This window comes from Ursus americanus, chromosome 33 (genome assembly GCF_024610735.1).
Source record: "Ursus americanus isolate L20-20 chromosome 33, mUrsAme1.1.p, whole genome shotgun sequence".
In the NCBI taxonomy this organism is placed as follows: Eukaryota; Metazoa; Chordata; class Mammalia; order Carnivora; family Ursidae; genus Ursus; species Ursus americanus.
Genome location: NC_142159.1, coordinates 11,284,262 through 11,392,193, shown reverse-complemented (window position 1 = coordinate 11,392,193; position 107,932 = coordinate 11,284,262). Strand labels below are relative to the sequence as shown.

Here is a 107,932-nt window from a genome sequence, read left to right as displayed (position 1 = left end):
CACTTGGGCATGCCAAGCAGGGACCTAGCCCCCCCCCCACCACCACCTGTGGCCTTCCTGAGAGGACTGACTCATCGTCCTCCCTTGTGTTTCCCCCTGTCAGCTGTCAGAGCAGCTGTGGCTGCTGGAAGGTGTGGAGGCTTTGGAAGGGGGCTGTGGTAGTCAAGGGGAAGGTGTCACCTTCCAAAATAACCCCCGGCCGCTTTGAAGCAGACTCAGCACCACCCCGTTTCCAGGAAACCCCCAGAAGCTGAGTGAAGGAGGCTGTTTTTAAGAAATGTCGCCTGGTGCAAGATTGCAAGGCCTCCTAGACAGGTGGGGGACAAGCCAAGAGTCTGTAGGTCTAATCAGATTCGGAGGGAGATCAGGGAGCAGAATGAGGAGGAGGGGGCAAGGTTAGTGGTGAGAAGATTGGGGTGTGAGATCCCCAAGAGTGGGGTCTGTGTCTCCCCCATCTGTCGAGGAGTTGTATTTTTTTTTAAGATTTTATTTATTCGATAGAGAGAGAGAGCACAAGCAGGGGGAGCAGGAGAGGGAGAAGCAGGCTCCCCGCTGAGCAGGGAGGCCAATGCAGGACTCTATCCCAGGACCCCAGGATCATGCCCTGAGCTGACCCCAGGATCGTGCCCTGAGCTGAAGGCAGATGCTTAACTGACTGAGCCACCCAGGCGCCCCTGACTAGAAGTTCTTACATGGTCATGCCCTGGTCTCCCTTTGAGATGAGGAGGCCCCACGGGGGGACTCTGTGTCTTGCATTAAATTAGGAGTTCAATATGGGGTCTCCAAAATGCAGCCTCGTCCACGTATCTCCCCAAGCCTAGTGCAAAGCTTCTGCTCATCTCCCGGAAGTCTGCCTCTCTCAGTGCACTCCACACTGTCCTCTGCGACGGGTCCAGCCCTGCCACACTCCATCCAGAACTGCTGGCTGATTGCTACCCGCAGCCTCCCCCGGACCTCACTGCCTGTCTTGCAGCCTTCTTCCCAGCAAGCTTAGGGTAGTCCAGCTCTGCTTATTCAGCCAGGACCCTGTCTTCCTCTGAAAGGGGCAGAGGCCTCCAGCTAACCAGCGCACTCCTGACAATCAGCTCTAACACTGGGCACAGGCAAACAGTCCCCAAAGCAGACCTTGTCCAGTAAACACCAAAGTAGCCAGCCCGGCCTGCAGCCTGGCCGAGCACCAGGCACGACACTAACACTCTCCACCTGTCATCTCAGCTCATCCCTTCAAGCTCCTTGTGCGCACCGGCCCTTGCCAGGTGCTGGAGACACTACAGTCAAAAGCAGACAATGACCCTTGCCCTCTTGGAGTTGACATTCTCACAACAACTCCGGGGGCCAGGCATTGTTGCTCCCATTTCATGTGACCTCGGGTCATAAAGCCAGTAAGCAAACTTGACGTTCAAAGTCAGCTCTCTTCTGGGACCCTCTCTTCTGGGCTCAGTCGGTTAAGCGCCTGCCTTTGGCTCAGGTCATGGGATCGAGTCCTACATCGGGCTCTCCCTGCTCAGCAGGGGAGCCTGCTTCTCCCTCTCCCTCTGCCTGCTGCTCCCCCTGCTTGTGCTCTCTCTCTCTCTGTTAAATAAATAAGATCTTAAAAAAAAAACAACTCAGCTCTTTTCTACGGTCAAAAGCTTTTTAAGAAACGAGATACTGGGGGTGCCTGGGTGGCTCAGTCGTTAAGCGTCAGCCTTTGGCCCAGGGCGTGATCCCGGCGTTCTGGGATCGAGCCCCGCATCAGGTTCCTCTGCTGGGAGCCTGCTTCTTCCTCTCCCACTCCCCCTGCTTGTGTTCCCTCTCTCTCTTGCTGGCTGTCTCTCTCTGTCAAATAAATAAAATCTTAAAAAAGAAAGAAAGAAAGAAATGAGATACTGGGTTCTACAAACTTAATGACCTAAATGAATGGGAATACAGCTCCTGCCTGTCACGTTGGGTTTATAAAACACTTGGCTTCTTGAAGAGATAGCTGATCTCAGTGCTGGGCTGGGAAAGTGTAGGTAAGCCTGGAACAGCCTGAAGTGCTAGAAAGCAAGGACATGCTCAAAAAAAGATGATGACACAGGACCCACTCACCAATTTGAGGGGTTCCCACTGGGCCAGCATCAAAATAAATGAAAGGAATGGATTACAGCCTATTGAAAAATGGGAATCCATGAGTCCATTCTGATATAAATAAGGGAGTAAACCAATGGAAAAGGCAAATCTCTTTTAATAAATGCAAAGATAACGTAGTTAGGAAATCACTATTTGGTAACCATCACAAAACAAAACAAAACTGATTTAGCATCCACCCCATGGATGCTAAACCCACTAGGTGAAAGTTCGTGAGAAACAAGATATTTATGTCATCTTGGCCTATGTCTCTACACTATTATTGTAGGGAAAAAATAGGCACTTTGCGATGAGAAACCTGACACCTCAACCAAGCAATTCAAACTCCACACATAATGGTTCAAATAAATATCATTTCCTTCCTGATACGACGTATTGAGAGAGAAGTATCTTTTCTGTGGTATGCCTGCCAGAAATGCAAAATTTGAATCTAATCATAAGGGGACATCAGACAAACCTAAATTGAAGGATATTCAACAAAGTAACTGGCTTATTATTTTTGAAAGGGTCAGGTGCTGAGGGAAGCCTGGCCGGCTCAGTCAGTGGGGTATGCGACTCTTGGTCTCAGGTTCGGTGAATTCGAGCCCCACTCGGGGTAGAAAAATAAACTTTATAATACCAGGTCACGAGAAACAAAAAATACAAAGAATTATTCCAGATTAAAGAGATAGAGGTGTGAGAAATTTAATGGAAATTAAATTCTGGATTGCTTCTAGACAAGAAGTGACCTTGTTAGAACCTTGGTAAGACAATTGAAAAAAAACTTGAGTAAGGTCTGTAGACTGCATTATAGCATCCTGACTTTGCATTATGATTATGTTTGCGAATGTCCTTGTGTTTTCAGGAAACACACCATGAAGTATTTAGGGATAAAGGGCATGAGGTCAGCAATTTACTCTGAAATAGTTGAGCGTAAAGGAAGTGGAAGAGGGGAGGAAATAACAAATGAGGTAGATTTTTAATATTTGGAGAATCTGGGTAAAGGGGAGAAGGGACATCTTTTATTCTTCCTGAGACTTTTCTATAAAGCTGGAATGATCTCAAAATAAAAAGTTAAAACATTTGACCCTCAGTGATCTCATTGGCTCTTCATGTAGAAGTTGAAAGAGAAGGTCTTACCGCATCCTTACGTTACAAATATGGGTACAGGGTTTAGAGAACTCATGGTACTTGCCCAGGCTATTAAGTCAGTGGTGAAGCAGGATTTGAACCCAGATCTTCAAGCTTCAGGTCCAGGACTCTACCATGCGTGTTTGAAGAATCAGCATTACTTAGTGCCTGATGGGGATGTACCCTCGCTCAGAGCCTAAGAAATCACATCATTCAAACCATTCTCACCTCCCCCCTCCCCATCTCAAAGTACCTACACAACTGCTATGTGTGGACTGGGTCCCCTTTGTCTGCAGCACAACCTGGAAATGGGTCTGAGACACCTCTGACCCAGGACTAACACTCACCTGCGAAGTAGACATCAAAGCCAACGAGGCCCCTTAGAGCTGCTGGATGGGTCAACAGGATGAGGGAATGAACTAATGAAGGGACGGATAGCAGCACTCCCACAGACTCTCATTTTAGCCTAAAGACCTTGGAGAGTTGGAGACGACTCCTCTTCTGGGGGCTGGCTCAGGAAAGGCTGGTAGGGGCAGTCCTACAGTGTGTAGCCCTCAACATGCTTCTCCCCAGGAACCAAAGGGCTGCTTTATTCCCTTGGCTTCCTCATGACCCATGAGCCATCCACCCAGGGGGTGTAGACCACAGGGCAGGAGAGACTGAGCAAAGGGAGAGGAAGCGTTCAGGGGCCAGTTAAGAACTGGAGCCAGAAGACCGGGCTCTGGAGTCCCACTCAGGTAGATCCAGGTCTACTGGGCCGGGAGCTTTTACAATTTGGGAGGTCCTTTTAAACAAAGGAAAACATGATACCGCTGGTGAATATTAATTTAGAATGAAAAAAAGAAGTCATGATAAACCACATCTTTTAAAAGCTGAAAAATACCACAAATGCCATAAAACATCTGTACTCATTTCAACTGCCTGGCACACCTCGATACTACTTTTGAACAGAGTAGCTGCTGGTATTTCACATTTCAAATTCCCAAATGTGATTAAAATATCTCAATTGTGCACATTTTTTAAATTATTTTAAAGGTATTTATTTAGTTAGTTGACAGCACAAGCAGGCAGAGCAGCAGGCAGAGGGAGGCGGAGAAGCAGGCTCCCCGCCCAGCAGAGAGCCCAACGAGTGGAGCTCCATCCCAGGACCCCAGGACCAGGACCCCAGCCTAAGACAGACGCTCAACCGACTGAGTCACCCAGGCACCCCCTCATTTGTGCACATTTTATACAAATACATGAGCACATGACTTGGCTCCCCCAAAGCTGTGGGAGGGGCCCTGAGCTTCAATTTACTTCTAAATCTATTAAATCTACTGAAACGAGATCTACTCCTGTTCCACTCCTTCTGGACAAAAAGTTTTGAGCATAGGAAGGCAATGAACAGGAATTCTCCCCTCCAACTTGGTTACTCTAGAAAGGCCCTAGAGACCTGCTGGTTCTCCCCCCTCCCTTTCTCAAAAAAAAAAAAAAAAAAAGCAATTATCAAGAAAATTGAGCCTCGGAAAGCTGAGGGCTCCAGCTGCGTGTGTTCCACAATACAAAGGGTTAAACCCCTGACCAAAGCTGAATGCAGCCACCACGCAGGCCTCTTTCCTTCCCTCTGAAGGGGTCCTGATCTTCCCTGCCTCAGGGTCTTTGCACATTGTTCTCTCGGCCTGAAACGCACCCCCTACACACCCCATCTAAACCTCTTTTCTACATTGTTACCTGGTCAAGATTTAGATATCTGTTAAGTCTCAATTTAAAAGTCAGTTTCGCAGGCAAAGTTTTCCTGATCCCCTTTCCCTTAAATTAAATCACTATAATTAGTTATTCACTGTAATTCTGTCCTGCTAGCACCACAAAGTCTGGGACCTTGTTGGTCTTTCTGTCTCTCGTGTCTGCACTTTTGTGGTCCAGTGGCACGGCGCCCGGTGTGCAGTGCCTGGTACACGGTGGGGGCTTAGTATTTTTGAATGAATGAATGAACAAAGGAACTTGGTTCTGGTGGGTGAATAAAGGGGAAATGTGGGGGCAGCGCGCCCCCTGCTGGGCACCAGCGTACCAGGGACCCAGGACTCCTTTGGGGAAGAACATAGGGTGGTAAATTTCTCATGGGAGTAGTCTTGGGGACTCTAACCTCATTTATGATTCCTACCGATTTATACTTTCTAACTTCTGTGAGGTCCACCCAAATCTGCTCCCAACCTCAGGGAATAGTCTGAGCCCTGCACCCATCCTCCCCACCACTGCCAACCACCTCACCTCTCTCCCAGCTCCATAGTGATGATCACTGATCCTCTCCACAATTAATATCCTTTTCCCCTGGACCTTTCGCTTTGAATAAGAATAGTCCCAGATTCTTCCATCGATCCTCTTTCCTCCTCCTTAATCAATCAATCAGGAGTGATTGGCTGGGGCGTTGGGGTGGATGTGGGGAAGGAATGGTGGGCAGGGATCATGGAAAGTTGGGGGGATGGGGCTGGGGTGGGTGAGTGTGTTTCTGAAACATAAACTTATTAATGTTAGGGCCAGAAGAGTGGATTTGATCTTGGGGAAAAGAGGGGGATGAGAAGATAGCTGGGATGGGATGAGATATTTTAAAAATGATGGATGAGGAATTCCTGTCTACTGCCTTGACTGAGAAAGTGTAAAACATCTCCAGATTATACAGCATAATCTGTGTGTGGTGGGGAGTCATAGGATATTAGGCTAAGAGAAGAGGGATTACAGTAAGAGAAGGATGGGGCTCAGCAAACAAATGGAGGCTCAGAGAAGAGGTTGGGGGTTCAGCGAGGGAAGTGGAGGCTCAGTGCTGAGAATATGGGGCATGGGACAGAGAGGGCAGGAGTTAATCTTGGGGAAAAGGGTAGCAGTCAAGAAGAGATAGAAGTCACTCCTCTGGTGGAGAGGAGAACCAACCGTATCTATGTCTTTCCGTAATGGTTCCCATTCCTGACCCCTCCCCCAGCAGTGCCCCAAGTGGGGCTGGGGAAGAGTGACAGTTACTTAATGACCCTGAGTCCAGCTAGCTCTTCTGAGTGGCCTATGGTCACTGGAGGGCTAAAGGGGGTTGAAGCCAAAGTCCCAGGTTATTGATCTCTGGCCCCAAAGGTCAGCATCAGGGGCAGAGGGAGTGGTGTTGCCACAGTGGGGGCCTCAAGGGACCCCACAACATGGGGCTGTGCTGCACAGCCTGGTTTTCACGTCTGCATTCTTGGCTCCACGTGACCTGCTCCTCCCCACAACACAGACATCCCCTCTCCATCCTGTCTTGCCTGAAACTTCTGCCTGTGAAATATCTCAGAAGACACTCGTGGTATCTGGACTTTTGAGCAGCTAGAGAGCATAAAAGCAGGGACTTGGATGGAATTATTTGCAGCTACTCCCACCCCCAAGACAAAGCCCAGGGAGTCTATGAACCCATTGGTGAGCTCTGGGAAAGGGCAGCTCTGGTGGTCAGGAAGGACTGCCGCAATTCGCTACGTGGCCTTGGGCAAACCTCTTAATCTCTATGGTTTTCTTTTTCTTTCTTTCTTTTTTTTTTTTTTCTGGTTTTCTTCTATGTAAAATGAAGAGGTTGAATCAGATGAGCTCTAACATTTCTTCCAGATAAACAATCAAAGATTCTAAGGAATTAAGTGGGGATGGGGGCTGACAGAAGGGTTTTTTGTTTTTTTAAGATTTTATTTATTTATTTGATAGAGAGAGAGTGAGCAAGAGGGAGAACACAGGCAGGGGGAGCGGCAGAAGCAGGCGGAGAAGCAGACTCCCCACTGAGCAGGGAGCCTGGGATCATGACCCGAGCCGAAGGCAGATGCCCAACCAACTGAGCCACCCAGGCGCCCCAACAGTAGGGGTTAAGGGTAGGAATTAGGTTAGGTTCAGAAGATGGTAAAAAGAATTCTGGATTTAGAAACAAAACCTGGATTCTACTCTTGGCCATTACTAGCCATGGAATCCTGAGCAAGTCATTCATTTATTCATTCAACAAACATTTAATAAGCAATTACTCTTTTCCAAGCTTTGTGCTGTGCGCTTGGGCACACGATGAACAAGACAGACATAGTCTCTGACTTCATGGTGTTACATTACGACAGCCAATGGGAGAGAAAGACGAATAGCCAAATAGTACAAAGTGGTGAAAATACTCTGTTGTAGAAGTATAGGGTACTGGGGCGCCTGGGTGGCTCAGTCGGTTAAGCGTCTGCCTTCGGCTCAGGTCATGATCCCCGGGTCATTCGATTGAACCCCCCTGGTCCTCAGGCTCTCTGCTCAGTGGGGAGCCTGCTTCTCCCTCTCCCTCTGCCTGCCACTCCCCCTGCTTGTGCATGTGCTCTCTCTCTCTCAAATTAATAAAATCTTTTAAAAAAAGAAGAAGAAGTATAGGGTACTATAAGAACAAGTAAGAGGGGTGGGAGATTAGTGAGTGGGTGAAGCAAAGAGATCCCCGAACAAAGTGATGTCTATGTTGGAGCCTAAAGAATGAATAGGTGAAGGAAAAGTGAAGTGAGGGAATTGGTGCTTTGGGCAGAGGGGTAAGCATGGTAAAACATCAGGAAGAAAGGGAGAACAGGGTATGGAGGCCCCGGAAGGCTCATTGACAAGAGTCAGGAGTGTAAATTTGGAGGTAAGTCTGGTCTTGGGGGTAGAGACTTGTCTCATCTGCAAAACTGAGATAACCGCACACCCATCTTGCCGCCCTCCTTTTGCAGCAACCCTGTTTTCTGGCGTCTGGTGAGACAATGCATGGGAAAACACTCTGTGGTTACAAAAGCATTGTACGAAGTAATGCACAGACAATGGAAAGAGGCTGAGGATCAAGCTGGGTAAATCTGGCTTTAGGCTAGCTTCCAGAGGAACAGTGGGAAATCAACCAAAATTAAGGCATTGAGCCCCTAACAAATTTGCCCAAGGTCACAAAACTGGGGAAGGGTGGTACTGGGGTTTGAACAGAAAGCTTGATCCTAGAGTCTTTGCAGAAGAGGGAGGAGACTTGTTCTAAAGACAAGTGGTTAAAGGCTATAGAGATCAGCTTCAATTCAATGGAAGAAAGAACTTTCTAACAATCCAAACTATCGGGGATGGGCAAGGTTTCCAGAAGCTATAAGCTCCCTGTTGCTGGAGGTTTGCAATCTGAGTGTAGAAAAAGGCTGGTGTCAAAGTGTTAGATTTGGGGTCTGGGAGAGCACTGGCCGATCTGCAAGGTCCCTTTTGGCTTGAGAATCTTGGAATCAAGGGTCCTGGGTCTCCTTTCTCTTCCCTCCATACTCTCTCCTTTAATAGAACAGCAGTGGGGGCATCTCTTCTCGACGGGCTGCTTGCATTCAGAAGAGGCCAGAGGCTCCAGTCTTCTCTTCTGTGAAATGGGGAGATAACATCTCTTTCACTGGGTACTTGGAAGGGTCTATGCCCAGCACTTAGCAGAAGTTAACAAATGTTATTTTCCTCCTTACTTCAAAAGAGGGGAGTCAATGACACTTAGACACCTCTTGCCCTATTCTCACTCTGCAATTATCACAAATGCAGGAAGAGATCTTAGAGATCATAAATCTACTCTTCCTATTTGATATATGAGGAAACTGAGGCCCAGAGATTTGCTCAAGGTCACTCGGGGAATTAGTGATAGAGCTAGGACTAGAACCCAGAACTTTCTTACCATACCATTCTATCTCTCCTACTGACAAAGTGTTGAATGAATGTGTGATTGAAGATTGAATGGAGAACAGGTCTCTCTGTATGTCTTCACAGGGACGTAGAGGACTCGCCAATGTGGGAACCAAACTTTGAGATGGTTCCTCAAAAAAGTTGTTCACTTTCAATCGTCCTGGCTTTCATTTCTGCTGTGCCTTTCCTCTGGAACGCCTCCTTGGCTTTCAAAGTCCTGTACAAGGTCCAGGGCAATGCCACCTTCGCTGTGAAGCCTTCCATAACATATTATATGAGTAGGCTTTCCTTTTTTCCACAGTGCATTATACATGCTTCTATTAGATATCCCAGCCACAATCTGATGGGACATAAATCTTTTATATCTGTCCTTTCCACTAGTTTTCTCCCCACTAAACAGACAGGGAAACCAAATTTCAGAAAAGAATCCTGAATTTGAACCCCCCATTCCCCGATTGAGAAGGTGATACTGGGAAACCTGGGTTTCTAGTTCTTGTTATAAACTAGCTATGGGACCTTGAACAAGTCACTTAGATTTTAGGTCTTGTTTCCACATTTACTAAATGGGCAGGAGGAAGACAAAGTCTGAAGATACTAATTTCCAAGCCTCTTCTAATGTAAATTACTGAATCTGAGCTTGGATTCTAGAGTCAACCTACCTACCAGGGTTTGAATCCTGAGTCTATCATTTACTCCATGAGCATATCACCAGGCAACTTTAACCCTTCTGTGCTCAGGTTCATCTTTAAATGGGAACAATAACCATGCCTATCTTATAAATTTGGCATGAGGATTAAATGAGATAATTTACATAAAGAACTCATCACAGTGTCTGGCACATGGTGAACCTTCAAAAAGCTTTAACTATCACAATGTTTATTCCACTGATAACTCTGGGTTCACAACCTCAGCATCCAGAAAAGTCATGTCCAACTTCAATGTCCTCAAAGCAAGCCAAGTGTCTTTCTTCATTTTGCTAGGGGTCAGCACAGCAGAGTGGTAGAGTATGGCTTTGTAACCATCAAAAAAGTAAGGGTAAAACAACCAACACACTTAGACTGGCAGGTCCAGAAAATTTCCCTCCCGTGGCCCCTTTCTTAGGCAGTTACTTGAGGATGTGCTCCTTAAGTGTGACCAAGAAAGAGACTGACATGGGGTCCAGGAATCAGTGGCTCTAACCACTGTAGTGAAGGTGATAGGGTGACAGTCTGTCCAGAGAAGCATGCCCAGAGAACAACCAGGGAGGAAGGCCTCAGGAAAGAGGCTCTGGGAAATATGAGGGCTAAGTGGAAAAGATAATGTGATGGATCCCTTGAAAATAATTGAGGATATTTCAACGACAAATATTGCAGGAAAGAAAGAAAGGTGGCTAGAAAGCCCAGGAAAAATAAAATGTGGTAAAGAAAAGAAATTTTGTGTATAACTTGGCAATATGGTGAACATTTCCATAATCATGACAATATAAACATTGGTTATCAGTTTGGTTGAAAGTAGGTGATTTAACTGTACTAGGAAGAAGGGGAAAGGGGAGGCAGGTCCTGTAAGAGAGGTAAGTCCTCATCTATTGTAACGGGAAATCGATAATATCTAAAATTGATAAATCAAGGAATTGAAGTGCATGCATATCATTTAGAAATATGGAAATATCCTCCAGAAAAAAAGCATTCAAAGACTGGTTGCTTCATGGGAGCAGAGAGGGTAGGGTACGCTGGGGACTATTGTTTTTCATTATAATTCTTTCAATACTAATTGATTTTTTAAACCCCATGCATTAATTATTTTAACTGTTTAAAAAAAAAGTATAGAAGAAGAATATTGGAGTGAGAGAGATTTGGAACGTACCCTTTGTGATGTGAGTCAAGGCAAATCACCTAACTCCACTCACTAAGTCTCAGTTTCCTCTCCAGGGAAATGGGGGTCAGCTTAGGATGGTTGAGGACAGAAAGAGACAATATACACAAAGCCCTTAGTACATGCCTGACATATAATCAGCTCTCAATAAACACTACCTACAGAGTCAGGAAAGGTAGGTAAAAGGCCGAGGCTGAAGTAGTATCGGGAAAAGGACAGCATTTGGTTAGACACCCTGTCTCCTGCCTCCATGATACATGATAATCATTGGACACATACAAATGGATACCAGGTGAATGACAGTTGCATGAGTTGTGACCCATGGGCCAGACTAGAGTCACAGTGAAGATCACTGAAAGGATCAGCAGCCATGAAGTAAATTATGGTTGGGCATGGCAAGTTCTACGCAACAGGACATCTGGTGAGTTACAGTCACTGGACAGTGGGCTGTAGCAGGCTCATCATTTCCTCCTCTTGCTTGTACCTTGTGGGGGATGTGTCAGAAGGAAAAGATTTAGAGGCTGTCAGGGTGAGGGTCAGAGGTCAGCTGGGGTCAGGAAGTCTATTTCACTGAGGTCACTCTCGTCTCCTTTCAATGTAATGAAGCCATTATTGGTGAAAGCAAGTGCCTGGCGTCCTGCTCTGTGAAGCAAGGCCCGCATGGGGAGCAGGATTGAAAGAAGGAAGGAGACTCCGTTGGCTCATCCTCCTTCTGCCAATTCAACAGGAGTAAGAGGTGAGAGGTACACAATCCCACTTGATGTAGGAAGCCCTAGTCCCTAGAGTGGGATGAAGATGACAGCATGGGTGAAAACAGATTGCTTCTCCCTGTAGTTAAGAATGAGGTCTCTCTCTTAATCTCTCTGTCTCTGTCTCTCTCTCATACACACACACACACCCCATGCAAATATTACTTTAGAATGTCAGAACTGGAAGAAACATTTTCTAACAACTAATCCAAACTCCCTCATTTTACCTTTAAAGGGTAAAGCTGGGTGCCTTTCTTGAGATAACAGAGGGAATTAACAGGCTTAAACTACATATATTATACATCTTACTTAGTTACTTGTTTATTGTCAGTCCCTCTCCTCTAGAATGTAAGTTCAACGAGGGTAGGAATTTCATCTGTTTTATTCACGGACACATCATCAGCACTTTAAACAGTGCCACCTGACACACAATAGACGCTCAATAAATATTTGTTAGGGGATTGAGTGAATGAACAGAAAAACTGCACACAGCGTATTCCCTTCCTGATGAGTCACAGAGTATACTAAAGGCTTTAAAAAGTCCTGCATAGGAAATCTAGTTAACATACCATTTTCCAAATATTTCACTATAGAAACTTTTTAAAAATAATACGATGCAATAGTCATCCCATGGAACTAGTTTCCTGAAGGACACATTGTGGGAAATACTTTTCTCAAATGCACACCACCATTCATGTCAGCAGATGGTCAGGGCTTTAACTCCAAATCACCACCCTGGACTTTACCACAGAGCTCTCAGAACATTTCAGAAATGGGAGCTGGATGTCGATGATTGCCCCACAAAAGACCTGCTTTGGCTCTGGCCAGCTCTTTGATTTACAAAGCCAAGGACTTTTGGAGAGGGTGATAAATAAAAATGACAGATGAGCTGTGGCTCAGGGAAGAGGAATCACAAGCTTGGATCATATTTATTAATCATATTGAATATAGAGTCTTGTTCCACAGCCTTTTTGCTTGTACATATCTTGTTCTTCTCTGATAAAATAGGGACAGCACCAGTTACAACTTACTAGGACTGTGGAAAGAATATGAGGTTTAGGGTCAAACAAGTGAGTTTACATTTGCTTCTGCCATATTAGCTGGGCTACATGAGGCAGGTTATATTGATTCATTGAGCTTCAGTTTTCTCTCCTACAAAGTGGGAATATTAATACCTATTACTCAGAGTTATTGACAGGCTTGAATGAGATAAGAAATGTGTTTTTCTTCCTTTTTAAAAAATTTTTTTGGCTTTTAAAATTTTTATTTTAATTCCAGTTAGTTAACATACAGTGTTATATGAATTTCAGATGTGCAATATGGTAAAGAAATGTGCTTGTGCTCTTGATAAATAACAGTTGTTGTTATTACTCCCTGTCAGAATATAAGCGCCACAAAGACGGCATTTTTGTTTGTATTGTTTATTGATGTATTACCAACACTTAGAACAATGCCTTCCACATGGGAGTGCTCAACAAATATTTTTTAAATGTTGAATGAGTTATTACTAAGACCTCTTTCAGCTCTTCCTTTTATGAAGATATGAACCTACACAAGAGAAAATTGGCAAAATACTTTAAAGAATAGATGTTCTCTGTGTTAATACAATACTTTGTCTAAAGAGCCTTTTTTCTTCCTACTTAGATGTTATCATTCCCAGAAATACACGAGAAACTTGCAATACTTCTCTATATGAGGTCTTGTCTCCCTAACCAGACTGTAACGTGGAAGACAGGGAATCAATGGATCTTTTTCTTTCTTCCTTCCTTTCTTTTTTCTTTCTTTCTTCTTTCTTTCTTTCTTTCTTTCTTTCTTTCTTTCTTTCTTTCTTTCTTTCTTTCTTTCTTTCCTCTTTCTCTCTTTCTTTCTCTCTCTCTCTTTCCCTCTTTCTTTCTAAAGGAAACTCTACCCCCAACGTGGGGCTCAAACTCACAACCCCAAGATCAAGAGCCGCATGATCTACCAACCGAGCCAACCAGGTGCTGTGGGCATGTCTCTTCTTTACTTTTGGGGGGTACATTTTTGGTCATCATACTACTCAGTACATATATCCAGCAAACCTGTGAGCTAACACATTGACCGGATCACAGTAGGTACCTAACAAATCTTCACTGAGATAAGGACCTAAGAGAAGAAGGGTTTGGTCAGGAGATCCCATCTCCCACATAGAATCAACCCACTGGGGATGAGGAGTCAATTATGTTGGGAGCCATATGTCCCTTCCTAAACCATCCTCTGCCTCTACATATGCAACATTATGAGGTCCTGAGCACCTCCTGGGTTACATTGTTTAGATTTGAGAAAGACAGTCCAGGAGAATAAATATTAGGACTACTATAATGATGTTTATTTTTTTTAAAGATTTTATTTATTTATTTGACAGAGAGAGAGAGAGAGACAGGCAGTGAGAGAGGGAACACAAGCAGGAGGAGTGGGGGAGGAAGAAGCAGGCTCCCAGCAGAGGAGCCTGATATGGGGCTTGATCTTAGAACGCCAGGATCATGCCCTGAGCCGAAGGCAGACGCTTAACGACTGAGCCACCCAAGCGCCCCTATAATGATGTTTATTATGTCAATTAAAGCCTATTCAGGAGACTCTTCTTGAGTGTCTTCTATGGGCCAGGCACTGTGCTAGGTACTGGTAGGGATGTGGGAGAAGATGCAGAAAGAAGTAACACATGAATAGCCCTAGTCCTAAGAAGCAAATGATCCAGCAGGTTCTGGTTCATAGAGACAATCATATGCACAATAGCTATAATAATATTTGTAGTTTACATTATTAAAAACCACCAGAGACACTATTTTAAAAAGCTTTACGTGTATGATCTAACTTTGTCCTCATAATAACTTTTTTTTTAAAGACTTTATTTATTTTTGGGAGGGAGAAAGAGAGAGAGAGAGAGAGAGAGAGACAGTGAGCATGAGCTGGGCAGAGAATCAGAGGGAGTAGCAGACTCCCCACCAAGCAGGGAGCCTGATGTGGGACTCAACCCCAGGACCCTGGGATTATGACCTGAGCCTAAGGCAGACCCCTAACTTACTGAGCCACCCTGGTAACCTATTCTCATAATAACTCTAAAAGTTAAATATTCTCTTTATCCTCATTGGACAGAGGAGGAAACTGAGGCATAGAGAAGTTAAGGAATTTGCTCCAGATCACAGAGCTGTGAAAGTAGACTCGACGTTCAAACATGGGCAAGCTGACTCCAACACCTGTGCTCCTATTTTCCTATTAATTAGAAAATAATTTGAAAACAAAGATTAGTCTCTCTTCTACTTTGGTTTCCTTTGTTTTTGCTCATTTTGTTTTGTTTCTTCTGCTCTAGTTTCCTTTTTTTTTAAAGAAGATTTTGGTTTTTTAGAGATTTTTTTTTTTTTTTGAGTAATCTCTACACCCAAAGTGGGGCTGGAACCCACGACCTGGAGATCAAGAGTCAGATGCTCTACCCACTGAGCCAGCCAGTGCCCCTACTCTGGTTTCCTTTGAATCAGAAAACATTATCTCCTCTTTCCTCACCCTCTGTGGCCAAATGAATAGTTATATCCATTCTTCTGAAAGGGAGCTTGAGATACTTGCTCTGCTCTCACAGAATCGTACTGCTGGAAGTGCCCTCTTTTTGGCATTCAAGAGAATCCCTTCACTTGTTTCAAGTGTGTCAGGGTCACAGAGGAGTTGAGAAGAATTAGGTTTTCTGGGGAGGACTTGGAGGTGGGAAGTCAAGAAGGCATACTCAAAGCTGGGAGCTGGGAGCCAGGAGCGCTTGGCTTTGTTCAGCACCGTGGACAGGGCTCCTGGCGCTCTCAGGACCCTGGACAGAGAGGCCAGTCACGCTTGCTGAGGAAACAACTCTGATTAGTGAGCGGACCAAGCGCAACCAAACCGCTAAACTCCTTTTTCCTTCCTTTCAGCCCGACCTCAGTCACCTTCTCTTGGATCTTAAGAACAGAGATACAGGGAGTGCATATATTTTAAAGGCGCTAGTAACGAGGGGAGATAAGACTTTGAGGTGGGGAGGATTATATAAAAATGGCTTTGGCTGATCTACTTGGAAGAACTAAATTAAGGTTCTCAGTTGGGAATGGGACATTGCTAATGATATTTGTTAATGATATGTATTTTTCAGGCTGAGTGGCAAAGGGCCACAGTTGTCCTTTTTATCACCCAAAGTCTTATCCGCCAAACCTTAACACGCAAGTTTTAGTCTCTTGAAGAGCATTCCATGTAGGAAAGAGAAAAAAATCTCTCCACAGCCCCTTGCTCTTCTCTCTTTCCCTTCCCTACCCCCACTCATTCCCTTTCTGTCTTTCTCAAATACACATGTGGGCGCGCCCGCGCACACACACGCGCGCGCGCGCACACACACACACACACACACACACACACACAGGCTCAGGGTGAGAAGCGCGAGAGGTTCTGCACACTTGGTGGAGAAGACTGAATTCAGAGCAAGCGGATGCCCACGAAAGCAGGCTCTGTCTCTTTAAATGGGTTGTAGCAGTGGGGGAGGGGAACTGGCCGGAGCTGGCATTGTCCAGTTTGAACTGAGCACCGGAAGTGAAGGGGCAGGGCCAGGGCCGTGCACCGAGCCCCCGGCCATTGTCCATCTCCGACCAGGGCACTAGCCACCCCTTGACCAACCCTCTTTATCTCTTAGAAGGGGAGGCTACCTCTTCAAGTAAGGAGATCCTTTACTCCAGTTCCCCCACCAACCCCACTCCTTGGGGAGGGAAGCGCACTTTAGGATGGGACTCTGAAAGGAGGAGGGTCTGAGAATCCAAGAGTGTCCGGAGTACTGGAAGAAATGCTTCCATCCACCTACCCACCTAGTCCCTCTCCCAGCAACGGATAGGGACGCGATTGGGATGGGTACAGGATGAGGACAGCTGGAGGAGGGAGGAATACTCTTTGGGTTCCTCCTGCTCTCCCAGGAAGCACCACGTGGAGTCAATTTTAGACACAGATTTGGAAAGAAAGGATTTTTTACACAGAATCAATTAAGAGCACTTTGAGAGATCTAGAAAAACAGTCGAAACTCAGGGAGGCAGAGACATTCAATTGGTCAGAGACAGCCCCTTGAGAGGCAGCGCCTTGGTCAGGTCTGGAGATAGCCCTGCTGGGTCTCCAGCCTCCCCCCTGCTTCCCCATCCCAGGCTTCCTAATGTCCTGAACTCCAGGTCTATCTAAGCACACGGGGGTGGGGGGTGAGAGCGGGTCAGCGCCAAGCAGCCGGGTCAGCTCGGAGGCCTGAAGGGGAAGGGAGGGGGAGGGGCGCTCAAAAGCTGGGGGAGGGGGAGGGCTCATCCATTTCTCCCTTGACAGGTGGTTTGAGTCTCTGATTGGCCAGCGCTCCCAGGCTCACACCTCCCTCCCCCAACTCTCTGGAATGTATAATTATCTGCGCGGGGGGTGGGGGTTGTGTGTGAGTGTGTGTGGGAGCAGTCACATGGTTTTAGAACTACACCCCCCCCACAAGCCCCCCACCTGTATGCTGCTTTGGGGGGCCCCCACTAAGTCGTTAAAGTACAGGATCCCAAATTCCGGGGTACTCAAGACTTCTAGGGCTGACGGCCCCCATCTCCAGATGTGTGTGTGGGGAGGGGGTGTCAAACCTCAAGGTTCTGAGAAGGGACACCCCAGAGGTGTCAGAGACCACAGCGATGGGGGAGGGCCGGAGCTGGAGCCAGAGGGAAAGGGAGGGGAAAGAAGAGGGAGGGGAGGGGAGGGGGCTGCCCGCGGGGGGTTGGGTCATTGTCTTTTAGAATTTGGGAGCCTTTGAAAAGCCGTGGGCCCTCCCACCGCTATTGTGCTGGGGAAGATGTAGCAGCCTCTTCTCCGAACCACCCCTTTGCCTCCGGACTTCTCTGGGGCCAGCAGCCACCCGACCAGGGGCCCGGGGCAGCGGGCTCAGCCGACTACCATGGGCTCTGTGTCAAACCAGCAGTTTGCAGGTTCGAGCTCGGGACTTACTGGGGACACCTTAGGCTTCACGGGCGCCCAGGAGCCACATAAAAGGGAGGTGGGGAAATGTCCCCCAGACTGGCCGAAGGACCCTAAGTCTGCGCGGCCTCCTGCTTCAGGGCCATTTCTGGACCAAGGAACCCTGGTGTCCCAGTGGCGTGCACGCCGAGGCTACGGGGGCGGGGGGAGAGAAGAGGAGGGGCCAGTCCGGCCATCTGTCCCCGGGCAGCCTGTTGTGGGAAGAGGAGCAAAACTTTTGGGGCAACACTGGTTTCAGTGTAAGCTTGGGGAGCGCGGGAGGCGGCCAGGACATGTCTTTCCTCGCCAGCCGCTTGGTAGCTGCAGCCACCTGGGTGCCCATCCGCGGGCGGGACACTCGGGTCTCCCTGCTGGGTCTCGAGAGTATCCTCCAATTCCGTGGCCCCCCCAGTTGAGCGCCCTCCCAACCTCCAGGTGGCTGCGCCAAGGCGCCGGAGGAGGCGCCGGAGGACGCCGCTCGGGCGGCAGAGGAGCCGCAGCTGCTGCACGGTGCCGGCATCTGTAAGTGGTTCAACGTGCGCATGGGGTTCGGCTTCCTGTCCATGACCGCCCGCGCCGGGGTCGCGCTTGACCCCCCGGTGGATGTCTTTGTGCACCAGGTGAGACCGATTCTGGGAACTTTGCCGGGGGAAGGGGATGTTGGCGCGCATATTCGAGGTTGGGCGGACGACTCGGCTGTTGGATTGAGGGAGATCGCGAGCCCTCATTGTGCGCTCCCATCTGTGCCGTGGCACCCCAGTTCTGAGTCCCCATTAACTCCAGCGGGACGGGGGGGTGCAGGGTCTTATTAGCACCCCCAACCCTTCCCGGAACCCCTCTGGCTTACCACGTGTCTGTTACCTCTTTCCCCTGGGAAGGGGGCAGGGGGCAGGGAGGTGACCCCATGTGGCAGAAACTAAGGTTGTATTGTGCTTGCTGGTGGGGGGAGGGCGAGCAGGCCGGCCAGGGAAGCACATGCCGGTTCAGAGCAGGGCCCTGAGCGCCCAGCGTCTTTCACTAACGTGTGAATGGAGCTCCCTGGCGGGAGAGAGGCAGGCAAACCGCTCCGGGATCAAACAGGGGTAAAGCTGAGAAGTCAGCCGGGTCTCCTCACCCAGGTGGTCACCCAAAACTCAAGCCCAGGGGCCTGAGTGAGTTTGGCAGATCCTTGAAGAATCTGGGGGCCTGAACCCTCTTCCAGAGTACCCATCTCAGGCACATAATGAAGCTACTGGGCTTTGGCTATGGAGTTCTACCAGGAAGGAAAACTAAGGAGTCCAGGCCTTAAATTCCTAGTCCAGGCTGGGAGGGAGTTAGGTCACAACCCCAAGTTCTCAGTTAAAGCAAGTCAGCCCAGTGGGGGTGAAATTCAGTGTCGCGGGGCAGGGGGTGGAGGGAGGCTAGCCTCTGGACCTATTCTCTGCTTGGCATTTATGGCCCCAGACGGCCATTGATTGCTGTCCTAACATTCCAGCCTCGAACAAGGAGCCAGAGACTTCAGGTTTCCCTCCTCCCCAGCTTCCTCTTCCTCTCACCCCCTCCTGAATATCTTAGAAGTGTTCCGGTGGTCCTGGCACACCAGCCACCCATAACAACCACGCAAAGGAACTTGCTGCTTGCGTCCTTTCCACCTTTGGAGGTTTGGTGTGGGACCTGGAAGGGAGAAATGGGGCATCTCAGGTCCAGTAGGTTGACACCCAGGCCGGGCAGGGAGGGGTTACTTCGGAGAGGTTGGCTCTAGGAGCCTTGGGGGAGGGGAAAGGAGGATGTGGGGATTAAGGGTTGGAGCCTGAGGGATGGTATTCTGGAGGGGGAGGGGTGGAGAAGGGTGATCCTGGGTGGACTGGTGGGAGGCTGCAGGGAAGTCTCCAGAGCATGGCCTTCAGCGAGGACACAAGAGTGGGGAGATAGGGGATGCAGGGAGCCAGTTCATGTTGGGTACTGGGGTGGGGGGGGCGGTCACTGGGCTACTCGAACATCCTGCTGGGAGGGTGTGCGGCAGGATGCTTAGCCACCTCCTGGCCGGGTCCTGTATCTCCTCCCACCCTTAACCCCCCCATCCAACAACTAGTTCTGGCTTTGCCCCCGCTCCCTGTCTCATTTACATATGTGAATGATAACCCACAGGAAGTAATTGTGGGAGAATGAAGGGAATTGGCCTCTTCAGATCTATTAAATCACTTTATTACAGGAACCAGCTTTGAATGGCCCTCCTCAGCGGGGTAGCCAGCTCTCCCACTTTCCCATTTATCTGATCACAAAGAGATTAAAATCTCTAGGTCTGGAGATGGACTGGACAGCTCCCCCAACTTTGGGAGGCTTGGAATAAAAGAGACCCAATATTTTCTTGCCTCTCTTCTGAAGGCTGCTAAATAGGGGCTGGGAAAAATGTAGCACCTTTGGATAGTTGGTGCTACCCAAATCCCAAGGAAGGTTTTCCTGAACAAATGAATCTGCCCCAGTCCATTTAACATTGGGATCAGAAGCAACTGGAAGATACTCGATGGCCCAGAGGAAAGCAGGGACCTTCAGGTTTGGGGGAGTGGAGCCTGCCCCACGCTCCTTCATATGGATTATTTGGGAGATCATCTGGACTTCAGGGTTTTGGAATGTCCAGGGACATGCCACCGTTGAGTAAGTTATCAAGAGGGAGTTGAGCAGGGAGAAGGAATCAAGAGTTTGTCTCCCAAACGCCCTCCACCAACAGTCACAGAGGACAATGACTGGAAATTCCCTGAGCCTTACCTGGTGGGATAGCATGCTGCCGGGGCTTGGGCTGATTCTCAAAGCCTACAGCAACAGTACACCGATGATTACAGCCCCTGCACTTGAGAAATTTGAACTGTCTCTTTGAGGATCGAATGTAGATGCAGGATGATCCCTAAAAATCCTTCTAGGGAAGGAATATGTTCCCAAAGTCTGTGTGTGGGGGGGAGTGGGTAAGGCAGCTCTCTTTAAGAAGAAAACCTCCCCTTCTTTGTTCTAGTGGTGGGTACCCTGGAGCCTGAGGTGGTGAGAAGGATAATTGTCCTGATAAACAGCTGCCAGGGAATAGGGTCAGGAAGCCCCTTTCTAAGCAAAGAGGAAAAGCAATTTAACATTTCCTTTCCAAGGTTGGGCTTCTTTGGTTCCCAACACTCTTCACTACTGTCCTTGTGTTCCCTCCCAAAACACTTCATGCCCCCTCAGGAGTTGATGAGTAGGAAAGAAAACCTACCCTTACCCTTAAAAAAAAAAAAAAGCTGAAGAGATTTCTCTAAACAACCCTTTTATTCAGCCACAGATCTTTAGATCTAGAACTCTCTGCTTGTCCTTGGGGTTAAGAGAATTTAAGAATCATAATATTGTCAGATGGCCAGCCCTTAAATCAAGGTTTCTCGGCCTCAACACTGTTGACATTTTTTAAGAAGGATAACTCTTTTTTCAGGGCATCCCTCGGTTGTGACAGCAAGTAATGTCTCCAGACATTGCCAAATGCCCCCCTGGGAGGCAGAATCCCCCTCAGTCGAGAAATAGTTATACAGAGAAAGCAGGAGCAAGAAAGCACCAAATTGTTTCCCGAAGATTCACCAAGAATTTTGAAGTCTTCATAGCCATTTTAAGAGTTTTGGCTTAACTCATGTTTCCTGTGGCTCAACTCCCGAACCCCAAGATTTGTAGAAATTTGAGAACAAGAAAAGGCTCCCTGCTTATTCTACCGCTGCTCAGAACCTAAGTATGTTTAAGATGGCTTTCTAGCTAGAAAGTGGTATTGGAAGGCCTCGAGGCAAAAGAGCCCAAATCTGGCTAAAGGGACAAGTTTGGCTTAGGAGAAAAAAATCTCAATACTGAGGAACTGTTAACAGCTGAAGCCACGTGGCTTGCTTTTTCTGCAAAGGATGAGTGGGAGAGCAACCTCGGGCAGGGTCTGGATTAGGAGGACTCTTGGGTGTTGGGGGCGGGGAGGGAGGAATGTAAAGAGGTCTTTCCCACCTGATTTATAACTTTACGTGTGCCTTTGCTTACTCATACCTAGTCAGTGATGTGCTTGATATCTCCTCTAACCTACAAGCCCTTCCGAAGAGCAGAACTAGTGGTCTGATGAGTTTCTCCCTGGTCTGTACTTGCTGGGCTGAAGGAATGAATATGAAGAAGTAAGGAGCTCCTGAATCAGGAGGACATTAACAGTTTGGGGTCCTTGTCAGCAGAGGTCTTTCTCCAGAGAAAAAGATAGGAGATAAGGGAGGGAATGTTAGCTGGTACCTGCTCTTTCCCGTCTGATGTCTAAAATAGGGCTGGGCTCTTAGACGCACCGTGAAAAGTTTGTGGCTTGAATGTCACAGTGTCGAGACCCAGATGGGATCCTCTAGTTTTTGCTTATGGACTGGAAGCCACAGGTTTGGTCGTTCATTAGTTTTTCATCTTAACAGGACAAATCAGATATAAAAAGTGAGTTTGTCACCCTGATTTTCAGAAAGTTGGTAGAGGTTAGTTTGAGCATTATGGGATCTTCTTGGGTCTTTCTCTTTCTGAAGAGACAGGCTTTCTAGACAGTGTCCCAAGTAAAGGCTGTGCCAACATCCTGAGTGAGCTTTCAGTGTGAGAAACTTGTCACCTTCAGCTGGTGACACAACCAACTGCCTGCCTGGTAACTGGCTCTTAGTGACTTTCCCCAGGGCAAGGTTGTTTCTTGAACATTCCTAATCAAACTACCTTACTAGAATTGCTTGTTTTTGGTGGGGGAGGGGGACTGCTGTAGGCAAAGCCTCCACCCTCCTTTCTTCCTGCAGGCATGAGTAACAATTACTATCTATATGGAGTCTGGGGTCAGGCTGTGTGGGGGGAGGAGAACATTTTCAGGAATAGTACATAATTTGTACAGACTCATTTCAAATGATCTCAGCTTGGAGTTATTGAATTCAGACAGGAACTCAAAGTCCAAGAAGAGTTAAGTGGCTTTTGTAAACCATCGAGAGCACCAGAAAACTGGGTTCCTGGCTTAAAACTCCAGCACCCTTTCTTCTGCACCCCTTAAGTGGGTGCGGGCCCTGGTGAGACATCAGCTCCCTATCCTTGAAAGTTTGGTCCCCTTGAAACACCTTCCTGAGGACAGGAGATTCCTGCCCTGAAGAGCTGAGGAGAGAAAACTCTAGCTCCTTCGGTCTCCTGCGGGATGCTTTTAATGTAGAAAGGCTGCTGAGCAGCACCATCTGGTGGAGAACTCCAGGCAGGAGCTGGGGTCCTGGCTGCCTCTTAGCAGAGGTGCTGTGGGGGGTTTTCTGTCAGCTGGCAGCCTCTGGTTCTGGACAGATCTCTTCACTCAACCCTCCCTGACACATCATCAAATAAACTGCTTCTGGTAGAACCAGTTGGTTTCCGAGCCCTTACCAAACCCTACTTCAGGAATGAAGCTCAGGTAGGACTATGATGACACCTCAGGACTGAGTCATTTCTTTCATCTGCTTCCTTTACTTATATGCGGCTGTCGGAAAGTTCTAGAATATGTATATGTGATTTGCATTATATTGCATAGCACTGGCTGGAGGGTCAAGCTAGCTGCAATCAGAGCATCTCTGGCTCCCTGAATTTGGATGAGGTGCTTCCCTTCTCTGCTTCCCTGACCTTACCTGTAGCGTGGGGTCATAATAAGGCCTACTTGGTAGGCTTGGTAGAAGGGGTAAATGCTTAGAGCTCTCCTTAGCCTCTAGTAAGCATGGGTAAAAATCAGCAACTTCGGATAGTGGAGAACTTGGTTTATTCCACAAATGTGTGTACTACTGGGTGTCTGGCACGGAGGGGATAGACCTGCACTGGGCAGTCTTGAGCTGGCATGGCCCTGAGTGTTGCAGAAAAGCCAGGAACTCAAACTTGGATCCCTGAGACCAAAGCAAGTTTTCCTGAAATTCTGCCTGCCACTTCTGTAGAAAGGAGCAGGGTGACTGACAGTGGGCCTTGTTGGAGCTGGTTATCGTGAAGTCTAATACCCTGCTTTTACAGATGATTAAGAAAACCCGTGTCTGTCCAACCGTCATAGAGCAGGTTCCGGGGAAACTCAAGCGCTTGTGTGCTTTTTGACTCCATCACATTCTCTGAGTGACCCCTCAGCTCCTTTTATATAAACTGCTGAAGCCACAGATTGATGCTGGGATGGAGTATTTGATGAGGGGAAGGTCAGTGGAGACAGTGGTGAGGTATTAAGGAAGCAGAGGGTCCAAATATTGAACTGGCCCAAGACCTTCCCTGCCATGCAAAAGAGGAAATGCCTCCTGTAACTTTACTGTCTGGTTGAATGCCATCCTCCCCTGCACAGTGGGCCCCCTGTGGGCTGCCCACCCTCCTGCCTTGAACAAGCTAGGTAAGGAAGATGGGAAGGAAGCCTGCCTCCCCCACTAACCTTTAAAATAATTTATCGGAATAAATAACCCTCGTTTGGGTTCCTGCATAAAGAATTTGACCAAAGGTAACAAGGGTTGGGGGGGCCACCGGTCCTGTGTAGTCCCATCCCGGGAAGGCTGGGATTGGCAGGCAGGGAGAAGGAAGGATGGCTGCTGGTGGTGACTTGGGCAGACCCAGCAGGCTTGACTGGGGAAGAAAGGTGTCTCTATCCATTTCTCTCCGTGACCATAACCCCAACATGGAGAGGAAGGAACTGATGAATGTGGTGAATGTGGGGTCGGGGGGAGTCGGGGGAAGCCGCAGCCTCTGGAACTCCAGGAATCTGACCACCAGAACCAACCAGTGTCAACTCTTTGTTTCCTGGGGCTGGGCTCTATTGGGGGAGCTCAAGCCTTGCCCCTCCCCCCCCAGGCCTTTTCTTTTTTGGAGGGGATGGGGAGAGGGGCGGGGCCCTGCTTTGTGTGTGGTTGGGGGTGGGGTGGGGGTGGGAGCAAGAATTTCAGGCTCCTTTCTGATGCAGGCCCTGTGAGGCCAGCTCCGTGGGGCTGCACGGTGATTACCTAGCTGATAAGAGAGGAATTCAAACTATGTGTTGTAGAAAGGGGCGGGGTGGGGGGGCAGGGAGCCACCCCTGGAGACCACCAGTCTAAATCTCAGCCAGCTATAGTAAGGTGCCTGCAGGGTTATTTTAACTTCTGAGAGTCTTAAATCGACCTCAGGTCTTCCTGCGATGGAGTGGGTGACCTGAGAGGACCAGTTTCACGTTGCCCCCACTGGTATTGTCTTGTTCTCCCAGGAAGCCTAGGAGGTGTAGATGGGTATTTTTTTTCCTGAGTTTCCACAGTTATAAAAACCAGAGTTAACATTTTGAGGCTCTTGACACTTGGTTCTCACTGTTACCCTGCCCTGATCCAGTCTGAAGGGATTGATGGTAATCGCCACTCACCGAGGATTTGTGTGTGGCGGGCTGTGTTAACTACTTTTCATGCATAAAACCTCATAGCTCCTCCATAAAATTAATATTTGCTCCATTTCATAGGTCAGCGCAGAAAGGAGGGAACAGCAGGCCCTCAGACTCCAAACCCTTGTTCTTAATCACTTATCTGCTTCATCACAGCTGGAATTAGAAGTGGTCCAGCCCCAAGCCCACTAGGCAAATGGGAGGACCTGGGATCGTACCTCCTGACCAACTGGCTTGTCCCAGACGAGTAAGAAGCAAGTCAAATGTAACTTCAAATCAGGGTGGTTTCTCTTAAACAGGAAAGGGGAAAGAGCCCTTCACCTTTCTGCAGTGTTTTTATTTCCTGCTTTAACACTCTGGCCCTTCCCTCACATCAACATTGGGGGAGGGGAGCGGTCCTTCGCCCAGGCTGTTCCTGCGGGAAGGAAAGGGAGAGGCTATTCCTATGATGGAACTGGGGGACAAAAGCTACAGATAATAATACGTGAACTATTAGCTGAACACATTCTTGATGTTTCCATGCCCACATAATCTTCATTAGAGGCTTAGGTGGGTAACTTACCTGTTACCCCATTCTCTGAAGGAGCTGAGGGCCAGACGTGAATGATTGACTGAGGTCATGCATTTCATGAACTACCATGTCTGGCACTCAAGCTTAGGCTCTTAACCAATGATCTCGATGGGATCTTGGTCTTCTCAATGCCATCTGAGTTAAAATAATGTAAACGATGGAGAAATTGGGGATCCCATCTGGCTAAAGAGCATGTTGCACCTAAGACCTAAGCTGCAGTGTGAAATATTCCTCCTGCCAACCCCCGCCTGCGTAATACAATAATGGCCCTTATTCATACTCCCTCAAGCCATGACTGGGTACACAGTGATCCCTTTTGCTTCCCAGAACCCTGTTTTCTATGACCACACTTTGTTGACCTTTGACACACTCTCTGGATGTTTGACTATAATGGAGTAAGCTATAATGAAGTCTGTTCTGGGGAGGGTATGGGAGGGACTGTCACCTCCGCTAATGTGTTGCCGTTGATGTATTAAGTAGCAAAGGTAGACTAACTAGGCGATGAGCTTTAACCCCGGGTTCTTCTGACCCTGTTACTGCCGCTCAGCTAGCTCCGTGATAGCCCGCATTTTCTTGGGAAGGCTGCCGGGTAAGTGTCGATATTTTTTTTTTTTTTTAAGTGTCGATATTTTTAAATTTTGGTGGTGTTTTAATGGGATTGTTCCACACATTCTAGATCTTTTTTATTTCCTTCACCAGTAGTACCTGGTCAGATAATCCAGATTGACCTCTTGGTTCATTGGTTCATTCCACAATGTGTTAGGCATTATTTTCTGTGATTTGTTTTTCTTACTGATTTATAGTCACTTTTTATAGTTTTATCAGGCTGTCTGTCTTGACTTTTACAGGATTTTTTTAACATTTTGATATTTAAACACTCTGGAATGTATTTCGCATATATTTCATAAAAAGTATAGAAGTCTGGCTTGATATCCAACATGGATAGCTAATTTTCTCAACAGTTTTGAACTGTTTTCCTCACCTGCTGATTTCTGTATATGTACTTGGATTTCCTAATGGACTTTCCCTTATAAACCTACTGATCCATCTGCTTGCATCATACTTTTTCCTTCACCTTGCAGTAGCAGTACTGTGATAGAATTCCAAACTTGGAAGAAGGTTGCAAGAATACTAGGAACTCCCCATATGACCTTTACCCCAAAACTCCCATAGGACTTTTATCCAGATTCAGCAGTGCTTAATACTCTGTCCTGTTTGTCTTGCCATTCTTCATTGTACAGATACTGTTTTGTCTCCTTAATCATAAGTCGCAGACATCGAGCACCTTTATTGCTAAATATTTCAGTGTGTGTTTTCGAAACTAGGGTCATTCTCTTTCACAATCTCAGTAGAAAGATCAAAAAACATTTATCTGTATTCCATATTAAATTTCGTGAGTTGTCCTAATGGTTTTTTTCCTGTCCCAGGACCCAATCCAGGAGCATGCATTGCACTTAATCGTTCAGTTTCTGTACTTTGTTTTTCATGACCTTAACATTTTTAAAGTGTACAAGGCTGTTATATTTTACGATTTTATATTTGTTGATTTTCCTTCCTCCCTCCCTTCCCCTTCCTCCCTCCCTCCCTTCCTTTCTTCCTTTCCTTTTCCTTCTTTCCTTCCTTCCTTCCTTCCTTCCTTCCTTCCTTCCTTCCTTCCCTCCTTCCTTCCTTCCTTCCCTACACCCATCATGGGGCTTGAACTTACGACCCCAAGATGAAGAGCCGCACACTCCACCCATCGAGCCAGCCAGGTGCCCCTATTTGTTGATTTCTTAAGAATGCTAAGTTTTAAGAATTGTCCATCTGTTCTATTTTAGTTTAAACGAGAGTAGCTACCAAAAATATTATGGCATCTGTTCATGTAACGATTGTTTTTTATTAATGTAACATGGGTCCCTTGTTCTTAATTCTGGTGGCTCTTCGAGTTGACAGGGTCTTTACTGATAACATGGAAGTAGTATCACTTGTTCTTCATAACTTGCAAGAATGCGTGGATGCAGTTTTTTGGTGTAAGAATGGAGACTGACATTAAAATCTACCATGTTTCCCTTCCCCAGAGCAAGCTGCACATGGAGGGCTTCCGGAGCCTGAAGGAGGGTGAGGCAGTGGAGTTCACCTTTAAGAAGTCTGCTAAGGGCCTAGAGTCTATCAGGGTCACCGGCCCTGGTGGGGTGTTTTGTATTGGGAGTGAGAGGCGGCCCAAAGGGAAGAACACACAGAAGCGCAGATCGAAAGGAGACAGGTATGAAGGCGGCTTGAAAGGGGGGAGGCTCTCCCGATCTAGCCCCTTTCGTGGACCAGGTTGCCGGAGACAAAAAGCGCCCGTGGTCCCTGGGAACCTCTGGGTGTTCAGGGTTTCTGCCTTAGGATGGGGGAGATGGGGAAAGGGCTGTGGGTGAGAAGGGCACTTGATGACCTAGCTCTTCTCGTGACAAGTAATTTTGCCCTGTGAGCTCTTGCCTGCATTGCTAGTTAGGAGTAGTGATGCCAGCCTCACATGATTATTTTAGAAGCAAAGGCGACCACGAATGTCAAAGTCTTAATGATGCAGACAAACTGGTGTATGTACCTGTTGCTTCTTCACTAGGTCTCCCAAGTGGCTGGTTTCTTTTGTCTTCGCTGTGTCCTGGAGCAGATCATATAGTCTGACTCCTTTAATTTTCTCTATTTTTAGTGAATGACAGGTGCTGTTTCTTAAGGGTATGGTAGCATCTTACCTATCTCCCAAATTGCAGTTCCCAGTTGGGGTCCATGATGTCCATTCTTGATATTTCAGGATTTTCAGGTTGACCTGAATCTGAAGATACCATCTAGATTTGGGAAGAACTTAGAGGTAGCCATCGTGGTCCAGTCTTCCTTTTCTTTCTAAGTGGGGATATTCATTTCCGGGAAGGGGAGTGAGTACAGTAACTGGCCAGAGCCCAGGTGGCCTCACTCAGAGGAAGGCTTGTGCTCTCGCGCCTTTCTCGACTTGACCACGCTGCTCTGTCCTAGGTGCTACAACTGTGGAGGTCTAGACCACCATGCCAAGGAGTGCAAGCTGCCACCCCAGCCCAAGAAGTGCCACTTCTGCCAGAGCATCAGCCATATGGTGGCCTCGTGTCCCCTGAAGGCCCAGCAGGCCCCCAGCTCACAGGGAAAGCCAGCCTACTTTCGGGAGGAAGAAGAAGAAGAGATCCATAGCCCTGCCCTGCTCCCAGAGGCCCAGAATTGAGCTACAGCGGGTGGGGGCAATTCTTTTGCGATCAGGAAGTTTTGAGGAGCAGGCATCAAATCGGCAGAGTGGAGAAAGTGGGGACAGGGTGGGTAGGGGGCAGCTGGCTCTGCCATGCGTCTCAGGCCGGGGTCCACAGCATCACCCCCTCTTCCCTCTTGGCACAGGGTAGGGAGGAAGGGGTGACGCCAATGAACTCCAACCGTGCTCTATCCAAATGCTCCGGAGGGTTCTGGAGAAAATCCCTCCTTGTGTGCTTCATCTGAGTCTCCGCCCCCAGATCTCCAGCTTTTGAAAGTGGCCTGGAGAGGGAAATTGTTTTCCTTTCAAAGAAGGATATATAATAATAATTGTTCCCATGCCAGAATGTAGAGATTAAGCATGAGACCAGATTGATGGGCCCAACCCACGAACCACTATATTCTGTGGGAGGGAGTCTCTCAGGGGTAAGGCAGGGTTTTTCCACATCTTGTCTCATAACCCGCTGTTGGGATATAGGGTGCTGAGGACTGTCTCAAGCAGTGGGTTGTGACAGTAGCCACAGGATTGTTGGGGGAACAGCTGCAGACCTGCTGTTCCTAAGCTGACTCCCACCCCATTCTGGGCCGATAGAATTTTATTTATTTGCTCCCGTGGATAAGCGCACCTTGGGCCCCACTTTCTCCAGGATGCCAACTGCACTAGCTGTGTGCGAATGACGTATCTTGTGCATTTTAACTTTGTTTTCGTAATATAAATATTCTGGTTTTGTATTTTTGTGTATTTTAATCTTAAGGCCCTCATTCCTGCACTGTGTTCTCAGGTACGTGAGCGATCTCAGGGATAAGTCGGCAGCAGCTCCGGGTCTGCGCAGCAGGGATGCTTGGTTTGATCACCAGGGAGAACATCTGTTTGGAGTGCATAGCCTGTTGAACTACCTCATTTTTGGCAATTAGAGCTGGCTTTTCTGTCATAGTGTTCTCTTGAAACCCCTCTACCTTCAGTGAGCCATGGGAGACTAGGTTTCAACTCAGTTGCCCCATGACTTGATCTCCTTCTACTGGAAGATTGGAAATAGGTCTGAACAGGAAAAGATGGTCCAGGAAGTAGTGTCAGGAGAGGCCGCACCAGCTGAAAGGTGCCGAGGGGAAGCCAAGATTCGTTGAGGATTGTCTATACGTGTACTAAAGGGTTCCTGTTCCAGACTTCTAATCCCAGGGCACGGGACTCACTTTACATACCAGATCCATCCTTCACTGGATTGGGCTAGGCCTACCATGCACAACAGGGTGTGTGGGTGTGTGTATGTGTGTGGGTGTGTGTGTGCACGTGCGCGTTTTGAAAATGAGTTGGTAAGGATAGGTTTAAGAAGAATAACTCTGGACCTATCTTGAGCTGCCCAGGGATGGGTGTATGAAGCAAAGGCTAAATTTCTTAACCTTTATAAATTCTGGGCTTTTCTTGTTGGCTTCCAGAGAGACCATAAGCCGTAGCTTCTTCGCGGTGTCCAGAGCCAATGTCCTGCCCTGCAGCAGTGATGAGTGTCGTGGTAGCGAAGGGGAAAGGTTTTATTTACATGCTGTGAGATCACCACAAACCTACCTCACTGTGTTGAAACGGGGCAAATGCAATAGAACGCATTGGGTGATGTGTGTCTGATCCTGGGTTCTTGTCTCTCCCGCTTGCTGCCCCCCTCTAGTTATCGTATTTGTCTGGGTTTTGTAGGACTTCACGAATAGCGGATTGGGTGATTGCTAGGTGGCCTGGTTTGTGTAAATATAATGTGTTGGTCTTCTCCATGTTCTTTTGGGGTTTTATTGTTTACAAACTTCTTTTGTATTGAGAAAAATAGCCAAAGCATCTTTGACAAAAGGTTCTGCACCAGGAAAAGAATCTGGAACATAGCTTGGTGACCCCTCTGGAAGTGTGGCGGTCTTGAATCAGCCTTTTTTTTTTTTTTTTTTTTTTTGGTGTGTTCCCTTCCCCTATTTCCTCTTTTGGGACAGATCATCTGTCCTAAAAACTTAACTCCTACCCTACCCCTCCTCTATTCCCCCTCCCTCAAAAAGCCCGCCCATATAACACATTTACATCTGGAAGAAGCTAAGAACACTTCCTCCCTTGCTCCCAATCTCCTGTGCCAAGACCATTCCTTGATGTGATTCATATTAATGTGCTTGTATTTGGTTGGAACAAACCTATTTTAATCTCCAGTCTTAAGGTAGAAGCAGAAGCAATGTGGAGGGGGGCTTCCATGTAGAAAGTAGGGTCGGGAGACCAAGAAAGGGAAGATGAATGTATATCCGAGTCACTCAGGAACTTTTATGCAGGTGCAAGAAACTTATGTCAAAGTGGCCACAAGATTGTTTAATAGGAGACGGACGAATGTAACTCCATGTTTACTGCTAGAAACCAAAGCTTTGTGTGAAATCTTGAATTTGTTGGGGGGGTGGTGGTGGTAGGAAAGCTGTACCTATCTGTTCTTTCCCTGATCCCTTCCCCTCATTTCTGAACTGCAGGAGACTGGGCCCTCTGGGCTGCAGTGACTCCATCTCTGGGGAGTGTTTATTTGACGGTTGATTTTGCTGTGCCGGGTACTTCTTTCCCACTCGCTATTATTTTGTAACACACATGCTGACCCTTTTCCCTTCTCTCTTTACCCTGGGAAAATACAATGAGTAAATAAAAACTTATTGGTACTGAAACTGTCCTCTTGTTGGATCTTTAGGGTGTTTTTTCTTCCGTAATTCCTACCTTCTTGGATTGGAACTCAGAAGTCACAGAAGAACCATTACGTTTCCTGTTCAGCCATTTTGTTAAAAATGAATCTTGAAAATTCAGTCCTCTTAGCACCTCCATTACAGTGGATTTTTGTTTCTAGTTAAGGCCTCTTGTCCTTTTCCTTGGAAGCTGCCACATTCAAGAGGGGATTAGGAGCTTGGCATGCATAAGAATGGGGTTGCCTGTGCCACTGCCTGGGATGAAAGGATGGGGCCATGGCTTGGGGCATGAGACCCTAATACTTTCTCCCCTGCTCCTCAAAGCCTTTTACAAATCTTAATTAATTAACCCCCTGCAGCACCCCAGGGAGGGAAATATGTGGAACTAGGGAAATTGAGGCCAGAGGAAGTAACACTGATTAGCTATACAAAAACGTTAACGTTTTCTTTGAGCCCAAGTGTGCTAGCCTTCTAATGAACATTGTATTTTAAAACATCTAGTCCCCGCCCCATAAGAGGGGATTTAAAAAAAAAATTGGAGGCATGCCACCAATTACACAAAGTGTACAGAAACGGCAGGACAAAGGTAAGAAGTTTCATTCATCCACTCCAGAGACTTCATACCAAAAGTCAAAGCTGACCATGGAAGTTGCTAAGAGCAAACTACAACAGGGCTTCAGTAAATGGTCTTCTTGTAAAATTGAAGTAATCAGCTAGGCTGAAACTTAATTCCCAGGGTGCAAAGTAGGAAGGATGGAAAAGCTTAAGACTATTCATGGGTGGGTTACTCATCTGTAGGGCCTTCTTTGATCATGGGTGTTAAAAGCAACCCTTTCACGAGACATGATGAACTGGGAGTTACCAGTGCAATAACTCTTCCTTGCCTTGTTTCCTTGATGAGACTACAGTCCCAAGTGAGAAACTACAAGAAGGTTATTTAGAAATTGCAAAGTTTTTTCCTTTTTTAATTTTGAGAAAATTAAACTCTTAGTTTCTTTTGTGAGTCCCTCAAGTTCCCACAACAGTTTTCCTTAAAGGTTACAGAGCTTAGTGCCTTCGATTTTTCTCTCAGGGTTAATCGATGGCCTTTCAGTTATTTTATGTCATTCTTGGAGCACAGCTCTCTCCAGCCTCAACCCCATTTTGAGTTGCTCTGGGTAGGTCCCGAGAATCCGAAGATACTAAAATATGAGTGCTTTAAAGCAGTACAAAGTGGATTGATAACTAAGTTCGTCTGTGAGACTGACTAGGGCTAGTAAGTTACCAAACGATTAAATCCACTAAATAAAACTGCAAGCAATAAATAACAGAACTTGAAAGTCTGGAACCAGGAGCCCAACGCCCACTTCCTGGGCCTTCCAGCAAGCAACACACTGTCCAGCCCCATTTCTCAACAGTCCTAACCTGCCACCAGCAGCCGCAAAGCCCTTGCCCTATAGGGCAGCCTGCCCGAGGCCTCCCAATCTGGGTCTACAGCCCTCCCCACTCCCCCAGGTGATCGCTACCCCGCAGGCCGGGTCCCCAGCACGTGGCCCAGAGCCCGCTCGCCCTCCCCCCCTCGGTCACGTGAGCGTGCCGCTCGCTAGCTCCCTCTCACCATCTCCTTCCCTCCCCCCACTCTCCCTTCTTGACTCCCGGGAGCGCCGATTTCGCCCGGAACGCTAGCACCGCCCCTCCTCCCAGGCCGCAGGCGCAGGGCGGAGCCCCGCCCATTAGGTGACGGGTGGGCGCGTGTTCCAGCGCCCAGCGATGACGTGCTCTTCCAGCGCCACGTCGTGAGGAAGTGGAGCAGTTGGAAGGCGCCGGCCGGAGCAGAGCAGTTGCTGGGTTCAAAGGGCGAGCGAGAGGCGAGAGAGGTGACTGGGCGGGGAGGGAGTTGTGGGAGAAACAGAGGGGACAATGAAAGAGATGAGTGAGGGAATAAATAATTTGGGGAATACTGAGGTTGGAGGTGACGGGGGCGACACCTGAAGGGATTAGTGTGTTGGAGCGCGGAATGGGAAACGGTCTTGGGGAAGATGGAGAAGGACGAAGCGGGGAGGGATCAGGATGTGGGCACTGTGATGTGGCAGGAAGCAGACTTGGATGTTCAGGAAAAGTCAGTGCAGATACCGAGGAAAAGGGGATAGCAGCAAGGTCCACAAGCCAAAACCAAGGAAAGGCCTTTGCCCCGAAGGTCTCATTGGCTTATAAACTCTGGGTGGTGAAGAATTATAGGCTTAGACCAGTGTTTTTGGATCCTGAACCTGGCTGCTCTCCACAGTCCGGATAAATCCCTACAAAGTCATCCGAAGCTGTTTGCAAGTTCTAGTGATTTATTCTCTTTGTTGTTTATCCAGGGTTACCTGGCTGGTGTCTTCTTGTTCTGGGCTCATCTTCTGCGAGGGCAGGAGCTATGTCATGGATCAAGGAAGGAGAGCTGTCACTCTGGGAACGGTTCTGTGCCAACATCATAAAGGTGAGTACCTGCTGGCCTCCTGGTTAGTTGTGTCAAAACCTATTATTAAAATTGAGTAACACATGATGTTAAGTGGAGTTTAACAATGGAACCAATGAGTCTTTGAATTGCAAGGTAACTTCCAGGTCTACATTTCTGGCAGATTATTATTCAACTTTCATATTTTCAGGAACCCCAGGACCTCCCAATGTCATTGGGCAACCTGGACTGTTATGTCTTCTTTATAGGGAGCAGAAATTTTTTACTTGGAACTTTAAGCTATTTTTCTTTTACTGTTCTCTGGATTTAGATAGAATAATCTTTCCTTGGTGTTGCAGTAGAGCATAATGATTAAGAGTTTGGGCTCTAGGGGCGCCTGGGTGGCACAGCGGTTGGGCGCCTGCCTTCGGCTCGGGGCGTGATCCCGGCGTTGTGGGATCGGGCCCCACATCAGGCTCCTCTGCTATGAGCCTGCTTCTTCCTCTCCCACTGCCCCTGCTTGTGTTCCCTCTCTCACTGGCTGTCTCTATCTCTGTCAAATAAATAAAATCTTTAAAAAAAAAAAAAAAAGAGTTTGGGCTCTAGAGACAGACAAACAGAATGAAAGTCTCAGTCTATCATTTATTAACCATGTGACTTTATATGGTTGTTTTGAGGATGAAATGAAACATACACCGAAAACAGCACAGTGTCTAGCGGTTCTTAATTACTGCTATTATTGAGGCTGTTTTCAGCTGTTTGAAGACTACAACCATTCTATTTCCTACACCCCCATACTTCCCCAAATCTTGGCTCTGCGTTTTTCTGGGGATCACAACAATGTTATATTTTCTGCACAGAACGGGTTTGAGATTGAAGCCAGACAGCCTGGTTTTGTCTTTCAACTACAGTGTGTCAGGCAGTGGGTAGCAGCGAATTTATGAGTCAGCAAGCCTTATACCCCACCCCCCCACACACATTCACACACAAATGCCAAGTGATCTCAGGCAGGCCAGGAAATAGAAAGCATCTTCTTGGGGAACCATTGCAGTCGTGTGTTGGGAAGAACAAGCTGCATGACTTGACTGGAAGTTTTTTAAGACTACACGTGGAGGACAGAGGTGCCTGGTTCGCTCAGTCGTTAAGCGTCTGCCTTTGGCTCAGAGCGTGATCCTGGAGTCCTGGGATCAAGCCCCACATCAGGCTCCTCCACTGGGAACCTGCTTCTTCCGCTCCCACTCTGCCTGTGTTCCCTCTCTCGCTGGCTGGCTGTCAAATAAATAAATCTTAAGAAAAAAAAAAGACGACACGTGGAGGACAAAAGCTGAAAATGTTGGAGAAGCATGGGGGAAGCAGTCAGTGACGAGACCCTTCAGTGAGGGAAATTAGGCTAAGGAGTGTATTTTTGCTGTGATAGACAACAAAAGGCTGCGGTAAGCCAGATAAGACATTTTATTGGATCCCCAAAATGTCTTTTTTGTTTGCTTTGAAATGGCTGCTGACATTTACATTTTGATAAAAATCCCAATGCTTGGCTTCTCTTGTGTAATTAGAAGAGCAACGTCGAGCCCCCTTCCCTGTGTGGCAGCGATTGGATAGAGTGGATTCCTCTTTTCTGCGGGGGATACCCTTGCCACTGGACCACAGCTGGCAGTATCGTTCCTCTGCTTTCCAGGTGGAGACATGAAAGCAAAGTGGTGGTCAAGCGTGTGTGGTTAAAAGACGAACTCTGAAAGCATACAGACCTCAGTTTGAATGACTGCTTTGCCTTTTCTTAGCTGGGTGACTTGTGCAAGTCACTTGACCCCTCTGAGCCTGCTTTTTCGCCCATGAAATGAAGCTAATTATATTTACTTTATAGGTTTATATGAAAAAAAAACTGAGATGAAGTATAAAAAGCCTAGCATAATACTTGGCATGTAGTAAGTGCTCAATATAAATGAATATAAATAAATAAGTAAAAGCACTTAATACCCACTTATTGAGTCAAAAGCTCAGAATACCCAGTTCCCTTCCTCAGGGGGGCTTTTATCATTGAACTCAAGCCTAACAGCCTGGGGTGTAGTGTCTGCCTGTATGCATCATTTGTCTTCTTACTTCACAGGCGGGCCCAATGCCCAAACACATTGCCTTTATAATGGATGGAAACCGTCGCTATGCCAGGAAATGCCAAGTGGAGCGGCAGGAAGGCCACTCACAGGGCTTCAACAAGCTGGCTGAGGTAAGTGTGGGTGGCAAAACCCAGTGGGAACAGTCTGTGGAGAATTGGACTATAGCTACAAAATCAGGCCCTTAGTTTCCTGTGGTTTGAGAGTATTTTTTTTTTTTATAGCTGTTTGTTTTGTTGCTTGCTATAGGTCTCTTATCAACATTAACAGAAATTAAGTTATATAGTGAATCATCACAGAATATTAGAAATAAGAACAACATTGACTTCTCTTACCACCTCAGTAAACCAGCAGTTTATAGTTTTCTGTGATTCATCCCAGTCCTTGTAATGTGTTCTAACATGACTTAACGTTTGTAAAATTACACATGTATTTTTAGTAACCTTATTTTACGTGGTATTTTGGCAAGTCTTTTTCTAGGTTGATATATAGCTTTTTAACTATATGTTTTAATGCCTATAGAATATTTTATTATGAGGATCTGACATAATTTGTGTAGCTGCTTCACCATTATCAGATCTTATAATTAGTTCCATTTTAGAATAAATTTTTTGAAGTAACATTTCTGGAGCAGAGGTAGGGCGACTGCCTATCCTGGTTTGCATGAGGCCTTTTAGTGCTTAAACTGGGAAAAGTTCCAGACAACCTGGGTCATCACTCTAAACTAAGATCAAGGGCATTTTATGCATTTAATGCATGTTGCAAATTGGAAAACATGAAATAACAATAAGAATGGAATATTATCTGTCCTCATGAAGCTAACTTTAAGAACAATGGAAATACGGTCTGGACAGACCTCAGCTTCCCAGCACAAGAACATGGCCTGATACCAGGGCAGTGATATTCTTTGCCTTGAGTGAGTGGATGTGGGGCTCAGTTGAACACCCTGAGGAGGTCTTTGGGTTTGTTGACCCCAGCTTCTCTTTTGTGACTAAGCAAGAAGCAGTTTGCCCAGTGCTTAGGAGCTTAATTAAGCTCTGGGGTCACTTAGAACTTGTCGGCACCCCTGCTCTGCCACTTCCTGGCTTTGTGACCTGCAGCAACTTAGACAGCTTCCCTTTGCCTTGGTTTCTTTGTCAATAAAATAAGGACAACAATAATTTCTACCTCCGGAGATTATGTAAGGATGAAATAAGATGGCACGACGAAAAGCACGTGGCAAAGGATTTGGCATAAAGTGCTCAAAAAGTTGGCATCGTTATCATAAGCAGATATCTTGACTGGTCAGTGGTAGGTTCCAACCCAGATGTGCCAGCCAAAAGGTGGCCTCCCCGTAGTCTGTGCAGCCTGACTCCATTCAAGTGTCAGGTTCTCACTGGTAATTTTTCCAAGGTGGCAACGAATTGGGCTGTGTGTATGTCTGTTAAGGGATTAGAAAGGCAGCTCTTTTCAGCTTTTTTTCTTCACGTTCAGTTCTGATTGAATGTCTTCTGTCCCCTACCTTTAACCTCCAGGCTCCCTGTCTCAACACTATTATTCTCAGCTCTAGTTAGTTCTCTACCTTTAGTGGTTCTGGGTTAGAGCAGCCTCAAGCGACTGGGTTTAAGTATGAGTTTCACTTCTCTTTTCATTGGGGTAGAATTTCATACGGTGAAATGCACAAGGTGGAGTTTTGACAGTTGCATTTACCCATCTAATCCATACCCCTGTCAAGATATAGAACATTTCCATCTCTCCAGAAAGTTCCCTTGTGCCCCTCCCTTCCCACTGAAACCCTATCCCACCTCGTCTTCCCCTCTTGAGGCAACCACTGTTCTGATTTCTATCACTAGAGGTTAGTTTTTGCTGTTCCAGAACCTTATATAATGGACTCATACAGTAGAGTTGTGGCCTTCTGACACATTTCTTCCACTGTCTGAACCTCAGTTTTTCTCTGTAAAGTAGGCATGAAGACAGCAATGCCACTCTCAAGAGGTTGTTCAGAGAATCGAATGAAATAACATATGTGAAAACCCTTCGTAGACTTAAATGCTACACAGCTGTGTACTCGATGTCTTTGTTATAACTCATCAGCCTGTCAATCTAACAGAAAAAATAAACTTATGCTGAGAGTAATAATTCCTTGTGGGTTTTTTAGGATTTTACTTATTTATTTGGGGGGGGGTGAAAAATGAGCAGGTGGAGGAGCAGAGGGAGAGGGACAAGCAGACTGCCTGCTGAGCGTGGTGCCCAACATGGGGCTCATTCCTAGGACCCCAAGATCATGATCTGAGCTGAGGTCAGACACTTAACTGAGCCACCCAGGAGCCCCTGATACCTTGTGTTTTATATTGTCCTTCAGCAACCTTGAGAGTGATGGATGGTGTTCCTGTTTTATAGATAAGGAGCCTTAGGCCCACAGAGGTTAAATGGTTTGCCTGCAGTCACATAGCAAGTGCCTGTTGGAGCTGGGGACTAGAACCTAGATCTGTACTCTGTCAGTAAATAGTTCATTCTAGTAAACCACAGTAGCAGCCGCAGAGCGGTACTCATTAATTCACATTTTTCAGTTTCTCAGGTGGTGGCTTTCTGTTTACTTGGTTTGTTATTCTGACAGAAACACTGGTGTATCCTACCTTTACGTGGTTTGGGAGGAGAAAAGCCTGCCTCTCACCTCCAGTGCTGAGCCGGAGCGGAGGCATCTTATTTCCCTTCCTGCTCTTCCTTGTACCCTAGCTCCTTGCCTTCTCCCTCCCAGACCCTGCGCTGGTGTTTGAACCTGGGCGTCCTAGAGGTGACGGTCTACGCGTTCAGCATTGAGAACTTCAAACGCTCCAAGAGTGAGGTCGATGGGCTAATGGACCTGGCCCGGCAGAAGTTCAGCCGCCTGATGGAAGAACAGTAAGATTCTCTCGGAGGATGGAGTGTGCTCTTACACCACCTCCAGCCCCACACTAACCCTCAACTCTCTTATCTCAGGCTTATTTTAATGTCAGATCGCTTTGATGGCACCTGTGGTAAAGCTAGTTTTTCTTCCCCCTTTTTTTTCTTCAGGGGGCATTTATCTGAGGATAGAGAGGTATTTCACAGAATTAAAGGACACGTATAACCAGCTTTAAGCAAAACCGAAACCAGGAATTGAAATCCGTTAGATAGGGCCCCTTCCTACTCTCTGCACTCCACCTTTCTCTGCTTCAAGAGAGCAGCCCAGAATGAACTAAAGCCCTTAATTAATAGCTCACTTTAGATTTCTACCCTACAACCAATAAACTGTGATCAGGGGAGTAGCATGAAAGAAATGTTGGAAAAGTCCTTTTCTGCCAAGTAGTCATCCTAAAACATTACTATGCTGCCCTGTGTATTCTCTTGTAAGGGACAGGATGACGTGGATGAGGCTTTTATGGGGAAAACTGAGTACTGTTCTTAGCCGTCACTAAGCTTACTAACTTAGGGAGCAACGCTGGAAAGGGACAAAGAGGAAGTTTGATGGAGATTATTTGCTTCAAAGCCTGGAAACATCCCAGCCAGGACTGCCCCAGACTCTTCATTACAACCCTTTTCTGTCCAGCTCTTCCCCGTACCAGGACCCAGGGAGATGAGAAAACAGAGAGCCTAGGGCACCAGTGGAGCTGGGCTCAGAACAATTTGGTCATTTCTGTCCCAGTGTGGATTTTGGGATGGGGATGGTAGCCAGGCTTCCCTCTGTCCATGTAGGATAATAGACTTGGCCACAGACCCGGCTTCCTGGTCCCCAGCAGAGTCCATGTGGCTCAGAGTTCCCGCCCAAGGGCTGGGGTTGGAGGCACTGGGGGCACTTTCCAGATGTTCACATTCTTCTGTACTTCACCTTTTTAAAGTGCTCATACTATGTGCCAGGCCCTAAGCCTGGCATGTATTTTCGTTTAATATTTACATTATCCTGTGAGAAAGAGATTATTATCCCAGTTGTAGAGAGGAGGAAAGTGAAAACCAGAGAAGTTTAGGTGTGTCTCCTGGGTCACACAGCTATCAGACAGGCAGAGCCAAGACAGACAAGATCTTTCCAACTCCAGAGCTGAGCTCTTGTCTGCTACACTGTGGTTCGAAAGACAGGAGGTAATCTTAGAGTTCCTGAAGGATCAAAATGCATGGCAGCAGAGGTGCTGCTGGGATTGCTCTAATCAGGTAGCAGTAGAGAAAGTGGTCTTCAGTGTTAGAATCCTGGACAGAACCAGAAGAAGTCTTACCAGTGGTTTTCCGACAACGTGCAACAGAACCTCAGAGTTCTGAGGAGTGAGTGTGCAAAGAAGCCATAGGGAATGAGGCCCAGGGTGCTGGTTGGCATTTAGCTATTTTATATATTGGGCTTCTGTTTAATGTGTGACTTGAAGAAAGAGTTCTTGGCTAACGGAAGGTTGGAAAACCACGGGCCTAGTTCAGTTTCATCAGTTGGGAAGCAACCCTAGTGGATAGAAGTGCAAGGCGTGCCCTTGGTCACACAGCAAGCCCATGGCAGAACCAGACTGGGAACCCAGATCTCGCTCCTCACCAGGGCTTTTGCCTCTCCTTCCCTGTAGACCTCACTCAAGTAACCTGCCTGTTGTCTGAGAATAAGCACTTTCAGGTACCTTCTCTCATTCAACACAAGCCAGTGTGGAGAGCACGGCAGGGATGGTTATCACCCCCGGTTCACAGGGTGCGGGAAACTGAGGCTTGAGAGGCTAAGTGTTTATACAAGGTCAGCTAGAAAGTGCTGGCTCTAGGCCTTGAATCTAGCTATTTTCTTCTGGTTTTGCCCTGATGCAAGTATACATTTGTCTCCAGTAGCGGCTTCAGTAGATTCTCAAAAACAGAGGGTTAGATCTTGCTTCGCTCTGGAAGCGAAGTGATGTGGGTTACAGAGTGGATCCGCTGTGAATGCGCCTTGCACTCTGAATCAGGGATCTCCAGGACCTGCCTGCCCTACAGGGTACTTCTTGGTATTAAGTTCCCATTTTCCAAATGCTAGTCATTCGGTTTCTCCATAGCGTCGCCAGGTGAGGGAAGCTGCTTGGGTAACTGAACTCGGCCCGCTGTGCAGAGTCTGGGAACACTGTATGGAGGCAGTGAGAGGCCATGATGAAGAGGACAGACCCTGGAACCAGGCTCCCTAGGTTCTAATTCAGCTCTCCACTCACCACTTATCTGATGTTGAGCAAATTACCTAACCTCCCTGTGCCTCAGTTTCCTCACCTGTAAAAGGGGAATGATAATGGTGTCTGTTTCCAAGCTTGGTGTAAGGATGGAACGTATTGATGCGTGTAAAGCACTTAGACCCATGTCTGGCACTTAATAAACATAAAATTAATGTGAGATGTTGCTGTTATTAACATCTTTTACCAGAAGGTACGGAAGTAACGAATAGTATAGCTCCTGCCCTTGACTTGTCAAAACGGGACAGGATACATAAACTGTAACTTGCCGACAAGGCCACGTGAAGCGATGTCATGTGTGATAAAGAGTTTGGGTTCGGGTTCTCAGATGAGGCAGACCTGGGTTTCAGTTCTGATACCACCCTTGATGGCTGTCTGACCTTGGGCCGTGTCTGTCTGACTGTCCTGTCTGAGCTTCCGTTTCCTGTTGTAGAATGGGAAATGTAGTGGACTTGGGTCAGAGTTGTTGAAGGGCACACGGTGACACACTGCATGCGGAACAGAGCCCGACACATAGGGCAGCACTTAGGAGCTAGGAGTGGAGCGCTAGCAGTTCTCCAGCTCCACAGGCTCTCTGTCCCAACCCTGCCTCCTTTTCCCGATCAGGGAGAAACTGCAGAAGCACGGGGTATGTATCCGGGTCCTGGGCGATCTGCATTTGTTGCCCTTGGATCTCCAGGAGCTGATTGCACAGGCGGTGCAGGCCACCACGAATTATAACAAGTAAGTGTTCCCATTTCCCCTTAGCGACGCGGAGCAGTCTTTGACTCCCTGCTAGCTTCGGGAGACATGCTGGGGCTTTCATGGTCTGCATTTGGTACAAGAGGCCAGGAGGGGTTTGGGTTGCTTAGAGACATCCTCCGTCTGCAGGGCAGACCAGAGATGGTTCTTAACACCTTGTCAAATGTGTGCAAACTTACACATACAGTTTTTCATCCTCTTCCTCCTTTATGTGCCTACCCCCCATGATACAAACATATCATATGTTCACATATGCACATATACATAATAATCATTATTATTTTACTTGACAGGGGCTAGGGTGGAAGTGAGTGTATAGGATGGATAAGCTGTGGATATGCCCTTGAGCTCTGGATCAGAGTTCTCCAGGACCTGCCTGATAACCCCACGTTATAATATATTCTGTCTCTGTCTACAGTGTATCTCTGTCTCTGAAGACAGATCCTTCAAGAAATTCTTTTTCTGTCCCTCTTCTTTAACCCATGGAGAGGTTGACATTGGGAGGTCCTGCAGATGCAGAGCTGAACAGAGTTCAGTAATGCAAACTTCATTATGTGCGCCTTTGGAATATAATATGTGTTTGGCAGTGGACTGGATTGCATCAAATTTCCTTCCTATTCTCCTTTGCTTGTGCTAATATCACAGTGGATTTGCATCCTCTGAAAGCTGGTTGGCAGTAGAAGGAGAGAGGGTTAGGGGGTAAAAGGGTCATTTAGTGTTCGCCTTATTACAAAACTGATAACTTGTTTATTCTAAGCAAAGTTGGAAAATGTAAAGAATTCATAATCTCACCTCTGAGGGATGACCACGATTCACATTTGGGGGGGGTGTGTTCTTCTGTGGAAGCAGTACTCTGTAAGCAGTGACTCCAGTCCTTAGTCCCTGTCCTATGCTAAATTATTCGCTCCTTCCCTACTCAGGTGTTTCCTAAATGTCTGCTTTGCTTACACATCCCGTCACGAGATCAGTAATGCTGTGAGAGAGATGGCCTGGGGAGTGGAGCAAGGCCTGCTGGATCCCAGGTATCCCTACTTGTTTAGCATGGTAACCAATAGAGGAACCAGTGTGCCCCTCCTAAGCCATGTCCTTGGGCTGGAAGTCAGATCAGGATGCATGTAGACGGATTTAGGGGCATGACCGTCCCCATGTAGAGCTTAGGATAGGCTTAGCGTAGCCTGCTTCAGAATTTCTGTGTTCACCATACCCCAAGAAGCCCCAGAAAAATGGTGTAGCAGGTAGGAAGGTTGTGGCGTTCACTGAAAAATGATGTCCTTACACCTGAAACTAATATAACACTGTATGTTAACTATAGTGGAATTAATTTTTTTTTAAAGATTTTATTTTATTTTTTATTTTTTAATTTTTTTTAAAGATTTTATTTATTTATTTGACAGAGATAGAGACAGCCAGTGAGAGAGGGAACACAAGCAGGAGGAGTGGGAGAGGAAGAAGCAGGCTTATAGCGGAGGAGTCTGATGTGGGGCTCGATCCCATAACGCCGGGACCACGCCCTGAGCCGAAGGCAGACGCCCAACCGCTGTGCCACCCAGGCTCCCCCTAAAGATTTTATTTTTAAGTAATCTCTACACCTATCGTGGGACTCGAACTCATGACCCTGAATCAAGAGTTGTATGCTCCATTGACTGAGCCAGCCAGGTGCCTCTGAAATTAAAAACCTTTTTTTAAAAAGATTTTAAACATTTCTTTTTTTGAGGTGTGGGGGTAGGGGGAGAATGAGCAGGGGGGAGGGGCAGAGGAGAGGGAGAAGCAGACCCCACACCAAGCAGGGAGCCTGACATGGGGCCTGGTCCCAGGACCATGCGCAAGATCACGACCTGAGCCGAAGGCAGATGCCCAACTGACTGAGCCACCCAGGTGCCCCTAAAATTTTTTTAAAAAAAGATGCCTTCCATTGTGCCTGGGTGGCTCAGTCGGTTGAGCGTCTGACTTTGTCTTAAGTCGTGATCTTGGGGTCCTGGGATTGAGCCCCATGTTGAATTCCATGCTCAGCAGGGAGTCTGCTTCTCTCTTTTTCTCTCTGCTCATGTGCACTCTCTCTCTCTCAAATAAATAAAGTCTTTAAAAAAAAAAAAATGTCCTCCATGGGGCACCTGGCTCTCAGTCAGTGGAGCATGTGACTCTTGATCTCGGGGTCGTGGGTTCAAGCCCACATTGGGTGTAGAGATTACTTTAAAAGTAAAATATTTTAAAAAATAAATAAGTAAATACAATATTAAAAAAAAGATGTCCTCCTGGCCTTTTGGCAGTGTTTTTCGTCGAATGATTTTTCAGGAATGCAGCTTGTTGGGGGTATAGTCCTTTAGGTCTCTCATATTACAGTTACATGCAAGATTCAGGTATTTTTCAAAAAGAAAATTGTTCATCACAAGCAGCATGTGGAATCCTAACTATTAGAGCAGGAGAGACTTTGGAAGCCATCTAGCCTCTCAGTCCTTTCGTGTTATTGTTAGTGTAACATTTGGTAATAATATTAATAAACTAATAATAGCAAGAGTAAAATAACAGCAGGAATAACCCAGATGATGTGTTATGTTCTGTATTTTATTCAGTCATTAATCTCATGTGTGAGAGGTTCAAGTGTTTTCTGCATTTTATAGATGGGAAAACTGAACTGAACATTAGATCGTCTTTACCGAGGCCATTCTGCTAGTGAGCGCCAGAGCTGACTCATCTCTAGAGCTGTCTGATTCCAGACTGCCTTCCTTTTCTTCTCTCATCTAGGACCTTGGGACTCAGGAATTTGTCTGATTCCTTTCTTGGGTATAATTTGATTTACCTGGGAAACTAAATTAAAAATCAGAAAGTTCCTTGGGGCGCCTGGGTGGCACAGCGGTTAAGCATCTGCCTTCGGCTCAGGGCGTGATCCCGGCGTTACGGGATCGAGCCCCACGTCAGGCTCCTCCACTATGAGCCTGCTTCTTCCTCTCCCACTCCCCCTGCTTGTGTTCCCTCTCTCGCTGGCTGTCTCTATCTCTGTCAAATAAATAAATAAAACCTTTAAAAAAAAAATCAGAAAGTTCCTCAGTGAGAATGAAATTAGATAAGCAGAAAAGGAGAGAGGGTTTTGTTTTGTTTTGTTTTTTAAAATTTTATTTATTTATCTGACAGAGAGAGCACAAGCAGGGGGAGCAGCAGGCAGAGGGAGAAGCAGGCTCCCCATCGAGCAGGGATCCCAATGCAGGGCTTGATCCCAGGACCTTGGGATCATGACCCGAGCTGAAGGCAGACGCCTAACAACTTAGTCACCCGGGTGCCCCAAGGAGAGAGTTTTTAAGGCTATTCTGTAAATCCTTTTCCTCTCCAAGGAACAATAAAAATAAAAGTACATAGTAAGTCGGGTAGAGATTACCCCATGTGGAGCTTGTGTGGTGGGGTCGGGGGGGAGGAAGAGGTCAAATAGACTGCATCGTGTTATGAAGTGGATAAAATCAAGAGGCCTTGATGGGCCAAGTCTGGGAAAAGGGTGTGTTATGAGTGACTCCAGGGTTTTTGACTTCTGAAACGGTGCATAGCGGTGCCCTTCCCTGTGCCAGGGACCCCTGAGGGAGGATCCAGTGTGAGGAGGAAGGTCAGCATTCTGATTTGGGATGTACCGTAGATGTTGAACATGGATGTCGGGTCAACAGCCTGCGAGGAGAGGTGGGGACTGGACATATCGGTGTGGAGGTCCTCTGTGAGTAGTTGGTAACCGAAGCAAAGAGGGCATGAGGACATCAAGGAGAGTCTAGAGTGAGAGGGAGAGAGGGCTGAGGATGGAGTTTTGAGAAACTCTAAGTTCTGCTGGCTGGATAGAGGAGAAGGAACCTTGAGGAAAAAAGAGGATGAATAACCAGAAAGGCAGGGAGAAAACTGGGCAGTGAGTATCACAGAAGCCAAGAGAAGAGGGAATTTGCTGGTGCAGGTTGGGACGATGCGGGCATTGGTGGGAGCAACCGTGTTGAATGGTATAGAGAGGTCAGTTAAGCTGTGGATTGAAAATGAACTGTTGGGGAAGAAATTAAGATGCTGGTTAAGTCGGCGGGGGGCAGGCAGGAAGGTGAGAGATGGAAGGGGAAGAAGGTTGGATGCGAAGATGCCGGTTCCTGTGATTTTCTGGTTCTTGACCTGTCGGGTGATTTCATAGTTGTTCACAGTATTATTGTGCTTTCCAGTTAATGTTTCATTTAAAGAGATGAATGTTTATGCCGAAAAGAAAGAAAGCTTTTAGCCAATGGATTTGTGTGTGTTCGTGCCTAGGACTAGAACTCTGATCTTGCTGCTTGTTCAGTGTTCTTGTTACTCATACCACAGCGACAACCACTGGCCGTTTTCTTCTCCTTCTTGCCCAGCAAATTTTCCCATATTCATTTTCTTTGCCTTGTGTGACTTAGGAACTTTCCTACGTGGGATTAGTCAAGCAGATAGATATGGCATGGGTGGGGCAGGGTCACCAGGGTAAGGAGGCTGCAAGCTTAGAAAGATTGGTGTTCTACTCGGACTGGGCTAATCAGAGCCCCAATACGCACATACTTTTATAAGTGTCATACATGTTCATCAGAGAGGATTTGCAGGCCACTGGGTATATAAGGATGAAAATTTAGGTCTTCCACGATCAGCAACACTCCTGGTAACACTTTGATTTTAAGTATGTCTTTCTAGCTCTTCTTGTTTGCTTAAATATGTGTGTGTGAGTTTAACCAACTGAGTTGATTTTTCCTGTCAAGTCGTGACAGTGTCTGTTACCTGTGTTTGGGTTCTAGGTTGAATGCACGTACATTGTCAAAAACTTTTTTTAGCCTGTAAGCTCCGCACATTCAGAAAAACAACATGTCTTTGCTTCTGAGATCTATTTTCAGTGATTCATTCACTCATTTATTCAAACATGCATCAAGTCTTCCTCGTCCCAAGAAGGTGCTGTGCTGGAAGAGCAAGAATACAGAGCTGAATGTGTCCTGGGGCTCGCTCGCCCACAGCTCACAGTCGGCTTCATGTCCACACATGCGTCACCCGTGGTGCTGGGTACCACGCTCATGGATGTGCGGGCTGGGCTGGTGCTGACGAGAGCAGTGATCAGTTGTGGTTCGACGTTCAGCCGGTCCTCTTTTTAAAACACAAATCCAATAATGACATAAGTATTTGTAACAAAAGAAATCACACTGTGAATACTTTACCACCTGAATCATGCTTTTGTTCACTTGATGTTGTAATATGAGCACTCGCGTTTCTAATAATTCGTCATGTCATTCGTCATTTCTAATGGCTGCGGAATATATTTGCTTTAATTGACTTCATCGTTCAAGTTGTTGGTTACATAGGCTCTTTCTAATTTCTCATTATTACAAATAATGCTACAGTGAAGCCTATAAACTTAACTCTTTTTTTGTTTTTGATTCTTGATCACGAGGTGATTTTTTTTTAATTTTTTAATTTTTTTAAAATAATTTTTATTTTGTTATATTAGTCACCATACAGTACCTCCCCAGTTTTTGATGCAGTGTTCCATGATTTATTATTTGCGTATAACACCCAGTGCTCCATGCAATACGTGCCCTCCTTAATACCCATCCCCAGCCTCTCCCAACCCCCCCCCTCCCCTCTGAAGCCCTCAGTTTGTTTCCCAGAGTCCACAGTCTCTCCTGGTTCATTCCCCCTTCTGTATAAACTTAACTCTTGTCAGCATTTTGGATTGTTACCTCAGGCTCTGGGTCTGGATGTGTCCATTTCACCTTATTCTTGCCAAATAAAGTAGTAAACTAATTTTGTAGGTGAAAGTTGGTTTTTTACTTTTATTTAATAGAAATTATTTCGTGGGGCGCCTGGCGGGCTGAGTCAGTGGAGCATGAGACTCTTGATCTCAGGGTGTGGGTTCCAGCCCCACACTGGGTATAGAGATTACTTTTAAAAATATATATATTTCTTAAAAGTCTTCATGTAGACAGCTAATGCCATGTGATGATGGGGTTTTGTTGGCCATAGCACAGACGTTCTATTTTCATTTTGTCGATTTCATCTCCTCCCACCCCCCCAGAGTTACCTCATTTTTGATAAGAATTCTGCCTCCTGCCTGAAGTGGGTGGAACAAACCTTTTGCAGACACATTTGAAACTTAGAGTAAGTGGGGCTCTGAAGTCACACGCAAAGTGGTGGGACCAGGAAATAACATTTCTTCTTCTTTACTTACATAGTACTTTATAATTAATTCCTAAGGTACACTCAAGTCTGTTACTTCATTTTTTTTTTTAGGGGGTGGGGGGAGAGGAAGAGAGCTATCTTAAGCAGGCTCCACGCCCAGCATGGAGTCGGACACAGGGCCAAACTCAAAACCCTGAGATCATGACCTGAGCCGAAATCGAGAGTTGGACGCTTAGCAAACTGAGCCACCCAGGCGCCCCTGTTATTTCATTTGATTTGATCCTCACAGTAACCTATAAGTGGATAGGACAAATGTGCCCATTTCAAAGATAAGAGAGCTGAGAAATTATATTGATTGTACAGGGTTTCAGATTTCTTGGAGAATTAAAACCATGCTGCTAAGACAAGACTATCAGATTTTCAGGGAAATCTGAACTAGAGCCCTTCCTCTTGCAATTCAAAAGTGAATATTGTTTCTCATGTGATGGTACAAAAAATAAAACTCCCTCTGTGATTTGCAAAAAGAGGACCCAAAGGCACACAGTTGGTAAATGTAGTCTCATTTTAAACACTCAACCCACAGGTGCCTGGGTGGCTCAGTTGGTTGAGTGTCCAACTCTTGATTTCGGTTCAGATCATGATCTCAGGGTTGTGAGATCAAGCCCCAAGTTGGGTTCTGCACTCAGCAGGGAGTCTGCTTGAGATTCTCTCTCTCCCTCTCCCTGTGCCCCTCCCCCAGCTTATGCTCGATTCCCCCGCCCCCCCCCCGCCAAATACTTAAAAAAAAAAAAAAAAAAAAAAAGCCCAGATCTTTCTGCTTTTTAAACTGTGCTCCTAAAAGAATCTTCCCACCAAGAAATTTTATCTTCCAGATCCCTCCCAAGGTGCAAGTCTTACCACTTGGAGATTCCAAATTCTGCCTCTTGGTGCTTGGTGGGACAGGTAAACAGTGTTCTTAGAACCAACAGACAACCAGCCTTGCAAATATCTTTTTTCCATGGACAGGAGTGTCTTACCTCAGATAAGTGGTGGCAGTCCCTGTTCTTCCTCCATTCCATCTCCTTTCTAAATGTCCATCTGCTTGGGAAAGTAGCTCTTAACAGATATGGGAGGGCTGATCATTTTGCTGTTTTTTAAAATCCTAAGTAATACGGATTTTTTGCAGTGTTTCATGGTCCATATGACTTAAAAGTTTTTGAAAATGTTCTTTAGGGGCACCTGGATGGCTCAGTTGGTTAAGTGGCTGACTTTTTATTTATTCGACAGAGATAGAGACAGCCAGCAAGAGGGAACACAAGCAGGGGGAGTGGGAGAGGAAGAAGCAGGCTCATAGCGGAGGAGCCTCATGTGGGGCTCGATCCTGTAACGCCGGGATCACGCCCTGAGCCGAAGGCAGACGCTTAACCGCTGTGCCACCCAGGCGCCCCTTAAGCGGCTGACTTTTGATTTCGGCTCAGGTCATGATCTTGGGGTCGTGGGATTGAGCCCCGGGTCAGGCTCTGCACTCACCCGGGAGTCTGCTTGAGACTCTGTCCCCCTCTCCCCCTTTCCTCCCCACCCCGTGCACACATGCGTTCTCCCTCTCTCTCTCTCTCTCTCAAATAATCTTTTTTTTAAATGTTCTTTTCTTAAAAATATTGTATTTATTTATTCATGAGAAACAGAGAGAGAGGCAGAGGGAGAAGCAGGCTCCCTGCTCTGCAGGGAGCCTGATGCAGGACTCAGTCCCAGGACCCTGGGATCACAACCAAGTCGAAGGCAGATGTTTAACTGATTGAGCCACCCAGGTGCCCCTAAAAAATGTCCTTTATAATACATTCAAACAATAATGGAAGTACATAAAGTAAAAAAGAGATAGTCTTTCCTTCTTATCGAACCTTCCAGAAGTAATCACCATTAAGAGTATGGTGTATGTCTTTCTAAGCTTTGTTCTTTATTTTTTATTTTTATTTCTTAAATTTTTATTTATTTATTTTAGAGAGAGCGCACATGGGGGGAGGGCAGAGGGAGAAGCAGACTCCCGCTGAGCAGAGAGCCCAATGCGGGGCTTGATCCCAGGACCCTGGGATCATGACCTGAGCCGAAGGTAGGTGTTTAACCAACTGAGCCACCCAGGCGCCCCTGCACTCTGTATTTTCTTTTTTCTTTTTTTCTTTTTAAGAGGGGGTAGGGGGGCAGAGGAAGAAGGCGAGAAAGAATCTTAAGCAGGCTTAACCACCTGGGCACCCAGTGTGGAGCCCAAAACAGGACTTGATCTCATGACCCTGAGATCAAGACCTGAGCCAGAATCAAGGGTTGGACACTTAACTGATTGAGCCTCCCAGGTGTCCTGCACTGTGTATTTTCCGAAGCTTGTTTTTTTCATTTAATATTAGCTCTGAGACATCTTTCCCAATCAGTGCATTTAGATTTATCTTTACTAAAAATAGTTGCATTAGTATTGTATCAAATTGCAGGGTCAGATGTATGTATTTTATTTAATTTTTTTATTTTTTTATTTTTTTATTTTTTAAAGATTTTATTTATTTATTTGACAGAGATAGAGACAGCCAGCGAGAGAGGGAACACAAGCAGTGGGAGTGGGAGAGGAAGAAGCAGGCTCATAGCAGAGGAGCCCGATGTGGGGCTCGATCCCAGAACGCCGGGATCACGCCCTGAGCCGAAGGCAGACGCTCAACCGCTGTGCCACCCAGGCGCCCCTAATTTTTTAATTTTTTTTTTAATTTTATTTATTTATTTGAGAGAGTGTGTGCATGCGCACGAGCAGGGGCGGGGCAGAGGCAGAGGGAGAAGCAGACTCCTCGCTGAGTGCAGAGCCCGACTCGGTGCTCCCTCCGAGGACCCTGAGATCATGACCTGAGCTGAAGTGAGACTCTTCACTGACTGAGCCACCCAGGCGCCCCAGATGTATGCATTTTAAAAAACAAGATATTTCAAGTGAAGGACACGTTCTAGTGTGTGCATCTGGTTTTAGACCTGCAGTGAAATGACTTTGGGCAAGTTATTTATCTTCTCTGGCCTCAGTTTCCTTATGTATTAAAATGAGGATCGGAATACCTTATGGTAGTTCTGAGGATTAAAATTATAGATTCATTTGAATGTTAAGGGCCCCCGCCTATATTGGCTAATGGTGTTCTATAAACTGGGAAGCCTTACGTACGAGTTCACCGTGAGAATAATCCGAAAAGAGATGTGCGCTTACCTTTGTCTCTTCCCCACTCGCCTTAGTGATGTCTCTGAGTCTCTGCTCGATAAGTGCCTCTATACCAACCACTCTCCTCAACCTGACATCTTGATACGGACTTCTGGGGAAGTGAGGCTCAGCGACTTCTTGCTCTGGCAGGTAAGTGGTTTGCGACCACTGTTGTGTTTGTGTCGGCCTGAAAACTGTGATTGCACCCACAGGACGGATTTAGTGGGGCTCCTCCCCACTCGTAGCCGTGCTGGTACCAGAGAACTGGAGCAGGGGCGGGGGTGGGGAACCCGGAGAGGTGTATCTGGGCTGTGCCTGGTAACATTGGCTGTCCCTTCCTCTTCTGTCCCTGGCTTTGCCAGCCTGTGTGGTTCTTACTCTCTGAAGTGCCTAGAGGAAAGTCCAGGCTATCTAGCTGTGGTGAGAACTTCACCTGTGCCCCTGTTCAGAGCGCTGGACTTCTGCCTTGTGTCCGTGAGCGTAAACTGCTGCCCTGGTAATCTGCCAGGTACTCCCGCTCCTCTGGGCTAGAACCTTGCCTTGCAGTTACGGGTCTGTCTCCTTCAGATGCAGCAGCCGTGTCTATGCAAGCACAGTCCACGAGGGGTAGAGACTATGTGCCGACTCTTTCTTAGGGGCCTGCTGCCTCCGCCTCTCAGCTCAGTTACCCCTGTGTAAGTGGTCCCCCAAAAGCTCATAGCCAAATCAGTTTGCCTTTGCTTGAAAATCTCCATCATCTATTAACTTGGCCCCTAAGTAGCACATGATTGTTGAAGGAGAGGTTGGAGCGACTCAGCTTTGAAGCAAGTTCCAGAAATTTTAATGGACCGTAGTCTTAAAGATTTAGCTACTGAAGATACTTTTGGCCTTTGGCTATATTGAAAGAAATAATGTGCAGCTTATGGTTCGGTGGTCTACTCTGCTGATCAGATCATGTCTGGAAAGTTTACTTCTCAGCACTGAGTTTTAAAAGACTGCATTAGAAGGGGCGCCTGCGTGGCTCAGTCGTTAAGCGTCTGCCTTCGGCTCAGGGCGTGATCCCGACATTATGGGATCGAGCCCCACATCAGGCTCCTCCTCTGGGAGCCTGCTTCTTCCTCTCCCACTCCCCCTGCTTGTGCTCCCTCTCTCGCTGGCTGTCTCTCTCTCTGTCAAATAAATAAAATATTAAAAAAAAAAAAAAAAAGACTGCATTAGTAAACTGGAGGACTTACCAGAAATAGAGCATAAGTAGGGGGAGCAGCAGGCAGAGGGAGAAGCAGGCTTGCTGAGCAAGGGGCCCGATGTAGGACTCGATCCCAGGACCGTAGGATCACGACCTGAGCCGAAGGCAGACGCTTAACCGACTGAGCCACCCAGACATCCCATTAGTCCCCAGGTTTACAGTTGAGGAGGCTGAGGCCCAGAGAGGTTAAGTAACTTGCCTCAGGTCACATGGATGGTAAATGGTGGAGCCAGGATCCAAAGCCAGGTAGTCTGGCCCCAGGGCCCATGCTCTACACCACCGTGCCCTACTCTGCTACTTAAAAATAACAGCCCCAGCGCCTGGGTGGCGCAGTCGTTAAGCGTCTGCCTTCGGCTCAGGGCGTGATCCCGGCATTATGGGATCGAGCCCCACGTCAGGCTCCTCCGCTATGAGCCTGCTTCTTCCTCTCCCACTCCCCCTGCTTGTATTCCATCTCTCTCTGGCTGTCTCTATCTCTGTTAAATAAATAAATAAATAATCTAAAAAAAATAAAATAAAAAAATAACAGCCCCAGCTACCATTTGTTCATTGCTGACTTTTATCAGACAACATGTCTCCCAGATGACCTCTAAGGGCCAAGAGCCAATAACATAATCCAGATGTTATTTCATAGGCCTAAAATTGGCTCTCAGAAAAATCCTGGTGGGAATGTTGATCTAGTCCTGCTGTAGTTCTGCCTCGCTGCATGCAGGCGCCTCAGATGACCCCTCCCCACGAGCGAGGGACTTTGGGGCTGGCGGCAGCGGTAGCTGAGCTCAAGGTGCCTGGGCCGTCTCCTCTCTGGGCCCCTGGGTCGCGCTCAGCCTGCTCCTTTTTTGGAAGCTCGACCAGGAGTATGTTCCAGCAACATGCTACTAAACTATACTGTCTTCTCCCCTCCCCCCCTCCCCCCGCTTTCCCAGACTTCCCACTCCTGCTTGGTGTTCCAGCCCGTTCTGTGGCCAGAGTACACATTTTGGAACCTCTGTGAGGCCATCCTGCAGTACCAGATGAACCACAGCATGCTCCAGGTAAGAAAGAGCTCAGGGCTGGTCTGACTGGGTGTGACGGAAGGAAAGGTTAGCATCGCTGCTACTTACACGAGGCGCTTGCTAATAAGCATGTGAGTGATGACAGCAGCTGCGACTTGTTTCCTGCGTGTCAGGCACGGTGAACACTTTATAAGTACTATCTCACTTAATGCCCCCAAGATCCTAGTGACGTGGGTATTAACCACCCCACCCCCCCCGTGCAAGTGAATACATCGAAATTCTCTTGTTAAGGACACATAACCAATAAGAGACAGAACTGGGCTTCAAGTTACATGTGTTTAATCTCTTTGCCACAGAAACACAGGAAGGCCTTCTCAGAGATATTGGCCATTCCCTGACGGTATTAAGCTAGTAAAGGATCGTAGAAGTATCCAGAAGTCAAACCTCTTCCGGAAGGGATTAAGAGCAAAGTAGCGCTGTCTTTCTATTATATAAAATACGTTCTGCCGGTATTTGAAGTTCTTCTTTCAATTTTGATCACCACATCTTGAAACACGTTTTAATAGGAGTCAGAGTCTCCTGCATCCGATTAGAATTCTTAATAATACTGGTAGTATGTGTGGTGGTTAGTGTGTTAGGTGTTTTCAAGTAAATTTCCTTACTTAACCCTTCCAGCAGTCCCGCAGGTTTGGTGTCTTCTTTTTTCCAAATCTGGAAACAGAGGGGCAGAGTCAGTGTCTCAAGGTCACAGACCTTTAAGCCCAAAGCTGCTGCTGTTTCTTCAGTCTAGAAAGATAATGGCCAGGAGGAAATAATGATTTAAGTCGGGGCTTCTTAATCCCCTTAGAGAATCTGATGAAAACCATAGACCATCTCCCTAGAAAAATGGCACAAATCATTCTAACATGTGGCATTTTGCATAGTATTGTACTCATCACCAAAACACTTAGACTACTACCCGGGATTCACATAACCCCTGGAATCTGCCCATGAATCCCAAGTCCAGAACTCCTGGAATAAGTCTGTCAAATCTTGAAGCTTTGGTCATGTGCTTGGTCATTAGAATATGAAGAATTAAAAGAGGAAGTTCTGTTCAAGTGAAAGGAAAAACAGCAGAGTCTCAGTTATCCACCACCAGTGAGGAATAAATATTGGATTTTTCCACATGACCAAAGCTCCTTTAAGAACCAAAATTTTTTTCTACCCTTGTTTGATGGAAAACTTTCCAAAATGTGTCTTGTACATAGTCGTTGACACCTAGTGTATAGCAGGCACTTGCTGTTAATGATGACGGCAGCTGCCATCTTAAAGCCCTTCATTGGACAGTGATGCCCTTGAGGGGTGGGACTGTTCGCCCTGAGCTAGATGGCCCCCAAATACTTGGCTTTGGGATTTCACGTATATTTTTGTACAGCCTCCGTCTCATTTTCTACCACCATCAATGGCTAATTTTGACAGCATCCCTCCTCCTCTTCCTATTTCCTGTTTTCAATCGGCTATAGGCAAGGAAACCAGTCAGTTGGGCTTGTTAGAAATAGTCTGTAAAGTGGGGGTAAACCGGCTGTAAAGCCCAGAGGGTGTTGGTGCATGAGCTCTTGTGCGTGGGTACTCTTATCTGATTTGGCTGCTCAGAAGCCTTTTATAGTAATTTTAGGTTTCTCAGATGCTTTCCTACGTGGCTGTGAGAGGACTTACTTTCATTCGTTGCATAAACATGTACTGAGTACCAAGTATGAGTCAGGGACTATATTAAGCATAAGATTCCTACCTTCCAGGAGCTTATAGTCTTACTTGAGACAGATAATAAACAAGTAAACAAATATATAAGATAATTTCAGACTGTAATAAGGCAGTGAAGAAAATAGAGTGATATGCTAGAGAGTAATGAAGAAAGCAAGAGGTACTGAACAGAGCAGTCAAGGAAGGCCTTTCTGAGGAGGTGGTTTTTAAGCCATGATATGAAAGATGAAAAGCAGCCAGACGTGTGAAAATCTGGGGATAAAGAATTATTCTCTACAGAAGGAGCAGTAATGCAAGGACGCTGGGTCTTGGAAGAGCAAACGAAGAAACCATCGTGCATGAGGGAGAAGGGTGTGGGATGAGGCTGGGTGGGAGTCAGGCCTCTGGTTATACAGGACCTTTTGGCCCATGGTGACGGAGGTGAAGAATTTTGATCAGAGGAATGACAGGATCTGATTTACATTTTGCAACAATCACTCAGGATTTTCAGGGGGAGCAGGAGTCCGGGACCAGTAGTCCAGGTGAGAGGATGTGCCTCAAGGTCAGCTGGTGGCTGTAGGGAGGGGGAGGGCTGAGTGGACCGAGATGGGGAAAAACATGTTAAAACAGAAACAAATGAAAGTAACTCTAAGATAATAATATAACCCCTAGAGAAAAGAATTAATTCAGGTTATCTGAACATAGTTCTCTGACTATACATCTTTAGTGAGATATATTCTAAGGATAATACAAACTGAAAGGAAACTTAACCATTATTTAAGAGGTTTTTGTTAGCGGTAATGTTGATGATGCAATTTTGTAACTCATGGATCTTGGAGGATAAAACAAATTGAGTACAAATATTAATGTTACTAGGAATCTAGACATGTAGGTTTGGGCCTGGGCGTTTGGGAGGATGGTTCTGCTATTTCATGGGGTGAGGTGGGACATGTTTGAGGACAAGTATTAGGAGTCCCATTCTGTACCTGGGAATCCTAATTGCAAACATTTATTGAGTTCTTACCACATGTCAGGCATCCTTTACGTAGATTCTGTATAGTGCTAGAAGGTTGCTACCATGGTTATTGCCACCATTTTTTTTTTTTTTTAAAGATTTTATTTATTTATTCGACAGAGATAGAGACAGCCAGCGAGAGAGGGAACACAAGCAGGGGGAGTGGGAGAGGAAGAAGCAGGCTCACAGCAGAGGAGCCTGATGTGGGGCTCGATCCCATGACGCCGGGATCACGCCCTGAGCCGAAGGCAGACGCTTAACCGCTCTGCCACCCAGGCGCCCCTATTGCCACCATTTTTAAAGCGAGGAAACCAGAGTTATAACAGAGATGTTGACTATCCTGAACCCTTTTTCAGGGGGACCCCTTGGGGATCCTGGCCAGGCTTTATCTACCCAGGAGTCCTCAAAGCTCTGTTTCTAGAAATCTTAGTGCCTCAGCAGAAGCACTAAGGGTAGATTCCAGACTAACAGCATCCTCGCCAGTTTGGCCTCAGACCAGAGAGCTGGTCTTTCCAGTGTCTCCCTTTTAGGTACCCTGTCTCATGACCAAACTAGACTCTTCATGGTTCCTTGTTCAGTTTCCATCCTCCATGTCTGTGTTCCCATCCCATTTCTCAAATTTCCATTTTAAAAATCTGAGCTGCTCTCTCTCTAAGCCAGTGTGTCTCTGTTCCTACAGGAAGCCAGGGCAGAGGGCAGGGAGGTGGCTTCTAGAGCTCGAGTAGCTCCCTGGGATGAGCGTCCCTGGTGCAAGCTGAGAGAAGCAGGGACTCAGCTACAAGCTGTTTCGGGCTAGACCTTGGTACCTGAAGGGACCTTGGCAGTCTTCAGCTGATCACCCATCAGCTGTAGAAAATGGGGGCTGGTAAAGGGAGGACGTCTTGACTCAGATGCAGTAGGACAGAGAGAACATCAGCAGGGGAGGGGTGGGTGGCCGGGCGGAGCCACTGAGCCTCGGTTACAAGCTGCACGAGTGGAAGGTCCGCGAGGGGATCACCGACAGATGAGCAGTAAGGTTTGGGCCATCTCACCTGGAAGGGTGGTATTACAGAAGACACGTGTCCCCGCCAGACTTCCTTTGATGCATTGGTCAGAGATGAAACGTGAGGCTGGATCAGTCGGCTGTTTTAGTTTGACTTTATTTCTTCAGGTGGCCACTGTCTTCTCCTTAGGAAAGGTTAAAAGCTTGAACTGTTGTCTCAGACATCCCTGATTGAGACATGGCGCTGCCTGCTGATCTGGGAGCGACCGGCAGGGACTGAGCCCTGCAGAGTATCTGTTGTGTTCCTCATCTGTAAAACGAGAGGAGTGGCGTCAGTAAGATGCCTGCCTGGGGGCGCCTGGGTGGCTCCGTAGATTCAGGGTCCGACTCTTGATTTCGGCCCATACCTTGATCTCAGGGTTGTGAGATCAAGCCCCGCATTGGGCTCTGCGCTGGGCATGGAGCCTACTTAAAAAGAAAGAAAGAAAGAAAAGTCCTGCCTCACAGGTTTGTGATAGGGTGCTGGCAGCTAATGCAGCAAAAGTGCTGAGAGCAGTGCTGGAACAGGGTTCATCTTCAGAGAATGGTGGCCAGCGTCGTTTTCCATGCGTGCCTCTGAGCTCTTCATCAGAGTTCTCCTGTCTCCAGAAAAGCCGTGGGCTCGGAGCACCCTTCTCATCCCGCCCCAGTACAGTTCCCTAGGCAGGGAGACCCAGGGGTGCTTCAGTACATGGTGTTTCTGGCAGGGGTGGCTGTCTCAGGCAGCCCTCAGAAATGCATCCCCATGCTACTGACCCGGGCACGTTGACTGCGGCAAATGGGGACTTAGGGGAGGACTCGTCATTGGCTAATGAATGTTTTGTAACCAAATGCCTGCATCCTCTCTCCAGGCCCAGACAGTGTAGCGGAGGACTTGAGGATTTATGGACTGGAGGGGCTATTACATCTTGCTCCCTAATTCTGCTGAGGAGAGAACAAGAGCAGAGAGGCTTAATGCTCAGGAGAGGTTTAGATGAATAGGTCACAGCCCCATTTCTCAAAGCAAGCTCCATCTTGCACCAAGATGGCATAAGGTCTGTACAAAAAGTCTCTAAGGAAATTATTAATACCCCCACACCTGACTGGTCATTATACAGGGACAGTAGACAGTCAGGGAGAGAGAAATTGACTGTTAGGACTTCTTGAGCCTGGATGTTCTGAGGCTGAGTACCTGAGAAGACTTAGAACACGTCTGAAATATGGAGGTAGGTTCAGACCATGTGGAGGCGGGACAGACAGGCATTTATATGCACTGGTTCCCCCACGCCACCCCTACAAAGTGCAGCTTATCCAGAAACGCATTTCCCATAGATCTCTCAGGAAGCTACCTTAGTGGAGAAACCAGTGGTACTTCAGCCCACTGTGCCCTAGGCCATGTCCCTCCCCACCTCAGCCTCAGTGTCCTTGCCTGTACCATGGGGAGGCTGGGCAGATGGTCTTCGGAAGCTCCCCTGGCTCTGTCATCCTAACAGTAAATCTGATTCCTGTCAGTTCAGGGCCAGGCTCTCCCTTGACTGCAGCCTCCCGGCCCAGCACTCAGTCTGGGAATGCCATCAGAAGAAGCCTGAAGCTCCCAGAGTAACTTGAAGCAGCTCCATGTTTCCTCTCTCTGTGGCTGGGTACTCCCCTCCTTTCTGTCCTGCCAGAACTTACCACTTAGCTCCGGCTACAGGCGGTGGTGAGAGGAGAGCAGCTGGTGGTGAACAGCCAGCCACCAGCTTGGGCGTTCATTTTCTTACTTTCCTCAAGCCACGCATTGTGCGGAGGACTCACTCTGGCCTGGTCAAGCTCTTCAGTCAATTCCATGTGTCTTTGCCATTATTCCCACTGCCTGATATTCTCCCCCCATGCACCCCACCTTTATCCAAATCCTCCCGTTGGTTAAAGCCCAGCTCAAATTCTGCCTGTCCACGAGGCATCACTGTTCTTGACCTTCATCAGCGACAGTGTCTCCCTTCTCTGAGCTCCATGACCTTCTCTCTTGCCTCTCTGATGACCCTTAGTACATTCTGCCTTGTGTTTTGTTTTGTTTTTTTTAAAGATTTTATTTATTTATTTGACAGAAAGCGAGAGAGGTAACACAAGCAGGGGGAGTGGGAGAGGGAGAAGCAGACTTCTGCTGAGCAGGGAGCCCAATGCAGGCCTCGATCCCAGGACCCTGAGATCATGACCTGAGCCGAAAGCAGACGCTTAACGACTGAGCCACCCAGGTGCCCCTCTGCCTTGTATTATGGGACTTTGTGTGTAGATCTGTGTCCTAATTGGCCCACAAGCACGTCGATTGTTGAGACCATATCCTGTACATCATACCCTACTTTGGTCCTGTACGCAAAACCCAGGGCTCCTCCTGACCAAGGCCAGGAAGAGGCCCTTCCAGCAAGATGGAAGGCCTTCACAGTGACTTCTCAAACCCTTCTAGTCTTCACAGCTCCATGTTTGAGGTCATCACCCTAGCAGAAGTGTGTCCTTGAATGCCTGGGTTCATACGGGAGCCTAGGGAGGAATTTTCCAGAATTTCCATTTGTCATCTTTACTCATGCAGTAAACCTTTATTGCTGAGAGACCCTAGCAAATCACTTCCCTACTCTGAACTTCCATGTCTGTCTCCAACAGATAAAAAGTAGCTGCACTGAGAGGGTCAGGTGCTTGTGCATGTGTAAGATACTCTTTAAAGGGGGAAGACCGAGCAATCCAGGTTTACAGGCTGAGTAGGACACCGACAGGTACACAAGTCCGTACTACAAAGTGGAATGGGGTAAGGGTCATCGGTGTAGAACGCCGAGTTCGTGGCGAAGTGTAGTTTCTTACACATGGAATGGGTTTGGCAGGAGGAGCTCTGGTGCGAAGGCTCCCTGGCCAGTCAGGATGGCAGGAGCAGAGCACGTCAGGGAGGCACAGCAAGGCCTTGGTCCGGCTCCAGAGGGATTTTCCCCTCGCCTCGAGCTTCCTCCTGCCCTCCTAGGGTCACCTGGTCAGTCAGTTGAGTATTTTACACGTACAGGGCGCCCAAGCGCCAGAGATGAAAAGCCACACGGTCTCTGCCATCTGGGAGTTTATGGTTTGTCTGAAGATAGACAAGTGAACGAGAAGCGCTGCCAGGGAGCTCGATCTCTTCCCTGGTGTCAGCTGGTTCCGGGAGCCCTGAGTGCTCGGGCAAGCCTTCATGTGCTTTATCTTCTAACAGAAAAAGTGGACTATGGACACTGACACCTATTCCACTCGGTAGAATGCAGTGAGTGGCTTAAGAGAGCCCAGCCTGTTTCTCACAATGTTCCTAGGAGGGTCATTTGCTGGAAGAGTCAGGCCGGTCTCCATACAGGAGGCAAGTCTGGAGCCACCCTCAGAAAAATAGCTGAGGGGGTTGGGAGGATGGCAGCCTTAGAGTGACCTGGGAAGCCGAAGGCGATGACCCAGTGGCCGTGCCCCAGGCAGGAATGGGACCTTCCTCGCAGCAGAGAATAAGACAGTAACTTGTGAAATTGCTGTTTCTGTGTGAGAGCCTGCTAATATGCGAGAGAGGGTTTTGCATATATTATCGCTAATCCTTAAAACCACTCTTCAAGGTAGACACAACCCCCACTTTACAGATGAAGAAATGAGGTTAGGAGAGGATTTGCCCAAAGCCACAAAGCTAGTTGGTGGGGGAACCAGAAGTCAGACCCACGTTCGCCTGGTTCCCTTCCAAGTGTGAGCCTGAGAAGAATTGCAAGAAAGCCAGAGGTTCCCACCCAAAACAAACCAAGATGGACCCAGAATTGCCACTGCCGGGCCTCTTGCCTCCCGGGCGCCACCCCTGCACACCTACTCCCAAGCTCTTCCCACTGGGTACAAACTCCCCATTGTTCCACTTAACTTGGCCCGCCTGGTGCCCCACCCCTGCCTCCTCCATCCCAGTTCCACTCACACCTAAAAATGATCTCCCCACCCCAATCCCCACTTTTCTCTAGCAGAAGGCCCGAGACATGTATGCAGAGGAGCGGAAGAGGCAGCAGCTGGAGAGGGACCAGGCTGCAGTGACAGAGCAGCTGCTGCGAGAGGGGCTCCAGGCCAGTGGGGACGCCCAGCTCCGACGGACGCGCTTGCACAAACTCTCAGCCAGACGGGAAGAGCGGGTCCAAGGCTTCCTGCAGGCCTTGGAACTCAAGCGGGCTGACTGGCTGGCCCGTCTGGGCACCGCATCGGCCTGAGCGAGGCTGGCCTCCTGCCACTTTGCCCTGCCCTCTGCCTCCAGGGCCCCACTCCCCTTTCTTTTCTTGGTGAAAGGCACCTCCCTCCTAATGATGAATTGTGTTTCCTTTGCTCGGCAAGGGAGCCCCAGAGGCCAGGTCTGCGGGCCGAGATGCACCTTTTGGACTGCCTGGGACAGTGGCCGCCGGGGAGGGTTGAGGTGAGAGTCTCGCACAGGTACACTAAAGCCAGCCAGCTCTGGTCACCAGTAGGTCTGGAGAGCAGGGAGCCCCAGGTCTTTGCTGCCTGTTCCTTCCGCCTCTGCCACCTCTACCCCCTCTACGTGTGCTCCTAGATGCACTTTATTTTTTCACCAGCACATCCTTCAACAGAATTTCAGGGCAGAGGCCTCTCCGAAACCCTAGCCCTTTACCCATCCATCTTCACCTTCTACCCGACTTTCACAAAAGATCTGGCTCCACCTTGGATCTGCTGGGAAATAGCTAATAGGCAGCCAGCGCTATTTGGGCAAGGAAGGGGCGGGAGAGACAGAAAGAAAATTTGCCCATCTGCTGCTCCTCCCCCTGGGCTCTCCACCTGGGATTTGCTATTGAAGCTCTACCCCCTCCCACCACAGTGCTGATTGCTCACTGAAAGGCTCAGCGCCCCCAATGGCGCTCGGAAGCCAGGCGGGTGATTACAATCCAATTACCTATTGTCGACTCAGCCCACACAAGCTTTTCTCCTCCTCTTGCAGGGCATGGGGCCAGGCTCCACGCCCCTGTGAGACCGGCCCCCTCCATGACTACAGGGTAACAGAAGGGCCTGTAGGCCCTGGTGAATCGAATCACCACAGGCCTCCTTCCCTGGAATGCGTCACAGGACCCAGAGCACAGAAACAAGCACTTCTCCCAAATGACTGCTGTCCTCACCATCTCAGACTCTGCTTCCTACCGCCTCAGTCTTTGAGGTGTCTCTGTTCTTGACCTGGCCCCCTAAGTAGCCCCTGCGACGATTTATTCTCAGCGTGGCGGAGTCTCAGCTTGGTAGGGCCGACGCTGCCCAGCAGGGAGAGGAGGGCCAAGTCAAGGGCCGTGTCCTTTCCCTTACCTCTCCCTGCCAGGCCTTGCTGCAGAGCTGCTGAGAGGATTAGTGCCTTTGAAGAGCTGTCTGCCTGAGCAGCTCTGCTTCAGGTGCCGGAGCAGCAAGCACCAGCCTTTGCCACCAGCCAGACACCACTCTGTTCAGTCTTCCCTTTTCACTTTCTACGAACTGTTTCCCCAGCACCTCCCTCTAGGGGAGAGGTGGGGTCTTGCAAGCAGTGCTCCTAGCGTAGGCTTTAAACCCCTAACTTCCCTATATTCCAGTCTCTTCTTCCCCTTCCTGTGTCAGGATACCTGGCACAAGAGACCCCTTGGCCATCATCCCTGCTCCCAGAATCAGGCAGAAATGCCAGACACTGCGATTGAGAAGCCAATCAATGCACCCTTTGGCAAGCCCCCCACACACACCTGGCATTCCCCACAACCAATCCCTGGCACAGGGTTCCCAGAGAGCAGGTGCTGTACATTTTCCAGCTTTACAATGGGGCTGTTGACAGCCTTAATTAGGGAGGCATGAATTATGCGGCTATAATGCAGAGCCCTACAATTAAGGCGGGAATGAGGGGCTGGAGGCAACAAACGGAATCTGCCCAGTGAGCATGGCTGTTGAGTCCTGTCTCCGTTCTGTGTCTGACTTTCCCTAATATGACTGGGGTACAGCAGAGATGATTAATGGAGCTGGTGTGTCTCTCTGGCTTTAGGTTCTGTGTTCTGGGGAAGGGACACAGCGGGATGGGGAGGGGCTGAGGGACCACTACTGCCAAGGTGCAGGAGCTGCAAGTAGTTGACAGGGACTCGTGATTGCCTTCTCCCGGCAGGATTTGTACAACCCTTGTACAACCGCGCTCAACCCTTGCCTCGGGAAAGTAGGTGGGACCTATTTAAATGTCCTCTCACCTGAGAGCTAGTCCCCCACTTGAGGATATTTCTTGTGTTCTTGTGTTCTGGGTTTCAAATAGAATTTTAAAATTCTTAGATGTAAAACTTGTCTACAAACAGTACAGCAGAACAACACCTGGTTTTGCGGCTGCAGTTGTCTGCCCTCCCTCAGGTGCATTTGGCCACCTCCAGGATCCCCAGCTTTGGGGGCGTGTGGGGTGGGGGAAGCCAGTGGAGGAGTCCTTTTGCCATCGCAACACCTGTTCCTCTACTTGTTTCCTAATCCCCGGTCGCTTTCCTCCACCCTCCTTGCCCTCCCGCAAGTGAGAGGAAGCCAGCCTGCCAGTGTGGAAGGAGGGATTTCGCCAGCTGCGTTTGCAGCGCCCAGGCTTGGTGGCCGCGTCGGGTGGGGGCAGCTGAGCTTGATGTCTCCAGAGCGGGTGGAGCGTAGGGGGAGGGGAGCGCTAGTAGGCCTAGGCGGCTGCTCTCCATCATTCTGTGGCGGGGTTCCGAGGTCTGGGAATACAGGGACCTAAGGGAGCCACTCGACAGGCTTTGGGGTGGGGGGGGCTTCGTTGGCATTTGGGGAGGCGGCTGAGAAACGGGTGCTGAAAGGACAGCTCCTACCTGCCCCACTGCACCCGAAAGGGACCTCTGCGTGTAGTCTCCCCCCTCGAACCCCCACCCCACCTCGAGCGGACCGCCTTCCAGGTGAGGAGCACGAAAGGATTTCTCGGAGTGGCAGCTTGGAGGGATGCACGTCCGGCTGCGCCAAGCTGGCTTCCCCACTCTTTCCCCACTTCAGCGTCAGCCTTGGCCTGGGAATTGCAGCCTGTGCCTCCAAGCCGCGCGCTTCCTCCCGCCTCCGGCGGAGAAGGGCGGTGCGGCCAGGCCTCGCAAACCCTTCTTCTGGGGCCCCCAGCGGGAACAGGAAGGAAAGCGGCCGAGATGCGCCCTAAGTGTCGCATGGCTTGGAGAAGTGGGTAGCTGGGTTGCATAAGGTGGAAGGAACTTGGTAGTTTGCAAAAGCCAGCTCTTGGCGGGAGCCGAAACGCAGAGCCCGCCGACTCGCACCCGTCCTCGTTTATTGCCATCGACGCGCGCCTCCCCCACTGCGCCCCCACCCCCTAGGCGCGCCGCCGTCTCGCGCGCCCTCCCCCCCGTACCCCCCTCCTCACTCCCTCCAGAGGAGGTGAGTTTAAACCCCGCCCACGTGACCCCAGCTGGGCCAATGAGCGGCGGCGGGAGGTGAAATCCGGTTCTAACCGGTCCGGGGCTCCCAGCGCTATAAAAACTTTATAAACCCCCCGGAGCCCGAGCAGTGTGAAGAAGAAGAGGCGAGAACGACCCCCGGACCGGCCGAAGCCCGCGCGCCGCTGCATCCCCGCGTCCAGCGCTTACGTCCCGCCGCCGTCGCCACCATGCCCAAGAGAAAGGTACGTGGCGCGAGGGCCCCAGGCGCTGGGCCGCCACTGCCGCCGCCACTACCGAGGCTGCCGCCGCTGCCGCTTCTCCAGCTTTGGGGCGCGAGAATCGGCGCCGGGCCGGAGCAGGCCCAGACGCCCTGCACAGGGGCTCGAGACGGTGTCAGGCTGCCCCGGGCTAACCCTGCGCGGCTTGGCTGCCCGCGGGCGCCAGAGGCCATATTGGAGGAGCGGCGGCCGCGGCGGGAGGAGCCATGTTGGCGGCTGTTTATCCCGCTCCCCTCGGGTTCGACGTGCCCGCCCCGCGCCCCCTCCCCCATCGCCATGCCCCCTCCCCTCCCCGCGGGCGGGCAATTCAAACCCGAAAGGGCGGGAAGGCGGCGCTCGGGCTTGGCGGGCGGGGGAGCGCGCTGCCGCCAAAAAACCGCCGCCGTGAGGGGGCGGGGCCCGTGTCCCTTGGGGCGGGGCTTCTCTGTGTGGCCCCGCCTCCGCCCACGGCCCCGGCGCACGAGACTCGCGCCGGTGCGCGCCGCTGCCGCCCACGAGTTCCCCCGGCTGCGCGCGCCTCCAGCCTCCCGCCCTCGACGGCTGCCATGGTAACGGCGCCCGGGCCCCGCCTCCGGAGGGGTTTGTTTGCACCATCTGCAGCTGTTGCTTCTGCCTGGCGCGGCCGCGCAGGCTGCGCTCCTCCGCGCTCCTCGCTCCAGTTTAGCGCGCGCTGCACGGGGCGGCTCGGCGGAGGCTCCGGCCGGGTGGGACTCAGACACCCGCCTTCCCTGCGCGCTTTGGGCCACTTCGGGCGCGATGCTTGCACAGAGGAGCAGTCAGATTTCTGAGCACTTCGGGCATCTTCACAGGAGCTGGGGATGCTAAAACCGGAAGATTTGTATGTCCTGGAAAAGTTGTGTGCAAGACTTTCCCCTTCGGTTTTTTTCCTTGGGACTATTACGCCTAGTGTGAGTCCTAAGAATTGCCGTAGAAGCTACAACTTTCTTAGTTTTGTTTGTCTTTTATAGGCTGAAGGGGATGCTAAAGGAGATAAAGCCAAGGTGAAGGATGAGGTGAGTCTTGAAAAGCTTTGGGACTCCTTTGCTGGTAACTAACCACACCTCTAGTCCTGAATTTCCCTAAGCTCTCTGCACTTCCTGTAGTCTAGACCAAACTGATAACAGAATTTTTTTTATCTTTTGGTTTTCCTTAACTGTCCTATTTCTAATCTTTTTTCTTTTAATAGCCACAGAGAAGATCTGCAAGGTTATCTGCTGTAAGTGTCTGCTATTAAATTACGTTTATCCCTGAAATGAAAAAGCATTAAAAGTTTCCTTTGCTTCCCGTGGGTTATGTTTAGTGGCTGCTTTTGAATGATCTACTCTCTTGGGGGCTCTCCCGTTTGATACTTGCTGGTTCTGAAATTCTGGTGGCCTTAGCCAAAGTGGGACACCTGGGTGTGTTAGGTAAATGGGTTCCTGGAGATAGGAAACTCCCAGTGGAAAGCCAACCCCAGAAGCTTTACAAAATAGGAGAAACTTCTGTGTCAGTGGTACTGTGGTTTGGTGGTGGGTTGTTTCTTTGGACCATCATACTAATGTTCTCTTTCTCTCTCCCTGAAATAAAAGAAACCTGCTCCTCCAAAGCCAGAGCCCAAGCCTAAAAAGGCCCCTGCAAAGGTGAGCGGAACTGGGTACTTCTAGGAGTTGCATAAGGCTGTGCGGTTTCCCGCATTGTTGACAGTTCTGCTGTATAACAATTCCATCCATTGACACAGACTTGGTATGAGAAAGTTTTTTGGACTGGGCCTTAAAATTATGTTGGAATCAGCCATTTTCACAGGATGAGAACTGTCTTTCAGTCTCTTTAATTCAGCACCAGGGTGACCCCTTGTTTAGAATGGATATTCTAAATTGTTTTGATAGCTTGCCGTATTTATCCCTGACATTTGTAGTACTGGTTTTCTAATCAAGAAGTCTGTTGTCAGGCTAAAAATACTTGAACAACAAAGTTCAGTGGGCAGGCTGGGGGGAGAGTCATCAGTTTACAGGAGATCGTCCATTGAAAACCCAAGTATTCAAAGCGCTGTATTCTTCTATTATTTACACTCAAGTAAAAACTTGTATACTAAAGACCGCAGCAAATGATAATTTGGCCTTGTTTTGAGCCATTTTTATCCAACAGGAGGAGGGTTAATAGTTTGTGTGTTACCTTTGATAAACAATCCTGTGTCATACAGAACTTCACAGACCATACCCTGCTAATGCGAAATTAGAAGAAACCGCTCTTTTATTTCCTCCCTTCCCCTTTTTAGAAGGGAGAGAAGGTACCCAAAGGGAAAAAGGGGAAAGCTGATGCTGGCAAGGATGGGAATAACCCTGCAGAAAACGGAGACGCCAAAACAGACCAGGTACAACTGCTGTTTCACTTTTTGTCAAGTAGGCTCTGAGTCCGTTCCTGACCCCAAAAGCTTTTATTACCTTTCTCCTGCATCTGTATCCCTCCAAGCCTGCTTTTCAGTCCAGAGTTTGCTTATGGTTTTTCCGTTAGCTTAAATTCTGGATTCTTAAAGTCTCTGCCGTCCAGTAAAGGGCACTGTAGTGTGAGCTCCATGTCCCAAGCTCAGGTTACGACATAGAGTTTTCAAGCTGGGGATAAACTCCCTCTTCTAAGGCCAGTGTACCCCCTTCCCCGATTGTACAGTGAGGTCCAGAGGGAAAGTTACCAAGTTATCCTCAAAAGAAGGACTGAGTCTTGAAGGATCTAAAATCTGAACTTGGATGTGGGAGCACAGTAATGCTAGCGATGGGATGTGAATGAAAATAGTTTCAAATCTATAGGTGGTAACATTGTGTTAATCTTTTTCTTCCAGGCACAGAAAGCTGAAGGTGCTGGAGATGCCAAGTGAAGTGTGTGCATTTTTGATAACTGTGTACTTCTGGTGACTGTACAGTTTGAAATACTATTTTTTATCAAGTTTTATAAAAATGCAGAATTTTGTTTTACTTTTTTTTTTAAGCTATGTTGTTAGCACACAGAACACTTCATTGTTGTTTTGGGGGAAGGGCATATGTCACTAATAGAATATCTCCGAAGCTAGATTGATACAAGGGGGAAAACACCTTTCCCTTCTAGTTCCGAGAAACTTCCTCTTGGCTCCCAGGAGGAGGGATTCCTTGATGTGGACACGCGAGCCGCCTTGGCACAAACACCTTGGTGGTGTGGAAAAACTAAAAGTCACTTTTTATGTCCTCTTCTCCCTCTGCCTTCCACATAGACTTGACTCCCTTAAACCCAGAGACCTGTTGGAACCTGACCCCCAAGACATGGTTCCCAGTATGTCAGGCAATCTGGACTTTACAGTGTCACCCCTGAGATGACGTCCCTCAAAAGAGTTCCTTTTTTAGCTCGTGGATCTTCAGATTGATAATTCTGCCATTTTCATTTCACTTCCTGAAAGTCAGGGTCGGCTTGTGAAAAGTTGTTAAACAACACGCTAAATGTGAACTGTCAACCCTCACTCTAAACTGTCCCTGTTGAGAGCATCACATGAAGACTTCATTGGGTTTATAGTGGCTTTCTGATGTTGGTAGTCCATTGAAGAAGGGAGTTTGAAAGTTGTTGTATACTGTTAATGATCGTCTGCCCATGTCCTGCCTGAAATACCATGATTGTTTATGAAAAGTATCTTTAATAAAGCTGGATACAGTTTGGCTTGGAATGCTGCCTCTGATCTTTTCCCAGGAGTGGGGGAGCCTGGTTTCTCCAGGTCTCTTGGGACAGGATGCATTCTGGTGTGAGGTGTAGAGGTTTCAGGGACAGCCGTTCTGGTCTCGAGTCCGTCTGTAGAACACAGTGCTAGGTGCCGTCAGGAAAGATCCCTGGAGTGGACTGGTGGTGAGAGGCTGGGAGCAGAGGAGTGATTTCTGTACTTGGTTACGCAGCATTTAAAGGCAGAGTTTTGGTAGGTCTGAGGTTTTGGCCTGGTAGCGGACAGCAGAAGAGCCTTTCCATTTCATTCACATTTAAAATCTCTATAAAACTAGAAAATTAGGTCTAACTCTAGTCCTTGTGTCAGGAAAAAGTGCTTCGGTGTCTATACAATTGGCCATAAGACGTGTAAGACTGATGGGCGCTCTGTTCTTAAGCAGACCTGCAAGTCTTGTGAATTGAAGAAATTCTTGTCCTTGCTGGTGAACTGCTCAGGCTCCAAAACCAGAGCTGGAACTGGGACGTTCTGATTGCTTCAGTCTAGAGACCCTGCAGTGAAGCCCCTTTCCTCCAGAGGAAGGAGCAAGAAGTTAGCTCTTAGGCAACAGAACTTGTAATAAATTGATGCTTGCGATTTGAATGTGCTTTCACAGGTCCCCTCTATCGTTGGGGAGGAATAAAGTAAATTGGAGATTAAAAAGAAATACCTTCTCTTGCTCTTTTTGTCCCCTTAGAAAGGTAGAGCTGTCCGATTAAGCACTTTCTTGATCATTTTTTGGTGTGGTCCCTCCAGTCTTTGGTCTTGGGACAGTTGTGTAAGGCAAGTGTTAACATCCTTTTTATGGGTGAGGAAATGAGCTCAGATGAAGAAACTTGTTCGGGGCTCTGTATACATAGAGTGAGTAGCAGAGTCAGGGTTCAGACTCCCAGCTTTATTCAGAAATAACTTGCGACTTCTCTTTGGGGGCATCTTATGGATAATTTGCCCACTTAGGCAGCTTGCAGCCACTTGCTTTCTCTATAGCTGAAATTGTTCGAGGTTGTACACTTAATTTTTATTCAGAGGGAGGTGTCCTCTTCAGAGTGGGACGTTACAGCTGTTAGGGAGATGGTAGCTTGGTATTTGAGCAGAAGTTGCGGAATTTGAGAAAGCCACAGCTGGGGTAACTTTAATCAATGTTTGTAGGACTTTGGATTCAGTCAAATATGCTGAGCTATGGACCGTGCTAGGAGCGTAGCCAAATGCTCTTAATTTTTGTGTCAGAAAATTAGGTGTTTACCCCCATTTTACAGTTAAAACATGTGACGTGACCAGCTGAAGTTAAACCCAGTAGTAACCTTCTATTCCTGTTACTTAGGGATTAGGGTGAGTAGGGTGAGCCTGAACTTTGTTTTTCCTTCATGGGAAATATTTGCTGATTGCACCAGCCATGGGCCATGAGACTACCTGGGCTTACAGACCAAGAAACTAACCTTGAAAAAACATGGTAAGGCTATTTAAGCCAGCCGTAGTCACGCTCCGGGTCAGCCCTGACCCAAACTAAGTCTGATGATAAAACGGACTCCCTTCCCTTGGCCCTGTCTCCAAGCCCATTTTATCCCATCTCTGGGGGACAGTCACCATAACCTGTATTAGAATGGATGCTTTGGGCTCTAAGTAAAATAAAATAAAATGGCTTAAGCAGGAGGAAGATTGATCTCCCTAAGAGAAGTCCTGAGGTAGGGTGGTTCTAAGTACCCAGCTGGTTCTTTCCAGCTTTTCTGCCCTGTTGGCGTCGGCATGTTGTCCAGCCACCCCACCTCCCAAGTCAGCTGCTCCAGGCCTCAGATCCACACTCGTGTCCAGGGGCAGACGACCTGTTTCTCCTGAAGATAATTGCCCAGAAGCCTTTCAGCAACCCGAGTTTCTTTGGGCAGAACAGGACCACCTGCTTGCTCCTAAACCAATCATGGCCAGAGGGATGAAACCACAGATTCTGTTTAGGATTCGCCAGAGTTGCTGGAATTCAATAGGGGGGAGAGAGATGACAGAAGAGGACAGGTGCCATGAGTGGCCAGCCGCTGCCCGGCTCGGGGCCCGTGGTGTCTCCAGGCCTCCCCGGGCCTGGTTTCACTGCAGCAAACGTTTGCTGAGCACGAGCCCAAAGTTGAACTAGAATTTGCATTAAAAATTCACCATTTTAAAGCATGCAACTCAGTGGTTCTTAGAATATTCACGAGGTTGTGCAGCAGCACTATTTAATGGCAGAATGTTCCATCACTCAAAAAAGAAACCCCGTACTTAGCAGTCACTCCCCGTTCCCTCTGCTGGCCTAGGCAACTGCGGATCTTTCTCCCTAGATTGGCCTATTCTGGACATTTCTTCTAGGTGGAATCCTAGAACGTGTATTGACTGGCTGCGTAGCACGAGCTTCCTGAGGTTGTGTTCCTGTGTTCCAGCATGTGCTCGATTCCTTTTGTCAAACACTCCTTTCACAGATAACCTTTTCCACTTTTTGAAAGTTCACATTATGCCACTTTGCTTTTACAGAAGACCTAAAAAAAAAAAAAAAATGCAAAATGCAAAAAAGAAAAGAGCAGCATTGAAAAGAGCAGCCTTGAGGGAGTCCTGCGCCCTTCTCCAGGCAGCGCTCCCCCGACCCCCCTGAGCCGCAAGAGTGGCCCTGCCAGGCTCCCTCCCCACAAGCTGCGCTCCAAACCACCACATCACCTTTGAACTGTGTGAGCCTCTGCTTTATCTCTATTTTGTGTATCCGTTAGCAAGCGTGTCCTAAGGTCTCAGATAAGCCTAAGAGATGTCATTTTGGGGGGTCTGGGAAAGCTCACAAGTGTCTTCATCTAAATGAATGGGGATTGCTTCCCCCTGTGCCCGATAGTGGGGAACACCTGCACCAGAAGGTGTTCGTTCACCGATCCGATCTGATCGGCACTGGGGCTGTCTGCACTTCAGGGCTCCTTGAGTCCTCTACTGCGCGCGTTCCTGCGTGGACAGGTGTTTTCAGCTCCTCCCGCCTCTGCCTTGGAGTGGGATTGCCGGGTCCCGAATCTCACTCGGGGAGCTGCCAGGCTGATTCTGCACCGCGGCTGCTGTCCGCTCCCCCCAGCCGTGCGAGAGGGTTCCCGGTTCTCAATGTGCCGTCAGCACACGTTTTCCCGTCTCTTGTTTTATTGCGGGCGTCCGGGTGGGTGTGAAGTATTTCAGCGTGACACTGATTCGTATTTTCCTCATCCTGAGACGCTGACCACCTTTCCACGCTTGTTGAGCATCTGTGTGTCTTTTTTTTTTTTTTTGAAGTGTTCAAATCCTTGTCCGTTTCTTTGGCAAGTCAGCTCTACGGCCCACCCGGGGCTCCAACTCATGACCCCAAGACCAAGAGGCACGCACTCTACTGACTGAGCCAGCCAGGTGCCCCTTTTGCTCATGTTTTAATTGGGTTATTTATCTTTTTATTGTTGAGGTACAGGGGTTGTTGATATATTCTGATACTAGATTCCTACCGAATTTATGATTTGCAGGTGTCTTCTCCCATTCTCTGGGTTTTCTTCACTCACTCGATAGTGTCATTTGTCACACAACGGTTTTTAGTTCTGGCGAAGTACAGTTTACTTAATTTTTTATTGCTTGTGCCTCGGTGTCCTGTCGAAATCTGCTGCCCAGTCCAGGGTCATTAAGGTTTCTACTTGTGTCGTCGTCTTTTTTTTTTTTTTAAAGAATTTATTTATTTATTTGACAGATAGAGACAGCCAGCGAGAGAGGGAACACAAGCAGGGGGAGTGGGAGAGGAAGAAGCAGGCTCCCAGCGGAGGAGCCTGATGTGGGGCTCGATCCCATAATGCCGGGATCACGCCCTGAGCCGAAGGCAGACGCTTAACCGCTGTGCCACCCAGGCGCCCCTCTACTTGTGTCTTCTAAGAGTTTTAAATAATATTAACTCTTAATGGAGGTTTTCGAACATTTTGAGTTAATTTTTGTATACAGTGTGAGGTAAGACTCAAGCATTCCCCTCTTTTAAAAACTGTTCTAGACCTCTCCGGGACCCTCCAGTTCCTAAGGTACTATTTGTCTAGTTGACCACTTCTCAAACCTCTTCTCTCCAGTTCCTCCCTGTGACATCATCCGGTGACTCACATTTTCATTCCTCGCCCACATCTCTGAGTTCAGTATTTCCACCCAACCTCCTGTGCAGTCCCCCCCAGATGTACCACAGGCACCCCAAATCAACATGACCAGAGTGGAACTCCTCTTGTTCTTCACAAGCCCACCTCCCCTACTTTTCCTGAACCTGGTAAAACACCACCACCCATTCCATTCCTCAAGCAAGAAACCTGAAAGATACCCTAGATACCTCCATCCTTCCCCCATCATCACACACTTCCAAGGAGAGCCTAAATCATGGTGCCTCGACTTTAGAAATTCTTATTTTTTTTTTGTCATGGAAAATTTCAAATAAGGGTGCCTGGGTGGCTCAGTCAGTTAAGCGTCCGACTCTTGGTTTCGGCTCAGGTCCTGATCTCAGGGTCATGAGATCAAGCCCCCCAGCAGGCTCCTCACTCAGTGGGGAGTTTGCTTCTCTCCCTCTGCCCCCCCCCAATGCATGCAGTCTCTCTAAAGTAAATAAATCTCTCTCTCTCTTATAAAAGATTTTATTTGACAGAGACAGACAGCGAGAGAGAGAGAGAACACAAGCAGGGAAAGCGGAAGAGGGAGAAGCAGGCTCCCCGCCGAGCAGGGAATGCCACATGCGGCTCCCTGGGATCATGACCTGAGCCAAAAGCAGATGCTCAACATCTGAGCCACCCAGGTGTCCATAAAATAAATAAATCTCTTTAAAAAAAAAAAAAACCTCAAATATGTGCAAAAGTAGACTAAGACTGCAAAACCCCATGTACCTATCACACAGTTTCAAAAATTATCAACTTGTAGATAATTTCGCTTAATTTATACCACTGGCTCCTCCCCCTTACCATAACCTGACACACCATTTCATCCATAAATATATATTTTTAAAGGACAGGGACTTCATAGAAAACATAATACCATTAGCATACCAAAATATTCCTTAATATTATGAAATACTCAAATTTCTAATTGTCTTTTTGCTTTTTTTCTTCAGTAATTTATTTGTTTAAATGAGAACTATGTATTGCGAATGGCTGGCATATTTCTTATCTCTTGGTGGCTCTAAGTTCCCTCCATCTCCTTCTCGGTCTGGATTCTGCTCTTCTGTCTCCATGGTGTCCTTTCACAGGTTTCTTTATCCTTTGTATTTCCTACTAAATGGGAATAGATCTGGAGGTGTGACTGGATTCAGGTTTCGTGGTAAGAAAACCACACAGTGGCGTGTGCTTTCATCGGGAGACGCATCACACTTGGTTGTATGTATTGTGGCCGTTGGAGCTCAGAGCCTAGATTCATTAATTCATCAAGGGTTGCAAAACGAGGATACTCTAATTCTACCATCCTTTCTTCACATAATGCCTGAAATACCAAAGTGAAGAGAAGCTTTGACTCACCTGCTCTTCGGTTAGCTGGAATTAAGAGTTCATAGCGGAGGGGCGCCTGGGTGGCTCAGTCGTTGGGCGTCTGCCTTCGGCTCAGGGCGTGATCCCGGAGTTCTGGGATCGAGCCCCACATCGGGCTCCTCCGCTAGGAGCCTGCTTCTTCCTCTCCCACTCCCCCTGCTTGTGTTCCCTCTCTCGCTGGCTGTCTCTATCTCTGTCAAATAAATAAATAAAATCTTAAAAAAAAAAAAAAGAGTTCATACCGGAAAAAGAGGACAAATGCCCAAGTTGTGGCCAGTTTTCAAACTAATGAGCTGGGTTTACTAGCATCCTCCAAACGAGACCAGTGGGTTGTGTTTTAGTGTTGCTAGTATCATGTTCACTAAATTAAACATTTTATATGCTTCAGTTCATTTTAGTTATTAAACTTAAGGATGCTCAAATTGTCCTTTTTGTCCAGTGGGGGGAGGGGGTCTTCAAGTGGCCGCTGAGTCTTTTTGATAACAGCCCTTTTGATAGCATTTGGTAACGTCCTTGCTATCTAGTATGATAGGATATTCCAGACTTATGTTGTACATTTTCTGCTCCAGACCTGTGGTCACCTGTTTCTAGGGAAAAACCAAAATCCTGGTTCCTTTTAGTGGTGAATGGCATTACAAGACGGAAACCTAGGCTCTAGAATGTCTCCTGCTGCTGTGTTGGTTATTGTTCATGGCCTCTGGTAGACAAAGCTAGGACACGTTTTCTTTTTAAGATAAAACACATTCATATTTTCTATTCAAGTGCAAGACTTAATAGATTTTTCTTAACTCTTGTATCTTACAAGTTATATTTTTTCTCAACATTGAGAATCCCGGTTCTCAGCTGTACCCTGAATTATGAAATAGATGATCAGTTACTCAGTTGTTTTATTGCATATCACGCAACCGGTATCAGAAGAACAAAAGGGAGTTTAAGGTTTCGTTTGTAGTTCTTCGTTTTGGGCTATTTCCTGTGATGCAGATAACAGTCCGTTCAGTGTTTTAAATTTACTATATAGCTCCTCTCTGTGTGGCTTGCTACTCACTGGATACACATTTACATTAACCTGTTTTATATATTTTTCCATTTTTAAAAAAGACTTTATTTATTTGACTGAGGGAGGGAACACAAGCAGGGGGAACAGCAGTGGGAGAGGGAGAAGCAAGCTCCCCGCTGAGCAGGGAGCCCGATGCGGGGCTCCATCCCAGGACCCTGGAATCATGACCTGAGCAGAAGATGCTTAGCCATCTGAGCCACCCAGGCGCCCCTGTTTTTCCATTTTTTAAGAATTCCTTGGGCTCCCTTCGGCCTCACATAGACTAGAATTGGAACAATCCAGAGCAGATTAGCATGGGCCCTGCGCAAGGATGCCACGCAAATGCGTAAGGCGCTGCGTGCTTTGCACGGCTCCCCAGCGCCTCGCCACGCTCTGCGGGTTTAGCGGAGGAAATGATGAGTCAAGGCACAATGTATGGTACTGAATAATGAAATGATATGTCACTATAAAAATATTCCTGTAAAGCAATCTAGGACATATGAACCAAGCAGAGTTACACCTGGAAGTTTATGTGCAAATACAGGCTTTCTACAGATCTCCGACGTGAGAAAATGTCAACTTGCATTTCCTTATAGAATTTTAAAAAAGAATTTCTCTTAGTTTAATACATAAAATATTTACATCGTTCCAAGTCTAATCTACAAGATAAGAGCTCTTCAAAGTTTAATTTCTGTTCCTACGTCCTCTACCTTATTCCCTCCCTTCCCATGTAGTGACCTTTCTTATTTGATTTAATCATTCTCATCTTTTTTTAAATTTAAACAGATGGGGGCGCCTGGGTGGCACAGTCGTTAAGCGTTTGCCTTTGGCTCAGGGCGTGATCCTGGCGTTATGGGATCGAGCCCCACATCAGGCTCTTCCGCTATGAGCCTGCTTCTTCCTCTCCCACTCCCCCTGCTTGTGTTCCCTCTCTCACTGCCTGTCTCTCTGTCAAATAAATAAATAAAATCTTTTAAAAAAATAAATTTAAACAGATGAATATGTTATAGTTCCCCTTTCTTATAAAAAGAGCATACGAGGGGCACCTGGGTGGCACAGTCAGTTGGGCGTCCAGCTCTTGGTTTCCACTCAGGTTGTGATTTCAGGGTCGTGGGATCCAGCCCCACATCAGGCTCACGCATGGAGTCCGCTTAAGACTCTCCCCCTGCTCCTCCCCTCCTCCCCCACCTCCACCCCGCACTCGCTCAACCTCTCTCTCAAATGAATCTTTAAAAAAAGAAAGAAAGAAAGAAAGCATACTATACATTTATCCACGTGCTTATTTACTTAACAGTATATCCTGGGGGCGCCTGGGTGGCTCAGTCAGTTAAGCATCTGACTCTTGGTTTTGGCTCAGGTCATGGTCTCGGGTGTGTGAGATCGAGCCCCACAACTGGCTCCACACTCATTGCAGAGTCTGCTTGAGATTCTCTTCCTCTACCCCCCCCCCAGTTTGCACATGCTCTCTCTTTCTCTCAAATAAGTAAAATCGTTTTAAAAAGTGCTCACTTCGGCAGCACATATACTAAAACTGGAACAATACAGAGAAGATTAGCACGGCCTCTGCGCAAGGATGACACGCAAATTCATGAAACGTTCCATATTTTTTCATATGGTTTTGTTCATATGTGGAACATAAGGAATAGCATGGAGGATATTAGGGGAAGGAAGGGAAAACTGATGGGAGGGAAATCAGAGGCAGAGCCGAACCATGAGAGACTCTGGACTCTGGGAAACCACCGGAGGGTTTCGGGGCGGGGGGGATGGGGTAGCCCGGTGACGGGTATTCAGGAGGGCACGTGTTGCAATGAGCACTGGGTGTTATACGCAAATAATGAATCATGGAACACTACATCAAAAACTAATGATGTGCTGTATGGTGACCAACATAACATAATTGAAATAAAAAACCCCAGTATATTCCAGAGATCCATTGCAGAGTTTCCTCAATTCTTTTACAGCAGCACAAAATGATAAATACGTTTGGCCTTGATCCATCGTCCTGTTTTATATTTACACGTGTCCCAAGTCTCTTATATATAGTTCTTCTGTTGTCTATTTTTCTCTCTTTTCATTTTTCTTTTCTTTTTATTTTTTTAATTTATTTGAGAGAGAGAGAGAGGGAGAACACAAGCAGGGGGAGGGGTAGAGAGAGAGGGAGAAGCAGGCTCCCCACTAGCAGGGAGCCCAATGCGGGGCTTGATCCCAGGACTCTGGGATCATGACCTAAGACGAAGGCAGACGCCTAATCGACTGAGCCACCCAGGTGCCCCTAATTTTTTTTTTTTTATTCACTCGAGAGAGAACAAGAGTACAAGCAGGGGAGAGGGTGGGAGGAGAGGGAGAAGCAGACTCCCTGCTGAGCAGGGAGCCAGACGCAGGGCTCCATCCCAGGACCCCAAGATCATGACCTGAGCCAAAGGCAGATGCTTAACCAACTGAGCCACCCAGGCACCCCCTGTTTTCATTTTTTAAAAAATATCATTTATTCATTTGACAGAGAACACAGCAGGGGAGCAGCCGGCAGAGGGAGCACATCCCCTACTGTGGAGGGGACCCCCTCTCTTCTCTAAGTCCAAGCCTTTCACTTGTGATCTGGACCCATCCGTCTTAGCTGAGACAAAATCCGTGCAGCTGTCCCCTCTCTCTCGCATTACCCATCCTACCCCTGCTGGATCGTTCCCACCTGCTAACCCCTTGAAAGCATCCTACCTTGACCCTCTTGAGCCATTTCTCTGCTCCCTGTTACAGCAAAGCTCCCCGAAGAAGTGTAGTCTCATCACCACTCCCAACCCTCCATTCTCTCCTCAGCCCACCCAGATGAGGAGGTTTTTGCGCCCCCACCTGTTAAACAGGCCACCAATGGTGTGCTTCTTGCCCGAGTCGAAGTTTCGGCTTCGTCTCTCCCTTCTCTTTTCAACCACTCTCTTTTCTTAGATGACCACAACCAGTATTCTGATTTTAAATACCAAGTATGTGACAGTGAATCAAACTGTGATCTCCAGGCTGAACCTCTCCCCCTCAGATCCGGAGTTAGATCGCTTAACAGACTTCGCTGATCTGACATGGCAAACACTAACTTTCCTCACAAGGTAACTTCCCCTCAAGCTTTCCCCATCTAAGTCAACAGCACCATCATCCACCAAAACCTTAATTTCCCCCTCTCCTCACACTCCATTATCAATCCATCGATAAATCCTATTGGCTCAATTTTTTTTTAAAGATTTTATTTATTTATTTGACAGAGAGACAGCCAGCGAGAGAGGGAACACAGCAGGGGAGTGGGCGAGGAAGAAGCAGGCTCCCAGCGGAGGAGCCTGATGTGGGGCTCGATCCCAGAATGCCAGGATCACGCCCTGAGCCGAAGGCAGACGCTTAATGACTGCGCTACCCAGGCGCCCTGGCTCAATTTTTAAAATCTGCTTTGGACCCAACTAGCTGCCACTGTCTGCACCGTTCTGCCTGCAGTGGACGCAAAGCCTGTGGGTTCCCGTAGATTTCTCAGCTGCCTCTTCAGCGCTTCCATCTGGAGCCCCCTGCACCAAGTCACCCCTCCATTTTCAGACTTGGATGAAAAATCACTCCTAGGGGCTTGAGATCTGGCTTCCTTGGAGGCAGCCAAGTGGCTGGTTGATTCAGGCCAGAACTGGGGAGACACTAGCTTCCCAGAGCCAAACGTTGAGAAGTAGGAAATGGTAGATGGAAAGGGAGGGAGCTAGGCTAACTGCCTCCTCCTTTTCTCCAAAATTCCTCCTTTCAGCTCTTCCAGAAAAGTCTCTGTGCTAATTAAGACACTTGCTGAGTGCCCAGCTGTGCCTCTCTGCAGCTTGTTGGGAAGCAGGAGCCCGGACATCACGCAGCACCGCTCAGTGCTTTGCCTCTTCCCTTCCTCCTCGCCCCCCGCACCTTCCCAATAACCTACCAGCACTTGGGCCCGTTCCTCAGCCTCCTCCTCCTTTTTTTTTTTAATTTTATTTATTTATTTGAGAGAGAGACAGCATGAGCAGGGGGAGCAGCAGAGGGAGAGGGAGAGGGAGAAGCAGGCTCCCTGCCAAGGAGGGAGCCCGACATGGGGCTCGATGCCTGGACCCTGAGATCATTACCTGAGCCAAAATCAAGAGCCAGACACTCAACTGACTGAGCCACCCAGGTGCCCCAGCCTCTTCCTTCTTGAGGACCAAAGTCAGCACTAGGGTAAGACATATCCCTAGTGCAAGCCGCCATGAATTCTGGGGCCTCAGCATCCCTGTGAACTTAGCATGCAGTTCTCGAGTCCTGCCCCAGACTCCTGGAGTCAGAATCTCCGGAGAAGGAGCCCGGCACTCTGTGATTTTAAAAGCTGTGTGCGTGAGTCTTGTGCCTGCTAAAGTTGGAGAAAGACTGTTTAAGGAAAGAAAGGAGTTTCTAGAGGAGAAGGGCTGTTGCTCTCCCCTACTCCCACCCACTTCCTGCTCAAGTGTGGTTTCTTTCTTCCTTTTTTTTTTTTTTTTTTAAGATTGTATGTATTTATTAGAGCAGGAGAGCACAAGCAGGGGGAGCTGCAGAGGGAGAGGGAGAAACAGGCTTCCCACGGACCAGGGCTCAATCCCAGGACCAGGGCTCAATCCCAGGACCAGGGCTTGATCCCAGGACCCTGAGATCATGACCTGAGCCAAAGGCAGATGCTTAACCAACTGAGCCACCCAGGCGCCCCTTTGTTTGAATCTGTTGTATGAGGATATGAAGCTTGGGGTTGCAGCAACCACTTTGGGATCATGAGGTCAAGACACTGCAGATGGCAGAGCAGAAAGCGAGCCTGAGATAGCGGCCCAGCCAACTTCAGAGCTACCAAATCCAGATTCTTCTGTGAGAGAATGAAATGTCTTGATTGCTTTTGTCAGGTAATCTGTTAATTGCAGCTAAAAACAGCCTCAAATGATTCAAGAGATTGTTTGGTTTTATCCCCACATAAACTTGAGAAGTGGGAATTAATTTCTTCATTTTACAGGTGAAGAAATAGGGTCTTGGAGACCCAGTGTGGTCCAGCCACAAGTCCAGTCCAGGCCCAACTGGCTCCAGGGCCCACCCTGCAAACCATGAGTCAGTTCTGCAAATGCTCAGATGGCATTTGCTGTGGGAATTAATGAGTCGGGTTTGAAGATGGGAATGTAAACGATCAGAGCCTGGACTGGGCTCTGGACTGAGAAGCTGGAGCATTAATGACTGGCCAGAGCGGAAATGTTCCCTTCATTCTCCCACAAAAATGCAGGGGGTAGAGAATGTTTTTCTCAGTCATTCAAGAGCTTTGTCATTCTTCAAGGGCTGCAGGTAGAACAGAGCAGGAGGGGACCGGTCTTAAATTGCCCTCTGAGAAGCTGGGTCAGACATGAAAGATGACGACTTCCAAAACCAGAAAGAACCCCAAGGATCAGGTGCCACGTCCATGCTGCAGACAGGCAGTACCAACGAGTCTGCGTCGTTAGCGAGCCCTTGCCGTGAGCCTGGTACCTTCTACGGAGCGTGTCTGACTTACCACATCTAATTCTCTCAACAAGCTAGTAACCTCCTGCTTCCCATTGTACAGATGGGAGAACTGACACACTACGAGTGTTAAGTAACTTGCCCCAAATCATGTAGTTGGCAAGTGACTAAACCCAATTTGAACTTGGATGGGATGAGCCTGAAGGAAGGCTGCACTAGAAACCCCCACGGAGGGGCGCCTGGGTGGCTCAGTCAGCTGAGCATCGGACTCTTGATTTTGGCTCAGGTCAGATGCTCTCAGGGTGGCGAGATCGAGCCCCACGTCAGGCTCCACAGAGAGTCTGCTTGAGATTCTCTCCCTCTGCCCCTCCCCTCACTCGAATGTGCTCTCTCTCCCTAAAACAAATAAATAAACCTTTAAAAAGAAAAGAAACCTCCACACTATTCTGAGGCCCCAGTAGCATGCCCTGGGCCATACTGATCCACACCTGCCTCCACACTGGTCTGGTCCCCATGATAGGCCCCAGCCCTTAAAGCTGCCAACTGCCACCCACTACCCACCATTTCCTACCACTGAACCTTTGGGATTGTCCAGCTTCCTTGCTGGCGCCGCTGCCCCAAGACAGGGACTCATAACTCTTTCTGCTCCAACCAGACAGAACACTGGCCCTTGGGACTCCATCTCCCACTCCCCTACGTTTAACAGGAAAAAATCTCATTCCCTCTCACCTCCTTCATGAGGGCTAGAGGGCTTAGCTGAGCAAAGACTGTTCTTAGAATACCCTTACTCTTCCTAAGGTTACTCTGTGCCAATTGTCTGACACACATTATCTCATTTAACTCTCACAACATTTTACAAAAAAGAACACTGAAGCCTGGAATGGTTAAGTCGCTTGCTCACAGTAAGCTGACCAAAATCCTGACCTAGTCTATGTCACGAGAAGGCAGCGTCCTCAGTGCCACAGGGGGGCTCCCATGTTCCCTGCACAGCCCCCAAATTGAACGGAGACATAGCCAAGGCCCACAGCAGTCCCCATGCCAAAGCCAAGGCCCCATTTTCCACCAGGTCACTCCAGGCACAGGACTGAGACCCCTCACAGCCCTGGGCCCTAAGGCAACCTTTTCGGCTACTCTGACCTTTGGCTAACCTGGGACTGGGGCAGAATGGCGAGGCCTGTTCCGGCCTGCGCTACAGAGGGCCAGGCCAGAGGCCAGACATTTCCCCAGACTTTCAGCAGCAGTGGGGACAGCAGTCATGGCTAGACAGTGAGTTATAATGACTTTTTTCTTATTCCTACTTACCTACCTATACATTCTAAATTTACACACTGGCCATGTACTCCTTGGGTGGGCTGGGAGAAAGGTACAGGGCACCTTTTCCTCTATTTTCTATTCCTTCTAAACATAACGGTATTGCCTGCTCACCATAAAAACATTTTTTGAAACAACACAATACAGACATATAGAAGGCAAATGTGAAAATCTTCACCTCTCCAAACCCACTCTCCTCCCAGGGGCAGCCCCTGTCATGTTGATGCGGCCCCTTCCAGCTTTTTCCTGGGCATTTACAAGCACAGAGAAGTCCAGATGTGTTCTGAGGCCCCTTTTGCCTCTGAGATGTAGTGGACATGCTGAGAGGGGCTCCCACCTCCACCTTTGTGAATCATGGGAAGTTGAAAATCACATCTTTGAGTCCCAAGAATGGTGTTGGGGAAAGAAGGGGACCCGTATGTGTCCAGTCTCCTCAGTCTCCCCTTGCTTCTGCCCATCTCCTTTCTGTGACTCAGATGAAACGTCAGCTTCTTTCCAGATTCTACCCTAAAACTCACGCACATAGACATTGATCAGTCAAGTAGACTTCATGGAGGGTTTGGGGGCTTAGGGGTCCCCAAAGTGTTCACGTTGTACCCCACACAGCAAACAGTTTTAAGTGTCATCTCTGTGATGGATTCACATCCTCTCAGGGATCCCCATTCCCAGAGAGGGGTGCTCCCTGGCCCTTTGCCCCATGCATTCCACCAGCTTGCCCTCGGGAAATTCACACTCTTCCCGCTTCCCAAGCAATTCAGCTCCCCAGCCCCTCTCTCAGCTCCTCTTGGAGCTAACACAAAGGCCTTCCACTGTTCGGGGCCCACTCTCCTGGGTAGGCATCTGCGGCACATTTCATGTTTTCCTGCTGCTTTCGGAGATTGGGACTGGAGCTCTTATAAGGCGAGGAGGCTTCTGTTTACATCTGGGTTACATATTTAACAAATATAAATAGTTTGGGGGTGGGGTTTTTCTTTGTTTGCACAAGTGAAATCATGTCGTACACAACACTCAGTGACTGTCTTGTTCCACTCAAATGAAAGCACAGACATCTTCCAGATCACTAATAATAATAGCCGAACTTCGCTGGGAACTCACCTCGTGCCCCTGAGCGCTTCGTATCTGTGCTGTCCCAATCTGGTCACCACTAACCACATGGGGCTCCTGAGCCCTTGAAAGGCGGCTGGTCCTAGAAAGGAACCAGATTTTTAATTTAATTTCAATTATTTTAAATTTAGAAACAATAATGTTTCTTAAATACGACTTTATTTTTGGTTGGCCATTGCGTATGATATTATTGTTGTGCGGCTGAAATATGCTCTAAGGGTAAAATACTTACCAGATTTCAAAGATTTAGTGGGAAAAAAGGAATAGAAAATATCTCAGGGTGCCTGGCTGGCTCAGTTGGTAGAGCATGTGACTCTTGATCTCAGCGTTGTGAGTTTGAGCCCCACGTTGGGCATAGAGATTTTAAAAATCTCAGTAATAATTCTTATATTGATATCATGTTACAATGATATTTTGAATACATCATGTTAAAAAATATATTAAAATTAATTTTACCTTTTTCTTTTTAGTTTTTTTTAACATGGCTTCTACAAATATTAAAATTATAAGTGGCTTGTATTGTATTTCTTTTTTTTTTTTTTGTATTGTTTTCCTATTAGCCCTTTAGTGCTACTTTATACATGTTACCTCACAATTGCAGACTCGTTTGACAAGTATTTGTTGACTAGCTTCTATGTGGCAGGCAGTAGGCTAGGCACTGGTGAGACCGCAATGAACCAAACAGACCAAAATCCCACTCTTACCAAACTTCCCTTCTAGGTGGCTAATTTCTTATAACTTTAGCAGGTAGGTACTATTATTATCCCATTTTATAAATGAGGAAACGGAAGGAGAGAAAAGTTAGATAATTTCCCCCAAAGTCACAGAGCAAATAAGTGGTCAAGCCAGGATTTGAATTCAAGCACTCTGAGCCCATCCTCAGGTGCGACCATCCTGTAGGACCGTGGACAACCCGCTACTGTCCAGTGTGATTGTATTACAATGTTTCCAACCAGGCCTCTGCAGTTGCAGCCTGTGCAGGAACCAAACAACACGTTATGAGAACAGGTGAACTGTGGCTGAGGGCGAATGTAAGATGTTGAAGACCAGCTTTAGGTCTGAGGTCATAAGCGGGGCCAGGGATGGGACACTGAGGGACATTCAGAAGCTGGGGGTGGGCTTGGCTGGAAAGAGCCCGTAAACAGGGTCGAGGAGTGCAGCAGCCCCCGGTGCGGGGAGGCCTGGCAGGCTGAGGGCCCAGGCAAGAGAGAACAGAAGCGCTGGAGAGGAGGCTGCATGGAAGGGCCCGCACACGGTGGGGCCAGGTACTGGGAAGCTGTTCCTCCGAAGCCACCATTCCCCAGCCGGACCCTGTGCTAACCAACCTTTTCCACGCAGCTGATCAGTCAGGCGGTCACTCGACAATATGTACTGGGTGCCTACTGGCCCCAACCCCAAGATAACCATCTTGCAAAAGTCCTAATAAGATGTTTTATTCCCCCCATCATCTTAGGGCTGAATGACATGGGGCTCAGGGAGACGAAGTGATCTAGTAAAGTAGTGATGCGGCTGAAATTAAACCCAGAGCCACCCGGTCCAGAACCCACGGTCCACTCTCCTTACCAGCTTCGGCCTGCTTCCGTGCCCTGACTGCCCAGCTCTGGGCATCCCCAGGGTTCCCTGGCATAGGAGTGGGGGCGGCTCTGTCACGAGCTCCGAGCTACAGTACAGGGCTGGGTTCTGGCCCAGTTCAGGAGATGGGGGAGGGGTTAAGCCTCATTCCCGAAGATAAGGGGTTTTATGCGTACCTCAGACCTGGAAAAGGGGGATTCTCGGTCTCCTAGTGAAGGAAGCACTTCCATCCTGCCCGCAGAGGGGTCAACACCATGCCGGGGGCCCACCTGGTGCAGGGGCAAGATGCCAGGCTCAGGGTTGGGTAGGCCCAGTTTCTCATCCTGGCTCTGTCCCTGACTGTATGACCTTTGGCAAGTGACCTCTCCTCTCTGAGGCTTGGCTTCCTCATTAATAAAATGGAGACAAGAAATGGTCTTCGTCCCCAGGCCAGAGCAGGGAAGAGCCCTGCACTCCCTGGTGCTCACCCCCGGCCAGAGTAGGTAGGAACGGCAGCCTGTGACTGGGCAGAGGGACTTCAGGAAAGGAGATAATGACACATAGTGTTTTTTATGTGCCTCATTTAATCCCCACAATACCCAGAGTAAGGCAAGTACTATTTTCATCCCATTTTGCAGAAGGAAAAATTGAGGTCTAGGAGGCAACAGAGCGGACTTTAACCTGAGCACTCCGGCCCTTAGGGCCCTCAGGTCTATGCTTCCAAACGCAGTGCTGCACTGTCCTTCAAGCTCCTACCTCTCCTGTTTAGTACAATATGAACCCAGAGCTTCTGCTATGAGACATAGCCTTGATCCCGGCTTCCTGTCTGCCTGGCCTTTGGGGTGCAGTGAGGAGAGTAGACTTCAGAGTTGGCAGACCCAAATTTAACTCCCTGATCAGTTCTACCGATCCAACTGGATGCTGGAAGACCAGACATGGGGCTCCAATTCACAACCCCGAGATCAAGAGTCGCACGCTCTACCGACTGAGCCAGCCAGGTGCCCCGATTTTCCTATCTCTAGAATTTGTGGTACCTGACCAAATGTAAGGGGGTAAGAGAGAAGGCTGCAAAAGTGTCCAGCACAAAATTTCTTAGGGGACTTCCAGGGGAGCTGAAGTGGGGGGAAGAGGCTCGTGGGTGGACGATGAAGGCAGGCCAACTGGGAAGAGGCTGGGCGTGAGGTGGGGAATGGGACCGTCGCAACCTGGTGTCAGTGGCCTGGAACCCAGGCTGGGGTTGCAACAGGGATGGGGGGCAGCAGGACTGGGTGAGGGCAAACCCAGGAAGAAGGCAGGGCCATGCAGAGGGTGGCATGAGCCTGAGGTGCATGCCCCGCCCTGCCTCTTACCTTGGCCCCTCATAAGTCCTTGCACATCCTCCAAGATCCTGGACTGATCAGTGTTTCTGAAACTCATGTCCTCTGCCTTAGCCTGTGGCCCCACTAGTCAACCGCTCACCCAGGCTCAAACCTCGGAGGCCTTTGAATCACTCCCGCCATCCTGGCCATGTCCCCCTCAGCTTTTAAAATCCACCTCCAGCACATCCTCCTCCTCCTGACACCCTCACCAGGTGTGATCTACCCATAGCCCCGTTAGTTCCTAGCTGATTTCACCCAGTACATGTTACTGACATTCACATGGCCAGGGCACAGGGCCGAGCACTGAGCAAAGGCTCAGGGACGGCTTCCTTCCACCGAAGTCCACCAGGTAGAGACCTATCACTTCCTCTCTCAGGACTTCTGTCCCTCGCCTGTGCTCAGGCTGTACCCTCTCCTTCCCACGTCACATACCTTGTCCACGGTCTCGCCTTCAACCTCTTCTCCAACCCACTGTGCGAGATGACACCTACTTTCATTTGGTTCTTTCAACAATTATTGGTACAGCGAGTGACTATAGTTAACAATACTGTATTGTACATTTGAAAGTTGCCAAAAGAGTAGACGTAGAATTTATCACCATGAGAAAAAACAAAACAAAACTCTACGTGTGGTGATGGGTGTTAATTAGACTCATTGTGCTGACCATTTTGTAATATATATAAGTATGGAATCATCATGTTGTACTTAAATACAATGTTATATAGTTGGTGTTTTGTTTTGTTTTACTTTACTGAGCCAGGGATGCCTGGGTGGCTCAGTCGGTTAAGTGTCAGACTCTTGGTTTCAGCTCAGGTCGATCTCAGGGTCATGAGATCAAGCCCCGTGACCAACTCTGTGCTCAGCTCCCTCTCCCTCTGCCCTTCTTGCTTGTGCTCTCTCTCTCTCATAAATAAATAAATCTTAATTTTTTATTCTTATTTTTATTTTTTTTACAGAGCCCACTTTTGCACACCGGGCCCAGTCTTAGCTGCCAGGGAGACAACGGCAAGTGAAACAGACTGATTCCCTCTCTTGTGAACTCACACCCTAGGGGGGGAATCGGACATTAAACACAGAATCCAATCTCAGACCGAGGGAAGAGTCAGCAGAATAAGAACACGGTTGAAGAATCGGACCGCGGCCTCCCGGGGCCAGGACAGGAGTGAGGAGTGGCGAGGTGGAGAGGTGGGGTTGGCTCGGGGGGGGGGGGGGGGGGGTCAGGCAGAGGCCGATACGTCAGGCAGCTGCAGGAGTGGCCAGAGTGGAAAGGGTGTGACAGATGACAGGTTGGACGGGGAAAGGACAGGGTGACGCCGGTCCTGTGTGCAGGGAAAGACCCGTTCTCACCTGGTCGTCCCGGCTCCCACGCCTTCTGTGGCTCCCTTCGGTCGCACACTCCACAGCCCTTAGTTGGCGTCCAAGGTCTACACTAGCAGGAGAATCCTGTAGACGGTCTTCACCTCCTCCCTTCGTCACCCCCCACCCTCACAGTGTCCATTCACAAACACGTGATAAAGTGTCTCCGGTAGCCAGGGCCGTGGGCGAGCCCTGGGTCTGCACACAGCAGGGGACAAAACAGACGTGGTGTGTGCCGTGCCCTCTTGGAGGAACCTGCCCTCAACCCCTGTCCTTCCAGCTCTACAGCCGTCACCTTCGCAGCCCACCCCACATTCACCTTGATCTCCACGGTGGCCTCCGCACCGGCTCCGACCCCACACCTGTTCCGCGATGGTCTCTTCCCTTCACAGCAGTGAGGAGTGTGGTTTAAAGACACGGATCAGATGGGGCGCTTGGGGGGCTCAGCCGGTGGAGCGTCCAACCCTTGGCTTCAGCTCAGGCCACGATGTCGGGGTGGTGGGATCGAGCCCCACCTCAGGCTCTGCGCTCAGCGGGGAGTCTGCTGGGGAGTCTCTCCCTCTGCCCCTCCCCCCACGCACGCAGGCTGGTGCGCGCGCATGCGCACTCTCTCAAGTAAATAAACCTTAAAAAAAAAAAAAAAGACACAAATCTGAGTTTCTTAGGTGTGAATCGTCCTTCCTGCTGTGCTCATCTTGGTCCCAGGTCTGTTTCCCTCCATAGCTCTCACGGTCTGTAATTATTAACCTGCCTACTGGTTTAGGAAAAATGGAAGTTCTGAAAATTATGGCGGATTGAACATACGCGTCTAATTCCACGTCCTCCTAAAACCCCGAGAAAACTACAGTAAAGAGACTTTGTTTAAGGCACAAACCCAGTAAGACGAGGAGAAGGAGGGAAGAGATCAGAGCATAGCATCGGGAAGCTGGAAAACAGACAGTTGGGTGGTAACTACACAGCGAACCCAAGAAAACCTTAGCCTAAGCTGGATGTGGGAAGAAGGATCACAGACTCCCCCCAAAGGCCCAGGTACCTGTTTAAATGTAGGGGCATCTGAAATAAGAAGGGTTTGGAAGCTGTTTCAAGATCAGAACTGTCAGGTCCCTTGGGGACCTGACATTGGGGTTCCTTCCCCAATCCCGGCAGAACTCTAGAGGTTTGTTCTCTGGAATGGGGAACCCACAGGTGCAGGGAGGCAAGAGCATCCTCCCCAAGTCAGGCAGTGAAGTGAGCATACACACCAGGAATGCTGAGACACCCCCTGCCCCTGTTTCCCAGCTGGCCCCCCAGAAAGCCGGCAGTCAGGCCTTTGTGTACCAGGCAGGGGGTCAGAAAAAGTTTTCTCAAAAGTAATCTGAGCAGGCCAAGAAGAACTACTGTTAATATCTTCCTAGAGATAAGAGAGCATCCTGCATCCATGAGGCAAGAGCGGATGTTATTTTAAAAAGAACAAACATCGAAACGAAGGAAGGAAGCAAGAAAGAAATGGAAGGAAGGAAGGAAGAAAGGAAAGAAGGAAAGAAAGAAAAGAAAGAAGAAACATCATCAACAACAATAAGCCCTTGCAAATTAAAAATACAATGGAAGGGTTGGAATAAATTTGAGGAAACCTTCCAGAAAGTAAAATAAAGAGGAAAAAGAAATGGAAAAGAGGAAAGGAAAAAAAAGAAAATTAGAGGCCTGGTCCAGGACACTAACATGTGGACAACAGAAATTACAGAAAGAGAAAACACAAAAAAGAGAGGAGATATCAATTAAAGATTGAAGACAATTCCCCAAACTGAAGGACAGACAGTTCCATATTGAAAGGTATCTCCAAAGGGCTTGGTGCATGGATGAAAATAGACCGTACCAAGATGCTGTCCTGAAATGTTAGAACCCTGGACAAAAAGAGAAGATCCTCCACCTTCCAAAGTGGAAAAGACATCCCTTACAAAGTACCAGGAATCAGGATGCCTTTGGACTTCACAGTAACAACACTAAAAGAAAATAGAATTTTTTATAATAGAATTTTTTATAATAATTTTTTATAATAATGATACCAAAACTCCAATGGTATTTAAAATATGCCAGGCACTCTTCTTTTTAAAAAATAATTTTTTAAAAAAGATTTTATTTATTTGACAGAGACACAGCGAGAGAGGGAACACAAGCAGGGGGAGTATGAGAGGGAGAAGCAGGCTTCCCGCCGAGCAGGGAGCCTGATGCGGGGCTCGATCCCAGGACCCTGGGATCCTGACCTGAGCGGAAGGCAGACGCTTAATGACTGAGCCACCCAGGCACCCCTAAAAATAATTTTTAAAAAAGATTTATTTGAGAGGGAGAGAGAGTAGGGGGAGGGGAAGAGGGAGAGAATCATCAAGCAGATTCCTGGCTGAGTGTGGAGCTCAACTTGGGGCTCAATCTCAAAACCCATGAGATCATGATCTGAGCCGAAACCAAGAGTTGGATGCTTAACCCACTGAGCCACCCAGGCACCCCTATATGCCAGGCATTGTTCTACGAGTTTTTATTTTTATTTATTTGTTTGTTTTTAAAGATTTTATTTATTCATTTGAGAGAGAGAGAGCATAAGCAGGGGGAGAGGCAGAGGGAGAGGGAGAAGCAGACTTCCCGCTGAGCTGGGAACCTGACATGGGGCTCGATCCCAGTATCTGGAGATCAGGACCTGAGCTGAAGGCAGACACTTAACCATCTGTGCCACCCAGGCACCCCTTGAGGAGTTTTTAAAATATATTCTGTACCCAGCCAAATTATTAAGGGTGAAAGTAGAATGAAGATATTTGCAGACACTCAAGGTCTCAAAATGTCTCTTCCCGTACTCTCTTTCCCAAGAAACTATTGGAATAGGTGCGCCACAGAAAGGATGGAGTAAATCATCAAGAAAAAAAGTGATCCCAGGGGAATCCTTAGGAAGACTGAAGAAGATCCCAGGATCAGTGGCGAACTCCCCGAGAAGCTCCTAGAGTCTCAGCTCCAATTTCCTGCACTTCCACGGAGCCCCACGAGTGCTGGGAGCTGTAGAGAGTTCTAGGGGGGCAGGAGAAGCCAAGTTGTAATCAGACAGCATTTCTGCTAGATGGCCAGATGAGAGCTCTTAAGGAAAGGTCCTGAGTCTCCAGGGGATTCAAAGCTCCAGAAATTTATTGGTTTGTCTTATCAAGCTAAATAAATGATACCTAACTTTGTATCCTTTTTTTGAAGGTCCCCAGACTGTATAAACTTTAAAACTTTAAACCCTACAAAATCCAGATCTTTCCTGCCCAGAATGGTAACTGTTCACCAGGTGTAAACTCCTGCTCCTTCCGGGTCGGCCTGAGACGCAGAGCCGCCTTGCGAGAGAGCATCGTTCCCTGTTCCCCAGGGCAGCCCACATGCTGTGACTGAGCCAGGCAGGGTCTAAGGGCCCGAGCATGTCAGCGGGGCTTGGGACACTCTGATGGGCAATGCTTACTCCAAAGCTCCCTGCCAGGCTGGGGGAGGCTCTGCCAGGCCTCATCGAAGTTCCACTTCTTCCTCTGCCCAATCCTGCTTCCACCCACTTCCTTTCCCAGCTGTTGATTCCTAATAAACATCTCTATCTCCCTGTCCACCTCCAGAGTTACCAACCTGAGACACCTGATGTGTGTGAACATTTTGGGAAGACATTGAGATAACTGGTGGAGAGTGGAATTCATAAAAACTAAGCAAGGGACAAAACAGGACAACTCTTAACTCTGGGACAAACAAACAGCTGTACAAGAAAAAAAAATAGGGGCGCCTGGGTGGCTCGGTCGGTGGGGCATCCGACTCTTGGTTTTGGCTCAGGTCATGATCTCGGAGCTGTAGGGTTGAGCCCCCCATCCCGGGCTCTGTGCTTAGAGGGGAGTCTGCTTCTTTCCCTCTCTCTTCTTTTCCCTCTGCCCCTCCCCCCTGCTTGCACCCTCTCTCTCTTTCTCTCATATAAATAAATAAATCTAAAGAAAAAAAGGAAAAGTAATCATAGTTAGGTATAATAGTGTGCACAACGACTACTGAACCAACCCAAACTGTTGGCAGTTTGGGGAGGCAGGATTATGTGTATGGTGGGGCAGGTGATGGGGAAAGAGTTAAAACTTTATCTTCCTCAGTAGAAAATCAAAAGATAGTGCTTAAAACTGAAACATCAAGAAATGACAAAACAAGCATGCTACTTAGAGATGATGGAGGTAAATGCAAAAAACAGTCAGCTGAAAGAACTGAAAATAGGTGCCTCTGGGAAAGTGGAAATGGGGGAAAGGGCGATGGACTGCCTTCTGTTTGTTTGTTTGTTTGTTTGTTTGTTTATTTATTTATTTATTTATTTAAGAGAGAGCACAAGCCAGGAGAAAGGCAGAGAGAGAAGCAGACCCTACTGAGCAGGGAGCCCAACAGGGGGCTTGATCCCAGGACTCTAGGATCATGACCTGAGCCAAAGGCAGATGCTTAACCATCTGAGCCACCCAGGCGCCCCTGCCTTTTGTTTTCACAGAAAACCTTATAATAAATGTTATTTCTTCAAACCATGTGTATGTATAACTTTCATTAAAAAAAAGAATCTTAGGGGCACCTGAGTGGCTCAGTTGGATAAGTGTTTGCCTTCAGCTCTGGTCATCCCAGAGTCCTGGGATTGAGTTGGGTTCCCTGCTCAGTGGGAAATCTGCTTCTCTCTCTGCCCCTCCCCACCACTCCTGTGCTTGCTCTCTGTCTCTGCCCGAAATAAATAAATAAAATCTTTTTAAAAAATCAATAAAAAGAAGCTTCCCATTCTTTAAAAAGAAAGAAAGAAAGAAAGAATCTTAGGGGCACCTTGCTGGCTCAGTCTGTCGAGCACACAACTCTTGATCTCAGGGTTGTGAGTTCGAGCCCTGCATTGGGTAAAGAGATTACTTAAATAAATAAACTTTAAAAATACATTAAAAAATAAAAAATAAAAAAGAACATAAGCTTTCTGATGGCAAGGGACCATGAGAGTCTTGTTACTATAAAACCCCTGAGCTCAGAAAGTATTTGTTATTTGAATGATTAGATAGAAGTCATCCTCCTACTTGAAACTCAAAATGGCCCCCCATAGGGCACAGCATTTAGATCACAGTGCTTGTTGGGGCGCTTGGGTGGCTCAGGCAGTTGGACGTCTGTCTTCGACTCAGGTCATGATCTTGAGGTCCTGGAATCAAGCCCCACGTGGAGCCCATAGGGCTCTGCACTCAGCAGGGAGTCTGCTTCTCCCTCTGCCCTTCCCCCCGCTCATGCTCTCTCTCTGTCTCAAATAAATAAAATCTTAAAAAAACAAAAACCATTACAGGCTTGTGATGCCTCCAGGAACTACAGGCAGGATCTGGCATCTGCAAACTCCTCTCCCTGACTCTTCCTCATGAGTCTTTCAGGTGCTCACATGCACGGGTCCCTCCAGCGTCAGGAACTTTGCACATGCTGTTCCTCCTACCTGAAAAGCTCTTCAGCACCATCACCTAGTTCTCTCCCACAAATTGGTTAGATTTCAGCTCAAATGTCACTTCCTCCAGGAGATCCTCCCGTCTCCTGTATCTTTCTCTTCATCCACCTAATGTGGCCACAGTGGGATTATCCCAGGACCCCAAAGGACCTTGTAGACATTAAGGCATTCGCTTTAAAAATACATATATATGTATTTCTTTGAGAGAAAAAGAGAGAGTATGCACGGGCGGGGGGGGGGGGCAGAGGGAGAGGGAGAATCTCAAGCAGACTCCCTGCTGAGCATGGAGCCTGGAGTGGGGTTCAATCTCATGACTCTGAGATCAGGACCTGAGCAGAAATCAAGAGTCGGATGAGCCTCCCAGCCCCCGCCCCACCTACCCACCTTCTGCCCCCGCAGGCATTTGCTCTTTAGGCAGAAGAGAATGAGGAGCCAGCCAAGAAAGATCAGATCAGATATGCTGGTAGGTCTGAGACTCAAAGAATTATGAAAAGCAGCGAGCCCCTTACTTGGGACATGTTGACCCTTGCTCAACAAAAAGTGACCTCATTCTACCTCCCCAGGGCTTCTCCAGTAATTTCTGATGGTAGTTTTACAGAATGTGGTATGACTAGCGCTGGTAGTTCTAGGGATGATTTTAATGATATGTGAGCAAAATTTTTTTTCAGTCCACAAGAAGTTTATTATGCCTTCAAGATACTATATGCAGGGGCGCCTGGGTGGCTCAGTTAGTTAGTTAAGTGTCTGCCTTCGGCTCAGGTCATGATCCCAGGGTCCTGGGATTGAGCCCCGCATCAGGCTCCCTGCTCAGCTGGGAGCCTGCTTCTCCCTCTCCCTCTGCCCCTCACCCCACCTCGTGTGCTCTCTCTCTCTCTCTTTCAAATAAATAAATAAAAGCTTTTTTTAAAAAAAGATACGTTTCTCCTAGAGAAGGGTCTTTCATACACAGGAAATCATTATCTAGATGAGTGTCTCATTTATCATTTTCACAGGCAGCTGGATTCTTCCTGTTGGATTTCTCAAACTCCTGGCCCCCATGTGTAGACCAGATAAAACGCTACAAATGGGGCGACGTGAAGAACGCACACCCGCGTGCCGAGCAGCACGTTGGGGATGCCCTGGCTGAGGTAGCGCGGGAAGATGCGACGCTCAGAGGGCGACAAGCTGTAGGGGGTCCCATGCTACATCCGCGTCGGATTCCCAAACTCGTGGCCCACGGTCGTGGCAGTGCCTCACTCCTGGGGGGGAGGGTCACTTCACCCTCCACACTTGCGGGAACCACCAGCCTCCCCGTGATCAAATATTTTTAAAATAGTTACATTTTTAGGTGTTCCTGGCTGGCTCAGTCCATACAGCGTGGTACTCGGGTATGAGTTCAAGCCCCGTGTTGGGTATAGAGATTACTTAAAAAATAAGTAAGTTTTCTTTAAAGTTACATATTTATTTCAGTTGGCATTCAAAAAAATAAAACCTGCATGTTAAACCCATGACTCCATGGCCATTGTTGCTTAGGACTGACTTCATGAAGTTGATACTCCATTGACTAAAATTTGGGACCTTGTGGGGTGTGTGGGTGCCTCGGTCAGTTAAGCAGCCTACTCTTGATTTCGGGTCAGGTCATGATCTCAGGATCTAGGGATGGAGACCTGGCTCCAGTTCTCCTCTCTGGCTCCCACTGGTGGGGAGTTGGCTTGAGGATTCTCTCTCTTCCCCTCTGCCCCTCCCCCTGCTCGCCCTTGCCGGCGGTCTCTCTCTCTCAAATAAATAATCTTTAAAAATAAAATAAAATTTGGGACCTCCTGCTCAAGCCAAACTCACCAAGTATCATGAAAATCCCTCCACATCTTTATATACACAGCTCTCCTGCCTAGAATGCCCTTCCTACCCCTGCTCTGGAAATTCTACAGATAATTCAAAGTCCCAGTTGAATCCCCCCTCAACAAAGTGGTCTTCAGTTAGGACAGGAGACTGGCACAGTGGTTAAAAGCCAAGGTTTATCAAAAGTGAAGTTTGGGCTTTGGTTGATGATAATGTGTCAATGTAGGTTCATTATAAAATTACTGTGGTGTGGGATGTTGCTAGTGGGTATGAATGTGTGTGGGGTGGTTATACGGACGCTCTGCACCTTTCGCTCAATTTTCTATGAACTAAAACTTTTTTTTTTTTTTTTAAATTAGGGGCACCTGGGTGGCGTAGTCGTTAAGCGTCTGCCTTCGGCTCAGGGCGTGATCCCAGCGTTCTGGGATCCAGCCCCACATCAGGCTTCCCCGCTAGGAGCCTGCTTCTTCCTCTCCCACTCCCCCTGCTTGTGTTCCCTCTCTCACTGGCTGTCTCTGTCAAATAAACAAAACAAAACAAAACAAAAAAAATTTAAAAAGCTAAGGCTCAGCAATTCAATCGTTAGCTAGCTGTGTGACTTTGGCCAAGTTACTTGACGTCTCTGAACCTCAAATTCCCCATCTGTTAAATAGGAACATCTGTTAAATAGCCTACCCTTATAGGGCTGTGGTGAGAATTTAATGTCGTCGTGCATATAAAAGTACTGCGTAAGTGCACAGCATACAGTAAGCCCTCCTTAAATGTTACCTGTTATTTTCATGAGAACGGGGAACCACGAATTTAAAAAGGCTTTCTCTACTTATTTTAATTATTCATTTTTGTGTCTTTCACATTGCAGGCGCTTAGGAAAAGCTGCCTGGTTGTTGGTGGCATTGCTGCCTTTGGGAGGGATCGTTCTCATCCACACAAGCTACTCGGCGAGCATGATGGGGGCGGATGTGGGGTGTCCACACCCACGTCCCACGCAGTACTGAGCAGGATTCACAGTGGTCGAAAGAAGGACTGCCAGGGCAAACTCAACCCCATTCCGAGAACCCGGTTCGGGAGGGGCGGGATCTCGAAAGAGGGTCTCCCCGACGGCAGCCCGCCCCTTGGTCGCCAAGGTCTGTTTTCCCAGCCCTGAGGAGTGCCCGGGTGCTAGGCAGGCGCTGCTCCCTGCGGCCACACGGTGGCGGCGCAGAGCCGAGCTCCCCATACCTGGGAGGCGCTGGAGAGGCAGCGCCCCATCGGTAGGGCCTCCTGGGCCCTGCTCCCCACCCCTGCCTGCACAGGTCACGGCATCCAAGGTGAGAGAGCCGCTGGGCCTGCGCTCACCTCAATACCTGCCGTTGGACCCTGGATTTCAGATCCTGGGTCGGACATTCCCAGCTCACGTGACTCGCCCTCCACCCCGACCAGCGCTCCGGGGGCCGCCCCGCCTCGCTGCCATTCCGCGCAGCGCACCTGGCCGGTACCGGGCCAACCCTTGCTCAGACTCGGGCTCCGAGCCCACGGGGCCCAACTGCGCCGGCTGGAGGAAAGGAGGTGGGCGTGGGCTCGATCTCTGCGGCCCTCACTGTCCCGACCCCGGGCCTTCCCATCCTCTGCTTCCGCCTCCGGGCCTGCATCTTCTCCGAGCTTCTCAGAACGCCTTCCTTGCCAGCCCTCCGAATGGGGGCCCTGGGGACTGATAGGGACAAGGACACCCTTGCAAGGCCCAGAGAACGGGACGGAGCACGCGCGGGCACGTGCGGGGGCGGGGGCTTGGAGGGGGCGGGGCCTCGGGGCGGGGTCCGCGGGCTTGCGTTCCCGCGGGCCAGAGTCCGCGAGGCGCGCGCGGGGTGCCGGGAGCGGGAGCTATGCGGAAATGAGGAGCGGGGTTGAGGGGAAGGCGCCGGACTGGGGGGCGGGGCAGAGGTCCGCCCAGGTCCGGGCGGGAACTGAGGGGGTGGGGGGATTTGAGGGAGCGCGGGGACGAGTAAACCTGGGAGCTGAATGGGCTGGCCCTGGGACTGGCCTGGGATTTGGGGCCCACAGGCCAGAAGAGCCAGAGGGGGGCGTGGAGGGGGCAGGAACCCCGCCCACTTTCCGGGCAGGGTTCTTGGAACCAGCCAGGATATCCTGGGACTCAATCTAGGGGCTAGATCTGGAGGCGACGGTTTTATAGAGACCGCTGATAGGGGCCCTCCGGTGTGTCATCGCACTCATTTCCCCTGCATTCCAGGAACTGCTCAGGCTTGTCCCCCCAAGCGTTTGAGACTTAGCGGCTCCCTCCCTCCACACGCTGAGGGGCGGACCCTACTCTGAGAATATGGGGAGGCCCTACGCTCCCTCCAGAGTCCTTCCTCTTCTTCAATTTCAACAAGATTGGGGGAGGACGGAAGTCTTCGGGGCCACAAGCCACATCTAGAAAGATCTCCAGGCCCCAGGGCCTTCTCTTCCCCCTGCCCTCTTCAGGGTTCCCCCAAATCTTACTCTCCGCCGCGGAGGTATTGAGCGGTTGCCGTTGGGAGGGAGGAGGGAGCAACCTCAGCTAGCTTCTTTCGATTGCAGCTTTTTCAAAAGAGGGCTTTGGCTGGCGTAGACTTTGGGGGCTGAAGACGGGAGGGGGGCGGGGTGCAGCTGTTAACCCCTCCCTCCCCACCGAGTAGCTGGCTGGAGCCGACTGCACAGCGATGGGATTGCTGAGCGGGTTAGTCTTGGAGTCCTTGGCTTTCTGCCATGCTCTGTTGTTGGACCTGAGAAACACAACGGGAAACCCTGCCCATTTTCCCCCCTTAAGTGTTTTCTTTTATATAAAAGTAATTAATGGGTCTTATTAAAAAATTAAACCTTACAAAAATATAGATTTAAAAAAACGAAAAACCCTCATCTTCACTGCTGAGATAGCTATGGTGTTGAGTATCCTTACACCTTTTCGGTGTGTTTACATCCTTAACGTGTATAAAAATACACATAAAGGGGTCATGCTACACATATTGTTTTGCAACTTGCTATTCTGTGGCCATTTTTTCCCCATGTCATTATACTGACATTTTTTAACGAGTTTGTAGGATTTCAGAATATGGGTACCCCATAATTCATTTAGCCCTGTACTGATAAACAGTTGATGCCTATGCTTATAGTAATCTTTATGGTGTTTTATTTTAAATTACAAATGTGTGCTCAATGTAAACATTTTTATTTTTAAAAGACTTTATTTATTTTAGAGAGAGAGGGCTAACGTGCAACGGTGCAAGCAGGGGTAGGGGCAGAGAGGGAGAGAGAATCCCCAAGCGGACTCCAAGCAGGGGTAGGGGCAGAGAGGGAGAGAGAATCCCCAAGCGGACTCCCTGCTGAGTGGGGGAGCCGAGGCAGGGCTTGACTTCAAGGACCCTGAGATCTTGATCTGAATTGAAACTAAGAGTCTGCTGCCTCAACTGAATGAGCCTCCCAGGCATGCCTCAATGTAAACATTTTCAAATAAAATACTGATAAAGGCAAAAACTAGTGATAAAGACAAAATGAAGTTCACCATATTCCTACCATGTAGAGATAACTCCTTTATTTTGTAAGCTACACTTTACAGATAAATTATTATGTGCCAGATACGTGCTAAGTAATTTATGGAACAGCAAGCTGAGGGTTAGAGAAATACCTCCTGTGAGACTTGCCCAAGGTTACGCAACTAGAAAGTGCCAGAGCCAGGACCTGGGCCCAACTTTACCTGATTCAAAAGCTCTGCTGGTCTCTTACTGTTAACATTTGGGTGTATTTCCTAATCTTTTTTTCTATGCAACAGGACAAAAATACTCACACGTAAATATTCATGGCTTTTCCTCCTTCCCAGACTTGATTCTAAGGAGTTTTTGTAAGGAGGGCCGAGAGAGAGAGGAACAGACCTAAGCAAAGGCGTGGAGAGACCTGGAGAAATTTCCTCCTAGTCCCACTCAGGGAAAGCTGCTACTGAGAGATGGGAGGGGAGTGAGCTGGCCGAATCTGGATGGCCAGGAATTTGGGAAAAAGAAAAAGAAAGAAGAGGTTTGGGGAGCTACTCTGATAGCATGGAACTTTCAGGAAGAGAGATTTTGGGGATTTTGAGGTGTTTTCTGGGGTGCCTGGGTGGCTCAGTTGGCTAAGCAGATGACTCATAGTTTCGGCTCAGGTCATGATCTCAGGGTCTTGGGGTCAAGCCCCGCTTCAGGCTCCCGGCTCAGTGGGGAGTCTGCTTGAGATTCCCTCTCCCTCTCTCTCTGCCCCTACCCCTGCTCTCCAGTGCAGGCATGCTCTCTGTCAAATAAATTAATAAAATATTTTTAAATAATATATTTAATAATAATAAAATAAATAATAATATAATATATTATATATAATATACTAATAAAATAAATGATAATATTTTTTTAATTTAAAGATTTTATTCATTTATTTGACAGAGAGATAGCCAGCGAGAGAGGGAACACAAGCAGGGGCAGTGGGAGAGGAAGAAGCAGTCTCCTAGCGGAGGAGCCTGATGTGGGGCTCGATCCCGGAACGCCAGGATCACGCCCTGAGCCGAAGGCACACGTTTAACGACTGAGCCACCCAGGCGCCCCAAAATAAAATAAAATCTTAAAAAAAAAAAAAAGACTTCCGTTTTCTGACAGTGGTTTTTGGAGTTGGATCAATTTCTTTTGGGTGAGGAGGGAGCAAAAAAGCCTAGCTTTCTTTTGGTTCACATACATTCTGTATTTTATATATATGTTTTTTTTCTTTTTTCTTTTTTTTTTAACATAAATGGGATAGCCTTCCTGCCCTTGCTCCCTACGTGCCCTCCACTTGGAATGTCCTGCCTCTCCCCTGTCTTTCTCCATTTCCCTTATCCTCTAAGGCCCATCTCTTTGCAAGTCCCTCATAGCCCAGGTCAGGACAGGTGACTGGCCCCCCTACTGGTAGTTCATTTTTTTTTAAATTATATTCATTTATTTGAGAGAGTGAGAGAGCACGGGCAGGAGGAGTGACAGAGGGAGAGGGACAAGCCGACTCCCTGCTGAGCCAGGAGCCCAACATGTGGCTCAATCCCAGGATCCCAAGATTGTAACCAGAGCGAAGTCAGATGCTTAACCAACAGCCACCCAGGCACCCCGACCTGGTAGTTGATATTAAGTGGCAATTTTGCCACCACTAGAATCTCTTTGATTATAAGAAATTGTTCAGTCCAGCAATTGCACTACTAGGTATTTACCCAAAGGATACAAAAATACAGATTCGAGGAGTACATGCACCCCCATGTTTATAGCAGCATTATCAACATAGCCGAACTATGGAGAGAGTCCAAATGTCCACTGACTGATGAATGGATAAAGAAGAGGTGGTATGTATGTACAATGGAATATTACTCAGCCATCAAAAAGAATGAAATCTTGTTATTTGCAATGATGTGGATGGAGCTAGAGTGTATTATGCTAAGTGAAATAAGTTAGAGAAAGACAAATACCATATGATCTCACTCATTTGTGGGATTTTTTTTTTTGAGATTTTATTTATTTATTTGACAGAGAGAGAGACAGCCAGTGGGAGAGGAAGAAGCAGGCTTCCCAGCAGGGAGCCGAATGCGGGGCTCGATCCTAAGACCCGGGATCACGCCCCAAGCCGAAGGCAGAAGTTTAATGACTGAGTCACCCAGGTGCCCCTCACTCACTTGTGGGATTTAAGAGGGAAAACAGATGAACATATGGGAAGAAGGGGAAAAGAGGGAAACAAACCATAAGTGACTTTTCTTTTTAACTATTCTAAGATTTTTAATATATTTATCAGAGAGAGAGCACAAGCAGCGGGAGCAGCAGGCAGAGGGAGAAGCAGCCTCCCCACTGAGCAAGAAGCCCGATGTGGGGGGGCACCTGGGTGGCTCAGTCGTTAAGCATCTGCCTTCGGCTCAGGGCATGATCTCGGCGTTATGGGATCGAGCCCTGCATCAGGCTCTTCCGCTATGAGCCTGCTTCTTCTTCTCCTACTCCCCCTGCTTATGTTCCCTCTCTCACTGGCTATCTCTCTCTCTGTCAAATAAATAAATAAAATCTTAAAAAAAAAAAAAAAAAAGAAGCCCGATGTGGGACTCAATCCCAGGACCCTAGGATCATGACCTGAGCCGAAGGCAGATGCTTAGCAGACTGAGCCACCCAGGTGCCCCACCATAAGAGACTCTTAACGATAGAGAACAAACTGAGGGTTGATGGGGTGAGGTGGGTAGGGACGGGCTAGATTGGCATTGGATATTAAGAAGGGAGCTTGTTATGATGAGCACAGGGTGTCGTATGTAAGTGATGAATTACTGAATTCTACTCCAGAAACCAATATTGCACTATATGTTAACTAACAAAATTTAAATAAAATAAATAAGAGACTGTGTGGGTTTGGTGGTTTTCTATATCTCTTGGTGTCAAGCGAAGTACCACACACCAGTTATCAATCCCAAGAGAGTAGAGTACTGTGCACCTGTTACAAATCCCAGGGGAGAACTCTAAACCCTTCTAACCCATCGCGTCTTGGTATTTGAGTCACCAAAGAAAACACATGCAGTCAAGCATTGGATGGAACGATGCTTTACTCACGTAGAGAGGAGACAGAGTGAGATCACCTTCAATCTTGGGCTTTGGTCCCTCATGGCCAGCGGATCTCTCCCAGTGGTGGACACAGGGCAACTTGCCTATGTGCTCACTCTTCTCGTTCCATGGTGGAAGGACCTCGTCCCCCTCCAGAGAACAGATAGAGCAGTGGGGTTGGCCAGATGCCATATGATGCACACGCTCTATGAAGAAACAAAAGAATACTCCTTGCACTGAAGACAAGGAAAGATAATACCACACAAGGTGATAAACCCAGCACAGCTGTGTGGGCTCTTTGTCTCTTGGTTAGGAAGTGTTCCAGGCCTGGGGCGCATTCTTATGCAGCTGAGTGGGGATCAAAAGACTACAGGCATGAGATTGCCTTTCTCAACACTTGGCTAGCATGACTCTTATTTCCCTCTTTGCTTTGGCTGCTCAGAATCTCAGAACTTTTCTATTTCTTCATCTGTATTTTCTCTTGGTCCCAATTTTCTTAATTATTTACTTTAAGCCTTAAAAAGACTTCCCTATTGGGGCTCCTGGGTGGCTCAGTCGGTTAGGTGTCTGCTTTGGGCTCAGGTTATGATCTCAGGGTCCTGGGATCAAGCCCTGCATGGGGCTCCCTGCTCATCAGGGAGTCCGCTTCTCCCCCTCCCTCTGTTCTTCCCCCTCCCCTGCTTGTGTTCTCTCTCTCTCGAAAAATAAATATCTGTTTTTTTAAAACCCCAAACATCCCTATTATGGAACACTTCAAACACATAAAAGTAGAGAGAATATAATGAATTGTCATGTACCTATCACCTATCTTCAGTAATTATCAATGTTTTGCCAATCTTGTTTTAATTACCTCCCCACTTTTCCCTCTCTCTGGAGTATTATAAAGCAAATCCCAGACATCATATCATTTCACCCAAATTATTTCAGCATATATTTTTAATATATAAGGCTGTTCCAAACATAACTATCATACTTAGCAAAATTAATAAAAATTCCCTAAAATCACTTAATGCCTAGTTCATGATCAAATTTCTTTAATTGTTGGCTTGTTCCAATCAGGCTTCAAATAAGGTTCACCCATTTCAGTTGTCCATATGTCTCTTAAGTAATTTTTAATCTGTAACAGCTCCACCCTTCTCTCCTTTTTCCCCCCCATGCTATTTATTTATAAAAGAAACCAGAGCGTTTGTCCTGTAAAGGTTCCCAAGTCACAGAAGCTTTGGCTGATTGCTTCCTAATGGTGTAGTTTAACTTGTTCTTCTGTCATTTGTATTTCAGTAAACTGAAAGTTAGATCTAGTGGCTTGATTAGAGTAGGTTTAATGATTTCGGCAAGAATAACTGATTGGCAATGGTGCTGTGTACTTATTATTCAGTCACATCCGGAGGCACAGAATATTTAGTTGAAACAATTTTAATGATTGATCTGTCAGCAGGGCTCTTGGCCTGCTCTCTACATTATGAAGTTCCCCATCAACATTTTATCTATTAGTTTTAGCATCCGCCTGTGAGCCATCATTTCATTAGATGTTACAAAAAGATGATTTTCTTTTTAAAAAATTTATTTTATTTTATTAATTTATTTATTTAAAAAGATTTATTTATTCACCTTAGAGAGATGGGGGAGGGGCAGAAGGAGAGGGAGAGAGAGTCTTTTTTTTTTTTTTAAAGATTTTATTTATTTATTTGACAGAGAGAGAGACAGCCAGCGAAACAGGGCACACAAGCAGGGGGAGTGGGAGAGGAAGAAGCAGGCTCCCAGTGGAGCAGAGGAGCCTGATGTGGGGCTCGATCCCAGGACCCCGGGATTATGCCCTGAGCCGAAGGCAGATGCTTAATGACTGAGCCACCCAGGCGCCCCGAGGGAGAGAGAGTCTTAATCAGACTCCCCACTGAGCACAATGTGGGGTGGATCTCATTCCTGGAGATCACAACCTGAGTCCAAACAAAAAATCAGACACCCAACCAACTGTACCACCCAGGCACCCCAAGTTTTTATTTATTTTTAAGTAATCTCTACACCCAACGTGGGGCTCAAACTCATGACCCAGAGATCAAGAGTCACATGCTCTATTGACTGACTCAGTCAGGCGCCCCAGAAGGTAATTTTCTAATTCTGTCATCCTTTTTTGCCTTCATTGGTTGAAATTCTTACACAAAGAACTTTTCCTCATTCACTATTTGATCTTCCTGAAGTATCGTAGGGTCAATGCTTGACTTCTCTTATGTTTATAATTTGCCTGGACCCCTTTGTGGAACAAGGTGGGGAGAAAAGGCAGGCCGAGCAGTGGAGTGGAGGTGCATAGGCCTTGCACTCAGATGGCATCCTGACTCCGACTCTCGTTACCTGTGTGACCTCAGGCAATCCCTCTGATTCTCAGTCTCCTTAATTGCCAATTGGGGATACTGATCCCCAAATCTTTAGTAGAATCATTTCCAGGCCACGATCAAGCAATTCCTTGTACTCGAAGTGAAATGTATTCATTGTGGAAACTTTAGAGGATGCCGATAAACACAAAGAAGGGAATATAAAAGCCTTGTGAAAAGCTTTGAACACATGCCTGGCATAAAGCAGGTATTTTGTTTTAAAAGATTTTATTTTTTAATTTTTTAAAGTAAACTCTATGCCCAAGGTGAGGCTTGAAGACACAACCCCTAGATCAAGAGTTACGTGCTCTAGCTACTGAGCCAGCCAGGCACCCCCAGGTAGCAGGGTTTTTTTCCCCCTTAAGATAGATTTATTTATTTGTTTGTTTATTACTTTAAAAATATCTTATTTATTTATTTGAGAGAGTGAGAGTGGAGGGGAGGTGTAGTGGGGGAAAGGAGAGGGACAAGCAGACTCTGGCTAAGCACGGAGCCCAACGGGGGAACCCATCCCAGGACCCTGAGATCACGACCTGAGCTTAACTGATACCCCAAGATATATTTATTTTTTAGAGAGAATGAGAGAAAGAACGAGCCCGAGTGGCAGGAGTGGAGGGAGAGGGAGAGAATCTCAAGCAGACTCCCTGCTGAGCGCGGAGCCCGATGTGGGTTTCATCTCATGACCCTGTCACCTGAGCCGAAACCAAGAGTCGGACACTTAACCGACTGTGTCATCCCGGCGCCCCTAGCAGGTATTTTTGACGACTCGGTCTTGCTTCTCAGGCTGCTCTGTTTCAATATGCTCCTGGAAGAGCGTAAATTTAGTCAGGGGTGACTACAGTCTGGGCCCCAGAAAACCCCAGCAAGAGTGAGAGAAGGGGTTGCAGGGAGGGAGCAGGAGGCCTATTCCTCCGGTCTTATGTCAAGAGCTAGTGAAGGAAAGTTAGGCAGATTTGCCACAAACTTGCAGTGAGATCCTGGGAAAGTCACTTGATCTCCGGAGCCTTCGTTTCTCACCTGTTAAGATGGAGGTAGCCAAGGTCGACCTGCCAGAGTTATGGGAGGTGTTCGCATGGACATGGGCATGCCCATCTCAGCGCCAGCCAGTGGGGGGTGCTCAGGGAATGAGTGCTAGCTGGATCTGAGTGTAGGAGCTCCCTCTCTGGGCTTCCCTTAAAAGTAGAGTCACTCACAATTGTCTCCTGTGACTGAGGGGCTGTGTAGGGCCTCGCCTGGAGCCCAGCTTTGTCGTAAAAGTGCTATGTGCATTAGGTGAGCCTCTTCCTTTCTGCAGCCTGGATTCCTCCATTTGTGAACCGGCCAGATTAGGGATCCAAATCCAGATGCCCCCAGGAGCAGGCAGGCAACAAGAGAATGAAGTCGGGGAAGAGTTGAGACAATAGGGGGTGGGGGGGGCTGTGGCTACCTAATAAGCTTGCCTGATTTAAGAAGGGCTGCCACTCATCCAGCTGACGCTTACAAAACAGGAACGGGAGCCCAGGTTGCCAGACTTTTAAAGAAGCTGGAGGGGATCCTGGGTGGTTAAGTTGGTTAGGTGTCCAACTCTTGATCTCAGCTCAGGTCTTGATCTCAGGGTTGTGAGCTGGGCATGGAGCCTAAGAAAGAAGAAAGGAAAGGAAAGGAAAGGAAAGGAAAGGAAAGGAAAGGAAAGGAAAGGAAAGGAAGGGAGGGAGGGGAGGGGAGGGGAGGGGAGGGGAGGGAAGGGGAGGGAAGGGAAGGGAAGGGGAGGGAAGGGAAGGGAAGGAAAGGAAGGGAAAGGAAGGGAAAGGGAAGGGAAGGAAGGGAAAGGAAGGAAGGAAGGAAGATGGAAAGCTGTATTTTTAATTTAAATTAAAGCAATGACAAGTGATTTGAGTTACTTAGCAACCCGTGTGGACCAAACAAATGTAGTCTTAGGAGCACGGGCTCTAAAGTACGAGATGTCCGTGTGCCAGCTTTACCACTTAATAACTGTGTGTCCTTGAACAAATCATTTAGCGTCTCTGTGCCTCACTTTTCTTATCTGTAAAATGGCAAGAATTACTGCACTTGCTTCACAAGATTCCTGTGAGGGTTAGATGAGCAAAGATGGGACTAGAGTGAGGTTAATGAGGAATCACCTTGGGTATAAGATTTAAGGGGCACCAAAAAACGCAACAATCAAGATAGCCAATATTTTAATGTAATATTTTAAAAAGTAGGGACAAATGGCTCAGTCAGTTAAGCATCTAACTTCGGTTCAGGTCATGATCTCAGGGTCCTGGGATCGCACCCCCTGTGGGGCTCCCTGCTCTGATGGGAGTCTGCTTCTCCCTCCCCCTCTGCCCCTCCCCTTCCCCCTCTTGTGCTCTTTCTCTCTCTCAAATAAATAAAATCTTAAAAAAAATAAAAATAAAAATTTAAAAAATAAATAAGAAGTCAAAACTAGGGGCGCCTGGGTAGCTCAGTCGATGAGACATCCAACTCTTAGTTTTGGCTCAGGTCACGATCTCATGGGTCATAGGATAGAGCCCTAAGTCAGGCTCTGTACTCAGTGGGGAGTCTCCTTGGGGATTTTTTTCTCTCTGCCCCCCAAATAAATAAATCCCCCCCAAAATTCAAAAGCAATGCAACAAATATTTATAATGAACAAACTATCAATATTTTATTTTATTTTTTAAGATTTTATTTATTTGGCAGAGAGAGAGACAGCGACAGAGGGAACACAAGCGGGCGGAGTGGGAGAGGGAGAAGCAGGCTTTCCGCGGAGCAGGGAGCCTGATGCGGGGCTCGATCTCAGGACCCTGGGATCATGACCTGAGCGGAAGGCAGACGCTTAACTACTGAGCCACCCAGGCACCTCCAAACTATCAATATTTTAAGTAAAGATAAGATCTGAACTTGCACTGCATGACTTGGCCTCACCCATTTTACCCTAATCCCAGCCCTGTGGGAGCCTGTCTTCATTTTTAAAGTGAGGTGACACCAAAGGAAACACCTCCTGGCTCAGTGGTTCAAGGGTAAGAGAGAGAAAGCATTTGACTGTATTCACCGCCATATTCCCAGCACCTACAATGGCGCTCACACAGGGTAGGATATTAATAAACATTTGTTGAATGTCAAAAAAAAGAGAGGAGAGAGAGATGATACCTGTCAAACCTTAGAGCAGGGCCTGGCACCAAGTACGTGCTCAATAAAATAATAATGATGATCATGACTGAGAAGATAACGCCATTGTCGGTGGGTCTTCTTCTGTCTTCAGGTCAATGGTGAACCTAGCGTGTATTTGACACCCAGAATGGATCATTTTTTAACCACAACATGACAAAATTATCTTCAATAACAATTGTGAAATAAAACAAATCACAATGGCCAGAAAAGAAACACAGTAAAAATTTCCTTTTATTGACTTCATAGACACACTCAGACAACCAAAATAAAAAAAAAAAATTACAACACAAAAGGGAAAAAAGTAATGGAGCAATAGTTAGTTACATTAAAGTATTTTATTTTAATAAAAAGGAGCATGCACACACTTAGACAAGAAAAAGCGCTTTTGAAACAGGCAAGAGGGCAGGGTTCCGAGAATGATTTGCACAGAGAATGAGAGAATTGTAGTAACTCAAGTTTTGTTCCTTCATTTTGTCCAATCTCTGTACCATCGTTGTTGATTTCACATCTGCTTAAATACAGGGATATGGGGACCTGGACACTCCCGAACTGAGCTCCAGTGACTCTGACCTGCTATGAACTCTCCGACTGGGGGCCGATTGTGTAGCGGGGGGCTCTCCAAATTAGCTTCCAGGTAGCATATATTATTTATTAAAGGTTAGTAACATAAATGTACACATTTGAAGCCTACATATATATTATATTCTTAAAACTCTTAATAATCACAACAATTATTTAGAACTTAGACCAACAGAGAGATCTCTTCAGGAGGGAGGATTTTATCCCCGACATTGTTTGGAAGTGCCAGGGCATGGCGATAATAACAAGCAGACCTACCCAGTTTCATTCATGTTTTTAAATTCTCCACAGACAATGCACGCCTTATGTCTCGCACACGGAGCATGTGCCACCACCCTTACCTGATTCACCTCAGCCCCAGGCCACCAGTTTTCGATGGCTAGCTGACAGTCCCAAAGGCCCTTTCAAAGCTGACACTCCACTACTTTCTAATTCTGGATCTGCAAGCTCTTTCAAGCTGTGTGACCCTGGGTAATTCAGGTAATTTCTCTAAGTCTCAGTTTCCTGGTCTGTGAAACGGGAACAAAGACCCCAACCCACGCCTTATCCCTGTCAGGGCTCCAGGAGGTAGTGTGGGAGAAGAGTTTTTATAAAAAGGAGGGAGGCACTGCGTGTAGGTGGCAGGCCTTGGTGAAAAAGGGATGTTCCTCTGAGGTCCTAGGGCAGTTGTTCTTGCATTAAGGATCTGGGGGAGGAGAAGGGGATCCAGTGAGTGCTGGACTTTGCAAATCACCAAGTGTGACTCTTTCCTTTCAGGAAAAGGCTAGCTCCTCTCGGCCCAGAGGGGCCCAGAGGCGGGGCACCGATGACAATGACCCCGGCTCCTCTGGGCTGTAAGGTAGCCCAGCTGGACGGAGCACTTCCCTTCCAGGGGTAGGTGGCCGAGGCAGAAGCCGGGTATGAGGCAATGCTGACGCCAGCTGGCTCCCATCTTCCGACGCATCCTGAAACCAGCTCACCTGCTTCTTTAGCTGTCTCTCCAAAGAGAATGGAAATTCCTAGAGCAGGGGTTGACAAACTTTTTTTCCTGAAAAAAACATTTCAGGCTTCCCAGGCCATA

The 107,932-nt window shown here is 47.9% G+C and overlaps 3 protein-coding genes, 1 long non-coding RNA gene and 2 other non-coding genes across 11 annotated transcripts; 5 read left to right on the top strand and 1 right to left on the bottom strand.

Annotated features, from left to right (window-relative positions):
- The first annotated feature begins 17,385 nt into the window (after window positions 1-17,385).
- LIN28A (lin-28 RNA binding posttranscriptional regulator A) lies at window positions 17,386-28,622 on the top strand. The gene is made up of 4 exons (XM_045781977.2): window positions 17,386-17,416; window positions 17,880-18,064; window positions 27,409-27,593; window positions 28,346-28,622. Exons 1-4 carry the CDS (start codon window positions 17,386-17,388, stop codon window positions 28,563-28,565), a joined length of 621 nt encoding a protein of 206 aa, XP_045637933.1. The 3' UTR covers window positions 28,566-28,622.
- A 4,396-nt stretch (window positions 28,623-33,018) lies between these two features.
- On the top strand, window positions 33,019-63,260 carry DHDDS (dehydrodolichyl diphosphate synthase subunit). Of its 5 annotated transcripts, none has more exons than XM_045782143.2 (9): window positions 33,019-33,120; window positions 33,604-33,722; window positions 35,785-35,901; window positions 38,526-38,668; window positions 41,545-41,661; window positions 42,600-42,701; window positions 51,040-51,154; window positions 53,153-53,260; window positions 60,927-63,260. In XM_045782143.2, exons 2-9 carry the CDS (start codon window positions 33,660-33,662, stop codon window positions 61,161-61,163), a joined length of 1,002 nt encoding a protein of 333 aa, XP_045638099.1. In that variant the 5' UTR covers window positions 33,019-33,120; window positions 33,604-33,659; the 3' UTR covers window positions 61,164-63,260. The 5 variants fall into 5 exon arrangements, with proteins under 5 accessions (XP_045638099.1, XP_045638098.1, XP_045638102.1 ...); XM_045782142.2 differs by having other exon boundaries at window positions 60,924-63,260; XM_045782146.2 differs by lacking the exon at window positions 42,600-42,701.
- On the bottom strand, window positions 53,480-64,254 carry LOC123782174 (uncharacterized). Its single transcript, XR_006776928.2, has 3 exons — window positions 63,816-64,254; window positions 56,987-57,247; window positions 53,480-53,932 (listed from the first exon to the last, which is right to left on the bottom strand). It is a non-coding gene; the product is annotated as an uncharacterized LOC123782174 (long non-coding RNA).
- Window positions 64,255-64,349: 95 nt separating this feature from the next.
- Window positions 64,350-68,258, top strand: HMGN2 (high mobility group nucleosomal binding domain 2). Of its 2 annotated transcripts, XM_045782147.2 has the most exons (6): window positions 64,351-64,561; window positions 65,566-65,610; window positions 65,784-65,813; window positions 66,166-66,216; window positions 66,852-66,947; window positions 67,410-68,258. In XM_045782147.2, the coding sequence occupies exons 1-6, from the start codon at window positions 64,547-64,549 to the stop codon at window positions 67,443-67,445; spliced, it is 273 nt and encodes a 90-aa protein (XP_045638103.1). In that variant the 5' UTR covers window positions 64,351-64,546; the 3' UTR covers window positions 67,446-68,258. The 2 variants fall into 2 exon arrangements, with proteins under 2 accessions (XP_087714659.1, XP_045638103.1); XM_087858533.1 differs by lacking the exon at window positions 65,784-65,813 and having other exon boundaries at window positions 64,350-64,561.
- A 6,806-nt stretch (window positions 68,259-75,064) lies between these two features.
- Window positions 75,065-75,173, top strand: LOC123782485 (U6 spliceosomal RNA). Its single transcript, XR_006776979.1, has one exon. It is a non-coding gene; the product is annotated as a U6 spliceosomal RNA (small nuclear RNA).
- A 1,135-nt stretch (window positions 75,174-76,308) lies between these two features.
- Window positions 76,309-76,415, top strand: LOC123782492 (U6 spliceosomal RNA). Its single transcript, XR_006776986.1, has one exon. It is a non-coding gene; the product is annotated as a U6 spliceosomal RNA (small nuclear RNA).
- Window positions 76,416-107,932: the final 31,517 nt, after the last annotated feature.

Coding starts and splice junctions, on each gene's coding strand:
- LIN28A (XM_045781977.2), top strand. CDS start 17,386: ATGGGCTCTGTGTCAAACCAGCAGTTTGCAG. Junction 17,417..17,879: donor GTCAAACCAGCAGTTTGCAG/GTTCGAGCTCGG, acceptor CCCAACCTCCAG/GTGGCTGCGCCAAGGCGCCG. Junction 27,594..28,345: donor CGCAGATCGAAAGGAGACAG/GTATGAAGGCGG, acceptor GCTCTGTCCTAG/GTGCTACAACTGTGGAGGTC.
- DHDDS (XM_045782142.2), top strand. CDS start 33,660: ATGTCATGGATCAAGGAAGGAGAGCTGTCACTCTGGGAACGGTTCTGT. Junction 38,669..41,544: donor AGCCGCCTGATGGAAGAACA/GTAAGATTCTCT, acceptor TTTCCCGATCAG/GGAGAAACTGCAGAAGCACG. Junction 41,662..42,599: donor GCCACCACGAATTATAACAA/GTAAGTGTTCCC, acceptor TTCCCTACTCAG/GTGTTTCCTAAATGTCTGCT.
- HMGN2 (XM_045782147.2), top strand. Junction 65,611..65,783: donor AAGCCAAGGTGAAGGATGAG/GTGAGTCTTGAA, acceptor TTCTTTTAATAG/CCACAGAGAAGATCTGCAAG. Junction 66,217..66,851: donor CTAAAAAGGCCCCTGCAAAG/GTGAGCGGAACT, acceptor TCCCCTTTTTAG/AAGGGAGAGAAGGTACCCAA.